Consider the following 122,496-nt stretch of genomic DNA (forward strand, 5'->3'; position numbering starts at 1 on the left):
CGTGTTGGTCCCACCTTCTCTCTCTGTTATGAATAGACACAGACATGGGGCACAAATAAGGAGATACTTTATTACCAATGTTTAGTAACTTCATTAACTCCCCAGCTTTCTCTAACTCATAGTGGTACAGAAACATCTAAGCACAATTTGTTAAAGAATATTACATACCGACACAACACCTCCCACTCTTAGCCACTCTATAATGGCCGCTGTGGCAATATGGCAGTGGCACAGCCTCAGAACTAGAGTTTCATCAGTGGGGTAAAAGAAGATGATCAGATTCTCAGTCCATGCCTTGGGCTGTGTAATCACAAGCAAATTAAATACAAATTAAATTTAGCAAATTAAATACATATTATTGCTGAAGTGAGAGACCGCAGAGTCCAGCTGCTTGGTGATCTGGCATAGCTCCGTCCAGCATGTATCCAGTTAGTTCCATTGAAGTGGGACTCAGATTATAACCAGCCTTCCAGACTAATTTGTTTAGTCTTCTATTGAGACATGCAAATATTTTTTTCATTTTATATTGATTGTACTAATCTATAACTCTGGTTGTATGTGCTGCTTTTGGAGACTTCAGGTGTTACAATGACATACTGTCAGTAACACTCTGCCAGTCACAAAAACTATCATCACAGTTAATGCCTTTGTGGGTAGTTGTAGCAGAGAGAGAAAATATTGGCTGGAAACAAAGGCTGAACCCCTAGAGATGTTCCCAAAGCCAGCCTTTGAAGTTTCCCAAAGCCCAATGGCTACACAGCCGCTCTCTAATATGTGGGGCCAAGAAATATAAAAGAGAATTTTAGAATGTTTCTAACCCTTTTCCTTGTGAAAAGGACCTTGAAAATACAACATGATGCAAGCTTATCACTAAGGTTGAAAGCTTGTCACTATTTTTTCCAATAGCTAACGGGTTATCTATAGTTCTCTCTCTGACATCCAGGATTGGTCTCTAGGGCTGGGGGGTGGGAAAAAAATAAACCAACCACCCAGCTACATATCATTTGATCACTGCAAAGACTACAGATCCAGTTCATATTTTGTTGGGGGCAGTGCAACTCAGGCTGATAGCACTAGGTTACCGCAGGGTCCCTAGCGAGCAGCCAGTGGAACCTTTGGTCACAGGAAGAGACATCTCAGCTGCATGCAAGGCAGTATGGCCTAGTGGAGTAACCAAGGGAGTAAGGAGCTCTGACAGAAACTCCCTCTCTGTGCCAAGTGACACAGGCCAGAACTTTCAAAGTTGGGTCTCTAAAGTTAGGCACCTACTTCCAGTGCAGTACAGCAGTATTCAGTGTAAGTTAGGAGCCTCCAGCGAGATGCAGGAACAGCTGCCAGGCAAGAACAGGATTGCCTGCTTTTATATTTTCCTTCAGCAGACAAGACATTGCTGGCAAAGTAGTTGACCATCTCTACACTAGCAAAAATTCCTTGTCCCAAATACAGTTACACCATGGCTACAGGCCTGGATAGCTGATGGATTTTCTTCTATTATAGAAGAGAGTTAGGTAACAGAACATGTTTTGTTCAGTAATATCAAAGCTAACACAGACCAAGCTACCTCAAAAGTAGTTCTACATAAAGGAACAATAGTTTAGAACTGTTTTACATTTTCCCACTTTGGGGAATAACAAAAGAATAGAAGGCAGTTTGCTGCCAGTTGGCACCATATGTGGGGAACAGATATGCACTCAGTTACTATGGTGATGGAAAGCAGTATAAAACCTCTATAATAGAAGGGGTTAAATGGGACTCAGGCATCCTTGTGCTGGCCCTCTGCATGGTGTGAATGTCGCCATTACAGAAATAAATTGCACAGGGACAATGGAAAAATGTGAAATTTGCAGAAAATAGAATGGGTTTGTTTTACTCTTTGCACCGTATGGTGATGGCCATGCACATATTTGCATAGTTACTAGTGGTGCATAAAATATTACTCAAATTTTGAGTTAGGCACTTACTGTTAAGAAAACTGAATCATTTGGGGGTGGGGGTGGGGATAAATGTCCATATTATATACATTTTTTGCTCAGAAAAATGACTCCCTTTTCTAGTGAAAGGCAGTTTTAGAATTTGTTTTTGACATGTTTTCAATGCAAAACAAACATTAAATTGAATAACCTGAGAAAGCAAAATCTTAGTAGCTTGTCACCCAAAATGAAATGGCCAAAAAGGTTTTTCAAAAGTGTCTTGACCAGTTTTATACAGCTCTTCTACTTTTAGGTGCTGTTCAAGCAAAGCATGTAGGCAAGTGAGTATTTTTAATGTGCCCGCATCCTGGCCGGCAGTGGAGCATCCGCCGAAATGCCGCTGAATTTCTGCGGCATTTCGGCAGCGACGCCTCTTGATGATGATGCTTGCCGCCGACAAGCGACATCATCGAGAGGCATTGCCGCTGAAATGCCGCTGAAATTTGGTGGCATTTCAGCAGATGCTCCACCGCCGCCATGGTCCTTCGTCTGGCGGCCACTGCCTTACTGTTTTTTTAAAATAGACGCCTACCCCTTCTCCTCCAAACAGTCTTACTACCCCTGAAATTCAGAGTTCATTTACAGTTCCAATGACTCCACAAGTGTCACTTAGAGGATTTCTGGGTAGAAAGTTTATGCAAATGAAACTCTCTCTGTAGCTGCTCTTTCTCCTCTTCACCAAGAGATGGTGGCAGAGAGCTCCTTTCTGTATGGAGCTTGTATCTATCTGAAGTTCTGGATAAACAAACTTATGAAGCAGCTTGCTTTTTTCCTTGTTCACCAACAGAGTGTAGTAGCAAGCTCCCTACCCTCTATAACAGGGGTAGGCAATCTATGGCACGTGTGCCGAAGGCGGCACACGAGCTAATTTTCAGTGGCACTCACACTGCCCAGGTCCTGGCCACCGGTCCGGAGGGCTCTGCATTTTAATTTAATTGTAAATGAAACTTCTTAAACATTTAAAAAACCTCATTTACTTTACATACAACAATAGTTTACTTATATATTATAGACTTATAGAAAGAGACCTTCTAAAAATGTTAAAATGTATTCCTGGCACACGAAACCTTAAATTAGAGTGAATAAATGAAGACTCGGCACACCACTTCTGAAAGGTTGCCAACCCCTGCTCTATAACTTCAGGCCAAAGGGTGTACAAGTAAAGAGGTGATTATACAGGAATAAGTTATTCTCATATAAGACATGAATTATTTTGCTATTAAAAATATCACACTCTTAATCAAAAGAGTAAAATACAAAAACTGCAGTAGACCAGGCCTAACTTGTTCTAAAACTCTACTGTAGACAAGGCAAGCTGGTTGAATTGAAACCTAGGGCTCCTCTCTAGGGTTCGTCTACACTAAACTCAAATTCATTGATTGCCTATTAACTCAAGTTAGCTCACAAGTTTGCACATGCTAGTCTGGACACGTTGGTAAGCTATGAACTTGAGTTAAAAACTCTAGTGTAGACATACTCCCAAGTAAAGTACAACATGCCAAGGGGAAGATTTGTTTCTGTAACCGTATATAAACATTTTCTTTGGTTTCAAAACATTAATCCACTGAATTTTGCCTCTGTCTTCCCTTCCCAGGGTCTCTTGGCCTACTTTGTTCCGGGTACCTTACGTTATTATCTCAGCCAGGGGGGTGCACAAGAGGATCCTTGGGGGTGCATGGCAGGAGGAGCATTATTATTAATTATTATTATTATTATTTTTTGCTTCAGCAGTTCAGGTGGGAGTCTGAGTTGTTGTTTTTTTTGCTTTGGCGCAGCAGGGGTGCGCGATTAAAAAAATTTGGAGACCACTGCTCTAAGTTACTTAAGTACGTGCCTAACTTCAAGCATGCAGTAGTCCAACTGAAGTATTTTGCTTCAATGGGGCTACTCATGTGCTTAAAATTCTACCATAGACAAGGCAAATCATACTTTAGCACATGCTAGCTGGCTGGGTTGAAGCTATCTAACAGATTTTAAGGAAATCGCCTTTTAGCCTAGTCTAGATAAACACTCAGAGATTGTGAGATGCCACAGACTGGTATGCCAATGCCACAAATATGTAGAGGATATTCAGTTGAATCTGGCTCTTTATTTCCTAATCTGACATAGCCTCTGTTAATACCAAGATATCCCAGTACTTGAAAGAGGTCAGCAGCAAGAAAAGCAATTGGCTCAAACTCAAAAAAGAAAGATAAGGGATGATATTAGCAAGATGAGGGATATACTTTGAGGAGCTTGCAAATACTCTAACTTAACCACTGATGAAAGGCATCAAAACTTAAATTGTCAAGGTAGTGCAGAGTCTTAAAATCATAGAATCATAGAAATGTAGTACTAGAAGGGACCTCGAGGGGTCATCTAGTCCAGTCCACTGAACTGAAGCAGAACGAAGTATTGTCTAAACCAGTGTTTCTCAAAGCCGATCTGCTGCTTCTTCAGGGAAAGCCCCTGGCGGTCTGGGCTGGTTTGTTTACCTGCCGCGTCTGCAGGTTTGGCCGATCGTGGCTCCCACTGGCCGTGGTTTGCTGCACCAGGCCAATGGGGGCTGCGGGAAGCGGAGCGGGCCGAGGGATGTGCTGGCCGCGGCTTCCCGCAGCCCCTGTTGGCCTGGAGCAGCGAACTGTGGCCAGTGGGAGCTGCGATCAGCCGAACCTGCGGATGCGGCAGGTAAACAAACCCGCCCAGACTGCCAGGGGCCTTACCTGAACAAGCAGTGGACCGGCTTTGACAAGCACTGGTCTAAACCATCCCTGACTGGTATTTGTCTAACCTGTTCTTAAAAACCTCCAATGATGGAGATTCTGCAACTTCCTTAGGTAAATTGATGGAGTGCTTAACTACCCTGACAGGTAGGAAGTTTTTCCTAATGTCTAACCTAAACCTCTCTTGATGCAATTTAAGCCCATTACTCCTTGTCCTGTCTTCATAGGATTAGGAGAACAGTTTATCACCTTCCTCCTTATAACAAAATTTTATGTACTGGATGACTGTTTTCAACATGTCCCCCCTCAGTCTTCTCCTCTCCAGACTAAACAAATCCAGTTTTTTCAATCTTTTCTCATAGGTTATGTTTTCTAGACCTTTAATCATTTTTGTTACTCTCCTCTGGACTTTCTCCAATTTTTCCACATCTTTCCTGAAGTGTGGTGCCCAGAACTGGACACAGTACTCCAGTTGAGGCTTTATCAGTGCTGAGTAAAGTGGAAGAATTATTTCTTATGTCTTGCTTACAACATTCCTGCTAACACATCTCAAAATATGTTTGCTTTTTTTGCAACAGTATTACATTGTTGACTCATATTTAGGGTACGTTTACACTTACCGGGACGGTCGACGCGGCGAATTCGACTGCTCGGAGTTCGAACTATCGCGTCTGATCTAGACGCGATAGTTCGAACCCCGGAAGCGCTAGTTCGAAATCCGGTACTCCACCGCGGCAGGAGGAGTTGCCGGAGTCGACCTTGGAGCCACAGAGTTCGCTTCCGCGGCGTCTGGACGGTAAGTAAGTCGAACTAGGGTAGTTCGAATTCAGCTACGTTATTCACGTAGCTGAATTCGCGTACCCTAGTTTGACCCCCGAGCTTAGTGTAGACCAGGGCTTAGCTTGTGATCCACTATAACCTCCAGGTTCTTTTCTGCAGTACTCCTTCCTAGGCAGTCATATCCATTTTGTATTTGTGCAGTTGATTATTCCTTCTTAAGTGTAGTTCTTTCCATTTGTCCTTATTGAATTTTATCCTATTTATTTCAGACCATTTCTCCAGTTTGTCAAGGTCATTTTGAATTCTAACTCTAACCTCCAAAGTGCTTGCAACCCCTCCCAGCTTGGTATCATCTGCAAACTTTATAAGTGTACCCTTTCTGCCATAATTCAAATAATTTTTGAAGATATTGACTAGACCTGGACTCAGGACAGATCCCTTTAGGACCTCACTCAATTTGCCCTTCCGCTTGGCTGTGAATCATGCCAGATTCCATATTGCTCTTGGGCAAGCAGGTTGCAATAGGGAATACTACTACTACCTACGTAGCACTTTTCAAATATAGCTCCAAAAGTACCTATAGAGGTAGCTAAGTGTCTTTTTCCATCTGGGGAATCTGAGATACAGAGAATGCTTTCTTCCATTCTTAACTACCCAGAAAACATTCAGATGAGGAGTTAGCCATTGTGATCAACACCTTCACCACTTCAATCTTAGGGTATGTCTACACTGGCAAGTTTCTGCGCCACAAGTTATACCACTTTTATTAAAATGCTGGATTTAAACTGCTGTTGCGAGTCCACACTGTGCTCCTTGTGACGCTGGAGCACATCCACATTAGCAGCTCTTGCAACAGCAAAGACAGCCATGCGTTGTGGTAGCTATCCCACTGTGCAACTGGCCACAGGATGCTTTGGGAAGGGTTTGCAATGCCTCATGCGGCAGGCACAGCATCACATGATGCAAGTTTCCCAATCCCATTGTTCCATGGGCATCCTACTACATTGCCAGCTGCTTTTCAACTGAAGTGGGGCAGGAGGAGTGTGTGACAGGGAGTGTGTGTGTGTGTGTGTGGATGGGGGGAAGAGAGACAGTGTGTTTTGAGGGACAACAAGGAGTCCAGTGGCATCTTAAAGACTAACAGATTTATTTGGGCATAAGGTTTTGTGGGTAAAAAAACCCACTTTTTCAGATGCATGGAGTGAAAATTACAGATGCAGGCATTATTATACTGACACATGAAGAGAAGGGAGTTACCTCACAAGTGGAGAACCAGTGTTGACAGGGCGAATTCAATCAGGGTGGATGTGGTCCACTCCCAATAACTGATGAGGAAGTGTCAATTCCAGGAGAGGCAAAGTTGCTTTCGTAGTGAGCCAGCCACTCTCAGTCCCTATTCAAGCCCAAATTAATGGTGTTAAATTTGCAAATGAATTTTAGTTCTGCAGTTTCTCTTTGAAGTCTGTTTCTGAAGTTTTTTTGTTCAAGTATGTCTACTTTTAAATCTGTTATAGAATGTCCAGGAAGATTGAAGTGTTTTCCTACTGGCTTTTGTATGTTACCATTCCTGATGTCCGATTTGTTTCCATTTATTCTTTTATGTAGAGACTGTCCAGTTTGGCCAATGTACATGGCAGAGGGGGATTGCTGGCACATGATGGCATATATAACATTAGTAGATGTGCAGGTGAATGAGTCCCTGATGGTGTGGCTGGTATGGTTGGGTCCTCTGATGGTGTTGCTAGAATAGATATGGAGACAGCATAGGCAATGAGGTTTGTTACAGGGATTGGTTCCTGGGTTAGTGTTTCTGTGGTGTGTAGTTGCTGATGAGTATTTGCTTCGGGTTGGGGGGCTGTCTGTAAGCGAGGACTGGCCTGCCTTCCGAGGTCTGTGAGAGTGAGGGATCGTTTTCCAGGATAGGTTGTAGATCGTTGATGATGTGCTGGAGAGGTTTTAACTGGGGGCTGTATGTGATGGCCAGTGGTGTTCTGTTATTTTCCTTGTTGGGCCTGTCCTGGTGTAGGTGACTTCTGGATACCCGTCTCGCTCTGTCAGTCTGTTTCCTCACTTCCCCAGGTGGGGAGCCCCGGGCCCTTTAAATCACCGCTGGAGCTCTGGCAGCTGGGCCCCCGCAGTGATTTAAAGGGGGCCCGGAGCTCCATAGTGGCTGGAGCCCCAGGCCCTTTGATTTGCCCCTGAGCCCCGGGGCTCCCAGCCACCTCTGCAGCTGGGAGCGCTGGGGTGATTTAAAGGCCCTGGGGCTCCCAGCCACAGCTGGAGCCCCAGGGCCTTTAAATCTTGAAAGGCCCCACCTCTTCTGGTTGAGGCCACGCCTCTTCCAATTGAGGCTATGCTCCTGCTCAGGACTCCAGCGTACTGGTAAGTCCTTTAAGTTACTTTCACCCCTGAATCTATCTCTCTTTCTCACATACACACACACAGAGACACACACACACATGGACACCTGCCTCTGTGTTCAATAGCATGAGCATTCCACATTAATGGTTTGCTTTGTGTCCCAGAGCAGATCAGCACAGCACGCAAGGGCTGTCAGAAATGGTGCTTTTAAAGGGGAGGAGTGCATGTCTCCAGGGCAGCCGAGTTCAAAACAATGAGCAGAGTGGTCACTCAAGGCATTATGGGACAGCTCCGGAGGCCAGTTACAGTGCAGAAAGCAATCAAATGTCTACACTGGCAATAGAGTGCTGGAGCCTCTGCGCAAATAGCCTTATGACTCTCATTGAGGTGTTTTTTTGCAGTGCTGCAACTGAGGAGTTTCTGTGTACAAAGTGGCTTGGCAGTGTGTACATGGCTGCAGTTTGAGCACAAAAAGCTGCTTTACTGCGCAGAAACTTGCCAGTGTAGACAAGCCCTTAGACTACTGCAACTTTCACTCTAGCAGGTGTTGAATGCAGGAGATTTAAGTAGGCTGAAGCTTATGCAGCATGCAGTTGTATTGCAACTATAGTCTATTTTCTTTATTTTCTATATAGACTATATCTAGTTAGCTTTCATAGTCCATTTTCATACTGTACGTTTCTCTTAAGGTATATTTCATTTTGCTAGACATTTTTAGTGTCTAGCAAAGCACAGCAATCACTCTATATCTGACCTATCAGTCCTCGTTCTCAATGGAAATCTGAACAACACTGAAAAGATGAGCCTGAGAGCTTAAATTCATTACTTTGCTAGACACTAAAAATCATGTACTGAATAGACACACTGGTTTTATGGCTTATTACAACAATCTATAACCCACTAACCACCCCCTCCCAGCTGTCTTTCCCCCCTCCCTGTGACTGGAGGGTTGTTAATGAACCACTTCACCTTGAAAGGTCCCTTGAAATATGTGTTAACTACTTATGCCAAACAATCTGTTCTGACTTGTATGTAGCTCTGACACTCTGTGTACAGTCAGGTGTACACTATATATTTACATTGGTGTAACTACGTCGCTCAGGGTCAGGGGTGTGAAAAATCCACACCCCTGAGCAACAGGTTTATACTGATCTAAGCCTTGGTGTAGACAGCACTATGTGGTGGGAGGGCTCCTCCTGCCTCTCGCAGAGGAGAATTAACCTCCCACACAGGAGAAGCATTCCTGTCCTGTCCAGTCCCAGGGCCACCCAGAGGGGGGGGGGCAAGAGGGGCAATTTGCCCCGGGCCCCGCAGGGGCCCCCACGATAATTTTTTGGGGCCCCGGGAGCGGGGTCCTTCACTCGCTCCGGGGGCCCCAGAAAACTCTCACGGGACCTGGGCCCCCAGAGCTTCTTCTGCTCTGGGTCGTCGTCGGCAATTCAGCAGCGGGGGGTCCTTCCACTCCGGGACCCGCCGCCAAAGTGCCCCGAAGACCCGCGGCAGGGGGTCCTTCTGGCACTTCAGCAGTGGGTCCCGGGCCGGGTCTTCGGCGGCAATTAGGCGGCGGGGGGTCCTTCTGCCCCAGGTGCGGAAGGACCCCCCGCCCCAAGTGCTGGGTCTTCAGTGGCAATTCGGTGGTGGGGGCCCCCACTGCCAAAGACCCCAGGCCCCCTGAATCCTCTGGCCAGCCCTGTCTAGTCCATGCAGTAGCATCTTCACTGGAGCTCTACAGCAGCACAGCTGCGCTGCTGCAGCATTTTAAGTGTAGACCTGCCCTACTTTTCCCAGGCCTGCAGGAGAGCTCTGGGTTAGCTCCAAAGCTTCTCTCTCTCACCAACAGAAGTTTGTCCACCATGTCTCTTTAGATTTGCCAGTATTTTCATCTCACTTCATGTGTTTTATCTCCTTGTCACATCACAGTCTGATTCTGTCCCCTAGGAGTTAGCTACCTTAGTATGTGTAAATGTCTCTGGCAAACTTTTCCCCTGATTTCAGGTACATTTTCCTGTAGAACATTAATAAAGAGTCCTGCTTTCCCTGAGAACATTGTTAAGAGGTACAGTTATTCATGATAATTATGAGATGGCTTGAGTGTTTGCTTTAACTAGGATTAACTAAGAAACATTTGAAAAACCACAGGGTTTGCCAGTTGCAATGGTGACGGTGTGTAATTAAAGGGTATAGGATTAGCACAGTAAATATGTAAAACCTACATAAATCAGTAGGGGAAATGGGAATATTTGAATCTAAATGCAGGAGAATTATGAATATAATTCTTGTGAGTGTTGATGGCATTAACTGCAAAAATCCCTGTGAATCAAAATGCTCCTATATGCCTCAGGGGTATATTTTCTATGTGTAACATTTATCAGCAGGGCTGCCACTAGTATTCATAGAAACTGTGTGACCGAATTATGCATCCTACTGAAAATTATCTTCTTAGGGCCAAATTTGCTTCTTTTATTCATACAAGTCATTGGTCTCATTGACATCAAATATAATAGTAAGACAAGCACAATTTCTTTTTAAAAAATAGAGCCAGATTGTAAACCCATTTCTCTCATTGGTGAACCCATTACTCTCATTGGTTACTCGCAGGAGTAGTCCCATTGATTTAAAGGTTCACAAACTGACTCACAGCAACTTGCTTGTGACAGTTACCTGACATGAACTTCAACTCGGTGCCATGGAACAATATAACACGCCCAACAGACTCAGATGCAGCTGAAACAATATTAGGCTTTATTTATTCCTGGGGGCATTCTGCTCCAAAAAATTAAAAGTTCGGTGCACAATATTTTAAAATTCTGCAACATTTTGCAAATATTGCACTACATAATCACACCAGTTTCAATTATTTTGGTAATTTATTTTAAAATCCCTGTCAGCAAGTATATCTGTAACAATACAGATACACACAAAAAATCCCCCAGGAGTAGAGCATTAAAGAAACCCCTATAACAACCCAGTTCCTGTTCCTCTGCCTCCTTCCCCTCCCCAGAGCCTGGGGTGGGGGGAGAAGGGGAGGGAGCAGACACCCACAACCCCTCTTCCCCAGACCCTCAACCAATATACCCAAACCCCTCCTCCCCAGAGCCCAGAACAGAAAGTATTTTAATTTGTTGCTTTTCCGTTTCACTGAGTGTCCCATTTTTCTGTCATTATGAGAAAAGGTAAGTAGGCCTTTTCAATTTACCTTCTCTGTGTCATTCATTATGTTGTATACCTCTATCATGCATTCATTCCCTCTTTAAACTGAACCATCCTAGACCTTGTCTACAGTATGGGTGGTATAGCAGCACCGCTATGGCACTGCAGGTATGATGCTGTAGTGCCATAGTGTAGCCCTTCCTACAGTGATGGCAGGGTTTTTTCTGTCATTGTAGATAAGGAACCTCTCCAAGAGGTGGTAGCTGGGTCGATGGAAGTTAGCTATGTCTACACTAGGGGTTAGGTCATGAATTTTTCACACCCTGAGCGACATAGCTAGATCAATCTAAATTTTAAGTATAGACCAGGCCCCAGTCTTTTCAGTCTCTCATACAGAAGTCTCTCCATACCCCTTTCTGAATTCCTCCTATTCCTGCTATGGCTTTTCTGACATAGGGTGACCAGAAGAACTGAACATAGAATTCCAGTGATTTATCTAATGACATGCCAATATAAGCTTAATAATTAAACATAGTAAGAAGGACTGAACCAGAATTTATTTTTATTTGATAGCTTGTTCCTAAACTGGATTTGACCAGTCTTCACAAAAGCACTGAATAGTGTGAAATTTTATTTGCACCTATTTGTTAAATACTTAACCCACACCTGCATCAGAACAAAGACAGGAGGCTGAACATTTTGCATAGACGGTGACTTTTCACACGTAAGTGTAACAGTAATCCTTGTGGCTTTTGCAGGTAAATACAAAGCTCCAGCACTATAAAGGTGCCTTCCATTTGTGCCTTTCAGAAAGTGGAAACTATAAATCTGCAAACAATGAACAATGGCTAATCAATTTACAAGGAGTGCAAAGGAAACCTGCAATGAGTTTATTTCAAAGGTATCAAAGGAAGAAATAAACTTGGGCTGTGAATAGTAGTGCTTTGCTAATCTGATCAACATTTTAGTGGCAGTAAATCACAGAATAATTTCTTCTGACTTTTCCTTTAATTATCATACAAATCTCTCTAGAACTGGTAAGGAAAAATATTGTTAAAAATATAACTCCTGATTTGTATAAATTCACATTGAAACTGGATCCTTAATCCTATTTTCCTCTGTGGAATATGAGTAACTCACACTGAAGTCAATAAGACTTCGTCCACACAGAGATTTTTTGGACACATAATTCTAAATGAGTACAGCTATACTTGTGGTAGTACCTGTGGAAGCTGTAATGTAGACAAGCTTAGATGGAGTTAAGTTTCTTTGCAACTGTTGCCTAAAGAAAACCCTACTATAAACACAGTCAGAAAATGAGTGGGGGAAATGGTTCATTTTCTAAACTAGGGAAATATCTCCAAAAAAATTGAATCCGTTTTTAAAAGCAATTTGACCCATAGTGTGGGTCCAGGCCTCTGGAGTCTGCTCAACACTGCAACTCCAGTTAGCTTTAAAAGCCTTTCAGTCAAACAGGTTCATCAATGCTTAGAATCCATGGGGAAATTTTTCCCAGTGTAGACCAGATTTTAGTGTTACTCATATCCTTGCAAATAGGGCCCTTGGAGTTTAGTTGATCTACTGAGCACTCTGTCAGTGATGCATCACTATGGCTTGCAGTTTTTTGGCTCACTGAACAGTATGGCGTAGTTGCTGGCATTTGCAATGTTTTCAAGGCACAATTCTCCCAACCTCCTGTCCCCCAACAAAAAACTGGGGTCCAAGCTCCTTGCGGCCAGAGGACTTACACGATTTTTAATATAAATCACAATTGTCAGTAATTATGGTGCCCCCCCCCACACATGATCCTCTGTCCCACAGCACCCCACTCCCTTGACAGATGTGCCATACTTGCAGCTGCTGTCTTGGATGCAGGAGGCCTATTCACTTGCTGCACCCTCCTCCCTCCAATTGACTTCAGTGGGCTTTAAGTCAGGCCCCAGATGATGCCTTCAGTACAGCCTCCATTTGTAGTTTTAAAATATTTATTTCACACAGGCAGTACCATTGCTACTGCTCTGGTTAATGTCAGTCAGTCAGTCACCAGCAGAGCAACTGTTCAGCTTGAACTCCATGTTGCTGTATAGCTTTCTGGTCCTAAGGCAGGCAACAATATACACCCGGTTGCCACGTTAACAGTAAAATGGCTTCACCAAGAATGACTGACAGAGCCACAACAAAAATGATCCATAATGACATACAGATGTCAAATAAATAACAAGAAATGGCCAGGAAGGGAAAATTGCCAACAGCATAAAATAGCTGGGCTGGGATAAGCTCTGAGCACTGCAAGAGCCCTCATGGTTGGTAAGAAGCCTTGCGGTGAAATCCTGGTCTCTACTGAAGTCATTGGCCAAACTCCCATAGACTTCAGTGGGGCCAGGATTTCACCTGTTGACTGGATTTCACAACCTCCATTTTTTTTAAAGTGTCTATTAATTTTAGATGCCTCAGTCTTTGGCTGCCCAACCTCAGAGACTCAGATGCCACCACAATTAGAGGAACACCATTTTGGAGATGCAGCCAGGAGAGCAAAGACTGTGGCAGCAAAGGGAGCCAGGTGGGCAGGAGGACCCTGAGGACTGGATAACTAGACAACATATATTTAACTGCTGCAGTAGTACCAGCTTAGGAAAGAAACTGCAGCTGCCTATCAGCTGTGCCGAGCTGAAGAGTGGCATAACAGCCAACAAGGAGCTGCTTGGAGAGACGTGCCTGGAGTGGAGGAACTGTAGAGTTGCAGGGTACAGATATCTGTCTGGAAAAGAGGGGTTGCAGCACAAGTGGGATGTGTGAGCTGTTCTTGTCATATACCTTTAAACATGGTTCCAAAATGCAAGCCCTGTACAGAAAGCCATTACGAAAGTATTGCCACATTGCCAGAGATAAGATGCAGCTCTGGTAAATCCACCACGGTTCTTCCGCCAGTACAGAATTCCAAGGATGAAAGTGTAGAGGGAAAAAAAAGTCACTTCCTTCCTATACAATGTAACAAAAAAGACAGGGTCCTAGTCTGGAGCTCAGTTTAACAATGGTTTGGCCTTATCCGCACTGAGCAGACATCATGTGAGAAATAGTTTAAAGATCCTTCCCTATACTTAGGGCCCTGCCAAATTCATGGTCCTTTTTGGTTTATTTCAAGGTCATAGGATTTTAAAAATCGTAAATTTCATGATTTCAGCTATTTAAATCTGAAATTTCACAGTGTTGTAACTGTAGGGGTCCTGACCCAAAAAGGAGTTGTGGGGAGGAGGTCGCAAGGCTGTTGTAGGGGGGTTTGCTGGGCAGCTGGAGAGCGGCAGTTGCTGGCCAAGAGCCCAGCTCAGAAGTCAGAGCTGCCACCAGCAGCAGTGCAGAAGTAAGGGTGGCATGGTAAGGTATTGCCACCTTACTTCTGCTGGCGGGGTGCTGCCTTCAGAGCGGGGCACCCGGCTATGAGCCGTTGGTCTCCAGCCACCCAGCTCTGAAGGCAGCACAGAAGTACGGGTAGCAATACCGTGACCACCCCTAAAATAACCGTGTGACCCCACTGCAACTCCCTTTTGGGGTCAGGACCCCCAGTTTGAGAAACGCTGGTCTCCCCCATGAAATCTGTATAGTATAGGGTAAAAGCACACAAAAGACCAGATTTCACAAGAGGAGACCAGATTTCATGGTCCAGGTGCATTTTTCATGGCCCTACAGATAAATCATGCAATATAGTTTGTGTGTTCTGATTCAATGAACATGCCAGCACGTCTATGTCAGAAATATGCTTGAGCATGAAAATAAAATTCAGTTTCTGTGAATATTCATGCAGATGTGACTAAAATTTAGTTTGAACATTTGTGCCAGAACAACTTTAATGGATATATGTTCATGGAAAACAAACGCAAAAGGGACATGAACAAGGATGAATAAATTCTGTTAAGAATCTTAATTAACATTAGTAGGTTTTCTTTAATGGTTGTGGGTGGTGTTTTGTGTTTGTTTGTTTGTTTATTTGTTTGTTTGTTTTGTTTGATTTTGTTCCCATATTCACCTACCTCTGGTCTGACTTACTTTAAGTTACCTGCCTCACTAAAGACAGACTTTTGAAATATTCGATTTCCAACCTGATGCCTGGCACCACTGACTAGATGAGCACAGGACAGCCCACTGATACATGTTTTATAAGGAGGACTGTCATAGATTTACCTCTAGCTTTGTGCAAAAAATCATAGCAGGCAGAGCATTTTGGGGGGTGCTGTGCCTCAAGACCCTTTGGCCAAATGACCCAAAATTTGCATTGCTAATTATATCCCAGGCCCTCAACCATCATGGCAATTTTCAGTCCAATCTGACTATGTATATGGGTTTCAAAGCACTTTGAAAAATAAGAAACAAAAATATCCACTCAACTTTAGGTAAGGGGACCACCCTATACTAATAAGCAAGAGTGAAGCAAGAAGAGAGGAGAGCGAGGAGCATCCTCACAAAGGAAAGTCTTAGACTCCCATCTCCCCTGTTACCAGATATTACAACCATTTGGGGAGCACATCTTCAGTCAAAATGCAAAAACCAGCTCATTGCCTCCCTGTAACAGGACTGCTAAACTAAACTAAAGCCCTGTCTACACTAGAGAACTCAACTGTACCATTACAGTTTGTACCAGTGTGCCCACACTAGCCCTCCTCTTTTGGTGTCACACATTACACCATATTGACACCGCAGCACTCCGTACCGATACTGCAACTCCCTGAAGTAGTTGCCATCATGTCAAAGGTATATAAAATCTTATTAGCGCCTCTTCATATATTTGATTTGTTCCGTTGCCTCTCCTGAGGATTCATGCATTGTGAGGGGCTAGTGCTATGGTCTTCTTCACTCTGTAGTGCCCACACACTATCCATACACTTGCCAAGGTGGAGTGTCACCAGCCTACCCCTGAGCTATAATCAGACCACCTGGAGCTTGTAGGCTTGTGCTGTAGTACAGTGAGCACCACCGCCTTTGGGAGATGGCAGTCAAGGAGATATGGATATTGTACATTATCTGAGCTATCTGACCTAACATACCCAGGAGTATTTACATCATTTTTCACACCAGACATCTATACCTCTGCCTACCCTGTTTCTGCCCTCTGCTCGTCTTCTTCCATTCCTCTATCTCCTCTCGCATCTCTCCTAGCCCTGGTCTACACTACAGGATTAGGTGGAATTTAGCCGCATTAGGTTGATTTTATAATGAATGTGTCTACACAAGCAACCCTGTTCCGTCGACCTAAAGGGCTCTTAAAATCGACTTCTGTACTCCTCCCTGTTGAGGGGAGTAGCATTAAAATCAATCCTGTTGGGTCGAACTTGGGGTAGTGTGGACGCAAATCGACGTTATTGGTCTCCAGGAGCTATCCCAGAGTGCTCCGATGTGACTGCTCTGGACAGCACTCTCAACTCCGATGCACTAGCCAGGTACACAGGAAAAGCCCCGGGAAATTTTGAATTTCATTTCCTGTTTGGTCAGCGTGGTGAACTCAGCAGCACAGGTGACCATGCAGTCTCCCCAGAATCGCAAACAAGCTCCAGCATGGAGTGAATGGGAGACACAGGATCTGATTGCTGTATGGGAAGAAGAATCTATGCAGGCCGAACTCTGATCAAAAAGAAGAAATGCTAATATATATGCCAAAATTGCACAGGGTATCCTGGACAGAGGCTACAACAGGGACACACAGCAGTGCCACGTGAAAGTTAAGGTGCTCAGGCAAGCCTACCAAAAGACAAAGGAGGCAAACGGTCGCTCCGAGTCAGAGCCCCATAGATGCCACTTCTATGATCAGCTGGATGGCATTCTAGGAGGGGACCCTACCACTATCCCACCACTGTCTGTGGACTCCTGCAAGGGGGGAGTCTCACGCAACACGGAGGAGGATTTTGTGGATGAGGAAGAGGAGGAGGAGGAGAATGCGCAGTAGGCAAGCAGTGAATCTGTTCTCCCTGGCAGCCAGAATCTTTTCATCACCCTGGAGCCAATACCTTCCCAAGGCGGGATCCCCAACCCTGAAGGTGGAGGAGGCACCTGAGGTGAATGCACATTTGTTACTACAGTACAGGGTTTAAAAGCAATAGTGTTTAATGTTTGATTTACTCTGAAGAATTGGGATGCATTCGAGGCCAGTACAGCTACTGGAAAAGTCAGTTAACATGTCTGGGGATGGAGCGGGAATCCTCCAGGGACATCTCCATGAAGCTCTCCTGGAGGTACTCTGAAAGCCTTTGCAGAAGGTTTCTGGGGAAGGCTGCCTTATTTCGTCCTCCACGGTAGGACACTTTACCATGCCAAGCCAGTAGCAAGTGGTCTGGAATCGTTGCAGCACAAAGCATGGCAGCGAATGATCTTGGGTTTTGGTCACATTCAAGCAACATTCGGTCTTTATCTTTCTGTGTAAGCCTCAGGAGTGTGATATCATTCATGGTCACCTGGTTGAAATAGGGAAAGTTTTGTAAGGAAACAGTAAAAGGACCCTGTTCATGCTGGGCTGTTTGCGCTTGGCTAAAAGGGATCATTCCTGATAGTAGCCACGTGATGGGGGGAGGGGTGAAGGGATCATCCCAAATAGCCATGCAGAGGAGTGGGGGGACGTGTGCTGCACATCCACCCGAAAACTGCAGCCCCTCCTTTTAAATGGCAAACCAAACTGGCATTGGTTGCTATGGGAAAGGAGGGTGCTGCAGTTTGAAACCATTCCCACAAGTTATGAAGGTGGAAGAAGCCAACCCCGCATACCCTTTGGCTTACCATGGCTGCCTGGAAACCGAATTCTGTTGCCCAGCTGTGTGTGATGTGTCACCATACCGGCAGGCACTCAATGTAAAAGGCAAAATGCGACCTTGTACCTAAAGCATATGTGCTGTCTCCTGTGAATTGCTTGATTCAACGTGAAAGAGTTTCCCTTTTGTTCTCAGGATGGCCCAAGCAACAGAAGGCTGTCATTCAAACAGTTTTGATTTGTAATGTGGCTACAATAAGCAATGTGGCCTTGTCCTTCCCTCCTCCCGCACCCCAGCCGGGCTACCTTGTAAGTTATCTCACTTTTTTAAATTAATAAAGAAAGAATGCATGGTTTCAAAACAATAGTGACTTTATTTCTTTTGCCAGCTGTGATCGAAGGGGGGAGGGTGGTTGGCTTACAGGGATTTAAAATCAACAAAGGGGGCATGTAACTGGGGCAAGACTCACCTCTGCGGCGCCTCCTGTTGGTCGTCCTGGGAATTAGCTCTTTTGACCCGGAGCGCCCTCTGCAGGCCAGTGTCCCGCTTGCCGCTGGCCCCCTTGTCCTTGGGCACTGCCCCCCAGCAGTACACCCGCTCTCAGGGTCTCCCCACCCATGGGAACCCCCACCCACTGTCCCCACCTCGCCTCAGTCTTGGGCTACTGCCAGTCACCATCTAGCCCCCGCTCACTGGGGCAGACTGCAATGTAAAAGCCACTCAACATAGGCAAGGGGGGTTTGGACCAGTTGCCTCTGCCTACCCTGGGCTGCACCCTAGTACCTTTCTGGCCTTTGACAAGGCCAGAGCCTGGGGCTTTTCTGGGTGGGAGCTCCTCAGGTTCCTTGCCCTATTTCCCAGCCCTGCCACACTCAGGTACCCTGTTCAGCTTCCCAGAGACTGACTCTGCTCCTGGCCCACTGCCCTCTTATAACAGCCAGCTGAGCCTTGATTGGGGCAGCTGAGCCTGCTTCCCCAATCAGCCTGGGAATTGCTTGCTCCCAGCCACAGCCCTCTCCTGGCTGTTTTAAGCCCTTTAAGGCTGGAGCAGGTGACCACCCCGCTACAGGGCGGGTTTGCATCAAGGAGAAACACACGCAACTGTCACACCGTAGTCTGGCCAGTCATGAAACTGGTTTTCAAAGCCTCTCAGGTGCGTAGTGTGCCTAGCTGTGCTCTTCTAATCACCTTGGTGTCTGGCTGTTCAAAATTGGCAGCCAGGCAATTTGCCTCAATCTCCCACCCCACCATAAACGTCTCCCCCTTACTCTCACAGATATTGTGGAGCACACAGCAAGCAGTAATAACAATGGGAATATTGGTTGCGTTGAGGTCTAACCTAGTCAGCAAACAGCGCCAGTGCCCTTTTAAATGTCCAAAGGCACATTCTACCACTATTCTGCACTTACTCAGCCTATAGTTGAACTTACTACTGTCCAGGCTGCCTGTGTAAGTCTTCATGAGCCATGGGAGCAAGGGGTAGGCTGGGTCTCAAAGGATAACTATTGGCATTTCAACATCCCCAGCAGTAATTTTCTGGTCTGGGAAATAAGTCCCTTCTTGCAGCTGCTCAAAAAGCCCGGAGTTCCTAAAGATGTGAGCATCATGCACCTTTCTCGGCCATCCCACGCTGATGTCGGTGAAACGTCTCTTGTGATCCACCAGTGCTTGCAGCACCATTGAGAAGTACCCCTTGTGGTTTACGTACTGGTTGGCCAGGTGCTCCGGTGCCAAGATAGGGATATGCGTTCTGTCTATTGCTCCACCACAGTTGGGGAACCCCATTGCAGCAAAGCCATCCACTATAACCTGCACATTTCCCAGAGTCACTACCCTTGATAGCAGAACGTCAGTGATTGCATTGGCTATTTGAATCAAAGCAGTTCCCACAGTAGATTTGCCCACTCCAAATTGATTCCTGACTGACTGGTAGCAGTCAGGTGTTGCAAGCTTTCACAGGGCTATCGCCACTTGCTTCTCAACTGTCAGGGCAGCTCTCATCTTGGTACTCCTGTGCTTCAGGGCAGAGGAAAGCAACTCACAGAGTTCCAGGAAAGTGGCCTTACGCATGCGAAAATTTCGCAGCCACTGGGAATCATCCCATACCCTCAACACTATGCGGTCCCACCAGTCTGCGCTTGTTTGCCGGGCCCAGAATTGGCGTTCCACTGTATCAACCAGCCCCACTGCCACCATGATGTTCCAATTACCACATTCTGTGCTATCAGGAACATCTGTGTCCATGTCCTCCTCACAATCGTCCTCGTGCTGTCGTCTGTTAGCCAGGTTCTGCACATACATGCAGGATAATGTGTGAGGTGTTTACAATGCTCGCAACAGCAGCGGTGAGCTGAGCAGGCTCCATGCTTGCTGTGCTGTGGCATCTGCACTAGTAACCCAGGCAAAAAGGCACAAAATTATTGTCTGCTGTTTCTTTCACAGAGGGAGGGAGAGAAGGGAGACTGATGATGTGTACCCAAAACCACCCACAACGATGTTTTTGCCCATCAGGCATTGGGAACTTAACCCAAAATTCCAGTGGGCAGCGGAGGCTGTGAGAACTGTGGGATAGCTACCCACAGTGCACCACTCCATGAGTTGATGCTAGCCACAGTAGTGAGAATGCACTCTGCCAACTTAATCGCTTAGTGGGGACATACACAATCGACTGTATAAAATCAATTTCTAAAAATTGACTTTATAAAAATCGACCAAATTTCGTAGTGTAGACATATCCTTGCTTAAATTTTAGTTACTTTAAGTAACACACCAAGTCACAACAATGAACATACAGAGATAATAGTGTGCAAACAACAATGTTATTTTATTGCCTATGTACATAATGTTCTTAGTCATTCTAGATTAATTAAAATTTTGTTGGCTTGCAATTACCTTTGTAACTCCATCTGTATGTTCTTTACCTAAAATATAGTTTGAGAAGAGGTTTCTATGCAATTTTTTATTTTAATTAAAAGTTCACATAGCAGGATTACATGTGGGGGGGGGCAGGTAAGTTGTTTTTTTAGAGAAATCTCAGTATGTAATTTTGAAGGTATCTTTAATAATATTTAGAAAACATGTCATCTTCCACAATTATGGACCAACAATATATCACATTCTACCAAAGGCTGCATAAAATTAAGAACAGCATTGCACAAGGCAATATCATACAGTAAGGATGGCAGCTTTTTTGAGCATATGTTCCACTGAAGTAGAGGCATGTCACACACAACACTGAGGCTATAGTCACCCTGTCATCTAGACCAGTGGCTCTCAACCTTTCCAGATTACTGTACCCCTTTCAGGGTCTGATCTGTCTTAAGTACCCCCAAGTTTCACCTCACTTAAAAACTACTTGATTAAAAAATCAGACATAAAAATACAGAAGTGTCACAGCACACTACTGCTGATAAATTGCTTGCTTTCTCATTTTTACCACATAATTATTAAATACATCAATTAGAATATAAATATTGAACTTACATTTCAGTGTATAGTATATAGAGCAGTATAAACAAGTCATTGTCTGTATGAAATTTTAGTTTGTACTGACTTCGCTGGTGCTTTTTATGTAGCCTGCTGTAAAACTAGGCAAATATCTAGATGAGTTGATGTACTCCCTGGAAGACCTCTTCCCCCGCCGTGTCCCCTCTCCCCCCTCCCCCAGGGGTACATGTGCCCCTGGTTGAGAACCACTGATCTAGACTATACCATGACACATGCTACCTTGTGGCAATGTACATCTTAAGTGCAGACAAAAACAAATGTGACATATGTCTCACTTCACTGACATGCATGCCATATGTTACAAAATGTTGCCACTCCTGTTGCATAACCTTACCATGTGTGCTTATCAAGAATAGTATATCGCTAGGCTATAAAATTCAGTGTGTGGAAGCAACCTATCCATCTGATGTTGAAAATGATGAAGAGTCACTAGACTGCTGTATAAGCAACATCTGGAAAAGTCGCTCATAACACCGTTGCAATCTGTTCCCTTTCCATTGTGTTTGCTCGCACATGGTGTTGTAAGGCAATTAAAACAAAAGTTTACTCATTTTGCTCATCCCATAAGTATGAAGTTTCAAAAATGTGTGCCAAACTTATTGTCTCATATGCTGCAGCTCTGTTTACCCGTGTTTTGGATTTTCAGGGAGCTGACCAAAGGAAAATGGATATCATTTTCCATTACATTCTGTGACATGCAGACTTTTGGAGCAATATTATAACTATCACAGATGAGAATATTATATTGTGTCTTGTTGTAATCTGTTAGTTTAAAGATTCTAAATCCTTCAGGGAGTGTCACAAATCCACACAGTGTCCCTGAGTGCTAGATTTTTGCAGTAAAATTGTACCTCTGATTGAGCTGACAGATGTGAAAAAGCATATGGAGCCAGAGAACTCTCTAGTAACTACACAGCTGCAGACACTGCAGAGAGCAAGTTACCCTGGCTAAGGTCAGCATTAATTTATACTCAGAACTTTCCTTCCAGACCTGCATTTTCTGATGGTAGAATACATCTTAGTGTTATTTTGGGCTGATTCCATGCATTTTGATCAAACTTCATCCCCATTTGTGGCCTCTTCCACCACAAAGGCATAAGGCATTCGGATTTCAAGCGCTGCCTTTCCTGGAGGAGCGGCGCATGCTAGCAGATCCCCATGAAGGTGCAGAAGCAACAGCAAGTCACTAAATGTATTAATAAAACCAAACTTTAGGGATCCACAATATCACATGGTTGGAAGGCAACTTTTATCTTCTGTCCCATCCTCTTAATGCCTTTCTAGGAAGAAATAACACAGTGCTCTGTTGTTCATTTGAAAAATATTCCATTTAGCTCCTGTTGTTGGCCAGACAGTCAGTTTTCACAAAAGCCCAAAGACCTTTCCTCTTCTTCTCCACACCATCTGTCCCTGTTCTGCTTGAAACTCTGACCAGATATTTCCTGTCCTATGAACACAGGTTTTGCAGAGCCCAAAGGTCAGTTCTGTGTAACATAATCAGATAGTGTAAAATGCACACACAGTAGTATTGCTTGGTAGTTTGATTAGTGTGTGCTCATTCACTGTGGAGTTCCATGTTCTTCCATAATACTTTCAACTTTTTGCAAATACTTGAGGATCCCAGGTACAGCTGGAACTTTAAAAAGCCATTTTTTTCACTATACATTGACCTGATTTCATCTGAACCACTGCCTTGCTCACACTCTCCCCACTTATTTGGGAAAACTAAAAGTGAAAAGCAGCTGGCCTAAAGAGTCCTCTCAGCATGCATGCTTTAATGTAAAATTAGTCCATTACATTAGGGGTACAGTCATAAGATGATTTTATTATCCCATGCCAACCTTGTGCAGACTGGTAAGATACTGTTGAAGATAAATTAATTAATTCTGAGAAAATCGGTGGCACAAAAAAAATGTCACGCCCCATTCAAAAATGCTAAGACTGGCTCTGAAGTTATGCTTCTTCACAGTCTTATAAATAATACTGTACAGTAACTCTAAAGTTAGTGGAAACATTGTACTGTGCATTGGCAAAAGCATTTTGTTGATCAGTTCAATATTTTTTTCCAGTCTTAGCCACGAGAGTTTGTTCAGGACTAACCCCATGATCACAACTTTCAAAGTAACACTGTCAGATTAAAAATCGTATATTAAGAAAATTCATTTCCTCATTTCTATTATTAACTGCACTTCTGACTATTAACATTTACATTATTTTAAAACTCTATTTATTTTTCACTATCTATGCTGTTTGATTTTTTTATTTCTTTCATTTTAGATAATAGAAATAGATTAGTCACTTTCACTTTTGCTACTAGCTAATTTTCCCTTCAGGTTCTCCTACACATCAACACAATACTGCAGTGTTTGAGTCTCGGGCAATACAGGGGGATTTTGTTTTCCAGGTAACTATTTACAGTGGAATTTAAAAAAGAATAATAGAAAAAATTCTGGCGGCAGTAGGTTTTACAAAACATTGTTTTTACAAAATGAAATATGGGGCAAAATGTGACCAGACAGAGTCGCTTTATAGTTCATGCTTGCTGGGGGGAAGGGGTGTGTGCCGAGGAGGTTGAGTCACAAGAAGTATCCACTGTTTTTGAGATGAAGCATGGGAAGTTTTATCTTTTGAGACAATTATGAGCCTGTGAAAACGGAGCTTTATAATGGAAGTCTGTATGTAACTTTAACTACTGAATAGTGTTTGTTATCCCAAAAACGCCACAAGCCCTGATCCAAAGCTCATAGTAGTCAATAAAAAGACTCATATTGACTTCCATGAGCTTTGGATCAGGCCCCTAAGGAAAAGGCTAATTTAGCAACAATGTAAATATCTCCCCTCCCCTCAACACTTTTTAATGTATTGAACAGATAATAGATTCAGGTTATTTAAGCAAAGTGCTGACCTTTAGATTCAGTAGACTTCCAAGTTAATTGAGTTGTATTTAATGTTCTTTTGCCATTTTATATTATTTGAGACTTCATTGTTCAATTTTTTTGGAACTTTGCTATTCAAAATACTTTAAAGATATTCCCTATCTCCTGTTACAATGTGTCTCTGTTCCTTATGTTAGGGTTGGGATTCACTTGGTACGTTTTCATGGTCTCCTAAAAATCACTCTTGTTTTTTACCTACAATATAGATATAATACCAGTCTGAAGTAATGTGCAGATCATCTCTCAGAAATGGTGACAAAGTTCCAGGAAGGTTTCAGAATGGTCCATTAAATGTTTTATTCTGTGTTTAATAGTGAGTCCACTTAATAAAAACTTGCCATATTTTTTCAGTTGTGGGGTCATCTACCTGCTTTGGAAAGAAAGCTAAAGTGGAGTCTACTGTTTCCTTATCTAGATACAGGGTAATAACTTTGGGAGTGCTATAACGAAATACTAGTACTGGGTCAGGAGTAGACAATCCTGCAGCAGTACTTTCTAGGTGCCAGAACACCATGCTTTGCTTATCTTGTGTATCTCGTATGTGGTATATAAATGTCCTGTGCCTTGGATTTAATGGGCAGTACCAGGGCAATGACAAACAAAAAAATTTTCAAATCTACTGAACCACCTCATTTTTTGGGTCAGATTTTGTTTTACTAGGGCCCAGTGAAGTCAATGGGCCAGGGCTGCCTGCGGGGTTGGGGGGGGGAAGGAGGTGGGCAAGTGGGGCAATTTGCCCCAGGACCTGCAGGGGCCCCCACGAGAATATAGTATTCTATAGTATTGCAACTTTTTTTTATGGAAGGGACCCCCGGAATTGCTTTGCCCCAGGCCCCCTGAATCCTCTGGGCGGCCCTGCAAGTGAATACAGTTTGACCTTGGTTATCCTTACGGGATTACGGGCTAGATGAGCACACAGGTAGTCTGTGCTAAAATAGCCTATTATTTTGATACCCCATTCTCTCCCTCTCCCCTCGGGCCATGCGTTTTGCTCACTCCCCTATTATTGTTTATCATTTAATTGTGAACTCTTTGGGGGAAAGTACTGCCATTGCAATGTGTTTGTTTGGTGGCTTGCAGAATTGGGCCTGTAGGCATTAACCGCAATATAAAAGTTAATGATAATAATTCTCTGAGGTAGTGAGAGCTTCCTTGAAAGCATTGCACAACCCACATTGCCAGACTGTGAAGAGACCTTGGTTGTTTGTTATAGGGTCCCTGGACTGGAACCCAGTTTAGAGGGTGGCCTGGGTTCCCCTACTGGGAAGTGGCAAAGATGTCAGACAGGGCCTGTACCTGAGTGCTGCTGTCTATGTGAGGACTAGAATGCTGACTTCAGTAAGCACAAATCTCAGAGTTAGTGATTGTAGCATTCAGTAGTCCTTTGTTACAGATTGTGTGTGTGTCCATGGGTGTGAGTACATGCAGCATTCAGTGCTCTTTTGCTATAGAGCACATGTGTGTGGGCACATGCACACTTTTAACTTGGGAGGGTATTTTCTTTGAAATGGCAGGTTTTCACTGAACCAACACAAGCCAGTGTGAGAGAAGAAGACATGTCACACTAGATCCTTTACGTGCTCCCCCGGAGAAGGCCTGCTATTTATTTCTTCTATTTTATTTATTTTATTGTATTGTTTTTCCATAACCCATGCTATTGAGGTTGAAAAGCTGAGCACTCAAAAGTTAAGAAATGCCAAAATTAAGGGCAGTTCTCTGCGGAGCATTAATGCGCAGCGAGCTGGGGTGTAAATCTACAGTGCACTAGAGTGCTGCACACTGACTGGCTGCATGGAGCCTGCTGCCACACTCTAGAAGTTCCATAGTGTGCTTTGACCTACTGCCGTTTCAAACAGAAGTAGGTCAAAGTGCACTACGGAACTTTTAGGGCACAGTAGCAAGGTCCATAAGGTGACTAAAGTGTGCATCACGGTCGTGCACTATAGATTTACAGCCCAGCTTGACGCAAACTAACTTGCCTTACAGACAAGCGATAGAGTTGCCTGTGCATAGTCTAGATGTAAAGAGTATTATCTAATAATCAATGGAGACAAGAAACAAACAGGAGAACGGGGGAAGTCCTAAATTATTCATAAAGTTATTGAAGAGAGAAGATTTTAATTCTTCTATTTCCACCTTGTTGAAAGTGTTGCAGGGTGCTCCCAAGACCTGCCAGGCAGTACTACATAACCGTGTTTTACCTGAGAGGCCAAGAAGGCTCCCCTCTGTCGGGGTACAGCAAAGAGGAAGCAGTTCCTACTGTCAAGCTATTGACTGTGGAGACCATGTGTGATGTGGTGTCTGCCCCACACAGGGTTGAAAGGAGCTAAGCTGGCCTGGCAGGCCAATTAACTCCATTGGATGCACCTGGAGGAGGAACCAGGGAGCATGGCACTAATTAGAAGTAGGCTCAGCTAGGCAGGAGCAGGTGGGAACTGTATAAAGCCCAGGAGCAGTGAGCAGCAAGAGGGCTGCAGGAAGGCAGGGAAGTAGGCTGCCCTGAGTAGAGGGAGTTGGGAGGCTGGCAAGCCCAGAGAGGGGGGATGGCAGATGAGCAGAAAGAAGCTCAGGGAAACAGCAGCAAGGAGCCAGACTGTGAAGAGACCTTGGCTGCTTGTTCTAGGGTCCCTGGACTGGAACCCAGTTTAGAGAGAGGGCCTGGGTTCCCCTACTGGGAAGTGGCAAAGGCATTGGAGATGCCAGACAGACAGTGGGTCTGGAAGGACTTTGAATATCCCGGAAGGGGAGGATCTTAGTGACCTGGCTGGAGGGCCACGCCACGAAAAGGAGACTGCAGATCCGAGAGTGAGAGTGGCCCCAGAGTGAGACAGGATTGTGGGAGACACCACCGGAGGGAGTGTGCAAGCCTGGTGGAGCTAATTCCCAGGGTGGCCAGCAGGAGGCACTGCTAGCAGCGAGTGAACTATGTGACACCACATTACAAAAAATTAAACTCTATTTATTTTGTTTTAGCCCATTTTAGAACTATAATTATAGTACATATTGTGAAAGAAATACAGAATGGTTGTGGGAACTCAGAAAGATCCTGCAGCATACTTAGATATGACAAACCCAGTCACAAATATAATGGAAACCCCCCAAATTATTGCATAAATAGTTTTTGCTTGTTTATTTAGAAGAGCATAGTCCCACTAAAAGCCTTTAAGTCCCTTCTAAATGTTGTTGCGGGGCTGTGCCCTACCTTTGTATAAACAACACCTGTGTACCCGGCAGGTACTATTGTTTTGAGCACTTGTATAAATTAATAATTGCTGGTGAGGATGTTGCTTATAATACGAGTTTGCAGAGTGGAAGAGATGAGGGGGCAAGGTCCCAGAGCCCAGGCTTCAGCTCGAGCTAGAACATCTACAATTTTACAACCTCACAGCCCAAGCCCTGAGAGCCCGAGTCAGCTGACATGGGTGTCTAATTACAGTGCAGACATACCCTTAGACAAATTAGATGACTTCAAGTTGGTAGGGACTGAAAAAATTCCTCCTAGAATACTTAAGGAACTGGCTGATGAGATTGCTGAGCCAATATCAATTATCTTTGAGAACTCATGGAGAGAACCCAGAGGACTAGAAAAGGGCAAACATAGTACCTATGTATAAAAAGGGAATAAGAACAACCCAGGGAATTATAGACCAGTCACATTAACTTTGGTATCCTTAAAGCAGTGTTTCCCAAACTTGGGACGCCGCTTGTGTAGGAAAAGACCCTGGCGGTCCGAGCCGGTTTGTTTACCTGCCATGTCCACAGGTCCGGCCGATCGTGGCTCCCGCTGGCTGCGGTTCACTGTTCCAGGCCAATGGGGGCTGTGGGAAGCGGCGCGGGCCGAGAGATGTATTGGCCACCGCTTCCAGCAGCCCCCATTGGCCTGGAGCAGTGAACCGCAGCCAGCGGGAGCCGCGATCAGCTGGACCTGTGGACGCGGCAGATAAACAAACCAGTCCGGCCCGCCAGGGGCTTTCTCTACATAAGCGGCGTCCCAAGTTTGGGAAACAGTGCCTTAAAGATAATGGAGCAAATAATCAAACAATCAGTTTGTAAGCACATAAAAGATTATAAAATGATAAGTAACAGTCATCATGGATCTGTCAAGAAGGAATCATGTTAAACCAATATAATATCCTTCTTTGACAGGTAACAAGCCTTGTGGATAAGGGTAGATGTGATATAGCTTGACTTTAGTAAGGCTTTTGATACTGTCTCACAACTTTTTTATAAGCAAACTAGGGAAATATAGCCTACATGAACCTACTATAAGGTGAGTGCACAACTGGTTGGAAAAGTGTACTCCAAGAGTAGCTATCCATGGTTCACAGTCAAGCTGCAAGGACATATTGAGTGGGGTCCTGAAGGGATCTGTCCTAGGTATTTTCATAAATGATTGGGATAATAACAGAGAGAGTACACTTATAAAGTTTGCAGACGATACCAAGCTGGGAGGGGTTGCAAGCACATTGGAGGACAGAGTTAGAAATCAAAATGATCTTGAAAACCTGGAATAATGGTCTGAAATAAATAGGGTGAAATTCTCCAGAAGTGAGGCATCATGAGTTATCCAATACATGAACATCCAAGAAGTCTTTCAATTGTTCCAAAATTATTTTTAAGTAGATCTCCGGTGGCATAAAAGTTAGAGTCCAATTATATAATTATAATAATAATTTGAGTTTTTTTCTTTGCCTTCTGTTTTTTGAGCCTTTAGGGTATGCCTAGGTCATGTTTTCAAGCTTTGTCTTGCAACCATGAGGGCTAGAACCTTACTTTTGTAATGAAAGTTGAGATTCTCATGTAATCCCAAGACTCCAGGAGATGGGGTTTGAGAAAAAGACTAGATATCACAAAACTCATGATAAAATCACAAGAGCTGGCAACATCATCTAGATTGGAAGTTAAACTATTTTCAGCTTTGGTTCAGCACACCCATTACTGACACCTATAATCATCAACAGATAAATGTCCTAGTATAGACCAGACTTACAGCACTGGAAAGATAACAAGAAACAAACAGCTGTGGAACTCCACAAGCTTCTAAAAGGCAAGTAAAAGCTGTCAAACATTTGTTTGTATCATGTTTCTCTTGAGTATTTAAATTATTTTGATAATAAAACTGAATTTTTTACTACAATTGATTGATTTGTCAGGAAAAATCCTTCTAATGGAGTTTAGGGTAAATATGGACTTTTGAAAAAAAAATTAATAATGTTCATTGTCATTTGGATTGTGGTTGTTTTTGGTATTTTTATACATGGAAAAACAGCAACAATTTTTTGTGGATTTCTTCCAGAACATATCGGGTGAAACCCTGGCCCTATTGAATTCAATGCGAGTTTTGCTATTGACTTGAAAGCAGCCAGTATTTCACCCATGAATTATTCCTGTTGCTTGTGCAGCAAAAGTGAACAAACGTGGTCACCGGAACAATGTCAAACCATTTGCTGATGCCAACATGCAAACAAGGAAACAATGTCATTAGCTTTATTAGTAATATAGGGGAATAAACAATATGTCAGATGAAAATAAGCAAAATTAGAAATTATTTTCAAGCTTCTTGAAGGATGTTTATAGTAAAGCCCATTCATAAGAATTAGTGATAAAACACTCAATTTATAATTAATATTGTTAAAAATATATTTAAGCGCCAATGATGTTACTGGTGCTGTACAATTCACTAACCTGCATTGAGTCTATTCATGTTAGCCAGTACTATGCATGGTAATGATTGGAGGACTGGACCAGAAACTGTCAATTTAAAGGTGCAGTCTTGTAATGAGATCCCTGTTGCACTGACATCAGTGGGCCCATACACTGTCATAGGGGTCTGCCTGCTCAAATCTCAGTGCCTTAGCCCTCTATGCCAGGAAAATGACCTATTGCTGACAGTGTATTTGTATATATGGGACAAAATTGTTTTAATAGGGACATTTTTGAAAATGTTAAGAGCACTAGCATAGACAGCCTGCCAGCTGCCAGCATTGTTTTCAGCACTGAGTTGATTACTTAACCCCAGCAGTTAGATGATGTCGTGCTGAAAACGGTCTTAACATCTGGTGGGCTGTCTACACTAGGGTTCCAAACATTGCTAATATCAGTTCAACTAACTGTTTTTATTATAACCAGTCTAGTTAAAATGGTTTTCTGAGCAGTTTTTGCTCCTGGAGCCTTGTATTCTCTGCATCTCCAACTACTTTTAAAACCAATTTTAATGTTTTGGCAATCTTGCCCTGTGTAGACCAGGCCACAGTGTTAAAAACACATTTGCTATGTCTTTTAACCATTGCTGCCTCAAGTGGAGCTGCATCTGTGATAGTGCAATAGTGGAAGATTTCCTGAAGTATGCTAGTGTAGACACAGGCATGTTGCTCTGCTTGTTCTCTGTACAATACTGTATAGTCCCTGCTCACAGAAGAGTGGAACAGTAAGCCATGTACTTACTCTGAAGCTGGCCCTGCTAGATCACATCAAAAAGTCAGCATTGAGCATGACTACACTGAAAACTGATATCCATACACTACAGAAAACTCTGAGGATGACGGACAGCACCAGAGGATCAAATCAGCTTTAAAGAGAAACATGTAGCATTTAGCTAGCTTTGCTTTGATAACAGACATTTACAATCACTAGATCATGAGAACTGCTCCAAGCAGGGATAATTGTCTGTTATAAATGGCACTGCAGTACCTGGGAGACCGATGAGCTATCTTTAATGTGATTATACCCCACAAATCAAAGTTATTCCTCTGACAGAACAAACAGGTACTGCCTCTCTGATTTGCTTTTGCCAAAGATAAAAGGACACACAGCTGAAATAACATCTATTTGAGTGCTTTTCATCCTGAAGAATTCAGAAATGTATGTATAGACTAGATAGACCAATATATATTCAAATCCCAAGGAGATATGTATAGCATTATGTTTGTAAATTATTTTAATCTTTAATGAGCTGAAGGTGCTATATTTTGAAAGCAATCTGAAACCAATGTTTTTACCACTTTCAATTGCCAAAGATCCCACAAGCACTTTTCATGTGAGCTTAGTGGTGCTAACCTAACATTTGACCAAATTCTAGTTAGGGTAATTACATTCTACCTACCTCAATTCCTCCAGAAGTGTAGAGGTCACTTTATTTATTTATTTTTAATGTAATGCTCACATTTTTTTTAAAATGTGACAATTGTATATGATGCAATGGGTGTGTAAAGTGCATTGAAGTCAGATGTATAGAGACGGTATTTGCACCAAGATGTAAAATTAGATGTAAAACATATCAGAAGTGACAAAAGATATTGGTGAATATGAGTTATGGGAAGTGCGGTGGGATGAAAATAAATGGAAAGGGAATACTTCTCTTTCTAAGGGAGTTCCCCCTACAAAGAATAGATCATAGAATATATTTATTTTAGATGGCTCGTGTTAGGTACATTTTATGATGATTGCAGTTTTTAAACAATTTCAATTTCTTCTTTGTGGTGCATTAGAGTAGAAAGGTTACATGGAAAACTGTGTGTTGTGGAGGAATTTGAACAAAAGAAGGGAAGGATCAAACAACCTTCCTTACTTCATTGAAATTCCCTCTGAAAACATACTTGTCTACGAAGCCTGTCAATGTGGATATATTGAATAAGTAAGTGTACAACATCCATTTAAAAAATAAAATGTGATATCTACGCTGGGGGTGGGGGGACTGCAGAGAGGCAAAATGTATTGTCTACATTGGAATTTCCCTATGACTCCTGTACTCCAACATAAAAATTGAGACTGTTAGTTAATCACAAGCAAGGATTTTTATTTAATTTCCCATCTAAAAGATGGCTCCTCCCTCAGACACATTGGGTCAGATTCTCTGCTGGTGTAATTTGGCCACCTGAGGATCTGATCAGTGGTGGGGCAAAGTTTCAAAAGTGACTCAGCACGAAGAATCAGCAGCTGAATCATCACCATAATTTCCTGCAATAGCTGTGTTTTTCCTTGAGCATATTCCATCCACACACTGACTGGGTCTGACCTGCTGAACTTGAGATTTGATGAGATCACAGTGTAAGACTGTATAAGCGCAGGTCATAAATCTGAGTTATGCCCCTTCAGCTGGTTGCTCTCTGACAACTGTATATTGTATTTCATGAGTACTGAGATACTCTCTATTGCTATACTTTATCACATGTTGCCCTTCTCTGTTTCCATACAGAATGATTAATACATATTCATTTAGGCAATTTTATAGCTATCACAAGTGTCCTTCATGCATTACATAGTAAACTACTTCAGTCCAAACGGCAACTGTTTTATGTTTTTGTATTTGACATTTTGCCATGTTCAGGGATTCTTGAGAGAGGGATACAGGAAAGATGATTTCATAGGTGTTGATCAGCTGCGTAGCCCATTTTTTCCCGCTCACTTCCACCAAAAGCATGATCTGCACTGTATTACAGGCAGGGCTGGTAGTGCCACCTATTATTAAGGTTGCCTAACACTTCCCATTATAAAACCATTTTTCAGTTGGTTGTAACTTTGCCAGACATAAACCATTCAAGCTGAAATTTTCTATGCAAGTTTTTGCCTAAATCTGGACTGATTGAGTTTAAATTTCAGCCAAAATAGTTCAGTCATTTCTAAGGAACAAGGTTAGAGAAAATTGTTTCGCTCATGTTGAATTCTGGCAACCTTTTTTTGAAACGCTCTTGCACCTTGCATACTTTGGCGGAGGGACTTGAAATTTGGCATGGATTGGAGACTGGGACTGGCTGGGGAGAACAGGACTGGGAGGAGAAGATGGGGTGGGAAAAGACAGGTCGGGGGCAAGAATAGGCTGCAGTGAACAGGGTCAAGCTTGGGGAGAATGGGAAGAAAGGTCTGTGGCCACTAGAGAACACTCCCCTTCAAAGCCTGGGATGGAATTCAAAGTTCCTGTGTCTCACCCTTCCTTAGCTGTCGGAAAATAACTGTGAAACCCACTAGCACAATATCTCATCCCCCTCTAGTGCTGGTCCACAGAGGGATGACAACCTACTACTGCTGTCAGTTACTCCATTAGCTCAGGTGGAGAGGTCTGTTGTGATGGATCTAAAGGTTCCAACCCCACTGATGTCCCAGGTGGGTATCAGTGTGATGCCACATATTGGAATTTCTGTTTTTTCAGTTTGCTTTTTTTAAAAACCTAGGAAACTATGCAGAGAAGAACTACGTTAAAAGGACGTTATTAAGGTTGCAAAGTCTAGCACCCAAAAGTTAGGATACAGTAGAAGTAAGATTGTCTCTGCAACCTTAATTTGGCCCTCTTGTGCTTATGCAATATGATACAGCCCTTAATTATATGACCATATTCTATTTTTCCCATCTCACCCAGTGCATGTGTGACAAGTCCTTTGCCGGCCCCTCTTCTGGAGGCCCACTGGTTGCCCCAATAAAGCTCAGAGAGGCTTCTAGTTATGCAGCACCCGTGGCTTTATTTACACAACATTCTCCCACCACCAATATTACGCTATGTACAGAGCTTGCAGGCCTGATAATCACCTCTCCTAAACAGAGTCTTTCCTCAGCCTGGAGACTAACCTTCCCCTGGCTATTCCCCCCTTCTTCTGGCTGCCAGCCAGCCTTTATAGCCCTTGAATCCTCAGGCCCGCAGGTGCAGCCAGTTCTAAAGGCCAGGCACCAGGCTTCTCCCCAGCCCCAATCTATTACCCCTGATTGGGGCTGGCTGAGAAGGGGCTAATTAGGTGCCTTTGCACCAGCACCCTGCTACAGCATGGCATGGATCTGCTTTGTGGAAGAATCAGGGATAAGTAGTGAATGAGGCTGTTGTCTATAGGATCCTGCTTCATTTGTTGCGGAAGTTGGAAGGTGTGTACCTATTGTGGCTGCCGGGAGATGGTGAGCCTAAGCCTTCCCAAAGCTATAAGCCCTCCCTCTCATAAACACTGGGGACAACAAATGAAGAAAGAGGTTAAAAATCAGGACATTGGAAGGGGAAATTGAGCAGAGAACTCCTGATAGTGCCCACTACTCCTCCAAGGCAAATAGAAGGGAACGAAGCTACAAAAGTTGCAGGATCTCCTCAACATGCCACTCTTCAATGCCCCAGAGAGTTTCAGCTTTGACAAACCTTGGACAGACTGGAAACAATATTTTACAAGAGTTTGCATTGCTACGAAGTTGCACAAAGAAACGGGAGATACTGCTATTGTCTTTAATGTATGCTATGGGAAAGCAGGGAGAGCATATCTTTAAATCCTTTGACTTTCCTTAAGACAGTCACAAAGCTGACTATGAAGGGGTTTCTGGCTATGTTTGATACATACTTGATACCTCAGTGAAATGTGATTTATGAGAGTATGTTTCCACCAGACAATTCAAAACCTGGGGGAAAATGTTGAATGTTTTATAAGAGCGCTGCAAACATTGCTTGAACACTGATTTTTGGAATGCAAAACATGAAAATATCAGCGACAGGCTGTTTATTGGGTTAACAGATAAAAACCTTTCACAGCAGCTACAATTGAAGAGAGACTGAACCCCTGCCACAGCTATACAGACAGCAGAACAGTCAGAATTAGTGAAACAACAGAACAAAAGGCAGGAACAACTTGAAAAACCTGAAATCCGCTTTGAAGCTATGAAGAGACACTTGAGAGTGAGAAGTCATTATCATAAAACCCCTGAGGCAAGGAGAGTGAACTACCAGGCTCACAGGGACAAATTCCAGCCTACATGCACAACATGCGGAAAAAGTGATATTCCAGGAGATTGTGTGTCCAGCAAGAAGTACCCCGTGTAATGAATGCATGAAATATGGACATTTTTCAACTGTTTTCTGGTCCAAAGCAGTCAGGGAGTTGACTCATATGACAGACAATCAAGACCCATTGCTTCTGGGATCTATTACATGTGATGACATGGAGCCTACCTAGAGAATGAAATTGAATATTCATGGCAAGACTATTGACTTTACAATTGACTCAGGAGCTGATCTCACAGTTCACCTCAGAAGGAACTGATGACCACCTTCGATGTTTCCCAGAGCTGAAGTCACCTGGCAAAGCTCTAATTAGTCCCAGAAGTACCCTGAACTGCATGGGCCAGCTCACCACAAAAACAGTTTACAGAGAAAGAGACAAAAGCTATGCATTCAGAGAGTATGTGGTCAAAGGACCACAGACCAACTGCCTTCTCAGGTGCAGCATGACAGCCATGATGGGCCTAGTGAGAAAGGTGGAAGAATTTGATGGAATATTTGGTGATAGTGAATTGTGAAGGGAGATGCAGTACTAATAACCTTAAGAGACAATGCTGAACCATATAGTGTACATGCACCTTGCAGGATTCCTATCCCATTACTTTATAAAGTGGAAACTGAATGAAAGAGAATGGAATAGATTAGCATAATTGAGAATCTTTGAGCCATCAGCATGGTGTGCCCCATTGGTACCAGTTATAAAGAAAAAATGGAAAAATACAAATGTGTGTGGATCTTAAAAGACTTAATGCAGCAGTTGTGAGAGAAAAATATATCCTCCCATCACTGGATAACTTCCTCCCCAAAGTGAAAGAAGTTACAATATTCACAAAGCAGGATGCCTCAAGCGGATTCTGGCAAATTTCTTTACCCACAGAAACTAATGCTAAACTGACTACATTTTTCACATTCTTTGGGAGATTTTGCTTTTGAAGATTAACTTTTGGAATTACCAGTGCACCTGAAATTTTCCAAAGAAAGATGTCAAAACTGTTAACCAATACAGATGGCATTGTCATTTTCATGGACAATATTCTGACACATGGATCTTTGGTGGACAAACACAACAAAATCCAAACCTAAGCAGTCAGTTCAGACAGAAACTAAACAAGGGAAAATATCTTTTCCACCACTCTTATTCACGTTGTTGGGACAGACAATAAACAAAGATGGAATCAGTCCTCGCCCTGAGAAAGTAAAAGCAATTTGAGAATTGAATGCACTAACTAATGTACCAGAACAGAGACATATACTGGGGATGGTAAATTACTTTGGTTGATACCTACGAGACCTTTTTATAATAACTGAACCTCTGAATGAACTATCAGTGTCCAACACATCTTGACTATGAAGGCCAAATCAAAAAATTGCCTTCAAAAAGGTAAAAGAAATTATCTCAACAGCTCCAGTTTTCAAGTACTACTATGATGTGAACAAACCCATAATGGTCAGTATGGATGAAAGCAGATATGGCATAGGTAGTGTACTATTGCAACAACATGTCTCTGAGTGGAAGACAGTTGAATTTTGCTCTTGCACCCTCACAGAAACAGAAAACCTATATGGATCAATTGAAAAAGAGTGCCTGGCCAGTGTATGGGAATGTGAGGACTTTTACAAATATCTGTATGGAGTGGATTCTCTTACATGGATAATAGACCATAACCGCTTGTAACCCTCATCAACAGAAAAGACCTGGATCAAGCACTGCTGAGATGCCAATGTCTATTGCTAAGGTTAATTTGATTTAAAGCAATTGCTAAATATGTTCCTGGGAAAAATCTGCTAGTAGCAGACACTGTCACAGAGCCCAGCATTGCACTCAACTACCTGTGAGTGCAAAGATGATGTAAAGGCACGTGTGGATGCTGTAGACACATACAGATCAGTGTCAGAAAAGAGACTACACCAGCTACAAAAAGCAACCTCGACAGACACTCAACTTCAGGAAGTTCTAAATTGCATTTGGGCTGGCTGGCCCAAGTATCTAAAGGACCCTAAGGAAGTGACAAGAGAGAACTTTGTGGTGTGTGGAGAGCTAAGCAAGTCCAGTGGATTTATGAATAAAGGTGACTGAATTGTAATTCCAAACTACCAGTAAATGAAAGGAGAAATCCTAAACCTCTTCCATGAAGGACATCAAGGATTAACTAAATGCCATGAATGGGCCAACCAGTCAGTGGGGTGGCCAGACATCAACAAGAACATAAAGAATAAAGTATCAGCATGTGAACATTGCAGAACTCACAGACCAACACAACACAAAGAACCTTTAATAACAATACCTCTACCAGACAGACCTTAGAAGAGACTAGCTGCAGATTTATGTGAATTCATAGAACATCATTACCTGAACATTGTGGACTATTTTTCCAGGTATTTAGAAATAATGTAGTTGAAAGCCATAACATGTCACAGTGTTGTTGAGAAAATGAAGTGAAATTTTGCTTACTTCAGTATTCCAGAACAACTAGTGATGGACAATGGACCATAATTCACTGCAGCAGAATTTAAATCGTTTCAAACAAAATATGATTTTGATCCTATTGCTAGCAGCCTACATTATGCAGAAGTGAATGGAGAGGTTAAGAGAGCTGTACAGACAGCCAAGAAAATCCTACAGCAGGAAAATCCATTCCTTGCTCTCCTGAGTTACAGATCAACACCAATAGCAATTACTGGATATAATCGAGGACAACTCCTGTTGGGAAGACAAATCAGAGCTACTGTTCCAACTTTGGAAAAGAATCTATCTCCAAAATGGCCAGCCATGAAGAGTAACCAACTCAGATAAAAAGGCTAAAAGAGCCTGTGAACACTTTTACAACAGACATCACTCAAAGAACTGCCAGGTGTAGAACATGGTGTCTATGTTCACGTCAAATTGGATGGAGAAAAAGGATGGATAACTCCCGCGATTGTGAGGAAAAATAATTCAGTTCCCAGATCATATGTGATCAAGACCAACAGTGGAGAGTTCAAGAGAAACTGTCAGCATCTATAGCTTGTTCTTTCTGAGGAACAAGCTATAATCAACAGAGCAAACTCTACAGATGGCAGATGCAGAACAAGACGACGACTCAAGGATTCCAAAAAATCCACAGCCAAGCGTTGCAACTAATGGACAGCCAGATGATCAGTATAACAAATTGAGGTTGTGTAATTAGAAAGCCAGTACAATTCAGAGATGCACAACAGACTGATCAATACTGAACTTCAAAGATAGCGTGATAGTGTAAATGGTAGGAATGTAGAATTTAAGGGGGAGATGTAGTGGAATGCTAAACTGTATTATACTGTTCAGCCACTAGGTGGCACCATGTATAAAATACCTTATTTAAATGAACTTTTACCAGACCTGGCAGAGCATTAAAGGATCTTATGATGAACACATCTGGTGTCTAAGCAAGCTCTGTAGCCAGTCCATATGTGGTACAGGGACATGACAAATGGGGCCCTGGGCAGGACAGGGGAGTCAGGGAAATAAACAGTAAGGGGATAGGGAAGGGGCCTAGAGAGGAACAAAGAGTGAAGGGTGGGACTGGGCTGGGAAGCCAAGTACCAGTGAGTGGGGGAGGGGCTCCTGGGTGGGGCAGGTACTAAACAGCAATAGGACGGCGGGAGCTCTGGCCAGGACAGATAACAAAATAGCAGGGGATGAGGGGGGCTGGGCAGGGCAGGGAAGGCAGGTAACAAACTGGGGGCGGGGAGAGAGCAATGAACTGCAAGGAAAGAGAGAGAGCATACACGGCCGGCCGGGGAGCAAACTGCAAGCGGAAGGAGACCACAAAAGATGGGGGGAGCAGTGAACTAGAAGAGAGAAGGACCATGGGAGACAGTGGGGAGGGTTGCATACCGTGAGGGGGAGGGGCTGCTGTGCAGGCCTGGGGAGGAGAAGGCCCAATGCAAACTGTGGGGAAGGGAAATTTCGAGGGGGACATGTGATAATAGTCTCTGCTGCAATAGTCCCAGGGTGGGTAAGTGGAGGCAGCCAGGCCAGCAGATGGTCGTCATCAGCAGGAGCGACGAGGGAAGGCTCCACGCCATTCCCCCCACCTCAGCAGGCAGCAAAGCAGGGGTAACACAGCAGCAGCCACCTCCTCCAGCAGCACGGACAGCAATAGCAAGTCCTGCCCACAGAGCCACAGGTGCACTGGGAATGAGGCAGGGGATTACAGGATGAGGAAGGATGGTCTCACAGTTAAGCAGGTGACTGCTGCCTTGGGGAACTGAATTCTACATCTGCCTCTGCCACAGAGTTCCTGTCTAATGCTAGGTAAGTCACTTCACCCATACTTTTTGCAGGTGGTCACTAATTGTGTATTCCCTCATTTTCTAGGTACCTGACTTGAGACCCTGGGGTTTGATTTGCAGAAGTGCTACATTCTCAGATGCAACTCAAGTGAAAGGGATCTGAACTCTGAACACTTACAAGATACATAATGCTGGTCTTAGATGTCTCAGATCGGGCTCCCAAATTTGGGGATACTTTGGACCGTAGTCTATCTGTGCCCCAGCTCCCCAACTGTAAAATGGGGATGATAGCACCTCGTCCCCTCACTGGGGTTTTGCAAAGATAAATTAATCAATGTTTGTGAAACACTCAGATACCACAGTGATGAGTACGATAGAAACCCCCTGAGGAAATTAATAATTCTGTCTTCAGAGCAGAGTTTGACTAGTATGTAATAAATAAGGACTAGGGCCACACATTGAACAAGAAGAAAGCAAAATATTGAATAGCTGCTCATTATTGGAGCTCCATCCATCCTGTGCACTGTCTGAGTCAAGGGTCCTGTGGAAAATATAGTGTGTGATCATGTCATTAAAGATTGTATTATACTGTATATACACAAGGGCTCCCGAATTAAGGCTGCTTTAGCGTTTTTTAACTGTTGAGTGGTTGACTTTGTAACCTTAATAAAGTCATTTAATCATCAGTTGAGTTTTTTGTTTATTTGTGTGTGTGTGTGTGTGTGTATAATAGTACATAATGTATAGATGAGATTAGTATTTAGTATTACTCTACTTGCCTGTCAACAATTTGGCTATTTTATCTGGGGGTGGGGGCGTGAAAGCTTGGTGAAGATTGGAAGAGGCATGGAGTTTGAAGTTAGTTTTATTCTTCTAGGGCTTTCCTTCTACAACAGGTTAGACAAATACATGTGAGGGACGGTTTAGATAATACTTAGGCTATGTCTACACTACTACTTATATCGCCAAAACTTATGTCACTCATTGGTGTGAATATTCCACCCCTCTGAGGATATAGCTTATGCTGAAGGCATAAGCACTAGTGTGCACAGCACTATGTTGGTGGAGAGCGGGGTGGGTTTTTTTATGTCAATAGGAGCGCTCTCCCATCAGTGTGGAGCATCTTCACCACACATGCTGCAGAACTGTAAGTATAGACATACCCTTAGTTCTGCCTCAGTGCACGGGACTGGACTAGATCAGTGGTTCTCAGACCCGGTCCTCCGCTTGTTCAGAGAAAGTCCCTGGTGGACCGGGCCGGTTTGTTTACATGCCGTGTCCACAGGTTCGGCCGATCCCGGCTCCTACTGGTCGCGGTTCACTGCTCTAGGCCAATGGGAGCTGCTGGAAGGGTGGCCAGCATATCCCTTGGCCCACGCCAATTTCTGCAGCCCCCGTTGGCCTGGAGTGGCGAACCGCAGCCAGTGGGAGCCGCGATTGGCCGAACCTGCGGACGAGGCAGGTAAACAAACCGACCTGGCCTGCCAGGGGCTTTCCCTGAACAAGCAGCGGACTGGCTTTGAGAACCACTGGACTAGATGACCTACTGAGGTTCCTTCCAGTCTTACCTTTCTGTGCTTCCTGTTATATGTACATGTTTTCAACAACTTGTGTAATCGTGTGTTACTGTCAGGATGTTTGGGACCTGCAACATAGTTTGCGCCAGGAAGTGCAAATGGAAAATAATATATATACATTTGTTTCAAGACCATCAAGTACTAGACAAGAACACATTGCCCCAGGCGAACAGGTTAGGCAGCCCAGCTTTTTACACGTCTGTGTGGATACAAAATTTGTATCTGCATCCAACTGGCAAAAATGGTTTTGCAGGGCTCTGCAGATTTTACCTGCTGTTTAAGGTTTGGCTGCCTACATGTTTTAAGTACAGAGCCCACAAGCCTTCTATAATTGGTGAACACAATATAGAGTAAGGCACAATAATATGAGAGGGCATACTATTTGCATTGGCATAAAGCTGTTCTGTGTCCTCTGGGCACAATTATATCTTTGAAAAACTTAACTATGAGTGCTTTGCCAGGAATCCTATGTACATCCAGTTGGGCCATAAACAACAGAAGCACAATGTCTTTCCTGGTCTCTTGCCATACAAGAGAGAAATGTCCAATTTGTTGCTTTTTTTCTGTGTAGTACCTTATGCCTGGAACAGCTTCCTGTATCCAATGCTCAAAATAACTTTACTAATCTCCACATTCCACCTCTTTCAATTAGCCTTCCACTCCTAATCATGTAATCCTGCTCTTATGCCTGGTGTATAAATATAATTCATATATACATTCCAAAATGAAAAAAAAAACACCTTTGTTTAGAAAAGCTAATAACCACTGCATGGTGAGTAATATTAATAGTAATAAATAATAATACCTAGCTCTTACACAGTGCTTTTCATCAGTTGACAAATAGGTTAATTATATTAGTGAAGGTATAAATAAACTGTAGAAGGAAAGAGATATATTGATACAAGATATACTGGGAGCCATTTCTGTACCTGTCAGCTAATGGACCTAACTGAGTTGCCAAACAGTAAAGAGCTAGATTTGAAAATGCCAAACCATTGTTGATTTTTTCTGATAAAGAAAATAAGCTTCAATTTTGTATTTGACACCCGTGTACATAAAAAACTACAAAGCAGTATATTAAAATGTAATGAGATGTAAATGGGACAGGGACTGTAAGAACTTGAAAATGGTAATTAAGATGGGAGTGAAGTTTAATTCTAGTGGTGTCTTCCAAGAAGCCAATAATAGGTTTATGTTATTCCAGTTATGTAAATCTTTTAAGTTGAGTGGCTAAAGGGAAATCATTTAATTTAAAAAGGTCCAAAGAATGTTTGGCTACATGGACTCCAATATCCCTAATTAAAGTGGTTCACAAGACAAAGTTAAATGATCTTCAAAGGCCTCCGAATGGCACTGGGCAAAGTCTAGAGGGAGAGGCTCTGACTTATTGTAATTCATTTTGAATCCAGAAAATTCTCCAAAATGTTACTTGCTTCAATATATTGGCTAGGGACACTATATATTGGCTAGGGTTACTGGCAAAAATTAATGTATCCTCAACATATGTAATGCAATCTGCTGTTCAATATTGCTCATTCCTATACCAAAAATACCATTGCTGGAATGAATTCTTTGCATCAGAGACTCCATAAGTGCAAACAATAAGAGAGATAAGGGTTAGCTCTGTGTAATACTATGTTTCAGCCGCAGGCTTTTGGAATCATAACCATTAATAAGGATCTTGGCTGCTATAGTTGGGTACATTAATCTTATCCAAGTAATGAATTTTGGTCCAAATCCCATCAGTAGAAAAGAAGAATGATTATTCAACCTGATCAAAGACCTCTTTGTCATCTCCAGATAGATTTGTTGCAGAGGTATTATTTAATATAACAGAGAGAAATGTGTTTAATAATCTTATAAAGTTATCAGTTCAATGTTTATTCTGTATAAATCCTACTTAATCACGGTGGGCTAATTCGGGAAGAAAATGTATGTTAAGAAATTAAATGGGCTTCTTTAGGGTCCTTGTCTTTTTTTGTGTATGGTAGCAAACATGGCAACAAAGATAGGTCCCTATTATGCAATCGGGTCCATGCAGATGGATTTCCATACTGTGATCAAAAGTTTTCTGGTAGAAGTTGGTCAGTCTTAGGACCATATATGATCCTTACCTTCAAGGCTCTTCATAGTTTATCTCCACCTTACTTAGCCAGTCTCTTCTGTCCTTTAACTCTCCCAGTAGCATCTTACAAGCACTTTTGTGATCTTCTTCCATGCTGTCCCTCATGCATGGGACATCCTTCCCAAACAAATTTACATAGTTGCTTGCCTCTCCCCCTTCATATCCTCTAATGATAATGGTTAGGAGATGGCCTATATGGCATTCCTTAATATCTCTTCCTTACCTATCCTATTTAAAAGAAAACCCATAAAGAATGATCAAGTGGGCTGTCCCTGGTGGAGGGTGAGGAGGGCAGTATTGTTTCAGTATTGTTTTACTATTGAACTAGAGGAAGAAGTCAAATATGAAATTGCAGAACTCTAACTAGAGTTGTGAAAAACCCATTATCAATGATGAGGAGGAAAAAAATGCTTTTCCTCTTACAAAATGCCCCACGTCCATTTATTTATTTATTGTTCTGTGCAAAATACAATATGAATGATAGGAAAATGGTTTCAGCTAGTTCGATTCAGGTAAAAAGTTGCACATTGATCAATATTGAACAACACTTCATGAAAATACCAGCTTTACTGGATTATTGGCTATCCACCTGGCAAAAATTTGGTGAACATAACATGAAGCAAAACTAGGGAGTTCAGCACAGCATTGTCACCAGCAGAAGCCACTATCTGTAATGGAAGCCAAGGGAACAAGCCAAATGAAAATTCTGCTGCCAGGCTGATTTTAACTAGAAATCATCTGTCATAATCTGCATGTAAATTCTGATCTCACAGTAAGAATTCCTGAGACTGAGAGCAATTATCATATTCAGAAAAGTGGCATTTCTTTAGGTATTTGTTACACCAAATAATGAATGTAGTAAATAAGACAAAACAACACTGAATCATAATACTGGCATGGATGTTTTTAATTTGAATGGTAAATAAGAAACAATTAAGGAAATTCTGCCTACATAAATTCTCATTTTGCATCTGTCTCCCACTCCCATTCTCTGTCTTTTTTCATGCAGCCTCTTAGGGCTAGATTTGCAAAGGTATTTAGGTGCCTAAAGATGCAGATAGGCACCTAGTGGGATTTTCAAAAGCACCAAAGAAATTAACATAACTTTTGAAAATCCTACTAGATATCTATCTGTATCTTTACCTTTAAAAATCTGGCCCTTTGCCATATGACTGACTTTCCCCATGCCTCTACAATTAATTACCTGTTTACAGCACACTTATTTAGGAGAGGTAGCCTATAAAATCTAGACCTTCCCTACCCCTCAAAGAAGAAAGCACTATAATTCCTTTACATCACACCACCCAGCACCCCCTCACAAAAAACAAACAAACCCCAACCTTCCCCCCCCCATAGCAAAAATTGTGGATTTAACAAGACACCTGACAAACTGCGCTGCTTAGTCCTTAATTCGTTTCTTGTCACATCTCCTTAGGGTCCAGTCCTACAGTGAGCACTGTATGGGCAGACTCTTCCGCCCATTGGGGCCCACTGAAGTCAGTGGAACAACACCTGGTTTCAAGGATCTGGTCCTGGTGTTCTTAGATTGTTAAATCTTTGAGGCAGGGACCATCTTATCACTGTGCGTATATGCCTGGCACAATAGGGTCCTGACCCCTGTCTGGGGTTTGCAGGTTTTACCACAATGCAAATAATATAGGCTAATTAGCTAATCCTTCTTCTGCATGTCTCTATTTATAAATGTTTTCATTACACTTAAAAATAATTTGAAACATTTTATTTTGTTTGGATATAAGCATTTCAGAGTAGTATTTTCAACTCATACATTGCAGCATTCTACTGATGCATGAGGACCAGAAAAGGAAACCTGAGTGGTTTAATTTAATTGTCCAAATTGAATAAAGTACAAAAAGTAAACACGGCATAAATGGTTCAGAGTAAACTGGATTATTAGAGTCCATTCATATTTAATAATAGAAGGTGCAAGTGGTAAAAGGTAAAGGGACTGGTTTATTTAAAATACAAAATTTAATCCAAGATGATCGCCCCCCTTTTTTTTTTAAAGGAAGGCCCTGGCCGCTTTGTGTGGACATTAAAGAACCCATGATGCTTTTCTTGAGTTGGGGGGGGGGTGCCCCAATGTCCTTTACCAAAGTTCCCATGTTTTCCACTGTTGTGTTTATTATACTGGTTGTATGCCTGTTTACCAGACAGGTGGCTGAATTTCCATTATTAACCTGTATGGGAGTAAAGGTGATCTTGTGGCAGAGGCCTGAGAGCCAGACAATTTAGATTCTACTCCCACCTCTGCCACAGGTTTCTTTTGTCATCTTGGGCAAGTCATTTAGGTGAAGTTCCTGCAGATACTGAGGCCCGGTGTCAAAATTTAGGTTGTCATAGCTACAGCACTGAGAGGTGTGAAAAATCTACATACACCTGACCATTGGAAGCAATGCTGACATAATCCCTGGTGTAGGATGATGTAAAAATGTTTCTGTCAAGCTAGTTACTCTTGCTCAGGGAGGTTGTGTTCCTACAGTGAAGGAAAAATCCCTTCCCTTGCTGTAGGCTGTGTCTACACGATGGGGTTACAGCGGTGTAGCTATGGCACTGCAGGCTGTCTTTGTAGTGCCCATAATGTAGACATGGCCTGACACCCATGAGTAACTTTATATGTGTGAGTAATCCAGGACTACTCCTCACACATGTAAAATTACACCTGTGCAAAAGTGTGGGCAGCATCAGGGCCTTATAACCTCTCTGTACTTCAATTTCTCAGTATTTTAAGATTAGGTTACTATAATACTTAGATCTTGTCTACATGGGGGAATTTACTGGCATTACTATAGCAGTATAATTATACAGGTTTAAGTTAAGGTATGCCAGGAAATTTCGCTGTGTAGACAAGCTCTCAGGCTTCTTCCTCAACAACTTTTTTCTGCTCTGGGCATGAGCTCTGTGGTGGTGAATCTCTGCCCAAGCATGGACTACACCACAGAACCGGGGCCACAACTCCTGGAAACACAAGATTGTTGTGAGAGAATATCAGCTTTAACGATAATAATACAAAAATTACTAGCCCTCATGTTTGCAGGGACACATTTGAAACGTGAAGCAAGTGTACCCTAAAGACTGCGAAACCAGATGGAAAATAAAAAGTAGCCAAAATGTATTACTGTATTTTTTAAACCGTGGGTTTTAAGTCACTTTCGTGATTTTTGAACGCTAGAGGCTGGCCCTAACAAACCAGACGAATCCAGCAATGCAGGAGGCGCACGACCCAGGGCTTTGTAGAGGGGCCCAAAGCAGCTGCAGCTGCTGGCGGGGGTGGGAATTTGGAGAGGATCCCTGGCCGGCCTGGTGTGTGTGTTATATTGGCAGTGGGGTAAGTGGAGGCTGGGCGGCTCCGACTGCCTGACGCCAGCGAGACCAGATCAATCCAGGCGCAGAGGCAGAGCGAGCGCAGGGCTGCCTGGCGGCTGGAGCCGCAACAGCAGCAGCCGCCAGGGGAGGAAGGAGCGAGCGAGGGAGCCAGCGGCCGCGGCGTTCGGTGTCTCCTCTGCCCGCTTCGCCGCCCAGCAGCCGGTAACAACTTTCCGCGTCTTTGCCCTCTCCCAAGCCGGCTCCTGTGCCTGGGCGGGGACCCCTCCTACCCCACCTCTGCGTCCTGGGGCTGGCCGGGGCCGGGCAGGGCTTGCTGCGCTCAGGGAAGTGGTTTGAATGGTGGCTGCGCTTTGCCTTGTTTCCCCCCCCCCCCCCGCCCCCCTCGGTTATTTCCAATCTCAGGCTCGGGTCCGGGCTTCTTCTTCTCACCACGGTTTGGGGTAAGGAGGGATGGATATATATATATATTTTTGGAGGGGGACAGGATTTTTCTCCAGCATGATGGCGTCTCTGCGGGTTCCCGGAGAGAAACCTGTGACTTCTGTGCTTTCTTCTTTGCTGCCTTCCTTGGTTTAAAGTTTCTGGGTAGATTTCTTTGTTGGGCTGGAGGAAGAGAAAATAGACCCGCCAAGAGCGCTCTCCTTCCCTCTTTCTCTCTCCCCTTTCCCCCCTCTCATTAGAAAACCCTGTTTCTGGGGCTTCTGCTGCTTCAGACTTTTGTCCTGGCCCCATTGTGTTCAAAGCCAAGTGGGAGAAACTTGTAACAGTTCCTGTAAAGCTCTGGCTAGCACAAGGCAAATGCCCTTTGTTTTTATTTGGGAAAAGCATTTCTCTAATGACTTGGCTAATCCAAATCTTTGTTCCTCCTAATGGATTTGCTTTTTGCAACAAGATTTGTTTAGAGGTCAAGGAAAGTTCACTTAAAATTCTTCTGATTATTAGGAGGTTTGGATGCACATGATTTTTCTTCTCTCAATGTGATTTTCAATTTACTTCTACTTTACAGAATGAGATTATCCAGCTATAGATGGATATATCTTAATAAAATTTAAAGATACATGTGCAAGTGTTCAATCCTGCTTTCTCAAGTAGCTGGGCCAGACCGTATCATTTTTAATGAAGTCAGTGGGAGTTTTGATTGAGTAAGAACTACAATATTTGTTCCTTTGTTAGCAGTTTATAAAATTACAGAAGATGTGCAGGCTGGTTTTGCAGTTTGCTTGTAGAGCATATGCTTATTTGTAGTTAACTTCTAGGAAGAGAATTTCTTTTTCCTAAATATACCAAAAGAACTGATGTTCATTGCATCTAAGAATAGGTGCCACCCTTCTCTTGGGTGGAGTATTTGATGGTCAGAAACATCTAATTCTACTTTTTTTCCCCCCCATTCATGTATATTTCAAATAAAAGCAAATATATGCCCATACTTAGTTTATGGCAGACATAGTAGGATATGATGTCTCTAGAAACTAGCATTTTAGTTAAAAGGTTATGTTTCAGACAGCTCTACATGTAAAAACTGGCAACTCTTGCCTCTTCTGACTTCTCCTACCCTGTAAGACTTAGCTTGTGTGTGATTTTGTAAGTTACACAGCATGAAACTCAAAACTGAGACTAACAACCCACAGAGACCACTCTTCTTTATAAGTAGACACCTCAAATTCTGCTAGTCTTCATGTGGTCAAGCGTCTGCACCTCAGTGTGTCAAACAGTGAGTGAATCCTGTAAAGGAACTTGCTGTGTTAAAACTAATTTTAATCTTGTCTATAACTACTACATTAAATTTATTGACGACTTGCTTCCAGTTGCAACTCACGATGTGAAAATATCAATCCGGATAGGAGTTCTGTGCAGGGCAGTTGGTAGAAGATTCTCATTGCACCTTGTTTAAATATTAAATACTTCATTTTTGTGACTCCTTTACAGTGGCTGTCTTTAGGGTTTTTTAATGTTAAGATGAAAAATACTTAACCCATATAGTTGATATTCCTGTGCTGTTGTTCAGACTCTCATCTTGTAATTAATTTCACGCTGTAACTTAGGGCTTGACAGAGATTTCTCTGGAGTTGGGTGATCTAGGAGCCTTACACAGTCTCCAGAAAGGATCAGTTCAAGGCAAGATCAGGTTACCCTAAGGGTAGGGATTTGTCCTTGCTTTAGTTTTGACCCCTCCATTCCCTTGGTATGTAATCAAATACACTTTTTTTTCCCTTATGCTATCCTCTACTATTCATTTTGTGTACTCTTTGATCCAGTACAGTGGAAGGAGACTAGATATACAGAAACTGAAGGATTTCAAGCTGTTTAAGTAGAATCTACCAATTCAAGAGTTTAGAAGTTGATAAATGTAGAGTTCAAACTAGTAAGTAAAGGGCTGAAATGTAAAGAGAAGTGATGCAATGGTTAATAACATTGCTGCGCCAGTTTTTGTAAATACTGGAGTGATTTTTTTTATAGACCCTCCTTAAATTCTGAGCCACTTTATGGGTACAAGTTAAAGACTGACATTTAGAAGCCATGTTTAAAAAAAAAAAAGTAGTAGGGAGTAATAAGTTTGAATGTTATATTTAAAATACAATAGTATGCACTACCCAGTCCAAACTGTGTATACAAAAGCCTTCGTTTCTGTAGTCTTACAAGGCTAATGGAGGCATCATCTCCGCTTTATAAATAATGTAAGTTGTGTATAATGTGGAGTCCCCAGAGACTGCAGAGAAAGCATCATTACCAGCCTTTTCAGCCTGCTGGAGATCTTAAATTGATTTACAGCACTGAACTGGTGCAAAATGATACATCAGAATGACATGGGGTCAACCTGTAAAAGTCTGTGATGTGAGCCTATTAGTTCAGTCATCATAATTAAACCACATTATGGGGGCACCAAAGCAAGCATGTGTGGCATGGCCCGTTATGCTTCAAAAATGTGTGATGCAGAGAGCACCATGTGTATAACTTAAAACACTTTGTATAAAGAGAATTTGAAATTATGAAGAGGAATTGTGTGAGCAGAGGTACCCTGATTATGAACCACCTTCTCCCAGTCATTATCAATTGAAATGGAGAATGACCATAGCTCTTTTATTGGGTGGGGGGAAAGCTGAATTTTATACAGTTCCTGAGGTTCAAAAATGATCAGGCTTTAGTTGTTGATTACACAAAGTGGTGAAATCAGGCAAATGGTTTAACACTTTTTCCAGTCTACTAGTGATCTTTATCCTACTAGAAGTAGTGACTCTGAATGTGTATCTGTTGAAATGCTTCTGTAGAACTGAGTGGTATATTGTGTCTTGATCATATGTTGAATTATATGGCCAGACCTATTTTAAAACTAACTGATTTTAAATCCTGCTTGTCAATAGCTCACTACTTTTAGTGAAGGCAACGGTGATTTTTAAAATAGATTTTTTTTCCTGTAAATAGTTTATCTGTACCATACTAGTTTCTAATGGCATAAACTGTTTTGTATGTTAAGCATCTTAAATCTTCTTGCTATTTGTACTGATAGTAAAAGCTTCACAATGCACACATAGCAAATCCTGCTTGTGGCTCTTGTCTGTCCCCTTTGGTTTGGTATTTTGTTGGTGCTGACTTAATTGCTGTCTGGTTTGACTTGTGTGAAATCACCACTGTATCATATATGATTTCTGCTAATTGGGAGAAACTAGGGTTTTTTTGTATCCATCTGTATTTATCTGTGATAACTACAGAGTAAAATGGATTTGTGAGAGGCTACGGAAAGCACTAGAAAATCAATAGAATATTACGGGAAGATTGAAGAGACAAGTTCAGTCCGATCAGAACAAGAGGCCCTTTAGGTAACCTACTTTCTGAGCTGGAAGTAAAGCATTGAAGCCCATTTTTAGGAGAAATATTTGTAAAATGTGGATAAGGAGCTCTCTTGTGCTGTGGTGAAACAGACTAATGAAATAACCTTATTGAAAGAAGGACTGTAAAACCTGTGAAAATGGACATGAGGTCACAAAGACTGCCTTGTGGTTAATGAAGTGACTCTTCTAATGTTCTTTTTATTTGTGGTTTATTTTTTTTATGACCAACTTGCCCAGTTATACTGTCTTTTTCCATTCCAGTTCCTGCAGAACTAATCTGAACATTAGTATTCAGAAATCCCTTTTACTTTTGTGTGTGTGTGTAATAATTGGAACCACCCAGTTTTAGAAAGAAGATTTTCTGGATACTGGTTCTTGAATTTCTAAAAGTTGTTTGGCTTAAAAAAAAAGCAAAGTAAATTTTAAAACAAAAACTTTGTTAGTTTGTTAAGCATGTTTTATTAAGATGTCAATGTCTTAGGGCTCATCTACATACGCAAGTTGCAACCAGTATAGTTAAAGCAGTTGAACCTCTCTGGTGTGGACACAGGTATGACAGTATAAAGGCATACTGTATGGGAAGGGGCCTATGCCACATGTATAAGGCCCCTTTGTATTGATATAATTTATCTACATAAGGGGTTGTATTGTTATAACTATCTTGGTTTAAAAAAATTACGCCCCAAACTGAAATAGTTATACCAGCATGAGAACTGTGTGTGGAACAGGCCTCTGGCTTTAAAGATAATACTCCCTTGTAGGGTGAAGTATGGAGGGGTGGATAGGGACAGAATTTTACTGCTGATGGCTGACTACAGAGAGATACAATCTCAGTGGAGAACAAATGTTCATTTGCATAGAGGAAGCTATCTTTTAGGGAAGAAAAGCCAAACACTTAAAAAATAGTCCAATTCCAAGGAATGCAAAAGAGCCCAGATAACAGAATTTAAGGGTATGTCTACACAGCATCTGGGAGTGAGCCTCGCAGACTGGATCCACAGACATGTGGTATTGGGGCTTGTGCTAGCACCCTAAAAATAGCTGTGTAGACAGATGTTGCTTTGATGTAGCAGCTCAGGCAGTGGTCCCACCCCATCCCTCAGGCTTGAGAACCTGAGCTCCAGCCCCAGCTGCACAGCTATTTTTAATGTACTAGTGCAGAGGTGGGCAAACTGCGGGCCACATCCAGCCTGCAGGACCCTCCTGCCTGGCCCCTAAGCTCCTGGCCCGGCCCCTGGGAGGCTAGCTCCCCTGCTGTTCCCCCTCCCCCGCAGCCTCGCGCTGCTGGTGCAATGCTCCGGGTGGCCAGGCAGCTCAGCTGCAGAGCCCGGTCAGACACAGTGCTCTGTGCTGCGCTTTGGCGTGGCTGGCTCCAGCTGGGTGGCACGCCTGTAGCGCTGCCAGCCGCCGGTGCTCCAAGCAGCGCGGTAAGGGGGCAGGGAGCGCAGGGGGTGTTGGGTAGGGGAGTTTGGGGTGTGGATAGGGGTCAGGATGGTCAGAGGGCAGGGAACAGGGGGGTTGAATGGGGGCAGGGGTCCTGGGGGGAAGTCAGAAAGGAGGGAGGTTGGATGGGACATCAGGGGGCAGTCAGGGGTGGGGATTCCGGGGGTGGTCAGGGGACGGGGGTGGCAGATGGGGCAGGGGCCCCAGGGGGCCATTGGGGGGGGCAGGATCAGGCCATGCCTGGCTCTTTGGGGAGGAACAGCCTCCCCTAACCGGCCCTCCATACAATTTCTGAAACCCGATGCGGCCCTCAGACCAAAAGTTTTCCCACTCCTGAGCCTTGATAGCACAAGTCTGTGGAGCTGGGCTGGGAGGTGCATGCCCAGATGTGGTGTAGACTTACCCAGTGTGACTTCAGTTTTTTGCACACTTCTGTTTGCTCTAAATGTGCCCCATAGTTGAATTGGATCAAAGGCATGTGATGAAGTGTGGTTCTCTTAACTAGTCTTTGTGGGAACAAAGGATTAGAAGGGACTGCAATGGTCGTCTAGTCCAGGGGTTCTCAACCTTTTTCTTTCTAAGACCCACCCCCCTCAAGATATGCTATAAAAACTTCATGGCCCACCTGTGCCACAATAACTAGTTTTCTGCATATAAAAGCCAGGGCCGGCATTAAGGGGTAGCAAGCAGGACAATTGCAAGGTGCCCCACGCCATGGGGCACCGCAAATCTAAGTTGCTCAGGCTTCTGCTTCAGCCCCAGGTGGCAGGGCTCTAGGCTTCAGCCCCATGCAGTGGGGCTGTGGTTTTCTGCCCTGGATTCCAGCGAGTCTAACGCTGGTCCTGCTTGGTGGACCCCGTGATACCTGCTCGGAGCGCCCCAGTTGAGAACCACTGGTCTAGTCTAACCCCCTGCCAAGATGCAGGATTTGTTTTGTCTAACCATCCAAGACAGATCTAGCCTCCTTTTGAAAACCTACAGTGAAGAAGCTTCCACAACCTCTCTAGGCCCATATGTTCCATGGTCCTACTATTTTTACAGTTAAGAAGTTTTTCCTGAGACTTAACCTAAATCTGCAGTGCTGTAGTTTGAACCCATTACCTCTTGTCCTGTCCTCTGTGGCAAAAGAGAACAATGTTTCACCATTTTTTTTTTTTATGGCAGCCTTTCAAGTATCTGCAGACGGATATCATGTCCCTCCCCCCATCTCCTCTTTTCCAAACTAAACATACCGACTTCCTTCAGCCTTTCCTCATAGTACAGTGCATTGAACTAGATACTTAATTGCACAGCCATATCTTTTGTGCCTGGGATCTTTTAATATTAACAATGTGGCTACTGATGCACCACCTCTGTACTTGACTTCCATTGAAATGACAGTTTAACATTGTGATGATATGACTCCAGGGCTGTCCAGTGTAGCAATGTTGTGTATGAAATACCTGGCATGTTAAACAGTTGCAAGATAATTAAGATCCTAGATCAGTAGTAGGGAAGTGTTTTAATTGTTCAGTTGAATTTCTGTTGTAGATTTATGGGGAAATTGGCTGGCATTTATTCTAGAATAACTATTCTTATTTAGCTATTCCAGAATGACCCCGGCCTCCATGTAGACACTCTAGTCTGAAATAAAAGTGCCTTTATTGTGGAATAATTACTCCATCTTGGAAGTGAATTTACTATTACAGAATAAAATTGCTTTTATTCAGGAATAGAGTGTCCACATGGGGAGTTATTCCAGAACCCCAAAATTATACTGGAGCTGTTCCAGTCAATTTCCTCTTGTAGACATGGCCTCGTCTGGAATACAGGGGGAAAAGAAAATTATTTTTAAACATGCCTTCATAAAATTATATTTAGGTACTGTTCAGAGCAGTATTATCCAAAGGCAAGTGTTACTGCTGACTTGGCATATGAGTAAATCATTAATGTGGTTCACCAGTAATTTCTAAAGCATAATTTCATATTTTTGTGCTTAGAAGAGGGACTTTTTTCCTACATGGCAACAGATGTGATTGTCTAAATATGTTAATGCAGACAGTCTTAATTAGAGCTGTCTATTGCAGATAGTCTAAATTTATAATTTAACTATTTCTTTAGCAATATTTAACTTGCAAGTTTTGTCATTGAAATTATTAAAATGTTACACCAAAGTGATCAGCACAGTATTGCATAACTTAGAAATCGGTACGCATTTAAAAACATTGATTTGATATTTGATAGTGCCTCATTTGTTTTCTCCCTCCTCACTCAATAATGTTGTTGAATAGGGGAGTGATTGGTAACAGCTTTAAGCTCACAGACTTTACCTCTGGGTACAAAACCTTTGTGATAAGGAAAGTGCAAATGTAGTATTTGATGCTTTTTATTTTTTTAGCAGATAAAAGTATAAATTGAGTTTCAGAATTTAGACAATGCATTACAAAAGCTGGTTATGTTCATATACAGTGAACCAATTTAACTAAAATCTGTTTAGAAACTTATTTAGTTAAACCAGTGCAAGCCCTGCATAGGCATACTTTTCAACTGGGTTATATCAAGTTAGCTTGCACTAATATATAGGTTTTGCACTGATTTAGCTGAATTGGTTTTTTTTAACTCATTAATTAACACAATGCAATTTCTGTGTGGGATGAGGCAACAGAATATTGTTAGGACTCCTGTGGCCATTTTAATTATGGGAAAAACTATACATTAATTGGAGAGGGACAAATAGAGCTGGTACTAGCTACAGTTATGTGATTATAGTCTTATTTATACACACAAAATTAGACATGCTGAAGAATCAAATACTAATGTCATTTCAAAGTTGTCATAAAATGTTTAAAATATTCATATTATACATTAAATTATCAGTATTTGCAGCACACTGCATATGTAGCATATTATTCTACTGTAGAGGCTTATTTTAAATTCACTACATTAGGTTATAGTAAATCTTTGAGTTTCTCATACTTCTTAAATATGCCTTGTTAGTGTGCATGTACATGAATTGTCTGCCTAAAATCAGCGGTGTTTAATGTTAAACTTGCTGTAATTGGGTCAAATAGAGAGGTGACACAATGAAATTATTTAGGTGGAGAATCATTTGTATATAAATGAATCAAAGTAAACTAACTTGTATGTAGCCATTTTTTGTTTAAAGCAGAAAAGTTGGCTTAAATGTGAAACGTGTCTAAAGAATCCTGTTGTGGTTTCCACATGTAAACGTGTTTGGGGGAGGAGGGGAAACATTTGCTGTGTTTGTTCACATTCATGTGTTAATGAACTGCATATTTATCTTTTATTCTACCAATACATTACACTCTTTATGTAATTAGGTTTCAGTGTGGCTTGAGGTGGAAAGTAGTTAAAATTGAAAGCTTCCTACCTTGCATGCACCCATGGCTAAAGACTCTCAGGTAAAGCGGATATGATTAATGGATAAAATATACAGGTTGCAACTTGCTTATTTCCTAGATACAGTGGAAAGGAGGCTCTCATATTTGTTTCCAAAGCATAACTGAGTAAGAAGTGAATCTAGGACTTGCTGAAACTCTTAAATCTCTTGCTCTTCCTCCTGATCATTCTTTAGTAATTTTCTGTAAGCTTGGGGGCATGATTGAGTTCCTGTCAGTCTCTCTAGGTATGACACACAAAAGATAATGAATAATAAAAGGCTTTTCTCACTCCCCTTTCCACTGGCCATCCCCAGCATACCAGAGAATCACAAACCACATTTGCATTCATGTTTCTTTACAAAGAAAAATTGCTTGCAAAACAATTTTTTGCCCATTCTTTGCCCAGTTGTGCTTTTAAGGTTGCTGAGCAGTTTTGTGAGAGACAAGAAAGGTGTTAATGGTCTAGCCGAAGACTAATTATTTTAAATTAGGTTAGATTCTGGTCCCATTCCTACTATTATGGGGTGAGTGGCGTTGTACATCAAAGCAGATATACAACTGCATAAACAGTGTTTGTTTGTTTCTTTTGAGACTAAGGACTTTATACAAACTTTGCAACAATAATACCTTGTTCGTTACTTCTGTAGCTTTTTTTTTTTTTTTTTTTTTTTTTTTTTTAATGGGAATGTAGTCTTGTTTGGAGAGCTGGTAGATTTTTAATACTTACTCTACCTGTAATTGTACTACCTTAGAGCGAGAAATAGTCTCTCTTTTCTTATCTGGTCCTTCAGTCACTTACCAAAGTGGTGGGACAGTTGGAAAATGAGGGTTTTCTCCCAGGGATGTATATGATGCAAGGAGGCAAAATGATGGCAAATGACAGCTTTGTTCCTTTAAGTACAGAAATCTCAGAGAAATGTTGAGAACATAAGGAGTCAAGAAATGGGACGAGCACGCCTGTTCAACTTTTAAAGCGCTAAGAAATTTTGGTTATTTTTTGTGCTCTTTCTCATTTTTGGCAAGAAGCCAAGTATGGTGAAGAGCCACTTTAATGACATTTTTGTCTTGATCAAAAGTAGGAAACTGTCACAAGAACAGGTTCTCTCTATTCCATCCAGAGTAACACATTTCAATAAAGCAGTTTGAATTTTTAAATGATTAACGGTGCAAAATCTCTGAACTGTGGGGTTTTCACTAGTGAAAACACCATATTCTTTTAAGGTCTTCAGGTCTTACTGCTTATGATATACAATGAGCCTGAGTCCTTGTATTTGATAGCACACTTTCTTTGGTTTTCTGTATTGCGCTTCTGTTGTGCTAATGGCAAGATAGTGCCTAGGGCCTGTCTGTGCTGGAGAAACTTTCTCACTGGATTCAAAACCAACAGTTCAGCTAAATCCGCTTTAAAATCAGAGTCGTGTAACCAGCTCTTCAGCTCACATACATCAACGCCATTGAAGTTGATGTTGATTTACATTGGATGAGGGTTTCCTGATTTGCAGTCTCCTTCCCTGATCTCTAGACATCTAACTCCATTAGCTTTGTGCTAGTGAGGATGGGACCTACATTGGTTCATTGAGGATATTACTGTATCAGTGACCTATTTTAGTACAACTATGTAGAATGAAGAGCTGGTGAATACAATGAAGAACTGTACTTTTTCTAAAAGGTGTAAACGTTGACCTTATTGGATACCTTAGGAAATCTAGCTATGTGTAGGTTACCGTCTCAGCGATTACAGCTTCCTGTTTTGCCCATTGCTGGTTTTGCAGTGTAGCATCCTTAATAATAGGTCCTTTATTATTCCTATTGGTGTTGTTCAGTGTTTCCATTTGGGATGTAGGAGGCAGAGGAAAAGTCTTTGTATTACCTTAAACATGTAAGTTATAGTTTGTGTAACTTCTAGCATTAGATTTAATCTAGAGAAGTCTCTTTTGAAATATTTAAAACACAGATATTAGTTTCAAGCCTTGAAGCATGCTTTCTGGACAGATAGGAGAGAGAGCACTTAAAAAACAAAAGTTTGACCTTTAGTAACCCAGGGGAAAAAATAATGGTAGTTTAGGAAGGTTCAAGTGTTTGCTAAACTGTTTGATTATTCAAAAACAGCTTGGGCAAAGTTTCTCTCTGGGGGAGAGAAACATTTGGCCAAGGAACAAGAGACAAGTATTGCATTCCATCCCTATCCGTCCATCCAAGGTGAAGTGCTAGTGCCTTGCAAGTATGAATTATTGCTTAAAAAAAAAAATCCTTGTCCTGGTGTCACAAGGTGCTCTCTCTTACCCAGCATGCTGTGCTGTCTAGTCTGCTGCTGTCACCTCATGGTCATAAATACACCGAGGCTATTTTCCTTTCACTATGTGTACCTTGTATACTTCCACTCTTTTCCTCTCACACACACAATAACACAGGCACTTTGCAGTAGAAGCTTTTTTCCATACAGCCTCCCTTTTCAGCACAGCTCACTTTCTGAACTTCCCTTCTGAGCTCCTTCTTTGGTTTTGTGGAGTAGCAGACTTGGTTCCTGAGTCTGTGATCATCGAATGCACTGTACTTTTGTATCTTTTTCATGACTTAGGTTCTCATGCCTTTCTTGGTGTTCTTAAAGAATTGCAGAAGAGCTTTTATTACTGAGCATCATTTTTCTTGTATTTTTCATAAATGTTGCAAGGAAAATGTTGTTACTTTAAGGCTTCTTATTTTTCTGTATAAATGGCTCCTATCATTGCTATGCACCAGCATCCCTATTATAGCCAATTGCACAAGTAATGTGGCTAGCTGTAATATTTCATTAAGAATATCATTTCTGCATTCAGACTCAACACTGTAGAAAGCTCCCCCTTCCTGCCTCTTCCTTCTACCTATAGCCTCCCAATTAGGTCATGAGCCCAGTAATTACCACCCAGGTGCTTACATTCCTGCAGTAGAAAGTATTTAATTGTTCACAGCTGAGCCGGCAGATTACTTCATGCTGCAGCACCATCAGTGATCAGGGTGCTGCTGCTAGCACTCTGTCAGATCTGGATATCACTGAAGTTACTGCCCCAAGACAGCTACAGGAATTATCTAGTCAGAGATGAAGATTCCAATCAGGAGTACTGCAGCTCCTTAAACCATCTACCGAGGCCAGGTGAATACTGCAGACTTCTGCTGGCATAACTACGTCTATCAGAGAGATGAGGTCTAGGGCTATGTCTATACTACGCACCTTACAATGGTGCAGCTGTGCCCTCCCGGCGACAAAAGAAAACCACTCCGAACGAGGGGTGGTAGCTTCCTTGCCAGGAGTGTGTGTCTCGCCGACAAAACGCTGTCCGCATTGGCGCTTTTCGTCGTTAACTTTTGTTGTTTGGGGGGGTGGGTTTTTTCACACCCTTGACCAACAAAAGTTGTAGTGACGTTATGTGGACATAGCCTAAATGGAACTGATCTAGCTATACTGGTAAAAGTGCAGTTTTGCCATGATAAACTTCATCCATGTTAGAATACTGGTAATGCCTTCCATGTGTGGACCTGGCCTAAGGTAGAACATATTTACTCTTTTCAAAATACTGTTAAATTTATTTGATGGCTTGTGATCAGTAGAAACACTCTCCCGTTGACTCCTCCTGCACCTCTCTCCCTGGTGGAGTACCAGAGTCGACAGGAGAACGCTTGGCAGTCAACGTATCATGTCTAGACTAGATGCGATAAATTGACCCCCATTGGATCGATCGCTGCCCATTGATCAAGCAGGTAATGTAGACAAGCCCTTGGACTGATATCTCCTAGAACTGACGTTTGTCATCGTGCTAATGCTCTCACCAGCTGGCAAACCACAGTTGGCTTAGTCGGGGTAGTCAATAGGCAGACTGGGGGTCAAATCCAGACTGCCAGGTGCTTTTGAATGGACCCCAAAATCTTTTTATTTACTTATTTATTATCGTTGTTGTTTTTCTCTGGAGTCTGGACCTTGACTATACCTTGAAAATAAAATAGACTACCCCTGGCTTGGTAACTACAGGTCACAATTTGATCAACCCCAAGTGAACCTTCAGAATGGGGCTTGCATTCACTAAACCACAGGTGGCTGTACAGCTGTGGACACGAGTTTGGAGGTTGGGGGGGAAAGCTGAAGAGACCTATGGAGTGGCGAGTATTTCAATAGGTGGGGGAGTGGAATGGCAGGAGTGTTGAACTGATGAACTGCAGAAGGTTTCTTGGCAGAGGCAGCTGTGAGCTGCAGCTGATAGCTCTATTCCTAGCATTCCCTGTCCCCCAAGGGTGGGAGAACTATTTTAAATGCTTTATCAGGCAGCTTGGTCTGCATGGGCACTGAAATGATTCAGTCTCAGTTGTTTATCCCTGAAAATCAAGGCCTGTTTGGAACATCCCTTAGAGCCCGTGATTATCACAGGAAGAAGCTCTTTGTATGGATGTAAAATGCATTTATTTCAAGTGATTGAGGGGGAACAAACTAGTTATCTAATGTAGACAAAACCTTTGATTTATTATTTAAAGCCATCTTTGTGCATATAGGGACTGAACTGGTGGGTGAGGGAGTTATTTGTCTTGTGTAAATGAAAGCTTAGGTGGCTCTTTGAGTATGTAGGTGCCCAAAGATCGGATTTTTTTTGACTTAAGTGTTTGTCAGTGCTGTGAATGTGACCTGTGCCGCCTCATGCTCTTGTACAAGGGGATAAAGGGTGGAGCAGCCTTGACCCTCCTGCAGTTCCCCCTTACTGTCCACGGCAGCAAGATGGAACCTGGTGACTGTTTGACCTGCTACCCTTCTCTTACTTCAGTTTCTTCTTTTACGCATAGTTTGAAGAAATACTTATTCACCCTTATCTTTCATTAACTGTATCATTTGGAAACTTCTGACAAAAAACAAAGAACAAAACAAAGACCATCCAACAAACAGGAAGATTTCCCCCATTTCCTCAGGTACAGTGTCTTGAGCCAACTGCCATGTTGGACTCTCAGCCTTCAAGATTGAATCCCTTTCTGACGCTATGGACTCATATCCCTTGCCCCGCTGCATGGGGCTGTAGCTCGGGGCCTCAAGCCCTGCCATCCAGGGCTGAAGTAGAAGCCTGAGCAACTTAGCTTCACATTGCCCTCTGACATGGGGCCCCGGGCAGTTGCCCTGCTTGCTGCCCCCTAATGCTGGTCCTGGCTTTTATATGCAGAAAAACAGTTGTTGTGGCATAAGTGGGCTGTGGAGTTTTTGCAGCATGTTGGGGGGGTGAGGGAGGAGGGGCTCAGAAAGAAGAAAGTTGAGAACCCCTGGCCTATGCCTTTTCTGTCTGGGAGAGAGAGCCACATCCCTGATAAGTACTAGATGTGTAAATCCTTCTCATCGAGGACTTGCAACTCTAGGGACAGATGCCTGCAACTACGTCTACATTAGCAATTGATGTGCAGTAGTGTATCATGTCAGACCAGGAGGAGACCTCACCTCCAAGGAACCCAAATAGGGTGACCAGGTGTCCCGATTTTATAGGGACAGTCCTGATTTTTGGATCTTTTTCTTATATAGGCTCCTATTACCCCCACCCACTGTCCTGATTTTTCACACTTGCTGTCTGGTCACCCTAAACCCAAATGGTTGTTTTAGACAAGTGCCCCTTGAAGCAGGCACCACATAAGGAGTCTTGCAAAGGAAGGCAGAGAAGAAAACTGTCAAAATAGATATTGGTCACATTGACTCTGATTACCCTGACACCAGGGCTGTCAGCACCAACTGCTGCTATCTCAACCCTGAAACTGCTGCCATTCTGACATCAGTGCCAGTCAACTCAGCGCTGGCCTCGGCCTCTGCACTGGCTCCTCAGTGAACAGCACTGCTGTTGTTGGACCTCGCCCTGGTGCCTCATCACAAAGGTGAGGCTGAAAAGAAGGGCCAAGCAGAGCCAGACACCTCTCGGCATAGAGAGGGGAAAATAAATCACTCTTCCAAGGACAGGATGCCTAAATCTGTGCCTGGAGGGTGGCACTAATTAAAATGGCACCGATGAAGTATTTACTGTGGTGATGATTATGGGATGAAGGTCCACCCCCCCCCCCCGAGCCATCAAGATCCCCTCTGGGGGCATCATTGGCACCTTAACAGCACTGGGCTCTGAAGAGGAGACATCACCCCTCAGCCCCACTGTTTAAAGAATACTTCTCTACACCACCACCCTATACCTTCTTCCCAGTGTCCAGCAGGGATACTTCCCTGCTGTCCTTTGAGAGCGACCCTAGAGCTTGCCAGAGATCCCTCTCCTCTTGGAGCAAGTGTCACAGGATGCTGGGGAGGAGTTAGAGGAGATCATTAGAGAAAGCCAGCTGCCTGCCAGAACAGCCTTACAGGCAGCCGTCGATGCCTCTGATGTGATGGTCAGGTTGATGGCACTGGCTGTGCCCATGAGGCGAGCCTCCTGGCTTTTAGCATCAGGAATATCAGGAAAGATCCAGGACACCATACAAGACCTTCCATTTGAAGGAGGTGGAGATCTTCAATAAAAGAACTGATGAGCACTCCGCTCCTTAAAGGATGCTAGGGCCACTCTCAGATCACTGGGGAACTACATTGTGCAGGGAGCAAATTGATTATCTGTAGAAGATACTGCCATTCAAGCTCTCCACAGCACCAAGAGTCTATTCACAAAATGCATACTGGTGCTAGAGGCCCACCTGAGAAGGCAGGGCATTCACTTCTATTCCTATCCGGATGACTAGCTGCTCAGAGGGAAATCACATCAGGAGACTTCAGTGAGTTTGGAATACACTCTTATCCCAGTTTGCTCAGCTGGGTCTGCTGGTGAATAATGAAAAATCATCTCTTGCTCCCTCATAGGAACCGTGATGAACTCCAGATTTGAAAATGCATAGCCACCCGAGGAGGACAAGTTCCAGACATTACAGCCATTCATTCTTCAGCTGACATTAAAACAGACTACGACAGCATGGCCTTGTCTGGCAATATTAGCCACATGTCAGCATGCATGTACATGACACCATGATTTACCGGACTTCATCTGCAGCCCCTCCAGGTCAGTCTGTTCCCCAGCAAGACATTAGACAGGATGGTTTCTGTGCTCCCAGCATGTCATTGCAGAGCTGGCTTGGCGGTTGGACCCAACAAACACACTGAGAGAGGTACCCTCCCTGACAAAGACTGGGCAGGCGGGGGAGCTCATTGGACCATCTACAGAAAAGTCTACAGATCAGGTCCTTTTAATTTGGAGTTAGAGATGACTGGCCTGGAGCACAGAGCTATCAGGCTGGCTGTGTGGAGCTCTAGCATGTCCTCTGGAATTTGGTAGAGCAAATCTTCATGGACAACACAGCTTAAAAAAAAGGGGGGGGCACCTTCTGACCCCTGTGGTCTGGGAGGCCATCTAGTTCCAGACTTGATGTCATCAGAACAAGGTCACACCAATGGCCCTTCACCTCTTGAGAGTCGTCAACAATCTGATTGCCTTCTGTGATGAGATAACTGGCTCTGTAGATATGGGGAAAGCAGTGGACGTGATATATCTTGACTTTAGCAAAGCTTTTGATATGGTCTCCCACAGTATTGTTGCCAGCAAGTTAAAGTATGGAATGGATGAATGGACTATAAGGTGGATGGAAAGCTGGCTAGACTGTCAGGCTTAACGGGTAGTGATCAACAGCTTGATGTCTAGTTGGCAGCTGGTATCAAGTGGAGTGCCCCAGGGGTTGGTCCTGGGGCTGGTTTTGTTCAGCATCTTTATTAATGATCTGGATCATGGGATTAATTGCACCCTCAGCAAGTTCACAGATGACACTAAGTTGGGGGGAGAGGTAGATATGCTGGAGGGTAGGGATAGGTTCCAGAGTGACCTAGACAAATTGGAGGATTGGGCCAAAAGGAATCTGATGAGGTTCAACAAGGACAAGTGCAGAGTCCTGCACTTAGGAAGAAAGAATCTCATGCACTGCTACAGGCTGGGGATCAACTGGCTAAGTAGCAGTTCTGCAGAAAAGGACCTGGGGATTACAGTGGATGAGAAGCTGGATATGAGTCAGCAGTGTGCCCTTGTTGCCAAGAAGGGCAATGGCATATTGGGCTGTATTAGTAGGAGCATTGCCAGCAGTTGGTGGGAAGTGATTATTCCCCTCTATTCAACACTGGTGAGGCCACACCTGGAGTATTGTGTCCAGTTTTTTTCCCCCCACTGTGGAAGGGATGTAGACAAATTGGAGAGAGTCCAGCAGAGGGCAACGAAAATGATTAGGGGGCTGGAGCACATAATTTATGAGGAGACTGAGGGAACTGGAGTTATTTAGTCTGCAGAAGAGAAGAGTAGGGGTGGGGGTTGATAGCAGCCTTCAACTACCTGAAAGGGAGTTCCAAAGAGGATGGGGGTAGGCTGTTCTCAGTGGTGGCAGATGACAGAACAAGGAGCAATGGTCTCAAGTTGCAGTGGGGGAGGTCTAGGTTGGATAGTGGGGAAACATTTTCACTAGGAGGGTGGTGTGGTGAAGCGCTGGAATGGGTTACCTAGGGAGGTGGTGGAATCTCCACCCTTAGAGGTTTTTAAGGCCTGGCTTAACAAAGCCTTGGATGGGATGATTTAGTTGGTGTTGATCCTGCTTTGAGCAGGGGATTGGACTAGATGACCACTTGAGGTCTTTTCCAACCCTAATATTCTATGATTCTAACTTAGTGGATGTCCTGAGCAGACAATCTGTGACCAACCATGAATGGTCCTTGCAGAGATTGATAGTGGAACTGATATTCTGTCTTTGAGGATTCTCCTGATAGACTTGTTTGCCAGCAAGGACAATGTCATATTTTATAAATTTTGTTCCTTAGGTAGAATAAGTCCATTCCTACAGTGGGATGGAGGTTTGATCCATGCCTTTCTACCTGTTCACCCAATTCCCCGGGTGATTTCCAACATCAGCAAAGATAAGGCCATGGGTCATTCTCATTGCCTCTCTGTTGGCTAAGGTAACTTTGGCTGACAGATCTCTTAAAAATATCCATTCAGTCACCAATCCAGCTTCTGGGCTGTCTGGACCTGATATCACAGCACAACTGCCTGATACTATATCCAGACCCAGAGTCACTGCATCTGACAGTACATCTGTTGGTTGGCTGAGTACCACAAATAGGGTCTGCTCCCTCCAGGTCCAGAAAATTCTTGTTCAGAATAGGGAAATATCTATCAGATGGATGTAGTCATGGAAGAGGTTTTCAATACAGGTGGCCAAGCATGATCTGGAACCTGCTCAGGCCTTAGTACCAAAGACCCACGACTACCTCTTATGCTTGAAGCAGGCTGCACTTCCACTCAGCTCTATTTAGGCTACCTGATGGCAATTTCACCTTGCCATGGGTTTGTATAGTTATTTGATTGTTTCTCACCGCAAGGTATTAAAGTTTATCAAGAAACTTTTACATCACCAGTCAGAGAACCTGGGACTTCAGTGTGGTCCTTCTCAGAATGTTCCGCACATGACCTTGCTCTGACTTCAGCCGAGAGTGAGTGAGCGAGCTTATGGCCAAATCTCAATTACAATTCTCCACAGGAACAAGGTAGTGCTGAGACCTCACCTGAAGTTCTTTCCTAAGGTGTTCTCAGATTTTATTTAAACTGTCGATCAAGCTTCTTGTCCTTGCTGAAACCACCACTAAAAGAAGAAACTACTACACGTGCTCCAGGAGTTTGCTTTCTTATGTAGCTAGAACCAGACCATCCAGACTATCACCACACTTATTTATTTTGCCATTCTTAACTACCACAGGCTTCAAATTGCAAGGCAACTGAGAGATTGTTGCAACTGCCCCATCCTTTATGCCCTTGTACAGGAGCATGAGGAGGCATAGGACATATGCACGGCCTCAACAGATGCTGCTGGTCACAAGTCTGTGATCTTGCACATGTGGGGTGTATGTTCACCTACAGTGGGATCCGCACAGAATACATCATCTTGAACACCACCTGTTAACTATAAAAGTTTAAGCACAAGTTGTCAGTAGGTGGGGGTGGGGGGGCAGGAAAAGATATTGGCATGACCAGTTAGCAAAAACTCATGCAACTCAGTTCTTGTCCTTAGCTTTATTTGGGTCTATCTGCAAAGGAGAGAGGGGACCTGATTTGGCATGTGATTATTCCTAGATAAGTTAGAAAGTGTCAATAACTAATCAATTACATGTTAGTGGAGCTCACTGAAGTTCTGCAGTTGGCCTGGAGGAGAACTGATTGTCCGCTCTCAGTCAATTACTGTGAAAAAGGTGCAAGTGCACCCAGCATCCCAAGTAATATTTCTTGGTTTAGAATAATGTAGGGCACATTAATAATGGAGAAGCTCAGATAAGAAAATGATACCTAGTGACTTTTACTTGTCTTGATTCCTGTTCCTAGAGCATAAACAAAATAACCCACAGAAGCAACCAGAATACCAGGAGAATATACTGTAACAGTTTCCTTTTATTGTAATATATCTATATTTCCTGTAAGCATAGCAGGGGCATGTTTTTTCACTTCCTTTAAAATTATCCTGTTGCAGTGTGCTGTATGATCTGTTCGCTACTGTCTGTATATCGGCGCCTCCGTCCCTTGGATCAAAATCCTCCAAGGCCTTAATGTCCAGGACAGAGGAAAACAGCAGGCATGCAATTGTATATATGTATACATACCTTGATTTCAGGGTGTGCTATGTATTTTTGCTTCATTCATCAATTTTCTACCTTTATTTTATTCCTCAAATATAAGGCCTGTGCCCTTCTGTTTGTGATTAAAAAGGAGGAGCACATCCAAGGTTCGTGGACTCTTGCTGTATCATTCCTTGGAGGCAGTGGTTACAAAGTCTCCATTTGTCATAGGACTGGTTGAGATCAATGAGAGTAGTACAGGCTTGTGCAGCAGGTTTCAACCTGGGTGTGCTTTCCCTTGGGCCCTGCAGCCATAGCAGCATGATTCTTGTCAATGCCAAATTGCCTATAGCTGGGTTGCCACCCCCCTGCATGGTGTGGGACAGTTGCTTGGGGCAGTAGTGAGGGTTTTGCTGGTGCAATTGTACTGGTATAGCTCTAATGTGGCTGCAATTGTAGCAATATACAAGTGTTTATGCTGCTATAGCTTATGCCATTTCAGGGGACCAGGATAAGCTATAATAATATCTAGCTTTTGTATGGCAAGGTCATCGGCGGGGGGCCCAACGTGCATGTTCTCACATCACAACATAAGTTTTGATCACTACCACCTGGGATCTAGTGGGTTGGTTGGTTTGTTGTTTTGTGACTATTAGTTTTTGTTTGTTTGTTTATGAATTATCTGAATATGAATAGCTAAGCTTTCTGACCTGGTCTTCCCTGAGTCTACCAAGCACTGTGTGGATGCATGGATATGCTGTTTCTCCTTTAAATCTCCAATTTTTAAAAAATCTTCAGTTTATGAGCTATAAAGAAATTCCAAACTTTCCCATCTTTGCCTCTTTTGCTTGATAAGAGTATGGCATACAGGTGGATTGACACATATTGAATAAAAGATAGTGCCAAAGAGCACTTTCTGTGGTTTGAAAGTGTAGCTGCTGTTCACTGATTATTCAGTAAGCCAAGACTGAACTGGTCTAATGAAATGTGGAAGTCCAGTCCTGGTTTTCAAGAGACCACTAATGCCATGCAGTAGTTAAACAGACTTTTTTCATTGGAGGGTGGAAATCTGGCAGATCTTGATGCTTATTTCAGTGGTTGTATAAACTTGGCTTTTGAAGCTATATTGTCTTTAAACACTTTCTTTGTCCAGAATGCTACATTTGTGGGTCAGATGGGTTCTCATTACAACACTTTAAAGGGACTGCTGGACAATTTAACTGAAGGATTTAATAAAACTCAGATCTTTCTTTAAAATGAAGTAGCTGAGGAGATAGAGTAATGATTGATCTATATTGTATGTAATATAAAGGTGATTTAAAGTTTTATAAAATTCTATCAATTGAAAAAATAATTTAGAGAATTTTCTCACTGAGATGCTTTGGAGATTTAAATGCTATGCATATAGCTGTGTTTTAAAAAATTTAGTAGTAAAATGGAAGGGAAGGAGCTATTTCAAGAGTTTGTAAAGATTAAGAGTTTGTAATTATTAAAAGCAGATATTTTAAAGGATTATTTAAAAATAATTGGCATGGTTTTGAGGAGTCTGTTTCTGTGTTGTTGAACTTTGATTAAAACATATCCTACCGTTTTTAAATACATTTATTTTTTTTCTTTCAGATTTTGTCTTGTGTACTTTGGTAAAGCATTGTCTGTCCCCATTTTAGAGATGAGGAGGGTGAGGTACAGAGATAAATTACTTAATCTCTGATACATGAGATCAGGATCAGACTTTAGACAAGTTCTAGGGCTTTTCTACATTTTATTTTTGGTACTATATAGAGGCACGAGTGCACCCTTTGTGAAGATTCATTGTACTAGTGTAAAAAGTCATTGCAGCTTCACTGGGTTTGCATTTGATATAGCTATTCTGATGCAAAATATCCCATTGTAGGCAAATCCTAAAATGGACTAGCAGACTATGATTCTATTCCATCTCCCAGTCCCCTGTGAAATGCACTGGACTATGCTGCCTTCTGGAATTAGACAAAATAAATCTTGTGTTTTACAAACTTGATTTTAACATATGATGATCTAGCTTCTCAAATTTTCCTTTGCCTTTTTAAATGTACATTTTAACCATTTAAAAAATAAAAATTTCTGAAAGTGACAAATCAACAAGTTTTATTCAGCTCACCTGTGAAGGAAACCCCTCCCGCCCTACCCTGCAGAATTAGAGGGAAGTGATTTTTTTTTTCAACTGATAAAAAGAAATAAAATCCCATGCCCTTCCCAAAGGAGGAATTAAACAATTGGGAGAATGGCGTGGGACCATGTGTTGGTTTGTAAAAGGATATAGTTTGTAAAGATGTTTCCTTTGATGCCTGTGATTGAATATGGATGTATTTCCGCTGCAGAGGGTCCTGATTAAATTATGCAATTAGAGCTGACCAGACAGATCTAAATATAGGAAGAGGTTTCAGCTATCCTGCCTTTGTGTGTATTAACACACCCACACAGATGTTTGTTATTGTTGTAAACACCTGTTTTTTAAAAACAGTTCATACTGTCAGGAAAGGGAATGATCTCCGTGTTTACTTAATAAAAATCACACCGGGGCTTTATGATAAAAGGAAAGACACATTTTCCCCTTTTTACCTCTTGATTTTTTTTTTTTTAGTACTGAATTTGGCATCTGAAATGCTTATCTTGTGATTTACAGGCTTATGTTACAAGCTTTGATTATTTTTTATTATAAAATGGTCATAAATTGAGTTTCTGAACTATGTAAAACTAACAGGCTGTAGTCCAAATTATTTGATTTAGAGGCTTTTCTGTTCTTTCAGGACTTAGCTTGTGCTTGCTATTAATTTGGACCCATTGGATGGTACTCTGCTCTCTGAGTAATCTCAGTGACTTCACCAGGAGCACTTGTGAAGTTGCTCTTTAGTGTAAGTAAAGTTATCAGAAGCTGTAGCTCAGAAGGGTAAGCTGGTGTTACCGACAATAAAATCTCTTGTTGCCCACTTTGAGGACTTCTCTCAGCTCCCATTGAAGGAAGATTTGGTATGCATAGCTGGTCACACTTAAAGGATCCGAAGAGGGTACAAGTTTAGAGGAGGTGTGAAAAATGGTCTGTTCTCTTCTGTAATATTCCACACACAAATTAGTATACAGATTGTGTAAAACTTGCACACAAATGAGAAATTCTGTGGTCCATTGCAGTGCAGTACTCTGATCCATGGTATTTGTAATAATAGCTTGTACCCCATGTCTACACCTATAGCTATAATTGAATCAGTGACAATTCAATTCTCCCATGACCTAGTTCCAACATGAAGAAAAACCAAATCTTTTCACTGGTTGCTGCAAGAATGGGGGGCAAAGGGAGAGCTTTTTATAAACTAAGCATTCATGCTGTCTTGTTCTGCTGCAGCACCTTTTTAGCTGAGAAGCTACTAACTTTGGTATGGTTACTACAGCAGCACAGTGGTAGTGCCATAGTGTAGATGCTCCCTATGTGGATGGAAGGTATTTCCATTCAGGTAGTTAAACTCCCCCCTTCCCCCCACCTTCCAAGTGGTGGTATCTAGGTCAAAAGAAGAATTCTTCTGTTGACCTAGCCAGGTCTACATTACCTGGGGTTAGGTCAACTTACTACAACACTCGGGGGTGGTGTATGAATTTTTCACCACCTTGAGTGCTGTAACTAGGTCGCTCTACATTTTATGTGTAGACCAGGGCATAGTGTTGTGTGGGAAGATATTTTTGCGGGGAGCAAAGTGGGAACCAAAAGCAGAGAGGAGCCACTCTGATTTCTGTTGCAAGTACTAAATATTGTTTCGAAAGAAATGAATTGCTGTAAATAGGGTGACCAGATGTCCCAGTTTTATAGGGACAGTCCCGACTGTGGGGTCTCTTTCTTGTATAGGCTCCTATTACCCCCTCAGCCCCTGTCTTGATTTTTCACACTTGCTGTCTGGTCACTCTAGCTGTAAAGATGTGAGCTTCTTTCAGAGAAGTGAATCAAATGACTATTTTCTAAGAAGCAAATTAAAATCCCTTGTTGTATTATCTCTTTATGCCATTAATAACTAATGAAGATTGAGAAAAGAACCATGGAACTAGGTGTGGAAAAAATGAATGGAAAAAACCTCTTAGGGGTTGTGTGGATTTCCACTCCCCCTTGGCAGTCTCACAATTTTTATGTCTGTATTTGTTTGGTTTTTATTGAATTGTACACATTTTAAAACCTTTTTTACTGGAATTCTTTATTTTGTCTGTCCCATTGAGCACTAAAGTAAACACTAAAGTCAGTACAAGAGTCAAAGCTACCTCCTTGTTTGTCTGAACCTGGGACTAGGAGTTGGTTCCCTTCCTCCATCAGTGGTGGTAATTTGATTGTCCTGACCCCTCTCCCCACCCACCAAAACCTTTCCTACAGACTGTCTTGTGGGCATTTGAAGGCAGTAAAATATTCACTATCAAACTAGTCACTCGGTGTTGCTGACAGATTTAGTTATAATTGTCTCTTCATTGGATGCTAGAAAGAAAAATAATCTTGCTGTTAGGGAAGCTGCCTAGCTGAGTTTTGTTATATACAAAGCAAGTAACGCAGCTGTTTGTGGCATTTTTGTTTTAAACTGTTTGTTCTTAAGTATTTCTGAAAGGTCCAAAGACTAAATAAAAGCTAGTTAAAGTGAAGAAAAAAAATACAAAGAGGTAGTTGCCTTTGAAACAAGCTTGTTGATTTCAGCTTAGCCACTGATAGACAGAATACACAATAAAGGTATGTGTGGTTTGACATAAGGAGTGGTTGCTAACTAGACAGGAACTAGATTTTCTTTAAACCAGGATCAAGAACATATGGAGATCATCTTATTTTTCTGATTGTACAATATCTTTGGGATAAACATATTTATCTTCAAGGACTGGTAGTGACTTAGCTATTGGGAGCTCAGACACTTTTTTCCCCCAGAAGGGCATGTGTATTTTCTGGGGAAGAGAGGAAAAAATCTAGGTTATCTGCTGACTCGTGTTAATCTTTATTTTGCACTTTAAACTGATAAGACCACTTTGTGTAAAAGTAATACAGGAAATGATGCATTGCAAAAACCAAAAGTTGCAGAAAGAAAAACGGAATGTACTGGCAAAAGCTCAGAACCATGGATACACTTTATAATTCTTGGAAATGAGAACTCCACCTACGCTATCTCTCTCTTTTTTTTAGTTTAATACTGTCTTGACACTGGAATTCAGTGTTAGAGCAGTTCATAGCAGACTTCGGTGTGTAACAGTTTCATCACAGTTAATTTAGAAATTTTCTTTGTCACATTTATTTTTAATAGATTATCCAGCATATCAAAATGGAAGTAACTTAAAAAAAGCAGTCCTAAAGCAGACTATGGTGCATGTCCATAGAGAGAGCTGACTAGTCATATGATGCTGGCATTTCCAGCTGCTAAATTTCATGCACTTGAATGATAGCTAAAAATATAGGCTTTCCTAATATTACTTTTTTCTGTGCAGTTGCCACAGGGATGTAAAGGAATTTTGAAGGGGTAGAAATGTGGTTCATAAAACCCTGCCCTAGACTGTGCTGTTATGCAATGTAGTATAGGTGGGTGAAATATAAATATGGGATTTTCAAGAGTTCTTAACACCAACTGTCTGTCTGTGGTGCTGGATGTTTTTGAAAAGCCTGTTGAGTCTTGCAGAACTAGTGTACAAGTCCTTGCTTCTATAGAGTGTGTCTTTAGCCACAGCTAAATGTACAGAATACCTTGATATGACACTTACTTTTTAAAACCATGATGGAGTTATTTTTGAAAATAGAAAAAATTGCAAATCTTGTTCACCTTCCACATTAGAATCAACAAGACTACTAGTTTGTGCAAGCAGGATTTGATCTATTGTGTTAAAGCAGTTCAATAGCAATAAATGAAGCCCAAATGAAAAGATACCCACAACTAGTTAATGTTCAGCAACTGGCATTAAAAGGACACCATTATGTAGGCCCAAGATTTACGATTTGTAAAAATAAAATTGATTAGTTTAAAATCTCTCCATTCTAATGGAAACAGTTAATAAAAAAATAAAAAAAGAAAGAAAGAAACAAACATTCCCATTAAGTTTTAGCCATTTGAAATGTGTAGTATTGTGCTAGTGGATGTGAACCTTGGAGCAGACTATAAATAAAAGTGAAACTGATGTGTTTTTTCATTCCAATCTGGAAGGATTCACTTAAAGAGTTGAACAGTAACTTTCAAAATTAGTAGTAACAGAGAAGGCTCTTTTTAAATTGAAACTTTTAACCTATTATGTTTCCTATTTTTTAAGGAAAGCTTTAGCCTGTGCAGTTTTGGAAATCTGATCAGAGCTCAAACAGCTGGTTACTTTAGATGTGTCCCTGAAGTCACAGCCACGTTTGGGAAAGGAGGAAAATATTTGCTCATTCAAAGACTGATCACACACACATATATAAAATCAAAACTTATTTTTATGTATTGGAGAGTATTCTGAGAGTCAAGACTAACTTCCATTACTAACCACACGTGGAACTCTGATGATGAGGTTCTTAACTCACTACAGCACTTAATGGAGCACTTCACAGTGCACATAAGGATAAAATCATCCTTATCCTCCTCATCACAAGGATAAAATCCAGAGTGCATCAGTGGTGGTAATTGAGTTTGAGTTAATCAAATAATACAGCAAATGTCCAGGTAACTGAATATATTCTTAAATTTGCTCCAGGTGCATGAAAATCTTCCATTTCATTGACAATACTGCACAAAACTTGATTATTTGAATTCTTAAAGATTTCTTGAGTGGGATAAACTAGCACCAAGTACAGACAAACATGGATTAGTTATAAACAGTGTTGACAATTTATTTTTTTCTATATTTTATATTTCATACAACGTCAAGAGCAACTTTAGGGGGGAGGGATAGCTCAGTGGTTTGAGCACTGGCCTGCTAAACCCAGGGTTGTGAGTTCAGTCCTTCAGGGGGCCACTCTAGGGATCTGGGGCAAAAATCAGTACTTGGTCCTGCTAGTGAAGGTAGGGGGCTGGACTCAATGACCTTTTGGGGTCCCTTCCAGTTCTGAGAAATAGGTACATCTCCATATATTTATTTATTATCCGAATATTTTCATGATAAAATACTTTAAGGTGTTTCATTTTAATTGAAAGTACTCTGGGTATGTTGATACATATGACAAAGCCACTGAATAAACTGGTGACATCCTCATTCTGGCAGAGTCCAGAAAATAAATGTAAAAATATATCTAGTGACACATAGCTTCTGTCACTTTAAAGATCTCTTGTTATATACCAACAATTAATGTTGAAGACTTGGTGTATGATTCTGTTCAAAACTGCATGTGATTACATCTTGTTGCTTTTAATTTTGTCTTGGTTTTTTTTCCGTTTGGCAACAGTTTACCCCAGTCATCATAACTTGTCTGCTGAACTTCATGATTTAAAATAACAACCTGAAACTATCATGTGGCCCCTGGGAGGGGTCCATATAAAGTCATGATGGCTACTTTCTACAGCCTGCATGTCTGGCTTGAATTTTTTTTATTCTTTTTTTTTTTATGTGATATAGGTATTGACAAAGATCCTTGGTTTTAAATCTTTTGTGATAAATTTTAAGTCAGCCTTTGAAATGAAAAATAACTTATTGAGATAAACAAGCTGATCTAATTTATTTCAGGTCACAGTATTCACAGACTCTCTAGTTGCAGTGGTTTTCAAACTCTGGTCCCTATATCACTGGTGGTCTGCAGAATGCTGGGTGGTCATGTGCTGCTGGCTGTCCTTGTTATCAGCTGCTAAAATGAAGACAGCTAAAAATACTTTTTCCACCTAAGCATTTGCTATAAACTCCATAGGGCTGTTAAATTTGTGAATGGAAGGCAGGGTGGGTTGATTTTAAATAATAAATTTTAATCATGATTTAAATCAGCAAGAAGGAAACCTTGATTTAACTAATGTATTGTAGTTGTGTTTTGCATTTTCACTTTTTTGTTTTTATAAAGACAGATTTGATTCTCATTGGCTGGTAACATTAAAACATTGATTTGCAACTAAACATAGCTTTTACACTAAATTTGGTACTTTTTTGCTAACCAGGAAATATACTGTATTTACACACATTTATTTAAGCAGCTATATAGTTTAACAGATTTATTCAGGTTCTTATTGTTTATATTTTTACTATGTTAGAAAATGGTGAATGGTTCATTTACTAGATTAATTTTTTACTTGTGATTTGATTTGTAACAAGCTGTTTGCGTAGAAATTGGAATTCTTTTAAAATGCACTAAACCAGGGATCTCAAACTCAAATCACCGCGAGGGCCACATGAGGACCAGTACATTGGCCCGAGGGCCGTATCAGTGATACCTTTTTATATAAAGATACAAAAGCCTGCCCCAACCCCCCCCACTCAATCCCTTCCATGAGGCCCCACCGCTTCCTCACCCCGATTACAACCCCATCACCAGTCCCCACCCCAACTCCACCCCCTCCGTTCCCCTATTCCAACCCCTTCATCAAATCCCTGCCCCGCATCTTCTCCGTCTCCCTGAGCATGTGGCTCCCCGCTCCTCCCCCCTCCCTCCTAGAAAGTGCTGAGCGGCGCCAAACAGCTGTTTGGCAGCAGGAAGTGCCTGGAGGTAGGCAGAGGAGCAGGGACACGGTGCACTGGAGGGGGACGAGAGAGGGGGTGGCAGGGGAGGGGAGCTTGGCAGCCACAGGAAATAACTCTGGGGGCCGCGTGTTTGAGACCCCTGCCCTAAACCAACATTTTTTATTTTTTGTATTCAGTAAAATCACTTTAAATGTGCTGGTTACACCAAAGGGAGCAAAAGCTAATTAAACATGCTTTTTTATTTAAAACTGATTTTAATAAACGGAGGAGATACTATCTGTAGTTAGTGAATTGAACTGATTTTCTGGTGACTCTGTCCTTCAAGATTTTGTAGAACTAGTGGATCTCATCATGGGGTTTTTTTTTTTTTTTCCCCCCTTAGACATAAGAAGAAAAACTTTCCTGCTTTTTCCAACTCCCATTTGATTTTCTTAATTTTGAATGAACTAGTCATAGAACTGAACTAGTTGAATAAGCTAAAATGAAGAAAATATTCTTTTGGACCTGCAAAACAGGCTGCTGCTATTATTAATAATAATTAATTAATTAATTTTAAAGCTGGTTTAGAACTTCAACAAACTCTGAGTCCAGGTGCTTATCCAGTGACTTCTACTGGTTCAGTGATTTGACTTTTTAAAAAAAAAAACTTCAGCAGCACACGTGAGTTTAGGCCTTAACATAAATTGTCATAATTTCAGATTTTAATTTATTTAGGTTTATTTTAAAAAGGAAAATGTGTGCAATTGTAAATGGTAAGAGAAGTGGTCTGTGAAACTCACTCCCTGTCAAGATGTGGTTCATGCTGAAGTCTTTGAGAACCCCTCCTCCAGCATCATGTACACAAATTGATCTATGTTCTGTAATAACTTGGATGCTGCCAGTTTAGTCAGATGCTGAAGGCTGTCAGCACTTGGATATGTGGGGGTTTTTTGTTTGTGTTTTATCATTCCACTTTCACATCTAGATATGTTTAATTGTTGTCACTTACTAAAAACTAATTTTCTCTTCTCTCTTCCTTCACCCCCCCCAGGTGCTGGACTTCAGTTTGAAACACAAAGATCACTTCTGTCAAGCTGGAATGTTAGTTTCAGTTTCTCGAGACTTCAGAATCAGAAAGCCAAAGGGAACAGTATAAATTCAGGCAAACATTTGGTGCCTGTTTATATACAGGATCTGCTGAGTCCATTTTTCAGGGGGCAATCTTTTCTGTTTCTTCAGTATCCAGCGTGACTGAGTTGATCACCATGAATGTGACAAGCCTATTCTCCTTCACAAGCCCAGCAGTTAAGAGGCTGCTGGGATGGAAGCAAGGGGATGAAGAAGAAAAATGGGCAGAGAAAGCTGTTGATGCATTAGTTAAAAAACTAAAGAAGAAAAAGGGTGCTATGGAGGAACTGGAAAAAGCATTAAGCTGTCCAGGTCAGCCCAGCAACTGTGTTACAATTCCCCGTTCCCTGGATGGCAGGCTTCAGGTTTCGCACCGGAAAGGGCTACCACATGTAATTTACTGTAGAGTGTGGCGCTGGCCAGACCTCCAGAGCCATCATGAACTGAAGCCACTGGAATGCTGTGAGTTTCCCTTCGGTTCAAAACAGAAGGAGGTTTGCATCAATCCCTACCACTACAAACGGGTGGAGAGTCCTGGTAAGTGTTGGTTTTTTTTTCCCCCTCTCTCTTCCCCCCCCCCCCCCTCAAATCTTATCTAGACAGTAACATACAAATCTAGTAATTAAAGTTGATCAGATGGCTGGTATCCTATTAAACTTGAGCAAATATGAATGTCACGTCTCAGACTCCTCATAATTTCAAAGAGAAGTGATAATACAGTAGCTTGCTCTTTCACATGCTGGGGCTATAAATGTGTGTAAACGTGTTCCATGGCTATACAGAAGGATGGTTTGAACACAGGACTGGGAGTCAGGAGGTCTATCTTCTCCTAGCTTGGCCACTGAGTTTAATATTAGGTAAGTCATTCACCCTCTCCATTCATGTTTTATACAAGCTTGCAGATTAATGAATCCTAAAGTGCTCTGAAGGTCAACATTAGTCGGGTAACTCTTTTTTGCAAATATGGCTGGATGTGCAGACTTAAAAAAATTAAAAATAAAAATACAGGCAACCATTTGGCCAAGTCAGAATTTTCATTCTCAGACATCCTTTCATCTTTAGATTCTTGAGGTTTAGAAGGGGGACAACCAATTGGGAGGATGGTATGTGGCTGTTACTGGGTGATTCTACAAAGGAATCATTATATTTATAAGTGAAATAGCACTTTAGGGCAGCAAAGTGTCTTTCTGTGGAATCAGCAAAGAGTCTTGTGGCACCTTATAGACTAACAGACGTTTTGGAGCATGAGCTTTCGTGGGTGAATACCCACTTCGCTCCAAAACGTCTGTTAATCTAGAAGGTGCCACAAGACTCTTCGCTGCTTTTACAGATCCAGACTAACACGGCTACCCCTCTGATACTTTCTGTGGAATGTAGCGCTGTGGGAAGATGTGGCATATACGTGTACGAACTTCATAGCAGTGATTCTGACCTTCCAGATCAGAGCTGAACTCTAGCTACTGGCACAATCTTTACTATAGTTCTGTAGTTGCATTTCTGTATTCTTTCTAGAAAGGCTCACAATTTGGCTTATAATGCTTTAGAGACCAATAGTTTACTTTCTAAATACACATACATAATTGTAAAATCCTTTTCATGCACTTTACAGATGTGTTGGTCCCCCCCTCCACTCTTAAAATGTAAAATCCTTGTTTGGCACCACCTCCTTCTGTTCTTGCCTTCTCAAGGCACTAATCCTGCGAACACTTTTTTTTTTTAAGCACAGGCTTTATTTGCTTGTGTGAATAGTCCAATTCAATTCACTGGAAATATTCACATGAATTTAATTATTCATATGCTTAACTATTTGGGGCTTGTCTACATGGGAGGCTTTAGTCACCACTGGTGTAGCTGTACAGATGTAGTTGCACCAGTGACCATCCCTAGTGTGGCTGCAGTGCACTAGTTCGTCATGGCTTATATTTGTGCAGTGCATCTATACTAGGGATTTGTAACAGCAATTGTATCTGTATAGCTACATAGGTAGCTTAAAAACTACAGTGTAGACAAGGCTTTATATTTCAAGGTGGTTGGGTTTTTTTTTGTTTTTTGTTCTTTGCAGCTCTATTTTGTAATGTGCAATGCTATATAATATTTCCTTTCAGCATTTAAGTATGTATTTGGAAACAATCCAGACAGCTAAACTAATACCACAACATGCACATTTTATGCAGCAGAAGCTTAAAGGAATGGTCCTATGTGAGAAAGCTAGTTATAAACTCTTAAGTTTTCTGCTCTTTAGACATGAGATATTAAAATGAGCAGTTGTCCCTGACTATGTCCTCTATGCATAGACAGTTGGATCAGATGTGTGTTCTGTATCCCAATGTACTGAAGGTTTGGATTCCTTTATATTAAGATTTTTTTTTTAAGTCATTGAGCAACAATAGGACTTTTGCTATTAGAACATGTTACTTAACATTATGCTAACTCTTCTTGATTTAATGTTGGCAGCAGCTTACTGGTTTGGTGTTTGAGAATCTTCTCATCTGGTTGCACAGTATTTTTTTTTTTTTAAAGAAACTACAAAAATGTCATGATGCTGCAGCAAGATAGGCAAATAAAATGTACAGTAAACCCTCCAATGTAACATCTACAATATGTCCTCAAGGTTGTATCTGATCACTTACAAGCCATCCATTTACTTATCTTCCTGCATTTAGTGTCATTGTCACTTTTATTCAGTTTTGTTATTTTAAATAGTGTCTTCAGGAAATAAAGCTAAGATTGTACATTCTGACTCCTGGACACTCATTTAAAGAAATGTTATCCAGATACAGTTAAATATTTGATTGCAAAGATCTTAGTTGAGCAGTTTAAAAAAAAAAAAAAGCCCCACTTTACTTTCTCTAGTTTTCATCCTAAGGAAAAACTACACTCTTGATGAATCACCTGATAGGCTCCAGTTTCTTAAGACATTTTCACAGCTAAAGGAAGGGCAGGATATATTCAAATACGTAGGAGGCCATGGAAATGTTCAAAAGCTCACACAAGCCTTGTGCAGTCCTTTCAATCAAACTATTCTGGAAATAACTGCTGAGCAGAATGCAGTTTGAACTTGAATTTGTGCTTAAATGTTTTGCCTGATCTAAAGGCCACTGAAGTCAACTAGGGCAGTGGTTCTCAACCAAGGGTATTCGCAGAGGTCTTCCAGGAGGTACATCAACTCATTTAGATATTTTGCCTAGTTTTACAAGAGGCTACATAAAAAGCACTAGCAAAGTCAGTACAAACTAAAATTTCATACAATGACTTGTTTATATTGCTCTGTATACTATACATTGAAATATAAGTACAATATTTATATTCTAATCTATTTATTTTATAACTATATGGTAAAAATGAAAAAGTTAAGCAATTTTTCAGTAATAGTTTGCTGTGACACTTTTGTATTTTTAATGTCTGATCTTTGTAAGCAAGTCTTTAAGTGAGGTGATATTTGTGTGTACACAAGACAAATCAGACTCCTGAAAAGGGTACACTACTCTGGAAAGGTTGAGAACCACTGAATTAGCGTACGTCTCCATAGCAGTTACACACCCATGGCTGGCCTGGGTCAGCTGACTTTGGTTTGCAGGGCTCGGGCTGTAAAATGGCAGGGTGGACGTTTGGGCTTGGGCTGAGGTCTGAGCCCAAACATCTGCCCTGCAATTTTACAGGCTTGCAGCCCGAGCCCTGCAAGCCTGAGTCAGATGACCTGGGCTGCTGCGGCTATTTAATCATTGTGTAGACATATCCTTAGTCTTTCTATTGACTTTGGTGGAATTTGGATCAGGGCCGCCTTCTCCCTGAGCCTCAGTTTCCCATCTGTAAAATGGGGAGATGTCCCTTCCACTCTTCCCTTGTTATAAAAGGAAATATAAAATTATGATGGACACAAGGAAACTAAGTGTTTTATTATCATTATCAGTAGTAGTAGTATTACAGTAGCACTGAGAACTCCTAATCATGGACTAAGACCCCTTTGAGCTCAGCTCTCTACCAACACCCAGTAGAACAGAAAGATAGTCCCTGCCCCAAAGAACTTACAATCCAAGTAAAAGACGAGACAACAGATTGTTTCCTTGTACTGTCCCATCTCTCTGTGTCTAAGAGACAATATTGTTTAAACATTCAAGACAGCCACGCGGTGGTGGAAGGTGTAAAACACACTAGCTGAGTGAGCAATATAATGACGATAAATGGCATGTTTAGTTCCATTGTTTTGGGGGGTGGAATACTTAACTGATTCCCTCCTAAATAGAAAGCCAAGGGAAGTAGGAGTGAGGGGAGCAGTGCAGGGGAGGAGAGGGTAAGGACAGACAGGAATGGAGTTCAGCAGAGGTGAAGAGAATGGCAGTGGGAGATCTGGCAGTTTATAATTAAAATAGAGCACTGTTCTGAGACCTGTGCAACGTCTAGACATGATAGTTAAAAAAATTCTAGCATGGGGGTGTCAGGAGGAGAAGGGATGGATTTCATGTTTTATTACAGTCAGTGGGCTGGGATATAAACTCAAGACTTTGTACTCTCCTCAATGCACAGTTGATGTCCCATTGATGTTTGTGGGATGTTTGCACAGAGATTTAAGGGAGAATACAGCTTTTCTGTATCAACTGAAGTTGTATATATTATTCAGTATCTTATTGGCCCATTCCATACCCTGAGTGGTTGGGTTTTTTGTTCTGCTCCTTTGTTTCTCTTTTTTTCTCTGTTTCTGTCCTCTTCTGTCTGTCAGGTTTCCTCAGTTGTTCCCTCTTCATTTTCTTCCCTGTAGCTATCTTCAGTTCCTACCCCCTTTAAGGTTTTCACTCTCACTTTCCCTGTTTCATCTCCTAAAATTCTCAGGAATGACTAGTAGATGGTGATGATGATGAAATGTAAGCGGGACCAAAATTTCACTACCTTGTGTGAGCTGATTTGGCCCATGGGTCATATGTTTGACACCCTTCCTCTAAAATAACAGTGAAGGTTTTTACTCATATGGACAAGGTGCAAAGTAGGGGGAATTGTATACTTGTGTATATATATTTTGTTACATTTTCCATTTCAATATCCTGTTTGTTTTTTTGAAAAGCTGGTTCATAATAAAATAAATCTACCCTTGATATGTATAAAATCACACAGCACTCTACACTGGGGAATGAACGCCACAACTTTTTATGGACACTTCTGCTTTTTAAAACTTGTGGTGCTAACGTGATACTCATCTCTTACACACAAGATGAACGTATAGATTTTAGAAAATACCTACAGATTTGAAAATCTCAATTCTAACTCCAGATGTCATTTTTTTTACTTTTTAAAATTAAAATATCACATTCAAATAAGGTTTTGTTTGCTTTTTTGTGTTTTTAAAAAGCAACAAACAGGAGGCTGAAAGTATAACACTTGACTGTTATGAGATGCTGGGGGAAGGGCAGGCGAGGAGGCTCCTGGGAATTTCAAGCCTGGAGAATCTAGGCTTTGTTGAAAGCATGCTTCTTCGTAGACTGCTGAATACATATGGTGGTATAAGGAAGAAAATGCTGAGGGAAGCTTGTCATCTGGCAAACAGATATAATTGTTGGAAAGAAGTATCTTCTACAAGCGTGTTGGAATAGCTCAACTGTTGTCATTTTATGCAGAGTCATTTGTATGCTGCACACTTGCTAGTGCAGACAATGGTGTAGTTAATGGCTATCTCAAATCTGACTGCTTTTGGCAGGGCAAGGCAAAGCTTTTAAAACTTGCACAAAACTTTTAAGAACCTCTTGAAAAAATCTGACTGGCCTATTTAGCATGACTCAGTCTGTTTTGCCTCTGCCTCTTTAAATTTCACTCCTTGATTTAGTTAAAGTTGACCTAAAGGCTGTGTTAAAAGCTGGGATTATGTTTTGGGACAGAGAAGGTCAAGGGTTTATTTTTTTCCTTCCCTTGGAAATATCAGGAATGACATCTCAAGTTTTCCTTGGGGAACTTGTTTGGGGGATCTCGGAGCCTGTTGTCAACTCTCTTGCCATAACTGAAGGAGGAGGGGTGTAATGAATCTTTAACCAAAGCTTCATTTCTCCCAATTGCTACTTAGTCTTTTGAGTTATATTAAAAAAAAGTTTACACCCCTATAAACTGGAAAGTTTGACTGAAAATCACTTTTACTATCTTGTCTCTTGCATTTTCATTTCACTAGTTTTCTGGTCATCATAGTCATCCAAGCTAGACAGGACATGAATTTCTAATGTATTTTAAAAACGAGCAGAAAAAATGGTTTAAAAAATCAGACTTTAGGTTGTCTTTTATACATCATTCTGAAACTTTAAAAACAATAGTCATACTCATAGTATGGAACAACCATGAGAAATAACTGGAACATCTATTAATTACGTGGATGGGAACAGGAATGGAAAGTAAAACAGCTAAATGAGTTTGAGAATCTAAGCTAATTAATTTGCTAGCAGAAATTTCTAATCTATACATTTATATTTTAACTTTTTTTTCTGATATTTACTCATGTGAAGGAGGGTGGTTATGTACAATATATGAATTCTTCCTTTTTGGCAATCCCTTGCACTTTTGACTTTCTCCAAAGCTGAAGTGACTATCAAATTCTAAGGACTGTTGAGAATTTAACATTCAGTCAGGCTAGGAAAAACCCTGTTGTCCGTTAATCCAAGTAAACCCAAATCCTGCTCTGAATGATGTGATTGGTGGTGGTATTTTTATTGCAGTAGTTTGTAAAAGCAGTTGATGCCCTGTTGAATTAGGCACTGTAGATGCACATGTAGCGACATAAAACATAATTACTCACAACTAGTTGCGCAAATCGCTGATCTGAACTTCAAAAATCCTATAGGTATTGACTGGCTCACTGGTACATTCAATCTGAGGCTGAAAATAACTGGTCTGCTTCTGCTCCAGTTTCCTTGTAATTACCAATAACAAGTGGATGAAATGGATGATTAACTGAGCTGGCCTATTCCTTTTGTTAAACTCTTCCTCTGGCTCTGTGCAACCAGTTGTGGCCTATGCCCTAGGCTGAGGAGAGTTGATATGACTAGTAATGCATGGGCCCTGCCCAAATTGCCATATGAAGCACAACTGCCATTCAGTGGCCTTTACTGGGAAACTGAAGTAAGAGAGCAGTTTTTATATTCAGTCTGAAGACAGATGTTCCAGTCAGTCAGCACACCTGGGATTTGAAGTGCAGGTCAGTTAAGGAGAGGAAGCAACATCCTAAATGTATAGGAGGCTTCTTGCTGCCTTAGCAGCAGAGGTCTGACTCTGAGAAACGGTAGCCATGTCATGCTGTCTTCATCCCCAGCATGGACTCCTCTCGTGCCCTCAGCATGGTTTTTCAGATTTGGCTTGATCATTTTCCTGAGTAATCTGCTGTCTAAATCAAGCCTGTATAATCAGAGACAAATCTGTGATGTGCTGTGTTAGAGTGAAAAAGTATTTGTTTTCTGATCGCAAAGGCAACCCTGCGATTCACCAGAGAGGAGAAAACCCTTAAGTAGTGATAATCTTGGTGACGGTCTTGGCTAAGCCAGTTTGAGATCCATGCTGTCCTGAGATAAATCAACTTTTTAAAATGTGTCCTAGCTTGCATTTTGCATCATGTTTCATTAAAAACTTGTTCACGTATGCGTTAAAAATAATAAAAGAAACTTGTGCTGTGCCTCTGAAATTTGTACCCAAACTGGATTATGTTTTTTCCCCCATCCCCTTATGAAGATTTAAAAGGTTTTCTCTCTGGTCCTAGGACCAGTATTTAGAAAACTTCACTAGTCCTGAAACTCTTTCTGACCCTTTAAATATCATTTCATTCTTACCTATTATCTTGCTTTTTTCACTGCACTTCAATTCTGATACAGTTTTAGCCAACCTAAAATCAGATCACTAAAATTAGTGCCTTATCTTTTGAACCTTGGGTTCCATACTTGGTATGCAGTTTCTGTTGGTGTGGTTTTCTAGTGATTCTCAAGGTAACAGCTGCTAAATTTCAGAATTGAATTTGGGACCAGGAGAGAAGTTAAAATAATTGGCAAACTTATTCTTAAGCACTAATATCTTGTGACTTATCGGGCTAGTGTAAGGATTCCAGGACTGATCAGTAACTCCTGCCTTCTTCCAGCACCTGGGAGAACTCTGATCAGCACTCGGTTCTCTGCTCTGTTTCCGGCCAGATGGGAAAGCTTTGATCAGGAAGACTAGAGGGAGCAGAGTGGACCAGCTGTGTGCAATACTCCCATACTGCCAGCTCTTTTTGAGGGGAACATTAGACAGTAATAGAATTAGAGGTGGGGGAGGAAAGCAATGGGGAGAGACTATAAAAGAACAAGGGCAAAGGAGAAGCTGTTGCTGCTCCAGTCTGGAGAATGGAGAAGAAAAAAAAATGAAGTGTCCTTTTCAAAGACTGAGAAGATAAATTGAGTGGAAATCATCCAAGAGGAGACAAGAAAATGGAGACAGGATGAATTAGAGGTGGAAGAAGAAAGGGATGGGAAGGGGGGTTGGAGACAGGGAGTTAGTCACTAGCTGACTTAGACCATTTTTTCCTTTCCTTGTTTGACTTGTGTTAGTGAATTTTTTTCCCCCTCTATTAGGCATCCTATAGCTCTGCAAGTTCAGGGATGGGAGACAGCAGAGTGTCACTGGTGAGAGGATTTGTCATATTGCTTCATAATATTACTGTTGGGCGTAGCTTTAAAAATAGCATGCTGCAACAGGTGTGTACAATTCTAGGATGTTCCCCCAAAATAGCGACAACTGCCAGTTTGTTTGGCAAGTGCTATTGAGCTTTCTTCATCAATTTTTTTGCCAATTTCAGTTCTAAAATGCACCACTGAAAACAATTGGAAGGGGGGAACCCAATTTGGGGGAATATTTTTGCCATTCTCCAATGTGAACCAGAGAAGGGGATCCCATTACTGATGGATTTGTCAATAAGAATAAATCCTTTTAAAAAATTAACCAAATTCCTCTCAAATGTCACTCCAGACTTGAAGTTGCAAATCTTTTCACCTATATGGGAACTTGGTAGTGCTGCTTACAGGTGTAATGAGAAGCTTGATCACTTTAAATGTCCTCAAGTTAACATGCTCTGTCAAACTATTAACTATCTGGTACAGAACTGTCAGAATTACTTTTGCCATAAGCTAATAAGTGTTGCTTTAATCATAGGCATGTAATTAGTGCTGAATTCTGGAGGCACTTTGAACAAATGTCAATTTCATGAATCAGTGGGCATCCAAGTAAAGCCTCTAATGTTAACTGAGCATTATAATGCAGGAAACTTACTAATATTCCTTGACAAATGTGTTACACCAGATGTCTGATTTTAAAATTACAGTAAATGAAGCAACAAATGTTTTTAAATAAGTCTTCAGTAACAAATATGCAAAATGACAAATCGAGCTATGAAGTCAACTTTATTTCTCAATTTCAGTAAAGAAAAACCAGACTCTCAGCTGTCTCCTTGAATGAATAGCCTGGAATGTGTGCCTGTCTGATCATAGTCACCCAAAACAGACTGCTGGATGGCTATTATTGAGCCTTTCCATTTACAGTTACTGTAACTTTAAGTCCTGTTGAAGCAAACAGCTAAAATCTTGGCACTTCTACTTCTGAGAAATAGTAAAGCAAAGTTTCACAACCACATGGCATAGAAAAACCTTGTTTGAACCAGGTGGTGTTAGAACAGCATAATTTAGCTAGGTCCTCTGAGACCAGCTTTGGACATAACAATATTAGTTATTGTTAAGAGCAACTTAATCCACAGTGTAGAAATGTGTCTTTTTGTATTTGGGAACATGTCCTGTGGTTAAAGACTACTTATGCTTGCCAAAGAGAGTCTTGTTCTCTTGCACTATCTGAAACATAAGTGCATCAAAACTTTCTTTCCACTCAGTATTTAACCTTTGCAAGGAAAAGAGGGTTCTTGGCAAAAGGTTCCAACCAGTACACTCACATCAACTATTTAACACTACAGATGCCAAAGAAAGTCAAGCAAATTCAACTTGTCCCAACTTAAAATGCACTAAAACCATCTCTATTTAAACTGAGGGGTTGCTAGCCAGTATATCACAGCTGATTTCAACTGCTGAGGAATTGAATAGGAGGGAGATGTGGATTTTTTTTTATCTAAGACCCAAACCCTTTTAGAGTTTATAGGTTAAAACTGTTACCATATGGATTTCCTTCTCATTCCTAATCATTCTTTTGCCACTTCATCCATACAAGATTTTCCATCTTGAATTCTGAGCGCAAGCCCCTCATTTTTATTTTCCCTTAGCTATTGATATTTCTCTTTGTTAAAAATTAAACTGCAGGTTTTGTTCCGAGTTGAACATTTCAAATAAAACAGCAAGTGACTGTGGGTAAATGCAGTTGAAAGTAAGCGTGGGTGGATGGGTGGTGTATGGTACTGCCCAGAGACCCTGATTTGGGATAGAGGGCCCCAATGTGGCAGGAATTGCACAAATTCTCCTTTGACTGTACCATGACTTGACAGATACATATTACAATCTTAATAGACTCTCCTATTCTGTACCACTGTATGTGTGCATAATTAATGAGCTGTGCATATTTTTAATTTTTTGAGCAGAAAAAGCTTCTGTTGAAAAGGTGTTGTTTCACCTTTTGCCCACCAGAGGGCATTGTGACAATAGAACAAAGCAACTGCTCCCAGCCAGCTAGGGAAGAGAGAGCCTGCAGAGCCACCTTCACAGCGCCTGTAGGGCCAGGTCAGGAGACAAGGGCTGTGGGGAGACGGACAGCGTGGGGCTGCTGGGTAGTCAGACGGGCTCATAAGGGCTAGTGGGGGAGGACAGAATGGGAGTGATAGCTCTGTGGTTTGAGCATTGGCCTGCTAAACCCAGGGTTGTGAGTTCAACCCTTGAGGGGGGCCATTTAAGGATCTGGGGCAAAAAAACCCAAACAGTCAGGGACAGTACTTAGTCCTGCTAATGAAGGCAGGGGACTGGACTCAATGATCTTTCAAGGTCCCTTCCAGTTCTATGAGGGGTGTGTGTGTGTGTGTGTGTGTGTATATATATGTGTGTGTGTGTGTATACACACACACACACACACACACACACACACACAGATTGGGGGAGTGTGGCTGAGTGGGGATGGAGGGACACATGCCTGAGTGAATGGGAGAGGCTAGGGCTCAGACAGCGTCTGCCTGGGGGAAGCTCCCTAACAGTGTCCCGTCTCCCCCCCCCCCCCAAAAAAAAAAAAAACACCTGTTCCATACTTTTCCCATCCATACCCAACAACCTTCCAAGTTTGCACCCAGGCTCCTTCCCAGCAATTATTTCCCTCTCCCTCAACTCCTCCATTCCCTGACTCCACCCAGCCTTTGCACTGCTTCTGGGGGATGTGGGAAATATGGTTCTGTATTGTAGTTGAAATGAATTATTACTCAGAGCTCTAGTAAGGAATCTTTGTCAAAAAATATTTACTGAATCTTTTTTGTTGTCTGTATTGTTACAGACATACTTGCTGACAGCTATTTTAAAATAAATTACCAAAAACAATTTGAAACTGGTGTGATTATATTGTTATTTTGACAAAGTTTGCAGAATTTGAAAATATTGTGAACAGAATTCAATTTTTTGGCACAGAATTCCACCAGGAGTAAATAGTGAAAATGCAGCATCTGATTCATAACTTTTTATGGAAAAATTGGAATTTGCATATGTACCTGGATTTCAAGAAGTAGTTTAACATCATGGAGGATGGATGATCAAAGTATCTCTCCTTTCTCTTCCACTTCTCCCTTCCTCTCGTCTCCTCCATTCAGTTTTTCTTGGCTTCTGAGATTCTGTCTCAAACAGAAGAGAGGTTTACCAAAGTTTAGTTGCTAGCAGGTGGAGATAAATACAAAACTGAGTGTGGCAAGGGAACTAAACCTTTTAATCTGTGCTGATGTAGGATAATGGCAAAACTAAATGAGGAAGAAAACATGCCCTCACTTGAAAATGTTACAGGTCCTTCAATTGGATTAATTTTTACACTTCTACACATGATTTTTAAAAAGGAAATTAAGATTTGTTCTTACTCCACCCATTTTGTTCTGTTCCGTGTTTCAGAAATAAAGTTGAAACTAACTAAAATTGGATACATATTTCACTCTCCTCTGGGTGTTAGAAGTATGCGCTGTGCTAGTTTATTCCACTACTATTGGTTGGATAACAGAATGAAGTAATGGAGAGACTCAACGTACAGAAAAACAGAGCACAAAGAATAGGGACTGATAGGTTTCCCCTAAACCACTTCCACAAAGATTGCCATTACTATTGAAGTAAAAAATGCTACTGTAATTAGAAATTTCATCTGGCCATTTATGGCTTCTTGTTTCTGTTAGTTTTTGTGTGTTGGTGCTGTAGGCTCTTTGATGAAATGGCCCTGTTGCTGTACTTTGTACAGCACCAAGCTCACACTGGGAACGGAATGTGGTCATACACTTATTTACTATGAATAGTGTCTCTGTAAATCTGTATGTAAATATCCGTGTCTGACTCCAGATGCAAATTTACTCCGTTTACGAATAAGATGTTTTTCTAGCTGCAGCTCTGCAAACTTAAACTGAAATCTGAAAGTCAAGCTGGTCCCGTCCCCCCAATCCCTTTTTTTAATGCATTGAGTGGTGGTAATTTGGCCTGTAGAACCTTTCTTTTATGTCTTTAATTAGACGTGTACTGTCCGCAGTCTTCAGTGGGGTTGCGTCGGTTAACTAAGGACCAAATTTTAGACCTGGAGTTAAAAAAATAAATAAAAATAAAAATAAAAAAAAATTTGGTGTTCGAGAAGATATAGCATTTAGCTCTGTTTTGTTGCTTTATTGAGCTATTGTTCTAATTGGTAGTTAAAAACCTTATTTTAATTAATGAAGCAGACAGATGCAACTCTCAGATCTGTTGCATTTAGATGGTACCTTTTGTTAGCCATTTTTCTGAAAATCACTTACATATTTCCCTCATTTAATAGTGATATCTGTATTAAAAAGAAACAAGTTAAAGATTATCTCAGGTAAAACTAATATTGTTGCTTCTCACTGTATCTGTTCTTATTCACTGAAAGGAAAAGGGAGACATTTCTTCTACAGGCTATCATCTAGAGTAGTGTCCTTCAGGTTTCTCCACAGCAAAGATATGCCCTACTGGATTATTTTATAGCAACGTTTGTGCTGACTTAACACCGAATACCATGCTCTCACATGCTTTCTCCCCTTCAATTATCTCTTTCTGGGGTTAGCAGCTGCTACAGAGATCAACCTCCTCTTCTGCTGCACTGAGCCTCGGTAATTTGTTGTTCCATATGGTTCAGGTCTTCAGCATGACCAGAAGCTTACAGACTTAAACTGGGGAGTAAGAATGGTTTGTGTTCACATTAGCATTTTGAACACATTCCTCCATACTTCTGAACAATTTCTGGCCATGTCTTCCCTGCACAGTTAACTCGAGTGCAGATAACTGGAGTTAACTCCTCTTTTGAGTTGGCAGCTCTCACTGTGAAATAGCACTCCAGCTGTATACTGTGTGTTAGGAGCTGCTAAGTTGTGCTAACTCAAGCTGTAGCCTGATGGGCCAGCTGACTCCCATTAAAAGTACCACTTGACTCAAGTTAAAGGATTTTGGGGTATGGGGGGGCTTGAATTAGGGATAACACTGAGTTATAACTCTAACTCTGCAGTTAGATGAGTCGGCTTTGCTTTGTCTACCCTGTAGACTGAATTTTTTAAAACATTTTGAAAAAATAATTGGCATTTATGTAATTGTAATAGAGCCTTTGGTGGCCAGGCAGCCTAGTAGCTAGATCATTGGTCAGAGGTGTTGGAGGGGAACCCAGACCCTCCCCAGGGCTCTGTGTAGTTCTACCCCTAAAGAGAGGTTGATGGGTCTGCCTCTCTGTCGGGCATGGGGGGCTTTCATGACCTGCTTCCCTGGGCTACTTCCTATTAGTCTCTTTAATCTGGGGCAGGGTCCTGCTAGTTCAATTACCCCATGGTTTGGGACTTAGCTGCAGGCTCCCTTTGGCAGGGGAAGGTTTACTTTCAGGCAGCCAAACATAGAGCTCCAGCCTTCTCGCCAGTCAGCCATGCTCCCTTCTTCTCCCTTCAGGCCTGGCATTGGCTGCAGGTGTAGGGAGCCCACAAGTTTTCTTTAACTCCTACTGTGCTAAGCGGCAGTTACTCTGCTCCTTCGCATATCCTTCCCCTCCCCCCCCTTAGGACACCATTTGGGATCTGCCTCCCCTCCCTCAACTGGTCTTCACCATCCAGTGAGAAGAAGTCAGCATTCAGATGGGCTCTCCCAGCTCGGTGCGGAAGGAGAAGGGCTGGAAGGGAGAGGTACCAGCTCATAATTCGGGGGTTTTTATCCTTCATGGCGTGTGGCCAGCGGAAAGGGACATCATCAGTGACTAGTCTGAAGGGTGCACCCTGAAGGTGATAAGAGTGAATCCACAGCCCATTTTCCTTTTAAGGCTTCTTTCTCGATTACAGAGTGGGCCTTCTCCCTCGGGAACAACTTCCAGCTAATGTATAAGATGGGGTATTCATCACCTCTGACTACTTGGGATAAAACAGTCCCTAGGCCCATGCCTGAGGCGTCTGTCTGTAACAAAACTCATTGGTGAAGTTGGGGCTATACAAGACTGGTTCTCAACGAAGCTGGGCTTTCAGGGTTTGAAAAGCCTACTCACAGACTCTGGTCCACTGGATTATTTTTGGGGCTCTTATTCTTCAATAGAGCAGAAAGAGGGGCTGCAATGGATGAGAACCTTGGAATAAAGCGGCAGTAGTATTCGGCCAGACCTAGAAACTGGTGTACTTCGAGGAAGGTGGGAGCTTGTCTGAAGGGCCTGGACCTTGATAATCAAGGGTCAGTTTGTGCCATTTCCCAAGGTGTACCCGAGGTAGGTGGTCTCATCCTTACCGAGATAACATTTAGTGGGGCTTGCTGTCAGGCCAGCCTCAAGGGACTGCGGTCATGTATTTCAAGTGAGTCTACCAGTCATGACTACAGATCACCACGTCATCTAGGTACGCAGCTGCATACTGGCTATGGGGGCGAACGACTTGGTCCATTAGTTGCTGAAATGTGGCTGGGGCCCCATGCAATCTCAAGGGCGTGGTCTGGAATTGAAAGAGCCTTAAGGTGGTGGAGAAAGCTATCTCTTTCCTGGATGCAGGTATGAGGGGGATCTGCCAATATCCCTGTAAGTCCAGAGTGGCTCATCTATGTGTGCCATCAGGTACATGTTGAATTTTGATACTGCATTGACCTTGCAGAAGTCAATGCAAAATTGAGTGGTCCTGTTGGCTATAGGAATCAGTACCACGGGGCTTCTCCAGTCACTAAAACACTCTTCGATCACCCCCAACGCTAGCATTGAGTGAAGTTCCTGTTCCTGTTTCACAATCTCCCTTAACTTCAGAGGCAGGAACTGAGGGTTTTTCCTGACCTTAACTCCTGGTTCCATCTGAATCTGATGGGTTATCAAGTGAGTCCGCCCTGGTCAGGTAGAGAACATGGAAGAGAAGGCAGTGATCGGTTGTTATGCCTGGCCTCTCTGCTCAGGGGTAAGGTTGTCCCCAATCTTGACCACACCCAGCATTGAGACCTCTGCAGCCCGAGGGCCTAGTTCGAGCCCTGGTGGGAAGGGAGCTATTAATAAGCTTTCTTGGGCTTTGCACGGTTTTAAAAGTTCACATGGTAGATTTGTTATAGCTTACGCTTGTCAGGTTGCCTGATTGCTTAGTTCACCTGTCCCACGCATTGGATGACCTCATATTGCTCCCTGCCAGCAGGCTAGGAGCTTTGACTCCGAGCTGGGCTCAAACTCCCGGAGGCATGCTAGTTTATTGTAGGCAGCTTCTTGGGCATATAAGGGCAGGTCTATATTACAGCCGAGATTGACGCTCTGAGATTGATCCACTGATGGTCAATTTAGTAGGTCTAATAAAGACCTGCCAAATCGACTGCAAATTGGTCTGCAGTTGACTCCTGTGTTCTACCCCCGATGAGAAGAGTAAGGTAAGTCGACGGGAGATTTTCTCCCATCGACCCCTGCGGTGTAGACCCGGAAGTAGCTCAACCTAAGGTACGTCGACTCCAGCTATGTTGTTCATGTAGCTGGAGTTGCGTAGCGTAGGTCAACTTACCGTGGTAGTGTAGACATAGCCTAAGAGGCTCTCCCTGGCAAATGAACCTAAAGCCTCAAGTTTCTCCAACAGGCTTAAGACGTACTGAACTATGTTGTCGGCTCAAGATGGCTGCTTTTCCCACATTTCCCGAACTAATCTAAAATCCCTTGGGGCTGCTTCCCATAGAAAAGCTCGAATGGCAAGAAGCCAGTGGAAGACTGGGGAACTTCTCGGACTGTGAATAGAAGAGGAGGGAGTAGCTGGTCCTGATGTCAGTCATCCATCAGGACGAACCTTTGGAGCATTGTTTTTAAGGTTCTGTACAGCGCTCCACCAGGCCATCTGTTTGCGGGTGGTATATGGATGTTTGTAGAGTCTTGATTTTTAGTAAATGGCAGAGTTGTTTCATCATCTGAGACATAAAATTTGTTTCTTGATCTATCAAGATCTCCCAGGGCACCTTGACTCAAGCAAAGATACTCATAAGCTCCGGAGCCACTGTCTTGGCATTCATGGAGTGTAATGGCACAGCTTCCAGGTACAGGTTGCTACGGCTAGGTCTACACTGAGGGTGGGGAGTCGACCTAAGATACGCAACTCGCGTAGCTGAAGTTGGCATATCTTAGGTCGATTTACCTGGCCACGAGGACAGCAGCGAGTCGACCCCTGCCGCTCCCCTGTCGACTCCGCTTCCGCCTCTCACGCGTGATGGAGTTCCGGAGTCGACGGCAGAGGGATCGGGGATCGATTTTTATCGCGTCTACACTAGACGTGATAAATCGATCCCCAATGGATCGATCACTACCTGTCAATCTGGCGGGTAGTGTAGACATACCCATAGTCTACTACAATGAGAATGAATCGGTGTCCAGCCGCACTCTTCTCCAGAGGGCCGACTATGGTGGCTCCAATTCACTCAAAAGATACACTTATGAGTGGGAGGGGGATCAGTAGGGGTTTCTCAGCTGGCCGAGGTGCAGTGAGCTGGCACTCTGGACAAGAGACATAGAAATCCACCACATTTCTGTAGGCCCCTGGCCAAAAGAACGGGCGAAACCTGGGTTAATGTCTTTTCCCTTCCTAGGTGCCCAGCAGTGGATATGACATGGGCGAGTCACATAACCTTCTTCAGTTGGGGGCGGGACACCATGAGCCGATGTTGAACCTCTTTGGACCACTGGTCTTTCTCTAAGTGGTATAGACGGTCACCCTGAATCTCCAAATGGGGGAACTGTTCTGCGTGGTGGGGCTCAACAGTTCCCCACTTATTGCTGCCACCTGAGCATATGCTTGGCTCAGTGTGTCATCAGACTCTGATAGTGTGGGCAGTTCCTTGCCTGGTTGGGATGGGGGCTAGTTTGGCTTAGGGATGTAAAATGTTAACTGGCTAACCCGCCGGCTGACCCACCCTTCCCAGGAGCCCTGTACTGGCTGACCCTTTAATGGGTTAACCACTTAAATGAAAAATTTTTATCGTTTAAATGGTTACGTTTTTAAATGGTATTTACATCCCTAGTCTGGCTAGGTTGGTGCTGAAGACCGAGCTATCCCCTCACCAGGGTCTGCCATCTCCTCCATGCCCGCAAGGGTCATGGCTTCAGGCCTGCCTGTGGCCAGAGGAAGGATGTTCTGCCCGTCAGAAAGAGGTCTGCCAGCTTCATTAACAACTCCCCAGAATAGCTTCAATATCTGCCTAGAATAACTGGGTAGGCGAGTGTCGGGGCCAGACCAACCATCACAGATGCCTCCTGTCTCCCCACTGTCAATGTTACTTCTGTGTGAGGGTAGGCCCTCACGTGTCCATGCATGCACGCATGCATGATGGTGCCTTGAGTTGGTTCTGGGTTAGTAACCACTGTGCTTCCATACAAGGGTCTGGGCACACCGTGAATCAACCAGCCCCACTACTTCTCTCCTATTTTCCCACACCAGGATGGTCAGTTTAGTTGGGTTGCCTTGATGTGCTTGGGTCTGCGGGATCCAAATCTTCCCAAAGCTGCATTCCATATAAGGACAATCTCTGGACCAATGGCCAGAACAGCTATATGTGAAACACTGATCTGGATCTTGGGTGGTTCCCTCTCTGGGCATTTTGGTGGTCTCTTCCCCATGGGCCTCTCCGAATTCTGGGCTACCTTCTGAACCTCCAATGGTTCCTCAACTTGGGGTGTGAGCAAATGGTTCTGGGCCTCTGATTCGGGGAACCTCTGGGCGTTTTGGTCCTTGGGCCCTCTGGGGCTCTGGTAAGGGGGGGGAGCATGTCTATGCCCCTCAAGGGACTGGAGTCCATGGATGGTTCCATCCTTTGGTGGTATGGGGCTCTTGGTTCCAGCTGGTCCCTAAGGGGATGTCATCATGGGGGACTTGGCAGCTAGGTAATTCTCAGTCAGCTGGATAGCATCTGTCATAGTCTCCGGATGGTACTGCAACATCCACTCCCTTCACCCAAGGGGAAGGATCTGGACAAACTGCACTAACAGGATCAGTTCAGCGACCTGCGCTCCCGACTTTGCCTCTGGCTTGAGCCATCTTCTGCATGTGTACCACAGCTTCTGAGCGACCAGGCGGGGTCAGGTTCCCAGTGGGTACCGCTGCCCCTGGAAGCATTGACGGAATGTCTCCTCCGACATGTCTAGGGCATTGAATATTGCTACCTTAACCCAGGCATGTTCCTCGGCGGCTGCAGGGTCTGAAGCACAATATGTGGTCTGTGCTATCCTGATTCAGTACGGTTCCAGCACTGCAGTCAGTTGGCCTTGGGGCTGCTGTGGCTACCTGCTCAAAAGTTTCTAAGAAAGCTTAGGATCATCGTCAGGCTCCAGCTTGGTAATCCTGATGGGGCAGGTTAGTTAATTCTGTTGGAGCACTCGGACGCAGTATGGAGGCCACCTGCTGGACGACCTGCTGCTGCTGGACTTAGGGTGACCAGATGTCTCGATTTTTATAGAGACAGTCCCGATTTTTGGGTCTTTTTCTTACCCCACCCCACCCCCTGTCCCGATTTTTCATAGTTGCTGTCTGGTTACCCTAGTGCCTAGCTGGACTGCTAATTCGTGGATTTGCTGCTGCGTGGCCATCTGCTGCAGGAGTTGCTGCTGTTGATGGTGTGTATTTTGCTCGGCCATCCATTTCAGCATCTGTTGTATCTTCATTGAAGAGCTTTCTTTTTGTTTTGGGTTGGTTTTTTTTTTTTTTTTAAATTCCCTTCGGCAGGGACTAGGGCATTGTCTGCATTCTCTACCACTTGCGATAGAGTCTTCGGTGGCCAGGTGGCTTAGTGGCTAGATTGTGGGGCAGAGGGGTTGGAGGGGGGGACCCAGACCGTCCCCAGGGCCGTGTGTAGTTTGACCCCTAAACAGGGGTTGATGGGTCTGCCTCTCTGCTGGGGGGGCTTTCAAGACCTGTTTCCTGGGCTACTTCCTATTAAAGTTTCTTTAATCTGGGACAGGGCCCTGCTAGTTCAGTTACCCCACAGTTGGGGCTGAGCTGTAGGCTCCACTTGGCAAGGAGAGGCTTACTTGTCTCCAGTAGCTATGAAAACTGCTGCTGTCTCCTTGCCAGTCAGTCCCCAACTGAGCCTGGCTCCCTTCTTTTCTCCCCCTTATTGGCCTGGCATTGGCTGCAGGTATAGCAGGGTGGGGCTAGCTGAGCCCACAGGTTTTCTTTAACCCCTGCTGTGCCAGGCGGCAGTTTCTTTGCTTCTTCACAGTAATGTTTTACGTCTTCAAAACTCTTTTACAATTTGGAAAGATGCTTAAATTATGGTGTAATACAATATTTTTTGCAAGATCTTTTCTCTTCTCCACCTGCCAAAGCCGCCACATGTACCTGGGAGTGGTTGGGGTGCAAGGGGAGGGGAAGACTTGGAGGGGGAAATGTAGAATTTACATCCGTACTTACTCTTGTTTTTTTACAAAGTGCTCAGTTCCAACTGGAGATAGTGTGCGCGCCTTGGGAAAATCTGATACTGCTTTTTTTAATTGCTAAAACCATATTGAAAATATCCTGTTCCTCCAGCTATTTTAAAAAATGCTATAAATCGCATGGCTTCCTGTGATGTCATGTATGTCATTGTAGGGGTGGGAAAGGTAGATGATGTACTTTGTTTTTCAGAAATTAGCTTAGAAAAGTTTGACCTTCATCCGCAGGAAATAGATATATAGGGAAGCAGTGTTTTAATGCCCAGAAAAGTAAGGAAGAATTATTTTTCCCTTTCCCGTCTTTATAGCTTTAAACATAAGCTCTCATTGTTACCCTTTTCACTTCTTATTTATTAGGCCAACACATGTTTGCTATGACAAGTAATACACTATTTGAACTTTGAGTAAGAACTGCTCAGAAACCCAAAAGTTTTTCAGAGCAAACTTTAAGGAAAAGAGGAATCCTAATATTCAGAGGAATTGGAATTTGATGTGTGCTGTGTTGCAACTGGTAAGATTTGAAATATTGAGGTGCATGTTGGGGTAAATCTAAATGACTCTTCAGTTATTTATTAAAATAGTTCCTTAGAAGCAAAGAATATGCATGATAGAATGAACATGTTTCTCCTACTCATTTGCCTGGTGGTGTATTAGGCCAAAGAGCAAGAACTTCCAGCATGTGGAAGATGAAGATACCTTCTCTCATAACATACATTCATCCTCTAGTGTGACATTCCACTCATGAAATGAACACAGTTAACTATGAAGCAGTCCATTTAAATGACACCCTGGTTTAAGGATTGTAAATATAATGAAAACTGTGCTGAAGCTGCTGTCGGTGAAATTGAGTGTATATGTAAAATTGGTACTGATTTGACTTGCAGCTTGACCTTAAAGTCCAAGGGTCTGATCCTGCAACCCTTTCTCTAAGAATAAATTCCCCATGTTGTCAGGACTGCTTGAGAGTGAAGATTTGCAGGTTTGGGCTAGCTTCTCTAAATAAAACCTCCTCTGAATATATCAAAGTCAAGAAACACTGCAGACACTCTAGTGGCCTCTCCTGCAGTTGAGGTAAACAGCTGCGCTGCTTTCATCAGAGAGTGAGTTTTAAACAGAGGAATGAGAAGGGACTTTGTTCAAAGTGCCACATGCATAATTTGCATCTGGGTCTTAGACCTTTCCTCATATGGCCAAACAGAGTTGAGAGGCAGCATAAGCCTCTGGGGTAAGACACTGTATTTCTTCTGTTCCCTCCCACCCTTCTCCTTCCTTCTTGGCAGGCTCCAAAAGGGATTTTTTTTTTCCAGTTTTCCTTAGCCAGGGAGTGAAGTGGGGTGGAACAAAAGGAATCATGTTCCATGTGTCTCCCACTGTTGTGTGTGCCTTCCCCTCACAGTTCTCTTCCTCCCACCCCTTCCCAAAATAAAAATCTACAGCTGTGCTTTTAAAAGAGCTGGATAATCTTCTGAGTGGTTCAGCCTCTGCTATAAGGAGTTTGGAGGCAGAAATGCTGGGCTGAAAGAGCTGGCTAAGAGTATTATATTTTAACACAGCTGGTGTCCTATTCATTTCCTCTGTTAAAATGAATTAAAAGGAAATTTGTTTCCGTGGAGCGTGTGGATCTTGGGAGTGTGATCTAGCAAGTTCTGACCCATATCTCACTTGTCCCATAGTAACATAGGGTGGGACTTTCGTTTGCCAGATTTCTCTGTTTTAATTGCATTATATAACCCTATCTAAATTAGGCTTTTGATGGTAAATTGGCATAGAGGGTTAAACTAGTAACTTTTTTTTTAATTAACCCTTAAGCACGTTGCTTAGGCTAAAAATAAAATTACAGCTGTTGGAACCAGGATTAGTTCAAGGCCCATGTAGTATTAGCATTGTGTTCAAAAAAAATCTGTCCTTATTAGCAGGGTTTTGGGTTACAGACCATTAAACGATTAGCATGGGAACCAAATGCACTAACATGAACTGCATGTCAGCATTAAATTGTGAAATACTGTTACATTGCATCTCTGATCATTAATTTTTTTTAAAAAAGAAAAGGTTGTTATAACTTGTCCCTTTATTCTTCTACCGGCCCTCCATAAAAACAAGCTTATGGCTGGGGGGCCAGACAGCTACTGTGATCATTGTGAATTTAAATTATGCAGTAACAGGATACGAGGAAAGGGTTCTTGCCTAGACACATGTTCCTAGAATGTGACTACCTCGTTTCTGAGACACATCTATATGGCATAAGGGACTCCGAAGAACTCTTTTTACTTGATCTAAGTACAGATGTCTCTGCATAATGTAACCCTTAGGGATCAGGTCTTCAATGTTTTTTTCTTTTTTGCTCTTCTAGTTCTTCCTCCAGTGCTGGTTCCAAGACACAGTGAATACAACCCTCAGCACAGTCTCTTGGCTCAATTCCGCAACCTGGGACAAAATGAGCCTCACATGCCACACAATGCCACTTTCCCGGACTCTTTCCAGCAACCCAACAGTCATCCATTCCCCCATTCCCCCAATAGTAGTTATCCCAACTCCCCTGGAAGCAGCAGTAGCACCTATCCACACTCTCCTGCTAGCTCGGACCCAGGAAGTCCTTTCCAGATGCCAGGTAAGCTTAACTCTTACAGAAGGTGAAGAGAGTATAGCTAGATATTGCAAGTATCGTTAAGCAAAAGCGTCATCAGCCAGCACTTAAGTGTATTCAGTAGCTAGTTGAAGAGATGCTACGTAACGTGGTGACTAAATCAGGCTGCCTAGGAATAATGTTCAATTTTTAGTATTCTTTCTAATGCAGGTAAAATACTTTGTTTTACAAATCAGCTGTATTTAGAGGGGTTGGAGGGTGGGGGGGAATAGTGTATTATTGCAGCATTGAGTCCTGATAGAGTTTGGGGGAGGAGGGGTGTTATGCACATCTAAAGTTCTGACAAACAAATATTGCTACAGAATGTCCTTGTTCAGGAAAGAGATCTACTCTTAAGTTCAGCATTAGGTTATGGTTCTATAAAAGATGTTTCCCAAGGGGATCACACTACCACCACTTGATTAAATTCATTCAAACGGTGATGTAATCCCAAGAAACAAATGCTTCAGCTGCAAAACAGTCTCTCAGCAGAGGCCCTGGAAAGAAACCTTCAGCATGTCTGTCTTAAAGACAGTGGAACAATTGCCTTTTATTTCTGTTTTGATTGTTGGCTATAGGCTTTTACAGAAATGTCTATCTTTTTGCCTGGTTTGTCCATGACTAAGGATCATGAAGGAAAGCAGCCTCTGAAAGATGTTCTTGATTTAACTTTCTGCTGCTGGGAGAAGGAGCCTGGGCAAATAGTGTGCTGCCTTCCTTCCTTTGGGGCTGGAGGAGGGAAGGGGAGAGAGATTTGCAAAGATATATGTAGTTTCTTGTGTAAAGGGGGTGTTCATTGAAGTTAACTACTGATAGCTGTCTTCAAGGATTTCCCTTGGTGGGTAAGGACTACTGAACTGTGTGCTGCATGCATGTGTTTTGTAATTTCTTCTGAAAAATCAGTATATTTTTATTTAAACCGCGCCCCCCCCCCCCACATTTTATTTAAGAAACTATAGGATAAGAGCTTGAAAGACTGCTGATTATGATTTAGGCTCTGGGACTCCCTGTCCCAGTGGATACAGACCAGGTCACAGAGGTCCCATGCTTGGTCTGTAATGGGAAAGGTCTCCTACAGTATCCCCATGCCAGATGTTTTATGGTAACTCATTGGATTTGGTTTCTGAGGAGTCCTGTTCTTGCCTGCATTCCTGGCTAGAGGTAAAGCAGAGTCAGCAGCTGCAGTGAAGAAACTGAAGGAGAGAGCATTGTGGTGGAAAAGATGAAAAGGCATCCATCTTGAGGCCCTCTTAGCCCTGACTCAGTATTCTGAGTCATTGCCTTGAGATAGGTCTCTTGGCAGACACCCATTTTGAGTTAGTAGGGCAGGAAGAGACCCAGTTGTGAAAATATGAAAGGGGAGCAGGACTATATCTAGAAATGTGAAAATTTTACATATGCTGGCTAAAATGGTGGTCTTCCCGCAGTACTATATAGACATACAAACAGCATAACAGTTGCAATTACACAAATGTATCATGGTTCATTTGAGGCCTAAAAGAATCAAAATTTTGATCCTCACCCCACAAACTTAGAATTCTATTCCATGGTGCATTCTTGCCTACTCTCCATAAAGGGGACTGTTTGTAAGGTCAAGTGGAAAAGCATAGTGAAAATTGGAAAAACATAGCTGTAGTATTACTGTAATGCTTAGTTGAGAGCTTAGTATTACTAACTTTTTAAACTAGCTTGATTTTGAAGACCAGAAAGTTGCATGAAAGAAATGGTGTAGTTATTGGCCTGTTTGCCTTTTGGTTACTTGTCATAATACTTAATGACTCACTTATTGATGGAGATAAGTGATGCATAGGCTGCTTACTTGCTCTCTGGTGCAGAATGGTAGTAATCAAATCTCATGCTCCAGGGCAAAAAGTCTGTGGGGTCAGGAAGGAGTTTTTAAGGCACTCCTAAGAGCCTAAATCCCTTTTGACAATGAGACTTAGGTTGTTAAAAATCATTTTAGGCACTGCAACAGTGAGCACAGCAATGCCTAAATACTTTTTCAAAATCTGGGCCTAAATCTCTGTCCTTCAGTTTCCTATTTATAAACTGGTGGTGATATTTCACTAGGATGTTGAGAAATTCATTAACACGTGCGGTACATTCAGATACTACACTGATGGAGGGCCACATTGGAAACAACATCAATGAGATTAGAACCTCTTGACTCCAAATCCTGTGCTCGTGTTCTGTTCATGTTCTATATGAATGTAGGGCTGAGAATGCTAAGCATGGAGACATTAATGTACATACAGTCCTTTGAACTCGTGAAGCACTGACAGAAATGCAGCCAAGCTTTCACTTGTGGGTTGATAGTTAGAACTACAATAAAAATTACTTATACTCTTTCATACACAGTAATCCTCTGCTTCCCTGAATCAAGGTCCATGATTGCTTTCTCAGATATTCTGATGAGTGGGTGGAAGTTATGGCTGAGTCAGGCTGAAAGTATTTCCGAGTTAACGCTGAACTGTTTATGTGGATATATATGTACATTTTAAAGAGGGAAGGAATTGAATTGTATCTCTGCCTTTTCTATATTTAGCTGATACTCCCCCTCCTGCTTACCTGCCTCCAGAAGATCAGATGACACAGGATGGCTCACAGCCAATGGACACCAACATGATGGCACCCTCAATTCCCCCAGAAATAAACAGAGGAGGTAAAATGCTTCTATATGCGTTTTTTTTTTCTGCTTGGTTTCTTAAGTGCAAAGTCGCTTAATTTTTTTAAGCTGAATATTAATCTGGATTCATATTATTTAATGGAAATATGTAACTATAGACAATAAGAAAAACTACAGGGAATATGGATTCCTTTCCCTCCTCCCCCAGCTGGAGGTGAAATTATACACTCCTCTAAGTCTAAAAAAGTCTGACCATACATGACTAAATTAAGGTATCACCATGTTTTACGTTTTAAATGTTGACTTCCAACCAGAAGACTCCAAAAGCATTATTACGAACTCTCATCTGTAACAATCACTGAAGTTAAACAGTTCTTACGGTAAAGCATAGTAATTGTGTGTAATGGCACACAGCGTACCTGTTAACAGGCAGTGAAAGGTATCTATTATGATTATAGTGACTTATTGAGACAGTGCCTCATGTTGTACAATTGATATCCAGTTGGTGGGTGGGTGAATTTAGAGCAGGGAATATAGTTGCCTAAATTGAGATTTGGTCAGGACACTGGCACTAACATCTCTACACTTGTGAAAAGTCCTATGAATACTTTAATACAAATGGTCAGGGTCTCAGTATGCTTCGTCTTCTGAAACACAGCTCGTCAACCGAAGTGCCTCTTAAACACCACGATATTGCACTGGCTTAGTTCTGATTTCTAGAGAAGAGCATAACACTGAATTGCCAACATTGCTTCTTGCAGCACCCTGGGTTTTTCCTGGGAGCTTGGGGGGGGAGGGGGGAGGAATGTTTCCTTTCCCATGTAATTAGTGACCTGGTATGACCCTGCTTAGCTTGTGAGATTGCACCATGAGGTGGTATTGCTGCAGGAAAAATGTGTTAAGTTCTTTTCATTTTGTTTTACGTCCTATGGCACAGGCAACTTTTTACACATGGCTTTTTAAACACATAGCAAATATAACTGCTGAGTAAAGGATTTAGTGAATTCAACACATGGTGAGAAATAGCCCCCTCTGAGAACACTTAGGCTCACACAGCCGTGCATCCAGCCAGGGAGGAGAGTAGCAAGTTGAATGCTCTGTCAGAATGATTATAAAGATTACAAGCATATGAACTATTTAGCTATTGTTTAATTTCATACGAGTTTTGTTAAGCTTAAAATGTCTGGGCTCACAAATATAGCTACTCTTTTAATATAATTTATATCAGTTCTGTATTCACTTATTTTTCTTCTTCAGAATGAGCTTGCATTTGATAAGCACCATCTTTGGCATTTTCAGTTGTTTTGCTGATCTATACACTATTGTGTACTGTCTTTTGCAGCTGATGAAGGCCCAAAGTACATTTATCAGTGTTTATACCTAACTCTGCAGACTTCTGCACATCTCTTTCTTGTAAATACACCATATCTGTGCTGTGGAATTTTTGCATCGCATGTGAGACCCTTAACTACCAAAGGGAAATGGCTTCCATTTTTATTTTCATTCTTAAAAGAAAAGATTTCTTTGTCTATTTTTTAAAATCTTTTTTTCCTGCTAGTAAGTTTAATAGTTTTAATTCACTGTTTCTTTAGTGGCAAGGGAAAAAGACAAATTTATTTCTTTGCTTATGCTTAATTTGTCTGCTCATTCTTTAAGCTTCTGTATGTTTGCTGTGCCTATCCAGTGTCAACTGCCCTCCTAAAAGGTCTGCTGTAGTTGTATAAAAACAGTTGTTTCAATAAACTTTTATGTTAAACATTTTAGTTGCAAATGTTTAGAAGCATGTTCTTTATGGAGATTTGTTAGTCTTAAGAGATTTGACTTAACAAGCTGCATCCTGTCACTGAAGCTGGGTAATTTCCATTGTTGGCCCATGCTGGGAATGGAGAGACACAACGCACCTGCTCTGCATGACTTAAAACAAACGTAAGGAAGTTAGTATGAAATCTGTGAGAGAGAGATATGATTCATTCTGTAAGAATGGCCAGCTGGCAAGATTTCTTCCTGAGTTTGAGAACTGGGGCAAAGCGGTAGCTTTGGTAGTTACTGGCAACTTAATTTGAAAGCAAACTGTAGTAACCCCTTACTAGTAATTAAAGTCCATTTTTACAATGATTTGAAAAGGCTTAACAGTACTGTGGCTTTACAGAACTTAACCCCCTTTTCATGAGCATTTCCCAGCATATTCTTGGTCAGCAATGGACTTCACACTGGAAAGACCCTGCACCAAGATGTTTGTTTTGCACCGTTTTCATCGCTTGACATTGCGTAGGCTACATGCTTTCCTACTATTTGTCGGCCTGATAATCACATTTTATATTTTTAAAATTCTGCTCATGTCCTTTTTAATCAGAAAAAAAATCAGTGTATGGAAAAACATTTTTCTAAGCAAAGGAAAATATAGAATGTTGGTCTTAAAGTTAATGTTGGCATTGGGGATGCGCTGAAAGGAGAAACAAATTGCTGCAACGTCATTGTCATTTTAGCACTTCAGCTTGCATTTCGGGCTGTGATCTGCAGAGCTGCTATCAGATTCCTAAACTGTGTGTACTAAGCACAGAAATAGTCGTCGTCTTCACTTTAAAACCCTCACACACAGAACAGCCACATCCCATCTCTTCTTCAACCTCCTTTATTTGGAGGTGATTTTAATAATTTGTGGCTATATTGGGCATTTGAGAGAATGCACGTTAGGTGGAAACCTCTAAGGAAGCACATACTGTTGTTGGACACCCTGTTTGAAACTCCGTTGACAGAGAAAACATCCTTCATGCAAAGGGAGAAATCCCAAAGCAAAAAATTTTTAAAATTACCTTAAAGCATCCATGTATTTTTAGAGCTTAGCAGGCAGGCGCAAACAGAAGATTGGATGCTTCAAGAAACACGTTTTCTCTCAAACTGTTGCAGAGTTTGCTAGCTGAATAAGGAATTGTTTTTGTTATGGAAGAACGATTGTTGCCATTATCAGAATATTGGAAAAATAAGTTTTGAGGGCTCCTGATGTTACCTGACTAATGACCGTTTAGTATCTAATGAAATCTTAAAACATTCTTATTTGTTAGTATTTAATTTTTAAAGGTTTATGTTCAATATTGCTGCATAAACCTTTAATTCCATGGCATTTTGCTGAACTTCATTCCCTTTTTTGTAGACCAAAATACTATATTCTGGTTTCTGTGTATAATGTAATCTCATAGCCTTGTAAATTCTTGATTCCATATTATTTTTAAATTGTTGCATAATTGTGTTCCAAAGTCTAAGCTTTCATTTGTTTTTTTTCTTTTTAGAAAAGCCTCCTAGCCCTTCTGATTGTGGGGGGGGGGAAAAAATCTTCAGAATCTAAACTGAAGCAGAACTGTCTGCTTGAGTTTGCAAGGAGTATGAAACAAATGATCAGATATGTGAAATTTGCTTATGCATCTCATTAGGGTGTTAACGCTGAAATCTAGCGACTATATGCACGTTGACTATTCCATTGCTGATCACTTTAATAGAACCATCAACTGTAATGTGCAAATTTTTTGTTGTTGGATGTAGTGGCTAATACTGGGGAAGGTCACTGTGAACCAACCCCGTGGCCTGTAGGGCAGAGAAATGAAGAATTCAAACATCCCCTTCCCAAATTTTAAAGTAATTTCTGCACCTGCCCAGTAGGTGAGTTGGGGGGGGTGGGGGGAAGAAAGAGGTGCATGGCCTTCCCAGATGCAAAAGATTAATCTGCCACCTGGGATACCAAAAACCCAAGCCATGTCTCACTCCTGTCTGTGTGGCCAAAATCCCAGCTGCCTCCTAGGCAGTTGTGAAAACCTCCGGCTGTTCTCTGACAGTTTCTGCTATGTGATTTCTCATTGTTAATACAGAATTTTGTAACGTAGAATATTTTTTAAATTTGGTAGCTCTGTAAAATAAACTGAGGAAGTACTTCACTGATTTGTCAACACTCAGGGTAGTGCTGATCTAGGTCATATGTTGCAAAGAACGCAGGAGTGCTTGATAGGTGTGGTTGTTGAGCTCACAAGTTCTCTTACTTAAGTACCTGTTGCCAGCTTTGATATTTTGTCCTGTGTCTGAAGTCTTGCGAGTAATTTTATCGTAACTGTATTTGTATAAATTCTTTCTTTGGCTCTGAAAAGGTAGGGGTGTGTGTGTGTGTAAATAATTAAATGATAGATGAACTCCATAGAAGACTACACTTTAATTAGCAGTTATTTCACCTGAATTTCTCTCAGTGATCCAAGGTCTACAGGTTGCAGATCTTTAAAGTTCAGACACATATTAGTTGCAGTGCCATTGATTGTAACCTTTTCTTTGTTTCTTTTCAGATGTTCAGGCAGTTGCTTATGAAGAGCCAAAACACTGGTGTTCTATTGTCTACTATGAGCTGAACAATCGTGTTGGGGAGGCATTTCATGCCTCCTCCACCAGCGTGTTGGTAGATGGTTTTACTGATCCTTCAAACAACAAGAACAGATTTTGCCTTGGGCTGCTCTCTAATGTTAACCGGAATTCCACCATTGAGAACACCAGGCGGCACATTGGCAAAGGTGCATTTAGTTTTTCTCTTGTTTGTTTTGCTTTCTAGCTAAATGCAGCAATCTGGGCTTCTTGCCTCAAGGACAGACCATTAGAACATAACTTCATAATGTATATGATAAACATTGGCAAATATATCATTTCTTTGCCAAGTCCTGTATGCTTGTAAATTCTCACCTGTTGTATAATTGCAGGATGCTTTCTATTTTCTAATCTTTTTTTTTTTCATTGTCTGCGGACTCATCAATTTTAATTAGCACAACAATTTAAGGCAGTTTCTTTCTCTCACACAGCCCGGCTAGTGATGATTCTGGAAATCTGAACTATATAACTGCAGCTAGCTCTCTGAACAAAATAATCTCTTTTTTCTGGATTAAAGATAGCTAATTTGTCTGGGCCTTAAACTCCCTTAAAGGAGTATAGGCCTGCTAAAGTAATATTCCAAATACAGTTTAAAGGAGGGATTTTCAGAATTCCTAAGGACAGTTCATGGTATTCCTGTCTGTGTCTTTGACAGTCTTCTCCCAAAAGAATTGATTTTTTATTTCGCTTCATAATAGTCCATTTTGAGAGGAACGTTGTCGTGTAAATTAAATCCAAATGGACTTACTTTAATTTTTGTGGTAGTAAATGTTGTTTGTACAGCACCTAGCAGTGGTATTGTAATACAAACAATAATGTAAACTTGTTTTTAAAACAATTTAATTGGAGGGGTGGTGAGGTGAGATGGTAGGGATTTGATTTGCCCAAACCATAGGTGTATATCTGGGTGGTGAAAAAATTATATTAGAACAAAATGGACAGTCAGACCTTTTCAAAACTTCAAGATAATAAAAAGCCATGTAGCATTAAAAAATAAAAGCAAGTACTTTGTGCATTTTTAGGCAGGGAAAAAATTCGATTGACTTTTTTTTTTTTTCCCCCCTCTTTTCCAGAAAGGGGTCCTTGGAGCTTTGTAACCATAAAAATGTATTTCAGGCTATATTGTCTTTTATATTGATGCACTATGAAATGGGTTTAGAGGGAAAGCTGTCTTTGAATGTCTCCCTTTTTTTTTTTTTTTTTTATGCTTGGAGATCAGTTTCTTACAGTGATGTTGTTCTGGACCTCACAGGACATTGTTTTGAAACTGAGCTGGTGCCGCAGGGAGATTAGTTTTCATGCAGTTTATTATTTTGAAAAGCAACCTTTAGCCTAGAAAAGCTTTTTCCATGCTAGTACCTGTGCTGCTCTCAGGTTCATACTCGGAGGTTCTGCCACTAAGTCTCATTCTTTCTCTTTTTTCCCCACCCTAGAAAGTATCTATGTACTTATATAACACTTTTATAGTTTTAAATAGAAAATGGACAAAGTAAACTTTTAAAAGCAGCCTCGTTGCAAGCAAAATTCTACTGAAACATTAACTGTACATATACCAGAGATACTTTAACATGAACTGTACAGATACCAATGCAGGATGGAAAATGCAAGACAGCTATAAAATAAGTACATATATACAATGAATGATGGCAGGAATTCCGTGCTTAAAATAATGTTAATTTTGATTTTGTATTTAATGGAATCCTTCAAAAGTTGAAAGTCAGATCCTAGTGAGGATAATAAGAAAGTGCACAAACTCTAGCAGGTTAAGTGTAAAAGTATAATAAGGCAGGCCAGGAAAAAACTTGTTAAAGAGACAAAACCTAACAGTAAGATATTTACATCAGAAACAGGAAGTCTGCTGAACAGGTGCCACTGAACAACTCAGGTGTTAGAGGAGCATGCACAGAAGCTAAGTGAATTCTTTGCATCGGTCTTCACTGCACAGGATGTGGGCATAGGTGGCAAGTTCTATGGGCCCGTGGTGCCTGGGCACCAGGAATATTCCTGGCCCAGGGCCCGGCTCCAGCACTGTTTTGAGGCCGGGTCTCTCTCGGCGCTCCCTTCCACCCCTGGGCACTTCGCGTGTGTGTCCTCCCCCCTCCTCTCCTTCCCCCCCGGACTATTTAAAATGGCCTGGAGCCCCCACTCACCACTGGCAGTGCAGCAGACCTGAGCGGCTTCCTGCCCGCTTGCTCCATGTGGCTGGTGGCCCCTGGGCGTGGTGAGTCAGGTCTGTGTCTGCATGTGCTGCTCCTGCCGCAAGCACCCCCGCGGCCAATAGGAAGCTGTCAGGACAGTGCCAGCACACGGAGGCCCCCTGGCCTGCCCATCCTGCCTAGGAGCCCCGGGTAAGCACTGCACCACCCACCGCCCCTCCCAGAGCCTGCATCCCACTCCTTTCCCACACCCCCTCTTGCCCCCAAATTCCCTCACAGAGCCTATACCCCTCCCCCATCCCACAAACCCCCTCCCATCCCAAGCTCCCTTCCAGAGCCTGCACCCAAGCTCCCTTCCAGAGCCTGTACCCCTCAACCCCTACCCCCTGCATCCCAGACCCCCTTCCGCACCCCCTTCCAGAGCCCAACCTCTCACCCCTTCTGCACCCAAACTCCCTCCCAGAGCCTGCACACTGTACCCCAATTCCCTGCCCCAGCCCAGGGCCTGCACCCCAGACCTCCTCCACCCACCCAAACTCCCTCCCCGAGCTGTAGGCAGATGCAGGGGGGCGGAGGGCTCTGGGCATTCTGGGCACAACCAAAATTTCTACAAACCTGCCATCCCTGGATGTGGGTGAGAGATCCACATCAGAGTTGTTATCCTTTTTGGGTGACACATCTGAAGTACTGTCTCTCATCTATATCAGTAGAAGCTGTTTTAGAACAAACTGATAAATTGAATAGTACTAAATCACCAGGATCAGATGGTGTTCACCCAGAGTTCTGCAATTTCATTTGAGTTCCTTCAGAACTACTAACTGCAGTATGAAACCTATTGCTGGAAATGTACCCTCTGTACCCGATGACTGGAAGGTAGCGAGTGTAGCACCAGTTTTTTAAAAAAAGGCTCCAGAGGTGATTCTGGCAATTGCAGGCTGGTAAACCTAACTTTAGTACTGTGCAAATTGGTAGAAACTATAGATAACTGTCAAACACAGATAAACATGATTTGTTGAGAAGAGTCAACTTGGCTTTTGCAAAGAGAAGTCACACCTCACCAATTTACTAGAATTCTTTGAGTGTGTCAACAAGCATGTGGGTAGGGGTGATCAAGTTGATACATGGTACTTGGGTTTCAGAAAGGTCCCTCACCAAAGGCTCCTAAGAAACTAAGTAGCCATGGCCTAACAGGAAAGCTCACTGCTCACTGCTCAGCGGCAGTCATACTGGTTAAAAGATGGGGAAACAAAGAGTAGGAATAAATGGTCAGTTTTACGAATGAAAAGAGATAAACAGCAAGGTCCCCCAGGGATCTTTACTGTAACTTGTGCTGTTCAGCATATTCATTAATAACCTGGAAAAGGGAGAGAACAGTGATGTGACAAAGTTTGCAAATGATAAAAAAAAAATTATTCAAGGTAATTAAATCCAAAGCTGACTGTGAAGAGTTGCAAAGAGCTATCATAATACTGGGTAACTGGACAACACAATAGCACATGAAATTCTAGATTAAGTGCAAAGTAATGCATGCTGGGGAAAAAAATCCCAACTACACATATACAATGATGGGTTCTAAATTAGCTGTTACCACTCGAGAGAGAAACCTTGGAGTCACCGTGGATAATTCTCTGAAAATTTCAGCTCACTGCTCAGCGGCAGTCAAAAAGGCTTATGGAATGTTAGGAACTATTAGGAAGGGATAGAAAATGAGACAGAAAATATCATAATTCCAATGTATAAATCCCTGGGGTGCCCATACCTTGAATATTGTGTCTAATTATGGTCTCCCATCTCAAAAAGGATATAGTGGAACTGGAAAGATTCAGAAAAGGGCAACTAAGATGATAGGAGTATGGAATGGCTTCCCTATGAGGAGGGAGTAAAAAGATTAGGGTTATTCAGTTTAGAAGAGATACGACTACGGGATGATATGATAGAGCTCTATAAAAACATGAATGGTGTGGGGAAAAAGTGAATAGAGACTCGTTTACCCTTTTCCCACAATGCAAAAACCAGGGTCACCCAATGAAATTAATAGGGAGCAGATTTAATACAAACTAGATGAAGTACTTTTTCACACAGTGTACAATTAACCTGTGGAACTCATTGCCATGGGGTGTTGTAATGGCAAAAGTGTAGCTGGGCTCAAAAAAAGGTTAAATAAGTTCACTGAGGATAGGTCTGTTGATGGCTGTTAGCCGAGATGGTCAAGGATGCAACCCCAGGCTCAGGGTGACCCTGAATTTCTGATTGCCAGAAGCCAGGAGGGGGAAAATAGGGATGGATCACTCCAACTGCCCTGTTTAAGATCGTTCCCCTGAAGCTCTGTATTAGCCACTGTTGGAGACCAGATGCTGGGTGAGATGGACCATTGGTCTGACCCAGTATGGCCATTCTTTTGTTTTCATGTTCTTATATAGAAACACTATTTAAATCTCACCATTTTAAAGAAGAACAGATTTACAGCTTGAAGACATGGCCACAGATTGTTTTGTTAAGATGATATGGGAGTTATGTCATCAGCAAAATTTTACGTGGACCGTACTATTAAATGCCGTCAAGATTTTCTTTCTCAGAATTTCATTTACTTTAATACCTCCTGGTATTTTTTCTGGTTTTGCTATTTCAGATTGATTATTCCAACAGTGGAGAACTTGAACCCCAAAGTTCGTAAAGTTTAAAAGCCTGTATGTGGGGCTCGGGAGGAGAGATCCCTAGAGATTCCACACCCTCCACCAATATCCCATAGGGGTTTGCTATCCCCTATAGAAAAGGCTGAAGGCCTGGCCTCAGATCTTGAGGGATCCATGAAAAGCCATAGGATTCACATGGCGTTAAGCTGTTCCTCTGGACACTGCACTGAACTGTTCTCCGGCTCCCTGGAAGTGCACCTCTGTTGAAGCTATCTTAACAGAGACTCATCCTAGCTAGTACATGCTGGGGGAGAATCCATCTTGGAGCTGTATTACTATTTTCCGAGGATTCTTTGTTCTCCCTACCCTGGGGCCAGTCAATCTTCTGTCCCCCTTCATTCCCCTAGTATGAACCCATGGAATCTGTGCAGATGTTCTGGCCCTGTAAATCTGTCATCTTGCACTGTTACAGTAGTTGTCTTCTGTGCGGTTTACAAGAAGTGAAACTTTAATGAACAGTTGATTTGAAAAACAAACTTTGGTGGAATCTGGAGGTACAGGTATAACAAAGCTTTAAGCGAGTCTTACTAGTGAGTGAAATATGTTTCTCTTTAAGCTGGAGAAGCACAAAAACATCTCCAAAGATGTGTGCCAGACTGTGCATGTGATATGAATTCATTTGACTTGTCCATAACACATTCTTTCCTCTTAGGAGTTCACCTCTATTATGTTGGGGGCGAAGTGTATGCTGAATGCCTGAGTGACAGCAGTATTTTTGTTCAAAGTCGAAACTGCAACTACCACCATGGGTTCCATCCAACCACAGTTTGTAAAATTCCCAGTGGCTGCAGTTTGAAAATTTTCAACAACCAAGAGTTTGCTCAGCTTCTGGCTCAATCAGTGAACCATGGCTTTGAAACTGTGTATGAGCTTACTAAGATGTGCACTATCCGTATGAGTTTTGTAAAGGTAGGTAAGAGTTCAGTTGGGTGTGTGTTTTTTTTTTTTGTAAGCAAAATAATGTTCCCTTTTGAATTACGTTAAATAATCCTGGTGAAAACAGTTCCATTTCATGCCTTATATTGGAGAAGTTCCCCTATCAACAATTACATTGATTGTAAATGTGTGTGATATTTTATTAACACTTTTTCTATAAAACAAAAGTTGTATGCATGATCTTAAACATACAAAGCTATCCCCTTGGACAAACATCATTTTGTGGTGTACAGAATTTTAAAATCAAAGGTACATCCTGTAGGTTCTTGGTTTCAGATTTCTTCCCGTTAAGTTTTATTTAGGTTTGATAATGGTGCAGTTAAGTAGTTCCCATCATGCCTAGCAACTATTCTTATTGCCTCAATAGAATGTTACAGTAGAACAGAGGTGGGCAAACTTTTTGGCTCGAGAGCCACATCTGGGTGGGGAAATTACATGCAAGGCCATGAATGTAGGGCTCAGGGCAGGGGGTTGGGGTGTGGCAGGGGGCTCAGGGCAGGGGGTTGGGGTGCAGGAGGGGTTTGGGGTGCAGGCTCCAGCCCAGTACCACTTACCTTGAGCAGCTCCGGGGTGGTAGCGGCGTGCAGCAGGGCTAAGACAGGCTCCCTGCCTGCCCTGGCACTGCACCACTCCCGGAAGCAGCCAGCACCATGTCCCTATGTCCCCTCGGGAGGGATGGGGGGAGGGCAAAGGGCTCCGTGTGATGCTCTCGCCTGGGGGTACCTCCCCTGAAGCTCCCATTGGCCTCGGTTCCCAGATCCCAGCCAATTGGAGCTGCGGTGGCCGGTGCCTGCGGGTGAGGGCAGCACGCAGTGCCCTCTGCCCTCCACTCTACTCCCCTGGGGCCGCAGGGACATGGTGCCGGCCGCTTCCGGGAGCAGCGCGGGGCCAGGGCAGGCAGGCTGTAGTTTGCCCACCCCTGCATTAGAATCATAGAAATGTAGGGGTGAGAAGGGACCTCAAGAGGTCATCACTTCAGCCCCCTGCACGGGCGCAGTGCAGGCAGGATCAGCTAAACCTAGATATCCGTGACAGGTTCTTAATAAACAGGTTCTTCTGACTTCTTCTTAAAGCCTCCAAGGATGGGGATGGGGATTCCACAGCTTCCCTTGGAAGACTATTCCAATGCTTAACTACCTTTACGGTTAGAACATTTTTCCTAATGTCTAACCTAAATCTCCTCCTTTACAGCAGATTAAGCTGTGACGGGTTGGATCACAGAAACCCTCTTGGGAGCTGCCACCCGATGTGCCCAGACTACCTCTGCTCCTGCTTTCCCTGCCAGCTCGGGACCCCAGCACCCTGTTTTGCTGAGCCAGACACGCCCATCTGCTCCAACACAGACCCAGGGTCTGAATTACTTGCCCCAAAGCTGCTCATTTACCTGAAAGCAGCTAACAGAACTGTGCTTGTCTTTAACACTCAGATGCCCAACTCCCAGTGGGGTCTAAACCCAAATAAATCCGTTTTACCCTGTATAAAGCTTATGCAGGGTAAACTCGTAAATTGTTCGCCCTCTATAACACTGATAGAGAGATGTGCACAGTTGTCTGCTCCCCCGGGTATTAATATATACTCTGAGTTAATAAGTAAAAAGTGATTTTATTAAATACAGAAAGTAGGATTTAAGTGGTTCCAAGTAGTAACAGACAGAACAAAGTAAGTCACCAAGCAAAATAAAATAAAATGCGCAAATCTGTCTAATCAAACTGAATACAGATAATCTCACCCTCAGAGATGCTTCAGTACTTTTTTTTTTCCCCTCAGACTGGACACCTTCCAGGCCTGGGCACAATTCTTTCCCCTGGTACAGCTCTTGTTCCAACTCAGGTGATAGCTAGGGGATTCTTCGTGATGGCTCCTCTCCTCCTCCTTCTGTTCCACGCCTTGTATATCTTTTGCATAAGGCGGGAATCTCTGGGTTCCCACTTCCTCCTTCTCAATGGAAAGACACCAGGTTAAAGATGGATTCCAGTTCAGGTGACATGATCACATGTCACTACAAGACTTCAAGCCTTCATTCCTCCTAGCCTGACTCACAGGAAGACCTGCCTGCAAACAGCCATTCAGTCAAATGCCCTGGTTAATGGGGGGGAGTCAAGATTCCAAACCATTAATGGCCCACACTTTGCATAATTACAATAGGCCCTCAGAGTTATATTTCATATTTCTAGTTTCAGATACAAGAGTGTTACATTTATACAAATAGGGTGATCATGCTCAGTAGATTCTAAGCTTTGTAATGATACCTTACAAGAGACCTTTTGCATGAAACATATTCCAGTTACATTATATTCACTCATTAGCATATTTTTATAAAATCATATAGGCTGTAACGTCACATAAGCCCCTTACTATTTGTCCTACTGTCAGTGGATATGGAGAACAATTGATCAGTCATCTAACAGCCTTTAACATATTTGAAAACTATTATCCGGTCCCCCTCAGTTTTTTTTTACACAACACTAAACATGCACAGTTGTTTTTTTAACCTTTCTTCATTGATCAGGTTTTCTGAGTTTTTAGCATTTTTGTGGCTCTCCTCTCCATTTACCAAGTGTTTAGTTCACTTCTCCAAGAGTGTTTGTTTTGCAAGCATGGAGACTCCTTTCTTCTCTTTACTGTATATCTGGAAAAGTTAATGCAATAATCTTTGTTTTATGACAGCTGAACAGAGTTGATGCACAGTGGCTCAAGTTAAAGTTTGGTAATTAACAAGCAACTTTTCCAGGCTTTGTCTTTTCCATACCCTTCAAATAACCACATTGTATTCCATAACAATCTCCTACTGTCCGAAGGATCAAAATCGTGAAGTTAAGCTGCCTTAGTAGTGGGCATTTCTTGGACATACTAGCTGGGACTGTCATGTAGGTGATTGAAAGATAGGTACCATTGTTCCCTGAGGTCTGTCTGGTGATTAGAAATTCTATAAACAAAGTGCATTCTGTTCTGTTCTCAGGGTACATGTAAGGATTGTAGCAATGATGTGAGGGACAAATGTGGATTGGGATAAAAGGGTCAGTCCAATATTTCAGGACTGCCAAATTAATTGCACAGTATCCTAAAATAGTACCTTAAAGGGATAAGGTGACTTCTTTGGGCATACGCCTTATGGGTTAATCTGAGGTTAATACATAACGTTTTTTGTTTTGTTTATTTTTGTGATTCCTGTGATCCATCTACTGCCTCCCAGCCCGTCCCAAAAAAGATAATTTACTTTATCAAACTATGCAGTGAACTTTGTTAGATTTCTTTCCAAATAATTAGTAAATCTTATAACTGACTCAGTTTTAGCTAAAAGAGAACCCATCGGTGCTCGCTCTGTTAACTTGGGCTGATGATATTTCCTATCTAGGATATGACCAATGCCACGTCTCCCCAAAATTGTCCAGTTTAACAACTTTTTATTGTGTACACTACTTTCTTCCATTGGCTGTTTTTATAGCTACAAGAGTGTCCTAGATGTTGTTGTGGGAAGCTTTATCTGTTTCAGTCCTCCCATCCTGTAAAGAAACCTTGGCTCTAGTTGCATGGAGTCAAGTTCCCACCTTAATGTTGATCCATGTGACCTCTTGTTTTTATGCCTATTAATCTGTTTGGCAGTGTATCTTCTCATCTCACTCTTTTTTTTTAGTCTTAGTACATGAGGTTTCTTCAGTCTTTTTCTAGAGGCCTTACGGGATCCCCAGTAGCATTTATCTTCAATCCTTTTACTGTACCTCTCCAGAAGTGCAAAAATACACAAACATGGTAGCCTCAATCCTGTTTGTATTTAATTGTTTTTAATCGGTTATTATACTTCCCTCTCCTCCAAGAGAATACTGTGTCCTGCCTCCCTCCATGTCCTCTGGAAAAGGAGAGACTTGAGGGGAATCTCCAGTAGGACTAGGACTATCATGGGCAACATAGGAGCCATAGGTTTGGGAGACAAAGAGCTTCCTTGCGTTTTAATGTTAGTTCTTCAAAATGCATTGCTATATGAATCTGCTATAGGACTCCCCTTTGAGTCAGTATAAAGAGGTATGAAAATGTCACCTTGTGAAAAAGTCAAAGCAACATCTGCTTTGGGATTCATAACGGGACACATGGAGCCTAGGTCACTATTTCCTATTCAGCCCAGGTCAGTATCGAGTGAAAGCTGAAGAAGACATTCACTGGCTGATGGACCTGAGCTTGTGGGCTTACTCCAGTTCCTAGTGCACAGATGTCCATTATTTTTAATAAATAAATAAATCATCCAGCCTGAGACGTTGCAGTAATTACACCCTTGTGGCAATCACACCAGAGAAGGCAAGGGCCAAAAAGGCATGGGGGCTGAACTGTCCATTCACCCTGAGTTTGTTTGCCCTAGGAAAATAACCTCAGGTTGGTAACCTGGTCAAGAAACCCCCAAGAACCCCTAGCTCCTCCATAGTTGTTGAAAACAGTTTGGCTCAACATATACTAATAGTCAAACTGTTTTTAATGCAATAGCATTCAAACAGTCTATGAAAGTAGTGCACGCTTTCTGCCATGGTATTAAAAATGGTTTGGCCCAGCATACTCTAATAGTCAGACTGTCTTCATGTGAGGCCAAACCATTTTTAACACCATGTCAGAATGCTTTCTGCCATGGTGTTCAAAAATGTTCTGGTCCCCACTTGCACTAGCTGAACTGTTTCAGTACCAAGGTCATTTTGGGGTGGGGAGGGAAGAGGACATTGTTCATAGGTCACTTTCCCTAGTGTAGATGGAATCCAGGAGTGTGGTGTCTCAATGGCAACATTGGGGTATACTGGCTGGGTGATATGGGGATGCGTGCATTACCATTGCCTAATTTGAAGTGAGATTGCAGTTTTCAGGTATCTCAGTCTGTCACCTTAAATCTGCTTCAGATTCACAGGGGGAAATGTGGTAACAGAACTCATGCAAAAATGGCTCCTCTACAGTGGTAACCTCCACCTGTAAGGCTAGGTTATATCTGTTGTCTTTGTACTTTGTACTTTCCACTTACTTTTACCTTATTTTACAATGTCAAGGAATAACTTTTCTATGTGATTGTTTGTAGGGTTGGGGAGCCGAATATCATCGCCAAGATGTAACGAGCACTCCATGCTGGATTGAGATACACCTGCATGGCCCCCTTCAGTGGCTGGATAAAGTTCTTACTCAGATGGGCTCACCTCATAATCCTATTTCCTCTGTGTCTTAAAGGGTCCCAAGCTTCTGCAGTTTGGAAACTATTGAGCCTTGCATGTACTTGAAGGATGTATGAGTCAGACACATGTATGAACTAGCAGCAGCTGAATAAGAGCCTTGATAATACTTGACCTCTGTGACCAACTTTTGGATTCAGGGAAAAAGTGCGCAAAAAAAAAAAGCCTTTAACACACTGTTGGTGTCAAGAATTTCAGTTTACATTGTACCAGTCTCTTGTAAAATTGATACATGCAAATTGTTTAGCAGGACTTTGTGTAATAGTTAGGGATGACCAAGCTAATAATCTTTTAGACAGTGTTCCCAAGGGATCTTCCTTGGCACTCTGAGGTCACCTTTCTTTTATATGTTCAGCATTCATTGTTTGTGTTCTCTGGGGTTGATGGCCCATATTGATAAAGTCTGCTTTTCACCGGCTATCTACACAATATTTTAAAACCATTTGTCTAGTAATTGTTTGCTGTTCTCTTGAAAGAAAGAAGGGGGGTGGGAGGTTTAATCATGGTCGTGTAATAATCTTTATGAAATTGTGTACTGACCATACTGCTGTAAGAATAATGTTAGGTATGCTCTTTGCTAAATGTATGTACAGTGTATTTGAAAGTTTAGAATTAATTAGCTTAGACTAGAGGATTTAGGAATATTTGAGTGGGGAAAAGGGGAGGGGGAATGGCAATTGACATGCAGAATATACTGTAAACGTAGCTTGTTAGTTTAAAGAAATGAAATGGAGGTCTGAATTTGCTGTGCATTTCATTTATTTTTTATAGTGGCTTTATCTTGTTAACTCTGATTATTTTTGCCTCCTCCCTCCCCCCCCCCCCCAAAAAAAACAGTTTATATAGCTGGTTAATTCATATAGCTGAGAAGAAGGCAAAATTAATCATTCCTGCGGTCCTGAGACTGCAGCTTTGTATATTTCAAGACAAATTGTACAGTCTGTTCTTGAATTATTGAGCAGTTTTAGGCAGTTTACATAAAAGAAGTAGGCTTTTAATTGTGTAAAAGAATTTTGTTTTGCCAAACCTAGTAACTGTTAAATGTTTGGAGGATTTAAAAACCCTGTTTGGATCTATTTCAAACTTTTTTAAAAAAATGTTTTTAAATTTTTTTTTACTGGTTTTTGTTTTGGTTTTCTGCTAATCTTTTATATTCACTTACTCTGTAGTACTTTCAGTACTTTTATTCCAAAACTAAAGGGTCGTCTTTACTGGAAGTTTTAAATAAAACCATTGCTATTGCTTACTTTGATTAATGCTTTGTCTTGTCTACTTCTTGGCAGCTTTATAACAACCCACACAAAAAGATTCTCTTGGATAATACTGCATCAAATGGGAAAAAAATTACTCTGCGTTTTAACTTCTGATACAGCTTGGTAGCAATGCTAAGTCAGTACTGGTGATGAGTGATTTTTGTGAGGGAGATGGATTTCTTCATCAGGTGAGAAGAGAATAGATTCAGTAGAACTAATGTGCCCTAATAACTTCATAGACTCTTTAATTGATTTTTTTTTTTCATCAGTATGGAATATCTGCAGAAACTTTATAAGCCTCCAGTGAGGACGGATCAGAGATTTGGAACTAAACTGCCACTTTCCCACCCTTTACTGGAGACTTCTAACTGACTAAAATCTTGGGAGCTCACAGTCAGAAATTCCCCTAAGAATAGCACTGTTGCAAAGTTGTATTGGTCTCAGGACCTGCCTATGTTAATGAAGGATTTAGGAGAAGGTATTGTTTGAACATACTTGGGACTGACACAAAGGAAGTGCATTTACTGGCTCTTTGTGTGAGGGCTAGATTATAGCATATGCTGCCCACCTCTGGTTTCAAGCCATTTTGTCCGAGACCCATTGGAATTAAAGTTCACCCCCAGCAGCTTCTTATGCCATTCTCTGGCACAGTGGACAGCATCTGTCTTTTCTTTTCTCCTTGGTTGTGAAGGGTTTTGCTTTTTCTTGTTTGTTCCCCAGTTGTCATTTCCTCCACACATGCTCTCACCCAAAGTCTACAAGATGCTCAGGGCTGGGGAATCACTGGTGGCATTAATCTGCCCCTGAGCTGAGGGGGAATAGAGAAGAGAAACTTGGATCAATGGGTTGCTGCCAGAGCCTGATGTACGTTTTACTGTTCTGCTCCCAACAGTGAGTCAGAAGAAGCGGTGGGAGGGGAAATAGCTTTCCAAGAGCTATATGCTGCTTTATCCACAGTAGTGGCAGCACTGGAAAGTGAAAAGCTGAATGGATCTGAGGTTATGCAGTCACCCCTCTTGATTTCTTGTCTTTGATTCTGTTCCTGCCTTAGATTAGTCTGGTAGCCTCCTTCCCCAGGTAGACGATTGCTTTGAACTGCAAAGCCTTGGTGGCAGGATTCTGGAAAAAATGTCTGAATTAGAGGTAAATCTCTTCAGGGACAGGGGAGAAGGACACAAATCCTAGCAATCCTTCTGATCAGTTGGAAGAAAAATGCACTATTGATCAGGGAGAGGAGAGCAGATAAGATGTTCAACTGTAATTAACCCCGGGGTTCGAGAATAATATTGTCAACACTTGTATTCTGTCTCTCATATCAATTCAAATGAGACAGCAAAGATCCAGAAAAGGGCACTGAAAAAATCTTTGGCGGCCTTTATGGGAGGGAGGTTTTCATACTAGCAGAGACAAGGAAAACACACTGATCTCCTTCAAAAACTAGGTAAGATCTGGCATGAGGTGAGGGATAATTACAGTTGAAGAAGGTAGCACCACCTATTAAGGTTGCCAGACACTTTCCATTATAAGACCCTTTTGTCAATTGCTTATAACTTTGCCAAACTTGAACTCTTTGGACTTAAACTTTCAATTCCAGATGTCTGCCTCATGCTAAACCCTTTTGGAAAGTTTGTCATTTTTGAGAACGAGGCTATGGAAAAATGGTTTTTTTTTTTGCCCATGATAAAATCTTGAGAGCTCTTCTTTGAAATGCTCTAGCTTTGGAGCAAGGACTCAGAATTTGGCAAGGGCGTGGCTTTTGTGTCCAAGATGTTCCTTTTTGCCATCCCGGTGAAAATGTCCAAATATTGGCCTAGTTTATAAGCCTTTGAAAAATCCACAATTTGCAAATGCTCCATAGGAACTCCCCCCCCCCCCCCCTTTTTTTTTTAAAGCAGCAGAAATTTCCAAAGATTCTGTCCCCACTGACCCTCCTCACAGCCAGGGGCGGCTCTAGGCACCAGCAAAACAAGCTGGTGCCTAGGGCGGCGAAGTCTAGGGGGCGGCAGGCTGGGCCGGCGGACCTGCCGCAGTCATGCCAGCGGGAGGTCCACCGAGCCCCGGGACGACCGGACCTGCCGCAGGCATGACTGCGGAGGGGGCGCTCGTCCCGCGGCTCGGCTGGACCTCCCGCAGGCATGACTGCGGCAGCTCAAGCGGAACCGGGGGAGCCGCGAACCGTCCGCAGCCGCGGGGGGTCCAGCCGAGCCACGCGGGACCAGCGGACCCTCTGCAGTCATGCCCGCGGGAGGTCCGCTACTCCCGCGGCTCCGGGGCGCCTCCCGCGCATGACTGCTTGGGGCGGCCAAAACGGTAGAGCCGCCCCTGCTCACAGCTCCTGGTGCCAACCAGATATTGTATGTGCCAGCTCTACAGAGCAACGAGGCATGCTGCAGCCCAGGGCTGTGGGGCTCAGAAGGACTTTTCCTGAAATTGCTGCTCTGGGACTGGGCACCAGAATTGTTTTTTCAGTTGCTCCACTCCCAGCTGGCAGTATGGAGGAGAGAGTGCCTGATACAAATGCAGAGGCAACAAAAAAAACCCAAACTTGGATGGGGGAGGGAAAGGAGTAGGTAGTGAGGTTGGGACTATGGGAGAAAGAAACAATGACTGATAATTGGAGCCAGGGAGGCTGACTCATTGAGCAAGGAGAACTAGGAACCAGTGTGGGGAGGCAGGGGATGGGGGGTAAGAGGTGAGAGCTCTGACAAGGAGTTGAGGTATTGGGGCAGAACTGGGACTAGCTGGGCAAAGGCATTGGATAAAGGCGTTTACGGTGGGAGAGACATTGAATGAGGAGCCTGGAGAAGGAGACTGGGACAGGGCGCACGGCAACCTTAATTCTGGCATTTCCTAACTTGAATGCTTGACTTTGTAACCTTAATTCTCTTAATACATGTTTGTGTGTAATATAGAAGAACAAAAAAAACAAATTGTGTAGCCTAGAGAAGGCCAGTTGAATATTTTCTTTCAGCTCTCTAAGAAAGCAGGCCCTAGGTGTAAACGATACCTAATTTTTTTTGTTTTTACTAGACTTCCCCATATCGGAATGCTGCTATAATGAAGCTTTAACATGTTATAAGCCCAGAACCTGATTCTCCACTCAGGTATGCCACTGTAATTCCATTGACTAAATAGAGTTACACTGGCATAACCCTGGTATAACAGGGTGGGGAAGAGTCAGGCCTGCAGTTGGATCTTGCTTGTGTAGATAAGACTGAGCTGTGTTGCTGTAGCGCTTAAGAGTAAGACATTGTGTAGATGGGGGCCTAAAAGGTAATTCGGTTAGAATGGATACAAAATACCACTTTGCCTTTTGGTTTTTTTTCCTCTTTTTGTAGCATGTAAAAACCTGTAAGGTGGTGTGCTGGATTGGTAAAGGTGTGTTTTTCTAATTCATTTCCTGTCTAGCCTGGAATCCACTGATGACTAGAGAACTAGTGAAATGATGTGGGATATCACAAGAGTGAGAGTGAAAGCTGAGCATTGGAGACTTGAATGCATGTTTAGTCAGATGGTTTTGAAATTTTCTTTTCTGTTGTGAATGCTTAACTTCAGTAAATTACCATTTTAGAGGTTGTTGAATCAAGCTTTACTGGTTTAATAAAGGTTTGCAAACTAATGGTCTATCTATTCTAAGATGTCCAGAATGTCTTCCAGGTATTTTATTTTAGGAAGATCAGAATTTGACTTTCCTGATGTTTCAGAAAATTAAAAAAACAGAATTTTGTGTTTTCTAAAAAAAAATTCAGGCGTTTTTATACATAATAAGCAATAATGGACATAAACCTAATTCTTTAATCTGGACACATCATTTCTGGACACATTTAAAAGGGAGTGAATGATACTGCTGAATAAATGTGATCTTTGTACTCTTTTCAGCTCTCCAATCTCTGTGCTGAGATGTTCCCAACAGCTGCATTTGTTGAGAAGTATATTCAGTATTGCACTTGATGGTGGCCTTTGTAAGCACAATCATATTACAATAAGTGATGCACAGCTTGAGAACAAGATTTTTTCCATTTGGATCAATCCAAATGAGTTTTGGAGAACTCTACAATAATTTTGGAATAAAGGGTGGTTTCACTGGGAGTTCTTGACTACATTGCACTGTGTAACCTTTCTAATAAACAAAGAGATACCTTTGCTAGTATTTTATCATATTTTTACAAAATGTATTTAACATTTTTTCCAAATAGTTTGGGATGTCTGAGGCAGTGGGAGTGAGACTTGTCTGATGTTCAACTTGATGAAGATATAAGTAACTTGAAAGGATTTTGAAACGTCCTTTGGAAAGCCTTCCCTTTGAAAATTTAAAACACATAGTAGTAGTGTTCCCTTATTTATTTGAAACCTTTCTTTCTCTCTTAAAGTACAGTATCAGGATTCTTAGTCTCCTGATGTCACTGCTATTTTTTTAATCAAGTGCATTTTGAGGCCCCATCTCTTTGACTATATTGCAGTAATTTTCCAGCATGGCTATTCCTAAACTTGAATTCAGAAATGCATAAAATGTTTGCTGTTTGGGGTACAGTCTCATTCAATGATTTTGGCAGGAGCTGTTTTTGTAGGTCACGATCTTTGTGACATCGCCTTCAACTACACGTTCTCTTAGTGATTTCTGCTGCTATTTATTTGTAATTGTAGTGTATGTCAAAAACACATACAGTACAGAAGGCCACTAATTAGTTCTTTTAGTCTGGCCTTGGTATCCTGTTTGCCAGGGCACTAAAATCAATCCTCCTCCTCCTCCTCCTCTTCCTCCTACTACTACTACCACCATAGTCATGGTTTCACAACTACAGTAGTCTTTCTAACTAGGATGAATGCAAATAGTTTGTTCTCTGGGGTTATTTATTTTCCCGTTACAGAGCTGTTCATACATTTCTTCAGCTTTCCAAAGGCTTTGGATATCTCAATGTTGTCACTTTTTGCATTATGAACCTTTCATGGTAAGCACCATTCGTTTTGCTGGTTTTTTTTTTTTGTATTGTCATATTCCAAATCCCTGTTCACCCCTTTGCGAGTTACTAGTGTTTTCATAGTCTGATTTATTAATTACTTTCTGGTTCCTTCTGTTCAGCACACTAGCCTCTTGTTCAGCTTCTTGAGATTCATGATTCAGAACTGTGTGAACTTTGGGTGTGTGCCTAAATATATAATGTAACTCTTACCATCACCAGTCATGATATAGCAATATATCTTTCACATGCATCTCACAATTCATTTTGCCCACATCTATATATGTGTGGGGAGAGAGAAGTAAGTGGGCACTTAAGTTCAGACTCTCCTTTGCCGTGCTTGATACTCTACAGATCACTTCAGGCAGACTTTCTACCACATCATTCTGGGGTCACTAGCATTTTATCCCTGTCTACCTTTGAACCACCTTTTCTCTACTTATGGCTAATCCATTCCCTTGTTTTGTCCAACTCCTTCCACACAACTCTTTTTGCCAAATGG

General features: G+C 42.2%; 1 protein-coding gene across 1 annotated transcript; it reads left to right on the forward strand.

Annotated features, from left to right (window-relative positions):
- Positions 1 to 46,175: 46,175 nt before the first annotated feature.
- On the forward strand, positions 46,176 to 116,663 carry SMAD1 (SMAD family member 1). The gene is made up of 7 exons (XM_039541506.1): positions 46,176 to 46,374; positions 75,049 to 75,662; positions 97,510 to 97,767; positions 100,328 to 100,444; positions 104,731 to 104,952; positions 110,305 to 110,561; positions 115,636 to 116,663. The coding sequence occupies exons 2-7, from the start codon at positions 75,263 to 75,265 to the stop codon at positions 115,777 to 115,779; spliced, it is 1,398 nt and encodes a 465-aa protein (XP_039397440.1). The 5' UTR covers positions 46,176 to 46,374; positions 75,049 to 75,262; the 3' UTR covers positions 115,780 to 116,663.
- The last annotated feature ends 5,833 nt before the right edge of the window (positions 116,664 to 122,496 follow it).

The sequence above is a fragment of the Mauremys reevesii genome, linkage group 5 (genome assembly GCF_016161935.1).
Source record: "Mauremys reevesii isolate NIE-2019 linkage group 5, ASM1616193v1, whole genome shotgun sequence".
Lineage (NCBI taxonomy): Eukaryota > Metazoa > Chordata > Testudines > Geoemydidae > Mauremys > Mauremys reevesii.

Bases quoted from the DNA above. Each gene is read 5' to 3' on its own strand.
- SMAD1 (XM_039541506.1), top strand. From the start codon at position 75,263: ATGAATGTGACAAGCCTATTCTCCTTCACAAGCCCAGCAGTTAAGAGG. The intron at 104,953-110,304 runs GTGCATTTAGTT...CTTTCCTCTTAG, and splicing joins CAGGCGGCACATTGGCAAAG to GAGTTCACCTCTATTATGTT. The intron at 110,562-115,635 runs GTAGGTAAGAGT...GATTGTTTGTAG, and splicing joins TCCGTATGAGTTTTGTAAAG to GGTTGGGGAGCCGAATATCA.